The following is a 143,689-nucleotide window of genomic DNA, read 5'->3' on the forward strand; positions in this document are numbered from 1 at the left end:
GGGAGGGCGGGGGGGGGGCTGGCCGGAGGGGGGGGGGGTGGCCGGAGGGGCGGGAGGGGTGGCCGGAGGGGCGGGAGGGGGGCTGGCCGGAGGGGCGGGAGGGGGGCTGGCCGGAGGGGCGGGAGGGGGGCTGGCCGGAGGGGCGGGAGGGGTGGCCGGAGGGGTGGGAGGGGTGGGAGGGGGGCTGGCCGGAGGGCTGGGCCGCCCGCCCGGCCCCGCCCGGCCACCGGCCGGCGTCCGCGGGAGCCGCCGGGAGCGCGTCAGCCGGGCTCAGGGCGGGGCGGTGGCGCGGACGGAGCAGGTCGAGCCGCCCGCGATGTGGAAGCTGAGCCGGAGCCGGGTGCTCCTGGACGAGCCCGCGGAAGAGGAGGACTGCCTGGGGGCGGTGCCGCGGTCGGGGACAGCCGCGGCCCCGGCGCAGGTGAGGCGCGGGTGGGCTGGGGGCGCGGGCGGAGCTGCGGGCCCCCAGGTGAGGAGGGCGCGCGACCGGGTCCGCCGTGAGGTGCGGGCGGGGGATGTCGCGAAGCTCGTCCCGGGCCGCGGGGTGCTTCTCGCCGTGTGGGCCCCGCGTGTGGTCAGTAGACGGCGTGGCCAGGGCCCCGCGGGTGGCCGGGGCTCCCGAGAGCCCCCGACGTGTCTGTCAACTCCCGGAGCCGGCGGCGGCAGGGCACTGTCCCGGCTGGCCGTCGCGCTGCCCTTCACATTCCTGCCAAGGTGGACGTCTCCGGCCGGTTCCCGGTGGAAGAGCCGAGAAACCCCGACTCACGGCGCCCGGGACCTCTGGTGGTGGCGCTGGAGGGTCGTGGGCTAACGCGTGTTTCCTTTGAACCTTGGATTCTCTGAAGTTTGAAAGGCGTTTGCTTGACAAATGTAGAGAGATGTTTGGAATGTCTGGAATTTTTTGATTAAAAAGAATCACAGGTGCATCCTGTATGCATTCATAATCCTCCCCACCCTTTTTTCGTGTGCCATGAAATTTAGGTCGGAAACCCAGTTTGCCTCCCTCCCTCCCTTTTCTTCCTTCTTTCCCTTACAATTCTTCCTTCCTTCTTCCCTCCGCTCCCTTTTTATTCTCTCTCTGTGGTACTAGGGATTGTATCCAGGGCTGCCCACTGCCACTAAGCCACATCTCCAGCTTTTTTTTTTTTTTTTTTGTACTTACAGATGTGCAGCATGCCTTTATCTTGTATATTTTCATGTGGTGCTAAGGAGCAGACCCAGTGTCACACGTGCTAGGCGAGCAGTCTGCCGTGGAGCTGTGGCTCTAGCCCCTCTCCAGATCTTTTTGTTTTATATATTGCACCAGGGTTTCCCTAAATCGTCCAGGCTCGGCCTGGAACCTGTGATTCTGGGGCATCGGCCTCAGGGAGTAGCCACCATGCCCTGCTAGCTAAAATTTCGTTTTGTGTTAAATTTTGAGCAGCTTTTATGAAAGCCAATGATGATTTGCAGATCATTTCTTTCACAATTGGAGTAGAAGAACTCTGAGACAAATTGTTTCATCTTATGATTTTTTTTTTTTACAGGAGTTCATTACCATTCCCAGCTCACAGAAATTGGAGTTGATTTCTTTCTCTTTCTGGTACTGGGGATTGAATGAAGGGCTGGAGGTGTGGGTCAGTGGTGTGTTTCCACTGACCAACACCTCCAGCCCTTATAAGTTTTTTTGAGACTGGTTTCACTGAGTTGCCCAGACTGCCTCAGCCTTCAGGGTCACTGGGATCATAGGTGGCATTGCTGAGCACAGCTGATTCTCTCTCTCTCTCTCTCTCTCTCTTTTTTTTTTTTTAAAGAGAGAGAGAGACAGAGAGAATTTTTTAAATACTTTTTAGTTTTCAGTGGACACAACATCTTAATTTTATTTTTATGTGGTGCTGAGGATCGAACCCAGCGCTCTGCGCAGGCCAGGCGAACGTGCTACCGCTTGAGCCATATCCCCAGCCCCCATCTGATTCTCTTAAACATTAAGATATGGTTGCTATCAGAATTTCTCTTTGAAAAGTCACCTTTTGATAGTATTAGTGCTTATGTATATTTTACTTATTTTGTTATTTCATTTTACAGTGCTGGAGGTAAGCCCAGGGAGGGCCTGTAGCATTGCTAGGCGAGTGCTCTACCCAGAGAGAGATACACTTCCAGCTTTACCTTTAGATTTTTTAAGGCTCAAAATTTTTCAGTTGGTCTAAACAGCATCTGTTTTCTTAAATACTATGAAGAGAACTTATATGTGGTTACAGAATTAATGAAGAAGCTGTGAGTACCTAATGATGCTGCAAGATGAGCAGGGCTGTTTCCACAGGGAGTCGGAACCGTTTCAGTGGAGCCTTCGTATGTTCTGCTTCCAGATCTCTTGATGAATACTAAGACCATTGTTTTTCCTCGTGTGCTTTCATTTTGAACAGTTTCTAACATACAGAAAAGGTAGAAAAAATAGGAGCCTCTACTGAGATTCAGTCATAGGTAACACATTTGTTAAAAGCTCTTTCTGATCTTTAGTTTACAGAATTGTCATCTGTACTCTTTGGCTTACCTCTCTGTGTGGGTTTCAAAAAAATTTTATTTTAATATACTTTATTTTTTAGGTATGCAATTTGAGATACTAAGCAAATTCATGTGGGAAGCACAGAAACTTCCCATCTGTCCCCCTGCCCCCCTCCAGACTCCTGGCTCCTGGCACCAGAGCAGCCACATGTCCTCTGTACCTGAAGTCAACCCAGCGCTGAAGTGCATGCTTGGTGTGCCTTCCTGTGGGTTTGGACCGATGTCTGCGTATGACATGGAACCACCTCTGTAGTATCCTACAGAGTAGGTGCACTCTCCCACAAGCCCTCTGGGCTCTGCCTACTGCTTCCTCCTGCCCCCCTATCCCCTGGGACCCCTGACCACCCTTTTCCAGCATGTCTGCCATTAGCAGGTTTATGTCATTCCCAACTTACAGGAGTTGAAGTTGACTGTTGCATTTGAATATGGTCAGTATCAGAACTTGTATTAGAGAAATTACTTTTTGAGAGTATGTGGCCTTTTACATTGACTTCTTTCACTCAATAATATGCATTCAAGATTCCTTCACGTCTTTTTATGGATCAATAGCTCATTTCTTTTTAGTGCTGGATAATACTCCATTTTGTGGATGTACCAGTTCTGATCATTTTTCTTTATTATGGCATTGGGAATTGAGCAAAGGGCACGCTACTTCTGAGCTACATCCTCAGTCCTTTTAAAATTTTTTTTTATGTGAGAAAAGATCTCAGTTGCCCAGGCTGGCCTGAAACTTGCAGTCTTCCTGCCTCAGTTTCCCTCTGAGAAGCTGGGATTACAGGTATGTGTCACTGTGCCTGCCTACCACAGTTTATTCATCCATGTACCTACTTGCTTGCTTTCAACTTTTGGCTATTATGAGTAAGAGTGCTAAAAACATCCGTGTGTGGGTTTTTGTGTGTGTGTGTGTGTGTGTGTGTGTGTGTTAGAACATGAGTTTTCAGTTGGTTTGGGTAAATGCCAAGGATGTGCTTTCTTGGTATGAGTGTGGGTAGTTTTGTGAGACTGCTCTACTCCTACCAAAGCAGCTCACCATTTGGCATTCCTAGCAGCAGTGAGAGAGTTCCTGCTGCTCCATATCCTCTCCAGCATTTGGTGTTGCCAGTGTTTGGATTTGGGCCATTTTTATTGGTGTGCAGTGGTGTCTCATTGTTTTTTTAATCTGCATTTCCCCTGTGCAATAAAATATGCAGCCTCTTTTCACATGCTTACTTCCATCAGCATATCTTCTTTGGGGAGGTGTCTTTTAATGTCTTTGCCTCATTTTTAGAGTTTTAAGAGTTCTTTGTATGTTTTGTATAACAATCTGTTATCAGATGTGTCTGCAAGTATTTTCTTCCAGTCTCTGGCTTTTATTCTAATTCTCTTGACAGTGCCTTTTGTAGAGCAGAAGTTTTTAATTTAAATGAAGTTCAACTTTTCAATTCTTTCATGGATTGCACCTTGGTGTTGCATCTAAAAACTTGTTGCCATACCATAGTCTTCTAGGTTTTCTCCTGTTGTCTTCTAGTAGTGAGTGTAGACTGTGCTTTTTTGATACTTTATTAAGGATGGTCAGTATGTTGGAAAAACATTCAGTACTATCCAAAGTACAGGTATGAAGACATGAATTGGTATGTAAATACTGTGTATACAACCAGAGATATGAAAAATTGTGCTCTATGTGTGTAATAATTGTAAATTTATTTTTTAGGTATGCAATTTGAGATACTAAGCAAATTCATGTGGGAAGCTGTCATATTAAAAAAAAGAACAGTAGAGAAAATATTTGTTAATTGTGGCAGGTCCTTCATACTTTTATTCTTCAGGAGGATTAGTCTTTATCCAAAGCTAACTTCTCTTAGAATTAAATTTTAAAATTCATGACAAGTCTATCATACAACTGCTGCCTACAAATTTATTTAAATTTGAGAGAAGCAGAAACTAATACGTGAATAGTATTGATAGTACTGCAATTGATCACCTGTTTCATCAATGAAAGGTTTTAGAGTAGCAAAAAAACCTGCATGTAGTATTGAACGAGTCTGCTAAATTTGTTGTCTCAGTAGAAAGATGTTCTCAGTCCTTTTGTGCTTTCAACATGCAGGTTGAGAGTACACTGATATTAGAAAGGTATTAGTTTACATTCATGCCTGTTCTGTCAGCTTTCTTGAAAATCAGGTCCACAAAGCTATAATCTGTGTGTGTGTGCATTAAAGAAAAAAAAATAGCTGAATGTTGGGTTCTAATAAGTTCAAATATGAGGTGCTCAAACTTACTACTTGGATCAAGGGACACTTTACTAAAGTAGTTTTAACACGGTGAAGAGTAAATTACCCTGTGATTCTCTTTAGGCCATTGACCTGTTTGGTCATAAGCACACAAATATTTTGATTAAAATAAGCAGGTTGATAAGGAGAATCACTCATTGTTGTCATTCAACAAGAAGGAATGTGTTTTAATGAGTTTCATCTTAAGTAGGTCACTAAAAATGTGGCAAAACCCCTTGGATACTAGTTGTTAGGGAACTTCTTCCCTCAGTCCTAAGGGGTGCATTGTTAATGTTTTTGTGTATCATGGAATCTTTATGCAGCTGTACAGATGCATATGTAAGGACACACATTTGCCTTCCCGTCACAGGCACCTCTCTGTCCTCAGAACATCTCCTTAACACAGTACGTGTCTCATGGAGGACTCCATTTTAGCATCGCCAGCTGAAAAGAGGTGAATTTTCAAGACTGTGTGGTGGTAGATGTTTTTGGATGGATATGCCAAAATGTATTTGATTGGGCATATTGAGGGGCTGGGCTTTGTTTTGATCCTCCCCCTGAGAGTGTTAGCAGAGAGTGGAGAAGGAGATGCAGAGACCCAGCACTGGGGGTCTCCATGGGTTCATGCAGCTGAGCTGACTGCAGGCGGATTTGGTCAGCTGTAAGTCAGGGCCTTCCCAAACAAACCTTGGGGAATTTTCATGTTAAAAACATTTAAAGGGTTAGACATATTCTATAGGCATTGCCAGAAGGGATGGAGGAAGAAAAGAGAAAGAAAGGAGTCAAAGACTGTTTCAGGAATTTCAGAATCAGGTTGGAAGATGAAAAGAATGAGGGAGTCTGAGTTGAGATCCCCCAGCATCCTCCTCTGCGGTGCTGGGAGGGCTCTTCTGGAGCTCGCTCAGCTGATGGTATTTGGGAAGGAAGGAATGCCATCACCTAGCAGTTGGTGGTTGGGTCCAGCTCCTAGGCCCAGCCAACCACCACTGGCATCTTTCCAAGGGATGGTACAGTGGAACGAGGCCCTGATGTGCCTCAGATGTGCCTTGTCCACCATCCTGGCCTCTCTGCTTCTATAGCTAACATATCGTTGCTGTTTTCCATGAGTTCCAGCAGATGTGTGCCCTCTCCTGTCAGAAGCCCACATGTTGTGTAGACGTCACCCACGGCTTTCCCACTCAGCAGCGAGTGGCGATCGTTCCTAACCAGTGCAGAAAGAGGGTCCTTCTTCTTCCAGGCGCATCTTCTGTGTTCAGATGTTGTGTGAGTGTCTCAGTCCATTTCCTCTGCTATAGCAAGTGGGATAAACCGGAGGTTAAGTGGCACTCTCCATAGTTCTGGAGGCTGCAAGCTTGAGATCAACGTGCTGGCATATCTGCTCCTGTTGGCCTTCCCATTGGCCTTGTGGAGGGAAGTCGGCTCTGGCCACCGCCTCTGTGAGGACACTTATCTCATGACCGCTTTGACACTGATGACTGTCCTGAGGCTTATCCCCACACACCATCCTCTGGGAATAGGGCTTCAAAAGGTGAATTTTGGAGGGACACTAGCATTTAGACTTCAACAGGAGTGTGTGCTTGTATGGATATACAGATTTTTTTTTTTAATAGTCCTCTTTTGAGGACCTTTAGGAGCACATTCTAGTCTTGTCCTTTCACTTATATGAGGGAAATTTCTTCAAGTAGATCAATCACGAAATCCTTGAACAGTGAAGATTAACTGCACCTACCTTGCAGGGCCACCACAAGACTCTGCCGTAACAGATGGCAGCAGACAGTGCAGGCCCTCCATGGGGCAGCACCAGCACCCTCAGTCCAGTTCCTAACAGACCTCTGCTGAGCCACGCTCACAGCACACACAGTACCAGGGGGTCACAATGTTAGAACTGATGAACATCTTCCAGTTTTGAACAGAATACTGTATTCCCAGGGAGAAAATTCTAGAGCTAAAGCTTCATTTTCTTTCTTTAATAGACACTTATTCATTAAAGAGCTCACACAAGGAGTCCTGGAGTCATGGGGCCCTTTCCCCTAGAGCCCTGGGCCCTCCTTACATTAAAGTTGATACCCTTCCTGCTTCTGGTGTTTGGAAGTAACTGCTCCCTCCCTGCACCTGCAGAGAGCCACAGGGAGAGCAGGGACTGCAGGGTATGCGCCTACTGCAGCCGCTCTGGGGTCCACCAGCTGACAGAATGAGCATGAAATGTCCCGTCTGCCTGTAGCCCACAGAAGACAACTGTGCTCATGGTCTGTGCTCTCGGTCTGGATGAGATCCACCTGAAATCACAGGTGGGAATCCTGTCACTCAGGCTTCCGCCTCAATTTCCACCCCTGAGGCTGCTGCCCTTAGCCCCACTCCTCAGCCACAGCAGAGCTGACCATCCTCCCAGTGGTCCACTGAGGGCAGAGGACAGCTGTGGACAGAGCACTCCGCCAGGCCTGCCGTGGCACGGAGCAGCTGTCCACTCCCACGGTGAGCCTGTAGGGTGTGAGGCAGTGCCCACAGGCACCGAGAAGGGCACTCCTCCAGGCCATGGAGTCCAGGGAAGACCAGCTAGAACTCCCAGGTTTACAACTGGCTTTCACAGGTGCTCACTGCACAGGGCAACACGCAAGGCCTCCGAGGCTCCACGGCCCTCCCTGATGAGCAGACCTGCACCTACAAGAAGATTCTAGAGCTGTGCTTTCCGGTTCCATGGCCTTTAGCAAAAACTAGCTATTAAGGGCTGGGGATGTGGCTCAAGCGGTAGCGCGCTCACCTGGCATGCGTGCGGCCCGGGTTCGATCCTCAGCACCACATACCAACAAAGATGTTGTGTCTGCCGAGAACTAAAAAATAAATATTTAAAATTCTCTCTCTCTCTCTAAAAAAAAAAAAAAAAAACTAGCTATTAAGAACCTGAAACGGGGCTGGGACTGGGGCTCAGTGGTAGAGCACTTGCCTAGCACATGTGAGGCCCTAGGTTCTATCCTCAGCACCACTTACAAATAAGTAAATAAATAAAATAAAGGTATGGTGTCAACTACAACTGAGAAGTATTTTAAGAAAAGAAAAAAAGAATCTGAAACAGGACTAGTGGGGCTGAATTTTTAATTATTTAAATTTCAATTTAAAAGCAGATATTTAATTTCAGTTATTGGAAAACTTTTCAGGATTTTTGTAACAATTCAGATAAAACAATCTACTTTTACAGCTGTGAATTTTATAACCCTTAAATACTGATCAAGTATTTCTGATGAAAATTTAGCACTGAAATTAAATGTAAAATTAAATGTAAAATGCGCCGATAAATGAAAATACCACATATCTAAGACCAAGCATGAAAAAAGTACAATACATATCTCATGAACAGATTTTTATAGTTTACATATTTATGTAATTATATTTTGAAAATACTGATCTGAAATTTTGCATCAGAACTTTTAACATTTTGATGAGGCTACTAGAAAACACTATACTGTGCATCTAAGGGACAGCAGCACTGCTCTGCCCCTGACGGGAGTGACCTCAAGTCTCCTCTTTTCTCCTCTTCCCTTCCTCTGAATAACTCATCCATGGGAAATGGACTAGGGCTCTTCTGCTGTGCTGTACCAGGTGTCCAATAAACAACCCTATCAGCAGGTGTTGTCCGCTTACCCAGGAGAGGAGTCTGAGTAGGTGACCATCCTCCCCTCTTCCCCAGGTCTGGTGCCCTCCACTCAACCAGCACGAAAGAGGCCAGCTCTGCCCTAGGGCAGGATGTCCTCGTCCACTCATGTCACAGGTGCCTGGCACCAGCATGTGCCTGGCTCTGCTCTTGGCATCAGGGCGCAGCCTGCTTCACGGTCTTTTCTGTCGTGAAGTTTCCAGTCCAGAATGTAGATGACTTGGGAGAAGACAAGTAAAACACGCAGCTGCTGGAGTCCAGCTGTTCCCCTTGCTGGCCGCAGCTCTGTGGGCAGCAAGCGTCCACAGGAGTGCCAGCAAGGACTGAAACATGAAGGTAGAACATTGCCCTTGTTTAACCCTGGCCAGGAAGGAGCCCATTGCTATTCTGCATGTTTGCAAATAATTGCGTGAGCACTTATTGATCAGCATGGGTGTTGGATGTGACAGGAAGAAATAGGTATGTGAAACCATGTCAAAACAAGCAGCAGGGCACAGAGGCAGCCTTCTGAATGGGATCAGTATTTCTCAACCATATGTCTGATAAACGGTTAATATTTAATGTGCAAAGAACTTGTGCAACAATGAAAAAACAAATGAATTAAAAATGGGAAAGATATATTTAAAGAAGATAAACAAGTGCCCTATAAGCACATAAGATATTCATGACCAGTTCTCAGGGAAATGCAAGTCAAAGCCATGAGAGATTACTTCACACTTGGTGTGGCCACTGGAAAGAAAGAAAGACAGCCAGAAAATGACCAGTATAGGAGGATATGGGAAAATAGGACACTCATACACTATTGATGACTAGATAACAGGATGTAGCTACTTTGGAAAATGGTGGCAGTTCCTCTTAAATTTAAAATTGAATTACTATATGATCTAGCCATCCTTCTTTTGGGTGTATATCCTAAAGAAATGAGAACAAGATCACAATGAGATATTTGCTTGCCCACATTCATTGCAGCTCTATTCACAATAGCCCAGAGGTGAAAACAATCTAAATGTCTATGGATGGTTCCATGGGTAAAGCAAATGTGATCTCTATGTACGTTGGAATATTATTCCGTGTCTTATGCTGTTACATGGATCCATCTTGAGACGTTGTGCTTGGCGAATTAAGCCAATAATAGAAGATAGATAAAGCATGATTCTACTAGTGTGGTATTGAAAGTAATCAAACTCTTAGAAACAGAGGTTGGTTGACAACCTCTGTGGTTGGTGGGCCCTTTTTACTGGAGGTCCCGTGTCCTACATTATTGATGACAACTGGGCCCGTGGTGGTGAGCTTGTCTCCAGCCCTCTCCTCCTGCAGTTCAGGGCCAGTGGTGGGTGTCTGACTGCACGTTCCAGCCTCTGAGGGTGGGGTGAGTTTTCCAGGTGACCAGTCTTCTTGCCGAAGCCATCTAGGTCCTGTTCCGTGAGTCACCATATTAGCAGACAGTAAGTTCCAGTGGTTTTGGGAACTTGGCCGAGCCATGGATAAATACTAAATTTTGTTTTCATTTTACCACATGGTGAGTTTTGATCTATTTGTATGGATTTCAAATTAGACTTTATTAAGATAATTATGTGAATGACTTAAAACTTTTAAAAAGTGATGAAATGCCCCAGTCTCCCCCTGACCCTTGCTTTCGGGCTTAGATAAGTATTCCCTCCCAGTCTCCTAGTTTCTTGTGGCTTCATTTAAAAGAAATAAGTTCAATCTGTTTAGAATTATTTTGTCACAATGAAATGGATCTGTGTTTTCTCTCAGAATAACCAGTTATCTTAAATCCATTTTGAAGTGAGCCATTTCCCTTCGTCTGTGCCACTTTTCATTGTAAATCGTGTCTGTGTTTGGGGCTTATCGGGTTTTCCACCTGTATAGTGTTTCTGTCTGTTTTCATTTTACTTCCACAACTTTACTTAGTAAAGTTTTATAATCCATGAATTACTGGGTAATGTAAATTGATTTTTATTTTAGACTTGAGAAAAATACATCTGCCTTAGCATGTTTATTATTAATTTTTTTGGTATTATTAAGCAATTCTATTGTCTTCTCCTTTTTCAGTAGATTACTTTTTAGAGCACTTTTGGGTTTACAGCAAGATTAAGTGAAAGGTACAGAGATTCCCTGTACATCCCCTGTTCTCACACCATCTCCTGTACCAACATCTGCAGAGAGGTGCGTTTCTCAGTCAGTGAACCTGTGGACCTCATCATCACCCAGAGTCCACAGCTGACCTGAGGGGCCTCTTCTGTGTTCCGCAGTCTGTGTGTGGGCAGATGTGCGACGGCAGGGTCCACTTACGTGGTATCACAGAGACAGATTCCCTGCTGAACACCGTGTTCCCCTGGCTTCCTCCGTCCCTGGCAACCACTGACCTTTGCACTGGCCCTGGGTTTCACCTTTGAGGGGTGTGATGTACTTGGCACCACAGTGAGCGGCCTTTTGGAATGGCTTCTTGGACTCAGCAGTGCGTTGCTTTCTTACGTGGCCTCTTTTTATGGTTGATGGTTCATTTTTTTTTTTAAATCACTGAGCACTTCCTGTTATCTGGATGTACCACAGTTTACGTACGCACTCACCCACTGAAGGGCAACTTGGTTGCTTTGGAGTTTTTGCAGTGATGAGAAAAGCCTATCTACATGTCTGTGTGCTGGTTTTAGTGTGGACACATGTCAGCTTTTCAGGGCTTTTGAGTAAGTAGCAGGGAACATGCCTGCTGGGTTGTAAGGAATGGACAGACTGTCTTCCAGGGTACATGTGTCATTTTGCATTCCCGCCGCAGTGGATGAGAGCGCCTGCTGCCCCGTTTTCTCGCCAGCACGTGGTGCTGTTTGTGTCTGGAGTCTGGCCGTGACGGGTGTGCAGTGCACCTTACCTGTCTGGGTTCCACACCACATGTGCTGACTTGCATCTGTGTCTCTTCCTTGGAGATTCCTGGTCAGGCTGTTCTAGAAGAGTTCTTTGTGTATTTTTGATAGCAGTTCTCAGTAAGATATCTCTTACAAATATCTTTTCCAAGTCTGGGTTTCTCTGCATCCTCTGCAGTATTTTATTTGCCTCATACAGTCCTGAGGGACATGCTTTATCACAAGAAGTGACAGCAGCTTACTGTCTGGTTTTACTTAAGTAGAAAGGATCAGACGAAGATCTTGTTTCTGCTTTATGCTCTGCCTTCCTCCCGAGCACCATGCTGTAACCCCTAGACCACTCCTTGGCTTTCAGACCTCTGGATGAGCAGGCAGTCCTGATGCCTACGTGGACTCGCAAGGTTTAATCCGAGAGAGATCTCACAGTGTCTCAGCTGAGAGGTTGGTAAATGTGTGCCGCAGAGGATGTGGACCAGAGGGGAGAGAGTGGGCGGAGGGCCGTCCTGTGCACGTCCTTCATCCGGGGTCCACACAGCAGCTGTCAGTGTGTGTGTGGGGCTGACATTTGGGCTGAGGAGGTGCTCTGTGATTTCTAGGAGGTCACAGAGTGGGTGAGCAGGACCAACCACCCGATGTTCGGACGGCCTGTGGCACATCGGGGGGAGGTGGGGACCTCCGAGAGAGAGCCTGGAGCAGGCTGACTGCTCACCCCTCCATTCAGTGGTGTGTAGCGTGCTGTGCCTGGGAACCTGAGGCCCTGGAGTGAGCGGCCTGGTGCTTCTGTCCACAGCGAGGGGCAGTAGGAGTCCAGAGAGATGCTCACAGGGCCTTGCAGTGCTTCCTTTCCCTGGATGCCGCTGCCCTCAGGTCCACGGGCTGCAGCCCTGTGGTGCTGCCACTGCTCTCCCACTGCTTCCCCTGACCTTCTTCTCCCCCAGCAGTTTCAGCTTATTATTTCAACCTCAGGAAACATGGAGCCTGGTCCTGCCCAGTGTTATCTTCATGAGATCGGCCAGGCCTATTTCTGTCATGCTTTGTTTGTAATGTGGTATTTGTCATCTATCACTAGAAGTCCCTGAGCGCTGTCGGGCCCTGCGTGGGGGGTGTGGGTCGGGGCTCTTCCTGGCCCTTGTCCACCCAGCCCTCAGAGCTGGCAGCCCCTCCCTTCCTCCAGGGTCTCGCTTGCTTCCCGTGGTGGCTGGGTGGCGACAGAGGCATCTCTGGCTCATGGCACACCGCAGCAAGTACCTGCGTCTGTGGTGGCCAGCGCACACACTGGGCCCTGGGTCCCGCTCTGTCACTGTGTCTCTAAGCGGTGGTCCAGGCAGTCTAGGGGGAGAGCAGGTGTCTTGGCACACTGGCCTGAGAGGACTCCAGCTGTGAGGAGGCTGGGTGTGGCTCCAGGGGGGCACTGTGAGCCCGGGCCCTGAGTCCTCTGTGTGTCCTCCTCCTTGGGCTTGTCCCAGCTTGCTGGCTAGACCTGTCTACCTCTCTGTGGCTCTGATCTTCACCTCCCTCTCCCACCAATAACGCGACGTCTGGAGTGTCCTTTTTTGAACAGGTGTCTGTACCTACTTACTCTGCCTCCTGGGAGAGGGGAAGGGCATTGGACTGGCTGTTTGTGTTGGAAGGGGACAAAATGGGGGTCAAGGGCCTGAGGGCAGGGCTCCCTGGTCAGGAGCACAACTCTCTTCCCAGACAGCCCGCGGAGCCTGTGGCATGCGCTAAGAGACTGCGGACCTGGCTGGCCCCTCACACCTGCCCCTGCTCTGCCTGAGGTGGCTGCGGTCTCTGGCAAACCCTCCAGTGCAGTTGTACCCTGCACCAGTTGCCCTTGGGTGACCCCTGGACACTGGGCTGTTGATCAGAGCTGTTCCCACCGTGGTTTGAGGTTTCTGTGTTGTTAAAGCGTGGGCCTGGCTTCCTGCTCTCAGTGAGGTACTGATTGCCCGATGGCGCTGGTTTTGTTACCTTTTATACCCCCTTGCTGTGGCCAAGGAGGATGTCGAGACACTGTAGAAAGAGGTGGGAGCAGGTGGAGTTAATGCCAGCTCTGGCCACAGGTTTGGGTCTCATGCCACTCCTTAGGATTTTGATTGGCAGAAGTAATGGATTTAATGGATCATGTTTCTTCATTGGGATTGCCTTTTCCAGTTTCTTTAAAAAAAAAAGGGAGAGCTATTTTAAGCATTTTCAATATTGTGAAAACTAATATCTACCCCTCTCAACTCAAAGTGGATCAAGGACCTAGGAATTAAGCCAGGGACACTGCATCTGTTAGAAGAAAACGTAGGCCCAGGTCTCCATCATGCTGGGTCAGGCCCCAGCTTCCTCAATAAGACTCCTGTAGCGCAAGAGTCGATATCAAGAATCAGTAAATGGGGTGGATTTGAACTAAAAAGCTTCTTCTCAGCAAAAGAAACAATCTGTGAGGCGAATAGAGAGCCTACTAATTGGGAACAAATTTTTATTATACGAACATCTGATAGAGCACCAATCTCTAGATATATAAAGAACTAAAAAAATCTTAACACCAAAAAAAACCCCAATCAATAAATGGGCCAAGGAACTGAACAGACACTTCTCAGAAGGTGATCTACAATCAATCAACAAATATATGAAAAAATGTTCAACATCTCTAGCAGTTAGAGAAATGCAAATCAAAACTACTCTTAAGATTTTATCTCGGGCTGGGGATGTGGCTCAAGTGGTAGCACGCTCACCTGGCACGTGCAGGGCGCTGGGTTCGATCCTCAGCACCACATAAAATAAAAATGTTGTGTCCACCGAAAACTAAAAAATAAATATTAAAAACAATTCCCTCTCCCCCCTTAAAAAAAAAAAAGATTTTATCTCATTCCAGTCAGAATGGCAGCTATCATGAAAACAAACAGTAAGTGTTGGCGAGGATGTAGGGAAAAAAGGCACACTCATACACTGCTGGTGGGACTGCAAATTGGTGCAGCCAATATAGAAAGCAGTATGGAGATTCCCTGGAAAACTGGGAATGGAACCACCATTTGACCCAGCTATCCCTCTCCTTGGTCTATACCCAAAGGATTTAAAAACAGCATACTACAGGGACACAGCCACATCAATGTTTATAGCAGCACAATTCACAATATCTAAACTGTGAACCAACCTAGATGCCCATCAGTTGATGAATAGATAAAGAAAATGTGGTATATATACATAATGGAATATTACTCAGCATTAAAAGAGATAAAATCATGGCATTTGCAGGTAAATGGATGGAGCTGGAAAATATAATGCTAAGTAAAATTAGCCAATCCTCAAAAACCACATGATTTCTCTGATTTAAGGATGCTGATCCCTAATATGCTGCCTGGGGTCAGGGGTGGGGTGGGAGTGGGAGGATTAAATGAACTCTAGATAGGGAAAAGGGGAAAAGGGGAGTGAGAGGAGGGGGCATAGGGGTAGGAAAGATGGTGGGATGCGACAGTCATCATTACCCTAAGTACATGTATGAAGACATGAAGGATGTGACTCTACTTTGTGTAAACCAGAGATATAAAAAATTGTGCTCTGTATGTGTAATATGGATTGTAATGCATTCCGTTATCTTGTATAACAAATTAACATTAAAAAAAATCAAAAGACCCCTCTTATTCCTGAGTTTCACAGGAGTGCCAACCTGGCGAGCTGGTTATAAAACAATTAGCATTTAATGATGAGGTGTGCACGGGTTATATAATGCGCCGATGGAGTATTCCACAGTCTTGCTGAACAAAAGCACATTTGTACAAGGAAGGCCATGCACTGCTGTTTTACGTTTGTAGATCCATCTGCTAACTGGCCAATCTCATGGTTTTTCATTTTAGATTGCATAAGCAATTCCAAATGTATTAACTAACATGTTTTTATTAGGCACATGAGATTGGGTGAAGGTTAGAATGTGTGTATATTGGTTACATAAATTGAATTTCAAAGCACTATTTATGAAAGACTGATTTTTATTTCAGCAAAATACTTTATTTAAAAATTTAGTGTGGGAATTAAATTTTCCTCACTACTCCAAATAAATAATTACCATTACTAGGAGTAATTAGCCGTTTAGTTTTCAAATATGTTTGTTTGAAAAGGACACAAGGTGGAGATGCTCAGAATGGGGATGTCTGGCAAGGCAGCCTACAGCCACAGACCATGGAATTGACTGAGGAATGTTGAAGAAGCAGATGTGCCTTTCCTGATGACTGTTTTAACATGACCTCCTCTTCTGTTGATGGCCCTTGCATCAGCTGCAGAGGTGAGGGAAGGCAGCTGGCTTGGGCAGTGGCTGGCCCTGCCGGGAGGGCAGCCCAGGCACATCTGCAGCTGGTGGAGGCAAGCACCAGCTGCTGTGAGGTACTGGGCCCCAGGACTGTGGCAGAGCCCGCAGTCTGCTCTGCACATGAGGGGCACTGGAGGGCGGCTCAGCCTCTCCCCACAGGGAGAAGTTGTTAGGACCCTTGCCTTCTTTGTGCCTGTCTCTGCTCTCCACCTTTGCTTTAGGACCCCTCACAAAGGGCTCATGAGACAGTGACTGGTGAAGAGGGAAGTATCACACAGGACCCGTCCTTGAGCACACCACAGGATACGCAGCTGCCTGCTGGCGAAGTATAAAGGTGCGCCTACGGAAGTGCCTGCTAGAGATCTTGTGGCATGACAGGGAGGGTTTGTGCCCAGGACCAGGGCAGCTGCTCTGCTGTGAGGAAGCCTCCTGAGCAACAGAGATGGGGGTCAGCGAGTCCTGGCTGAGGTGTCCTCCGCCTATTTGGCAAGATCTGTTGGCAGGAGGCCTCCAGAGTGGTGGTGTTGTGTGTGTGTGTTAGGAGGGCTGAGGCTGAAAAGTCAGAGGATAGCTCCAGATGTGTCTGTCTTTCTACAGGGAGGGAGCTCATGGTTTGGGCTTGAAATGTGTCCCTTCCAGGCACTAGGCTCCCTCTGCAGTGAGCAGGATCTTGCTCCCGTCCAGAGACTGCACTGGAGAGGGCACACGCACCTGCTTGTGTTCCAGCCGCTAGGAATGGGGACAGGCCTCAGACACCAGCTCTACTGATTTGTGAGCACAGCCTGAGTCCTCACATTGGCTGTGTGTGGTCCTGAACAGAGTGTAGGGTGTGTGTGTGTGTGTGTGTAAGAGAGAGACCTGGGGCAAAGTATGTGCATGTGTGGTGTATGTGTGAGAAAGAGAGAAAGAGATAAAGAGATACTGGGAAAATTTGTGTGTGTGTGTGTGTGTGTGTGTGTGTGAGAGAGAGAGAGAGAGAGAGAGAGAGAGAGAGAGAGAGAGAGATAGATAGATCTTGGGCAAAGTGTGCAGTGTGTGTGCGCCTGTGATCCTGGACATGTGCATCTGGTGTATCTGGCTATGTATGCTGTATCCGAGGGCACCTGGGTGTTGTGATTGTGCTGTGCCGTTAACAGACAAGACTCTTCTGTGTTTCCACAGTGCCAGAACTTATCGAATAACAATATATCCACAGGCTACTGAACGCTCATCAGTGGCAGTTCTCTGGGCACGCGAGGGACACCTGGCAGTCCCAAGCTGGGCAGTCGCAGATTCTTGTGTTCCAACCTTAATATCTAGAATCTGAAACACACGAGCCACACCTACTTCACACAGTGATAGAAAACAGGACACAGAAAGACTTAGGAAGGGCTAAGCCACTGCAGGGTTGCAGGATGCTGAGCCAGGCACAGGCAGAGGCAGGAGTGCAGGGTCGGGGAGTGCCTGGGTGGGCAGACAAGGGTTTAAGGAACGGTTCCCAGAGGGGGTCAAGGCCAAGGACCTGGATGTGAGCAGTTTCAGTCTCAGAGCATCAGCTGGGTGTCAGCGTGGAGTGGGCCATGCGTGGTTGTCACAGGCGGGAGAAACCCTGCTCTGCTAGGTTCACTGCTATGGCAGTTTTCCTGGGGAGGCTGTGATGAGTGACCAGGAGATGGGGTCAAGATGCTGCCATGTCCTGTCTTGGGGTGCTCCTCTTATGGTTGTCCTTCAGGTTGATAATTTCTTGTGCTTGGTGTTCCTGATATGATTTGGGACATCCAAGTGTCCAGGTTTTCCTTGATTTAGTTGGATAAGTTGGCAGGTGTAAGTTATTTATTAGTTTGTGCCTGTGGCCCTTGTGATGTTAGGCTGGTGATGGTTGCTTACATGTACAATCAAGGTGCAGAATCATTACACCTTGGCACATGGACTCAAAATGGAATGAGTTATGGCAAACTACTGCTTTATAAGATGGACTCACCAGGGCAAGCACAGCCTGAGGACTGTTGTTCTACACACCATGGAGTCACTAGGGCAAGCACAGCCTGAGGAGTGTTGTTCTACACACCATGGAGTCACGCAGGGTAGGCACAGCCTGAGGACTGCTGTTCTGCACACCATGGAGTCACTCAGGGCAGGCACAGCCTGAGGACTGCTATTCCGCACATCATGGAGTCACTAGGGAAGGCGCAGCCTGAGGACTGCTGTTCCACACACCATGGAGTCACTAGGGCAGGCACAGCCTGAGGACTGCTGTTCTACACACCATGGAGTCACCAGGGCAGGCACAGCCTGAGGACTGCTGTTCTACACACCATGGAGTCACTAGGGCAGGCACAGCCTGAGGACTGCTTTTCTGCACACCATGGAGTCACCAGGGCAGGCACAGCCTGAGGACTGCAGTTCCGCACACCATGGAGTCACCAGGGCAGGTACAGCCTGAGGACTGCTGTTCTACACATCATGGAGTCACTCAGGGCAGGCACAGCCTGAGGACTGCTGTTCTACACACCATGGAGTCACTAGGGCAGGCACAGCCTGAGGACTGCTGTTATACACACCATGGAGTCACTCAGGGCAGGTGCAGCCTGAGGACTGCTGTTCTACACACCATGGAGTCACCAGGGCAGGGACAGCCTGAGGACTGCTGTCCTACACACCATGGAGTCACTAGGGCAAGCACAGCCTGAGGACTGTTGTTCTATACACCATGGAGTCACTAGGGGAGGCACAGCCTGAGGACTGCTGTTCTACACACCATGGAGTCACTAGGGCAGGCACAGCCTGAGGACTGCTGTCCTACACACCATGGAGTCACTCAGGGCAGGCACAGCCTGAGGACTGCTGTTCTACACACCATGGAGTCACTAGGGCAGGCACAGCCTGAGGACTGCTGTTCTACACCATGGAGGCACTAGGGCAAGCACAGCCTGAGGACTGCAGTTCCGCACACCATGGAGTCACCAGGGCAGGTACAGCCTGAGGAGTGCTGTTCTACACATCATGGAGTCACTCAGGGCAGGCACAGCCTGAGGACTGCTGTTCTACACACCATGGAGTCACTAGGGCAGGCACAGCCTGAGGACTGCTGTTCTACACCATGGAGGCACTAGGGCAAGCACAGCCTGAGGACTGCAGTTCCGCACACCATGGAGTCACCAGGGCAGGTACAGCCTGAGGAGTGCTGTTCTACACATCATGGAGTCACTCAGGGCAGGCACAGCCTGAGGACTGCTGTTCTACACACCATGGAGTCACTAGGGCAAGCACAGCCTGAGGACTGTTGTTCTACACACCATGGAGTCACTAGGGGAGGCACAGCCTGAGGACTGCTGTTCCACACTCCATGGAGTCACTCAGGGCAGGCACAGCCTGAGGACTGCTGTTATACACACCATGGAGTCACTAGGGCAGGCACAGCCTGAGGACTGCTGTTCTACACACCATGGAGTCACTAGGGCAGGCACAGCCTGAGGACTGCTGTTCTACACACCATGGAGTCACTAGGGCAAGCACAGCCTGAGGACTGTTGTTCTACACACCATGGAGTCACTAGGGGAGGCACAGCCTGAGGACTGCTGTTCCACACTCCATGGAGTCACTCAGGGCAGGCACAGCCTGAGGACTGCTGTTCTACACACCATGGAGTCACTAGGGCAGGCACAGCCTGAGGACTGCTGTTCTACACACCATGGAGTGACCAGGGCAGGTGCAGCATGAGGACTGCTGTCCTACACAACATGGAGTCACTAGGGCAGGCACAGCCTGAGGACTGCTGTTCTACACAACATGGAGTCACTAGGGCAGGCACAGCCTGAGGACTGCTGTTCTACACACCATGGTGTCACTAGGGCAGGCACAGCCTGAGGACTGCTGTTCTATACACCATGGAGTCACTAGGGCAAGCACAGCCTGAGGACTGCTGTTATACACACCATGGAGTCACTAGGGCAAGCACAGCCTGAGGACTGTTGTTCTATACACCATGGAGTCACTAGGGGAGGCACAGCCTGAGGACTGCTGTTCTACACACCATGGAGTCACTAGGGCAGGCACAGCCTGAGGACTGCTGTCCTACACACCATGGAGTCACTCAGGGCAGGCACAGCCTGAGGACTGCTGTTCTACACACCATGGAGTCACTAGGGCAGGCACAGCCTGAGGACTGCTGTTCTACACACCATGGAGTCACTAGGGCAAGCACAGCCTGAGGACTGTTGTTCTACACACCATGGAGTCACTAGGGGAGGCACAGCCTGAGGACTGCTGTTCTACACACCATGGAGTCACCAGGGCAGGTACAGCCTGAGGAGTGCTGTTCTACACATCATGGAGTCACTCAGGGCAGGCACAGCCTGAGGACTGCTGTTCTACACACCATGGAGTCACTAGGGCAGGCACAGCCTGAGGACTGCTGTTCTACACACCATGGAGTCACTAGGGCAAGCACAGCCTGAGGACTGTTGTTCTACACACCATGGAGTCACTAGGGGAGGCACAGCCTGAGAACTGCTGTTCCACACTCCATGGAGTCACTCAGGGCAGGCACAGCCTGAGGATTGCTGTTCTACACACCATGGAGTCACTAGGGCAGGCACAGCCTGAGGACTGCTGTTCTACACACCATGGAGTCACTAGGGCAAGCACAGCCTGAGGACTGTTGTTCTACACACCATGGAGTCACTAGGGGAGGCACAGCCTGAGAACTGCTGTTCCACACTCCATGGAGTCACTCAGGGCAGGCACAGCCTGAGGATTGCTGTTCTACACACCATGGAGTCACTAGGGCAGGCACAGCCTGAGGACTGCTGTTCTACACACCATGGAGTCACTAGGGCAAGCACAGCCTGAGGACTGTTGTTCTACACACCATGGAGTCACTAGGGGAGGCACAGCCTGAGGACTGCTGTTCCACACTCCATGGAGTCACTAGGGGAGGCACAGCCTGAGGACTGCTGTTCTACACACCATGGAGTCACTAGGGCAGGCACAGCCTGAGGACTGCTGTTCTACACACCATGGAGTGACCAGGGCAGGTGCAGCATGAGGACTGCTGTCCTACACAACATGGAGTCACTAGGGCAGGCACAGCCTGAGGACTGCTGTTCTACACACCATGGAGTCACTCAGGGCATGCACAGCCTGAGGACTGCCGTTCTGCACACCATGGAGTCACTCAGGGCAGGCACAGCCTGAGGACTGCTGTTCTACACACCATGGAGTCACACAGGGTAGGCACAGCCTGAGAACTGCTGTTCTACACACCATGGAGTCACTAGGGCAGGCACAGCCTGAGGACTGCTGTTCTACACACCATGGAGTCACTAGGGCAGGTACAGCCTGAGGACTGCTGTCCTACACACCATGGAGTCACTAGGGCAGGGACAGCGTGAGGACTGCTGTTGTACACACCATGGAGTCACTCAGGGCAGGCACAGCCTGAGGACTTCTGTTTACACACCATGGAGTCACCAGGGCAGGCACAGCCTGAGGACTGCTGTCCTACACACCGTGGAGTCACTAGGGCAGGCACAACCTGAGGACTGCTGTTCTACACACCATGGAGTCACTAGGACAGGCACAGCCTGAGGACTGCTGTTCTATACCCCATGGAGTCGCTCAGGGCAGGCACAGCCTGAGGACTGCTGTTGTACACACCATGGAGTCACTAGGGCAGGCACAGCCTGAGGACTGCTGTTTAAACACCATGGAGTCACTCAGAGCAGGCTCAGCCTGAGGACTGCTGTTCTACACACCATGGAGTCACGCAGGGCAGGCACAGCCTGAGGACTGCTGTTGTACACACCATGGAGTCACTAGGGCAGGCACAGCCTGAGGACTGCTGTTTAAACACCATGGAGTCACTCAGGGCAGGCTCAGCCTGAGGACTGCTGTTCTACACACCATGGAGTCACGCAGGGCAGGCACAGCCTGAGGACTGCTGTTGTACACACCATGGAGTCACTCAGGCCTGGCGCATCCTGAGGACTGCTGTTCTACACACCATGGAGTCACTCCAGGCAGGTACAGCCTGAGGACTACTGTTGTACACACCATGGAGTCACTCAGGGCAGGCACAGCCTGAGGACTGCTGTTCTACACACCATGGGGTCACTAGGGCAGGCGCAGCCTGAGGACTGCTGTTCTACACACCATGGAGTCACTAGGGCAGTTACAGCCTGAGGACTGCTGTTCTACACCATGGAGTCACTCAGGGCAGGCACAGCCTGAGGACTGCTGTTCTCACACCATGGAGTCACTAGGTAAGGCAGAGCCTGAGGACTGCTGTCCTACACACCGTGGAGTCACTAGGGCAGGCACAGCCTGAGGACTGCTGTTCTACACACCATGGAGTCACGCAGGGTAGGCACAGCCTGAGGACTGCTGTTCTACACACCATGGAGTCACTAGGGCAGGCACAGCCTGAGGACTGCTGTTCTACACACCATGGAGTCACGCAGGGTAGGCACAGCCTGAGGACTGCTGTTCTACACACCATGGAGTCACTAGGGCAGGTGCAGCCTGAGGAATGCTGTTCTGTACACCATGGAGTCACTAGGGCAGGTGCAGCCTGAGGACTGCTGTTCTACACACCATGGAGTCACTAGGGCAGGCGCAGCCTGAGGACTGCTGTTCTACACACCATGGAGTCACTCAGGCCTGGCGCATCCTGAGGACTGCTGTTCTACACACCATGGAGTCACTCCAGGCAGGTACAGCCTGAGGACTACTGTTGTACACACCATGGAGTCACTCAGGGCAGGCACAGCCTGAGGACTGCTGTTCTACACACCATGGAGTCACTCAGGGCAGGCACAACCTGAGGACTGCTGTTCTACACACCATGGAGTCACCAGGGCAGGCACAGCCTGAGGACTGCTGTTCTACACACCATGGAGTCACCAGGGCAGGCACAGCCTGAGGACTTCTGTTCTACACACCATGGAGTCACTCAGGACAGGCACAGCCTGAGGACTGCTGTTCTACACACCATGGAGTCACTCAGGGCAGGCACAGCCTGAGGACTGCTGTTCTACACCATGGAGTCACTAGGGCAGGCACAGCCTGAGGACTGCTGTTCTACACACCATGGAGTCACTAGGGCAGGCACAGCCTGTGGACTGCTGTCCTACACACCATGGAGTCACTCAGGGCAGGTACAGCCTGAGGACTGCTGTCCTACACACCATGGAGTCACTAGGGCAGGCACAGCCTGAGGACTGCTGTTCTACACACCATGGAGACACTCAGGGCAGGCACAGCCTGAGAACTGCTGTTCTACACACCATGGAGTCACTCAGGGCAGGCAAAGCCTGAGGACTGCTGTCCTACACACCATGGAGTCACTCAGGACAGGCACAGCCTGAGGACTGCTGTCCTACACACCATGGAGTCACTCAGGGCAGGTACAGCCTGAGGACTGCTGTCCTACACACCATGGAGTCACTCAGGGCAGGCACAGCCTGAGAACTGCTGTCCTACACACCATGGAGTCACTAGGGCAGGCAAAGCCTGAGGACTGCTGTCCTACACACCATGGAGTCACTAGGGCAGGCACAGCCTGAGGACTGCTGTCCTACACACCATGGAGTCACTCAGGGCAGGCACAGCCTGAGAACTGCTGTTCTACACACCATGGAGTCACTAGGGCAGGCAAAGCCTGAGGACTGCTGTCCTACACACCATGGAGTCACTAGGGCAGGCACAGCCTGAGGACTGCTGTCCTACACACCATGGAGTCACTCAGGGCAGGTTCATCCTGCGGACTGCTGTTCTGCACACCATGGAGTCACTCAGGGCAGGCACAGCCTGAGGACTGCTGTCCTACACACCATGGAGTCACTAGGGCAGGCACAGCCTGAGGACTGCTGTTCTACACCATGGAGTCACCAGGACAAGTGCAGCCTGAGGACTGCTGTTCTACACACCATGGAGTCACTAGGGCAAGCACAGCCTGAGGACTGCTGTTCTACACACCATGGAGTCACTAGGGCAGGCACAGCCTGAGGACTGCTGTTCTACACACCATGGAGTCACTAGGGCAGGCACAGCCTGAGGACTGCTGTTCTACACACCATGGAGTCACTAGGGCAGGCACAGCCTGAGGACTGCTGTTCTACACACCATGGAGTCACTAGGGCAGGCACAGCCTGAGGACTGCTGTTCTACACACCATGGAGTAACCAGGGCAGGCACAGCCTGAGGACTGCTGTTCTACACCATGGAGTCACCAGGACAAGTGCAGCCTAAGGACTGTTGTTCTATACACCATGGAGTCACTAGGGAAGGCGCAGCCTGAGGACTGCTGTTCTGCACACCATGGAGTCACTAGGGCAGGCACAGCCTGAGGACTGCTGTTCTACACACCATGGAGTCACTAGGGCAGGCACAACCTGCGGACTGCTTTTCTACACACCATGGAGTCACCAGGGCAGGCACAGCCTGAGGACTGTTGTTCTATACCCCATGGAGTCACTAGGGCAGGCACAACCTGCGGACTGCTTTTCTACACACCATGGAGTCACTAGGGCAGGCACAGCCTGAGGACTGCTGTTCCACACACCATGGAGTCACTAGGGCAGGCACAGCCTGAGGACTGCTGTTCTACACACCATGGAGTCACTCAGGGCAGGTGCAGCCTGAGGACTGCTGTTCTACACACCATGGAGTCACTAGGGCAGGCGCAGCCTGAGGACTGCTGTTCTACACACCATGGAGTCACTAGGGCAGGTGCAGGCTGAGGACTGCTGTTCTATACACCATGGAGTCACTAGGGAAGGTGCAGCCTGAGGACTGCTGTTCCACACACCATGGAGTCACTAGGGCAGGCACAGCCTGAGGACTGCTGTTCTACATACCATGGAGTCACTCAGGGCAGGCACAGCCTGAGGACTGCTGTTCTACACACCATGGAGTCACTCAGGGCAGGTGCAGCCTGAGGACTGCTGTTCTACACACCATGGAGTCACTAGGGCAGGCACAGCCTGAGGACTGCTGTTCTACACACCATGGAGTCACTAGGACAGTCACAGTCTGAGGACTGCTGTCCTACACACCATGGAGTCACTAGGGCAGGCACAGCCTGAGGACTGCTGTTCTACACACCATGGAGTCACTAGTGCAGGTACAGCCTGAGGACTGCTGTTCCACACACCATGGAGTCACTAGGGCAGGCACAGCCTGAGGACTGCTGTTCTACACACCATGGACTCACTAGGACAGTCACAGTCTGAGGACTGCTGTCCTACACACCATGGAGTCACTAGGGCAGGCACAGCCTGAGGACTGCTGTTCTACACAGCATGGAGTCACTAGTGCAGGCACAGCCTGAGGACTGGTGTTCTACACACCATGGAGTCACTAGGGCAGGCACAGCCTGAGGACTGCTCTCCTACACACCATGGAGTCACTCAGGGCAGGGACAGCCTGAGGACTGCTGTCCTACACACCATGGAGTCACTAGGGCAGGCACAGCCTGAGGACTGCTGTTCTACACACCATGGAGTCACCAGGGCAGGCACAGCCTGAGGACTGCTGTTCTACACACCATGGAGTCACCAGGACAAGTGCAGCCTGAGGACTGCTGTTCTACACACCATGGAGTCACCAGGACAAGTGCAGCCTGAGGACTGCTGTCCTACACACCATGGAGTCACTAGGGCAGGCACAGCCTGAGGACTGCTGTTCTACACACCATGGAGTCACTAGTGCAGGCACAGCCTGAGGACTGCTGTTCTACACACCATGGAGTCACTAGGGCAGGCACAGCCTGAGGACTGCTCTCCTACACACCATGGAGTCACTCAGGGCAGGGACAGCCTGAGGACTGCTGTCCTACACACCATGGAGTCACTAGGGCAGGCACAGCCTGAGGACTGCTGTTCTACACACCATGGAGTCACTAGGGCAGGCACAGCCTGAGGACTGCTGTTCTACACACCATGGAGTCACTAGGGCAGGCACAGCCTGAGGACTGCTGTTCTACACACCATGGAGTCACTCAGGGCAGGTGCATCCTGAGGACTGCTGTTCTACACACCATGGAGTCACTAGGGCAGGCACAGCCTGAGGACTGCTCTCCTACACACCATGGAGTCACTCAGGGCAGGGACAGCCTGAGGACTGCTGTCCTACACACCATGGAGTCACTAGGACAGGCACAGCCTGAGGACTGCTGTTCTACACACCATGGAGTCACCAGGGCAGGCACAGCCTGAGGACTGCTGTTCTACACACCATGGAGTCACCAGGGCAGACGCAGCCTGAGGACTGCTGTTCTGTACACCATGGAGTCACTCAGGGCAGGAGCAGCCTGAGGACTGCTGTTCTACACACCATGGAGTCACTAGGGCAGGCACAGCCTGAGGACTGCTGTTCTACACCATGGAGTCACCAGGACAGGCACAGCCTGAGGACTGCTGTCCTACACACCATGGAGTCACTCAGGGCAGGCACAGCCTGAGGACTGCTGTTCTACACACCATGGAGTCACTAGGGCAGGCACAGCCTGAGGACTGCTGTCCTACACACCATGGAGTCACTAGGGCAGGCACAGCCTGAGGACTGCTGTTCTACACCATGGAGTCACCAGGACAAGTGCAGCCTGAGGACTGCTGTTCTGTACACCATGGAGTCACTCAGGGCAGGCACAGCCTGAGGACTGCTGTCCTACACACCATGGAGTCACTAGGGCAGGCACAGCCTGAGGACTGCTGTTCTACACCATGGAGTCACCAGGACAAGTGCAGCCTGAGGACTGCTGTTCTACACACCATGGAGTCACCAGGACAAGTGCAGCCTGAGGACTGCTGTTCTACACACCATGGAGTCACTAGGGCAGGCACAGCCTGAGGACTGCTGTTCTACACACCATGGAGTCACTAGGGCAGGCACAGCCTGAGGACTGCTGTTCTACACACCATGGAGTAACCAGGGCAGGTGCAGCCTGAGGACTGCTGTTCTACACACCATGGAGTCACTAGGGCAGGCGCAGCCTGAGGACTGCTGTTCTACACCATGGAGTCACCAGGACAGGCACAGCCTGAGGACTGCTGTTCTACACCATGGAGTCACCAGGACAAGTGCAGCCTGAGGACTGCTCTTCTGTATGCCATGGAGTCACTCAGGGCAGGGCATGGCTTGAGCTCTACATCTGGTTTCAATGGTCCTCTTGCAGTAGTAGCAGGCCTTGGGGTCAACCCTTCTGCCTGGGGCAAGTGGCCCCTGGGATCTGTTGAGTGACCATGTTCTCTGAGCCTTTCAGCTCAGGGCTTGTGAGTTGGCCACAGCCTCATCATCAGTTCCCCTGTCACCAGATCCTCCAGGCTGATAAAAGGCCTGGCTTTGGTTTCACTGTTGACCTAGATGCCTGAATTCCTCCAGAATTACCAGTTTTTCAATACCTTGAGTGTTTAAGATTATCTGAGTTCCACAGTTCAGAATGGCTAGAGGCAAACAGGGTTTCTGCCTCTCTCTCCTGATTAACCCAGCCTGGTGCCCGTGATGGCACGGGCTGTCTGTGGCTTACACACTGCCTTGTGGTGATTGTCGTTCCCATGAACAATGCAGGAAGCACAGCACTGTGGTGCTTATCAGCACAAGCTCTTGTGGGAAGCCGGTGGTGGCAGTTGGGCTCTGAGGGTTTTTTCCTGAGGAGCTGTTTTGTTTGGCGTGTGTAGTTCTAAAATTAAAGTTCGTTTCTTTTGACAAGTGGCTCCTGAATTGTGCCCAGCCAGACTGTGGCATTTGGTGGCTCGCACGGGGAGCGACTGAGGGTAAGTAAACTGCTCGCCCCTGAGGGCAGGGCGAGAGGATGGGTAGCCATTCTAAGATTCCTCTTTTGTTTTGCTTCATTTTTGTTTTAAGTTGCCTGTCCCTGGAGATGAGTGAGACAGAAGAAAAACCGCTCACATCTGAGGAAAAACTATTTGCGTCTGAGGAACAGATAGGGAGAAAGGACAGATGGACATTTCAGGAGGATAGAAAGGTTGATATTATGATTTTGTATGGTTCCATTTTTATTTCATTCTGTCTCGGTTTTTTTTTGGCATCATCTTGTTGGGTTGTATTATAGTAGAAATACAGGATCAGAAATTAGTAAAAAACAAACCGAAAGACAGTTAAGTAAATTATTAGAGGAAGGAGGCTTCCCAGTAAAATCAAGAGCAGTCAGGGCATACGTTGATACAATACAAAAATGTAGCCCATGGCTTTTTAAGGAGGAGTTGTTAAATATCTCACAATGGAACCATCATGGTGAAGATTTAAAAAGAATAGAAAAGAAAAGCCCAGGGACTCTGCCAGTTGGCACATTGCCATTGTGGGCGTTGGTATCTGGTTTGCTTAGTCCAAAGCCTTCAGTTCAGACAAAGGTAGAGGAAGGAGAAGACATATTGATTCAAGTAAAAGAGAAGGTCTTTCAAGCTAGTCAGACAGAGGAAAAGATTCAAGTAAAAGAGAAGTTCTCTCTAACTAGTCAGACAGAGGAAAAGATTCAAGTAAAAGAGAAGGTCTCTCAAGTCAGACAGAGGAAAAGATTCAAGTAAAAGATAAGGTCTCTCGAGCTAGTCAGACAGAGGTAAAGATTCAAGTAAAAGAGAAGTTCTCTCTAACTAGTCAGACAGAGGAAAAGATTCAAGTAAAAGAGAAGGTCTCTCGAGTTAGTCAGACAGAGGAAAAGATTCAAGTAAAAGAGAAGTTCTCTCTAACTAGTCAGACAGAGGAAAAGATTCAAGTAAAAGATAAGGTCTCTCAAGTCAGACAGAGGAAAAGATTCAAGTGAAAGAGAAGGTCTCTCAAGTTAGTCAGACAGAGGAAAAGATTCAAGTAAAAGAGAAGGTCTCTCGAGCTAGTCAGACAGAGGTAAAGATTCAAGTAAAAGAGAAGTTCTCTCTAACTAGTCAGACAGAGGAAAAGATTCAAGTAAAAGATAAGGTCTCTCGAGCTAGTCAGACAGAGGAAGAAAGTGTAAAGCAGAAAAAGCCATCAGGGGAAAGTTACAACAGGAGCCTGCTACTCACACCTTTCTATCACCAGAGGACATAAGTGTCCAACCAACAGCACCACCTCCATATGCTAGGAGGCTCCCAACCCCCGCAGTTGATAGTTGGGATCCTGAGACAGGATCTCAAGTATTAACATGCCCTGTATTTGAGGTAGGAGGGCAGCGAATTTACCATGGTTTAAATTTCAAAACAGTGAAGCAGCTAAAAGAGGCTGTAACAACCTATGGTCCTCAAGCACCCTTCACTGTAAGCTTGGTCGAATCCATTAACAACTTGAACATGACGCCAGCAGATTGGGCTAATATGTGTAAAGCTGTGCTAAATGGAGGTCAATACCTGTTATGGAAGGTTGCCAATGAGGAATTTTGCAAGGAGATGGCTAGGCGAAATGCAGCAGCTGGTTATCCTCAGAGAAATCTAGATATGTTGTTAGGAAAGGGACCTTATGAGGATCAGCAGCAACAAATTGCATATGATCCTGGCGTATACTCACAAATTGCTGTAGAGGCGATTAGGGCATGGAAGACTTTACAAGGACATGGAGGTTTACAAGGTCAATTATCTAAGGTAATACAAGGAGCTAATGAACGTTACGCTGAATTTGTAGATAGGCTTATTCAAACAGCTACCAGAATATTTGGGAATACAGAACAAGCAATGCCATTAATAAAACAACTGGCTTATGACCAAGCGAATCGTTGGGGCAGAGAAATCATTAGACCATGGAAACAGGAAGATTTAAACACATATATTAAATTATGTAGAGACATTAATGAACAAGAGCAAGTCGTGGCAGCTGCAGTACAACAGGCTTTAGATGCCAGAGACATTAATGAACAAGGGCAAATTTGGCAGCTGCAGTAAAACAGGCTTTATATGCCAGGCCAAGAACATGCTACAATTGTGAACAAACAGGACATTTTAAAAGGAATTGCCCCATAGGAGGAGGGTTTAACAAAACTAGGTATCAAAGGAGTAGAATACCGGGTATTTGCCCACGATGCCGTAGAGGGAGACATTGGGCTAATGAATGCCGTTCTCAAACCACCATAGAGGGTACTCCATTACATTGGGCTAATGAATGCCGTTCTCAAACCACCATAGAGGGTACTCCATTATCAAAAAACGAACAAGGACAAGGTGTTTATCCACGATATTGTGGAGAAAGGCATCGGGCTCCATTGCCAAAAAATGGACAGGGGGGCCCAATGCTCCATGGCCCAAAACACAAATATACGGAGCACTGGAGGAACCCAGCAGAACCATCAGGGTAGTGCCCAGGACACATTGTCCATCAGATCCCTCATCAGACAAACCAGAGCAGGGTTGGATATCTGCGCCTCTGCCAGATCAGTACTAACTCCAGAGATGGGAGTTCAAATCATTCCCACAGGGGTAAAAGGACCTCTTCCCAAGGGAACAGTAGGCTTATTATTGGGACGCAGCTCTTCTACTCTAAAAGGACTTATGATAAGTCCTGGGGTAATTGATCCTGATTATGAAGGTGAAATAAAAATTATAGCTAATTCTCCAAAGGGTATATCAGTAATTTCACCAGGAGATAGAATAGCACAGTTACTAATAATACCAAGCCTACATGATAAATTTTCCAGTCATGCTGTAGAAAGAGGTTCCAAGGGATTAGGCTCCACAGGTGTAGATTGGGCTATGCTTTCTTTAAATTTAGATTCTCGCCCCATGCTAAAACTAAATATTCAAGGACATGGATTTAATGGGCTACTGGATACAGGTGCAGACCTTAGCATCATATCTCGTCAAGAATGGCCAAAACGTTGGCCATTACAACAAGCCACTCAAAACACTTCGAGGCCTAGGAGTGGCAACTAATCCCCATAGAAGTGCAATGGTATTAGATGGGAAGGATCCTGAAGGATGTGAAGGAACTATACAGCCCTATGTATTGGATCATCTTCCCGTAAATTTATGGGGACGAGATGTCCTAGATCAATTAGGTTTGACATTAACAAATAACATCAATCAAAATGCACCCACTATTATGGCTAGACAAGGTTTTAGGAAAGGAAAAAGATTAGAAAAACAAGAACAAGGTATAGCAGCACCAATACAAAAAGATCAAGGAACAGACAGACATGGGTTGGATTTTCACAAAGGGCCACTGAGACAATAAAAATTACATGGAAATCAGAAAGACCAGTATGGGTTCCTCAGTGGGCCCTGACTAAAGAAAAGATACAAGCAGCCCATGATCTGGTCAAACAACAATTAGCGGAAGGACATATACAACCTTCTGTATCTCCCCATAATACTCCCATTTTTGTCATCAAAAAGAAATCTGGTAAATGGAGATTATTGCAAGATTTAAGAGCCATTAATAATGAGATGGTTATTATGGGACCTGCTCAATCGGGGATTCCTCAATTGTCTGCTTTGCCAAAAACTTGGTATGTTTTAGTTATAGATATTAAAGATTTTTTTTTTCAATTCCAATTCATCCTGAGGATAGTCCATGTTTTGCATTTACTATCCCTGCACTGAATCATGAAGGTCCTGATCAGAGATATGAATGGAAAGTACTCCCTCAAGGGATGGCTAACAGCCCAACTATGTGTCAAATTTATGTTAACAAAGTAATCCAGCCACTTAGAAATCAAAATCCTGAACTACAAATATTTCACTATATGGATGATGTATTATTAGCACATAAAGATAAAAACATATTGCTGGAATGTTATGCCACACTTACAAACTTATTAAAAAATTATAATCTAGAGATAGCAATAGATAAAGTACAATTAAATTTTCCAATTAATTATTTAGGAGTTCTATTATCCTCAACCATGGTCTGTCCACCAAAAATTCAAAAACGAGTAGATCAACTCAAATCACTTAACAACTTTCAAAAGTTATTAGGAGACATAAATTGGATAAGGCCTTATCTAGGTATACCAACAGGAGAGTTGGGACCTTTATTTGATATCCTAAAAGGTCCATCAGATCCAAATTCACCCCGAATGTTAACGCCTGAAGCAAGAAAGGCATTAAAAATCATTGAAACATATATGGAAAATATGCATTTGGATAGAATTGATATAAGTTTGCCTTTATTATTTATTGTACTACCAACAAAAAATATTCCTACAGGAGTATTTTGGCAAGAAGGTCCATTATTGTGGATAACACTATTTTTACTAGGTATCTTGAGGCTGTAGGACACTTAATACTCAAAGGAATAAAAGCAGCAAAGGGAGTGTTTGGGGTTTCTCCCAATAAAATTATTACTCCATATACTATGAATCAAATTGATGAGTTAGCTAATGAGTTAAATACTTGGGCAATAATCATGTGTAAAACTGTTGTTTCATTTGATAATCACTTACCATCTAATCCTTTGTTGTCTTTTTGGTCTAAGCATCCTGTAATTTTTCCAAAAATGACAAGAAAAACATCATGAATGCTCCAAATATATTCACTGATGGGTCAAACAATGGTACAGCAGCAGTAGTTACCCCTGATCAAACTTTTACATTTTTAGTACCCAAACAATCAGCTCAAAAGGTAGAGCTTAATGCAGTATTGCAAGCTTTTGTGATGTTTAAAGATTCTGTATTTAATTTATTTTCCAATAGTCAGTATATAGTTAATGGTATAGTATCCCTTGAAGATGCTGGTAGGATTTCCCCTTCTTCTACTGTTTTCTCTTTGTTTTCCACTATACAAAGTCTAATCTGGGACAGAAAAGATTCATTCTTTATAGGACATATCAGGGCACATACAGGATTGCCTGGAGCCCTTAGTTTGGGCAATGATTTAGCAGATAAAACTACACATGACATACATATTTTCTCTACACTAGAAGAAGCTATAAATTTTCATAAAAGGTTCCATGTCAATGCTAATACTTTACAAGCTCACAGCGGTCCCAGCAACATCTAGCTGATTGGCTCCTCTGTGGTGATGTTCATTGGGCTGTTTCCCTGCCCTTCAGACTGCCAGCTGATGATTGGTTCACAGAGGCCCCAGCAACATCTAGCTGATTGGCTCCTCTGCGGTGATGCTCATTGGGCTGTTTCCCTGCCCTTTCAGACCACGGAGCTGCTCATTGGGGGACTTCTTTGGCTCCGCCCATGGCCAAGGGGAGTGGCCATGGGGTGGGTGGCTTCACTCCCTCACCAGAGCACACAGCACAGATGTCCTCCTGATGAACAAGCTTCAGGGCACGTCCCAGTCCCTCTCTTTAGCCAGAATACCCAGCCTGTTCAGGAATGTTCTGGAGGTGTGGCGGGTTCCTGCAGGACATGGGCCGTGGGCTGTGTGTCCTGCTGTCTGCATGCTGCTCTTGTTCCCACCCAGAGGCAGGCTGTGTGCCCGTGACCCCTGGGGCCAGCATCCTTCAGTAGGTGCTCATCCTCGGTGAGACCTCCTGATGTCCAGCAGAGGCCCAGATGGTGTCAACTGCTTGTTCCTGTCCTTGCCTCGGAGGAGGCTCAGTGTTCAAGTTTGGCACAGTAAGAGGTTGACAGTATCACTTGACACCGTCCAGGAGGTGTAATGAGGAGCTGTCGTGAAACGGGCAGCGTCAGTGTTGTTGCACTGTGAGTCACTGTTGACTGAATAAGGGTTGCGTGAACACAGGGCCGTCCAGCTGATGATCCCGGTGCTCAATGACCAGCCTGCAGGTAGAGTGCACAGAGCAGAGGAAGGTTCACGCCCAGGTGGGCCAGAGCAGGTGTGAGACTCCACTGCTGCTCAGAGTGGAGCATAGTTCATGGATTGCTTCTGGGTCTCTCCATTTAGTGTTTCTGGACTCCATCATCGTGTACCTGAACCTGGAAAGAGAGCTCTGGGAGACCGGGAACCATGTTTCTTAGGAGAAAAGTGGCATGCATGACTAAGTTTTCTCCCTGCCAATGAACCGAGGGTCAGCCTGAGCTGTCAAGGGCTGAGTGCCTCTGTGGCCGTGTCCCCAGGTCAGCCTTTGCCAGGTGACTGAATCCCGAGGACTCTGATCTCCTCTTGAGGAATCCGTTGATGGGTCTTCATCTGTGGGGCTCGGGAGGTGAGGACGTTTAGGAGGTAGGCTCAGTTGGAGGGAGGGTTGTGAGGGCGTGTCCTTGAAGGGGACAACCTGTCCCCAGCCCTTCCTCTCTCCACCAAGTGCTCCCCACCATGACATTCTGCCTCAGAAAGGCCCAGAAACAACAGGTAACTGGACTAAAATCCCTGAAACTGTGAGCCAAAGTAAACCTTTCCTCGTTTTAAACTGTTGTCGTGGATTTTGTCACAGTGATGGAAAGCTGAGTGACAGAGAATTTTAATATAAAATCACTATTACTAAGACTTTGAGATTCTGGGCACCTGGACAGAGCAGGCATGCAGGCTGACCAGAGGGCGATTGTCCTGATTTCCTGCCCACTCGTTTGTGCGTCAGAGGTGCTTGGTATTCTGTTTCCTTTGTCTGCCTCATTGAAATGGTATTTTCCCGTTTCACATGCAGTCTTTCCCTTTTCTCGCCTGGTGAACTGAGCTCGATGGCCTGTGAGAACAGGGGCTGTACCGCGCAGTCTGGGGTCTCACCAGTCTTCACTTGGACCAGTACTTTAAGCTAGTTTTATATCTGAGGAAAATAGAAAGTGTCAATGATACCTTATTGTGGTGTTTAAGTGACATTGGGACATTTTGTTGACATCTTGATGTTCTGTGCTGAACTGACAGTGTAGGATGGCACTTGACCATCTGGCTTGGAGGCCCAGGGTGGCAGAGTTAGTTTAAAACCTTCTGGGATGTCCCCAGGGTAGATGCCCTGGGTGCCGGGTGGGCAGCTGGGCTCTGCACACTGTGCAGACACACCCCCCCACAGGGAGGTTCAGGTGAACTGTGGATGACGAGGCTTTCCCCAGGGACCGGGGGCCCTGGGGTGCAGCTCGGAGCTGGAACGTCTCCTCGTTTCTGTGGCTCCCTTCTTGGTTCCACACCACGGCTACTTCTGTTTTCAGCTGTTACTTTTTCTCTAGTTTTGAAGAAGTTTTTTGCCCTGTTCCCCAGAGGTGTTTTGGTTTGTTGTGACCTTCCCAAGAGTGGCTCTTGAGGGACAGAGCTCTTAGGAGAGGACAGTTCCACGCCATACTCTAAATAGCGCCCGTCCCCACTGCCCACGGTCCAGCGCACGCAAGGACCGATGGTATCCTCTGGACCTTCAGCCCTGGCGCCAGCAGGATGTGCCCTCCCTGTGGAGGAGTGCCATCTGGGCACACAGGTCCCTGCTGGCTGGGGGGCTGCAGCCCTGCCCCTACTCCAGCACAAGGGGAGGACCGGCCCCCTGCAGGGCTCCCTGCTTTGCCTGTGTGTGATCACTGGGACCTCGAGTGGGGCCTCGTGAGTGGGGCCTCGGCTCTGGGGCTCTCTCAGGGGACGCCCAGCCAGGCACACCACCAGAGGGTACTGCAGGGCTGCAGGACGCCAGGCCCAGGCTGCATGTTCCTAGGTGAGACGGGCGTGGTGGCTCCTGCCAGAGCCCAGGAATGGACCTGTAGGGGCTCTGGCAAGTCCTGTGCTCAAAGACCCTCGGCCTGGATCTACGCTGCCCACGGGAAGCGCCCTGCCTGGAGGCCAGGCAGCAGCAGCCTTATGCTCGTGTGGTGTCCGGTATGTCTGGGCAGTCATGTGTGGGTAAACGTGCGGGTCTCGTGGGGCGGCGGGGTGCTGGCTGACTGCCCGTCCTCTCTAGGACGTGCTGCCAGGGCCTGCTCAGTGGCTCAGGTCAGGCGGACTCCGAGCATTTGAGGGGATGGTCACGGTCTTGAGTACATTCAGGCGTCTGCTGCGCCTGTGCTGCCCTGCAGCATCCTCTCAGTGTCTAGCCTCCTGGCCATTGTGGTCCGCTCCTGCTGCAGATGTGAGTCCCAGCAGGGTACTGACACCAGCTCCAAGGGACAGGAATAGAAAGCGGCTCTCAGAACAGGCCTCAGCCTCAGGTCCTGAGCCTGTGCCTCTTAGCACCTAGGTCTAGTTGAAATGTATAAATTTAATGAACTTTGACAAATGCTTAAGTCAGGAAGGATTTGACGGCACAGGGATGCTGCCAACCTGCCTGTTTTGGTGGAATCAGCTTCAGTTCATCGGAGAGGATCCCCATAAGGAGGGGTCAGGGGATGCAAGGTTCCCAAAGTCCCAGGACTTGTAGAAGGTTTGTGTGAGAGACTGAAACGCTACAAATGAGGGTTTTATTAACCCTCCAGGAGTATATGTGCAAGGATAAGGAAGCCAGCAGGATGCAGGAGATGGAGGTGGAAGTCTGGTCTTGGGGGTGGCTTGGTCCAGTGGTTGCTGATGCGCTCTGTCGCATCTGAAAGTGCGGTGGCCCGCTTTGCGTGTGTAGAACCGAGGGTTCTGGAGAAGCCTGTTCATGGAGAGTCTCCAGCCTGGTGACCTCGGCAGGTGGACAGGAGCAGTACCCTGGCCACCCTCAGGCACTGAGTCAACGTGGATTCTACAGCAAGGTCACAGCCTACCCCAACCCCCGATTGTGCTTCTGGGGGGCGACAAGGGATTGAACTCAGGGGACTCAATCTCTGAGCCACATCCCCAGCCCTGTTTTGTATTTTATTTAGAGACAGGGTCTCACTGAGTTGCTTAGTGCCATTGCTGAGGCTGGCTTTGAACTTGCGACCCTCCGGCCTCAGCCTCCTGAGCCACTGGGATGACAGGTGTGTGTCACTGCTCCTGGCCCGTGCTTCTGGATTTGCCATACTCAAGGCAGTGATTTAAATTCCAGCTGGGCATGGTGGCGCACACCCATAATCCCAGTGTCTCCACAGGCTGGGGAGGAGGATCGTGAGTTCAAAGCCAGCCTCAGCCACTTAGCAAGACTCTGTCCTAAATAAAATATAACAAAGTCTGGGTGCATCAGTCAGCGGTGGAGTACCCCTGGTTCAATCCCCGGTCCCCAAAAGAAAAATAAATTCCAGTGCTTCTCCTTTCCTGTTGATTTTTGTGGAGGTGCCAGGAGAGGTTGTGGGGTAGGGCCCATTAGGGTACTTGGGTAGGGAGTGAGATCTCTGTGCAGCAGGGAGCCGCGGGAGCCACTGTCCATGTGCTGGTAGGTGTGTGCCCTGTGGCACTTGGACAGGGGACACTGAGGTGGCGATGAACAACTTCGCCCAAATCCTGCATTCAGCCAGCCTCCTCTGTAGCTGCTGCTTCGGTTACATGATGAGGGCCTCCCAGTGCTCACAAGAACAGGGTCACTCTCTGGGTTACAGCTGCCGGGCAGAGATGCTTCTTCACATGGAGCTGGGCGTGTGGTGGCTGCAGACCATCCTCCTCCTGGTCTGGATGGCGCACAGTCTATTGCTCTGTCTTCCTCTTGGTCTGGATGGCGCACAGTCTAGCGCTCTGTCTTCCTCTTGGTCTGGATGGCACACAGTCTACTGCTCTGTCTTCCTCTTGGTCTGGATGGCGCACGGACTAGTGCTCTGTCTTCCTCTTGGTCTGGATGGCGCATAGTCTAGTGCTCTGTCTTCTTCCTGGTCTGGATGGCGCACAGTTTAGTGCTCTGTCTTCTTCCTGGTCTGGATGGCACACAGTCTAGTGCTCTGTCTTCCTCTTGGTCTGGATGGCGCACAGTCTATTGCTCTGTCTTCTTCCTGGTCTGGATGGCGCACAGTCTATTGCTCTGTCTTCTTCCTGGTCTGGATGGCGCACAGTCTAGCGCTCTGTCTTCCTCTTGGTCTGGATGGCGCACAGTCTAGCGCTCTGTCTTCCTCTTGGTCTGGATGGTGCACAGTCTAGAGCTCTGTCTTCTTCCTGGTCTGGATGGCACATAGTCTTATCAGTCTGTTGTTGAGAATTCAGACTCCACGGGGTCCTGCCTGCAGCTGCACCATGCCCTGAGCCCTGCGCAGGGGGACCAGCTGCTGCCAGGGCTCTGCCAATGTGTGACAGGCAGTCCATCTCTCCTTGGCTTGTGACGTCAGGGTTCTCTGGGAGGAGGCAGCGGTGTGCTCGTGAGCAGCTTGTCTTCACAGTGGGTTGTTGGAGGCCTGCCTGAGTCTGCTCTGCTGGGGAGAAGTGGCATCCCACTTCTCCTTCCCACGGTGCCTGGTTGGTCTCCCTATGTCCACACCCACACTGGGTTGCATGCTGGACCCTGAACCCCAGCCTGCCTCAAGGGTCAGGAGTGGACTTTGTAGTGAACCACCTTTTTCCACTGCCTCCACATTCAGTTTTCAAGGCAGCTTGATTTCTGTTTCATTTTTAACATTTCAAAGTATTTGAAGCAAGGCTGCCCCATGACACACCCTGCTCCCCAAGCCAGTCCTGTAGCTGGAGTGATGGGCACAGGGAAGTATTAAGCCATGGGAGAAAGCCACATTTTCAGGAAACGCTGGTCTCTCTGCATACCATTCTTTGTTCTTATAGTATTTTATGGAGCCGGTGCCATTGATTGTAAGATAATCTGACTTCAGAAATGAAAACTGCATGAAGTCCTTTGTTCAGAACCAATACATATTATTTTTTCTCCAAAGCCTGCACTTGAGGTTGGGGTGAGGGCCACTGTCCCTCACAGGTGCTGACGCCCAAAAGTGGGGCAGAGGTGCTGGGGCCAGGAGCATCCTGCTCGCAATCTCGGTCAGGGCTCTTCTCCAGGTTCTGGCTGCCAGGGTTCAAGAGACCCAGTTCTTCCTGCAGTGAAAGCCGTGTCTAAGCACATGCCTCGTCATCAAACCTATGAATGTGACTGGAGGAGAATGCATGCGGGACACAGGTGATGGACAGGTAGGCAGGACGTCGACACCGTAGTCACCACTGGCAGAAACCTGGTGTGTGCCAAGGTGGAAGAGCAGGTTGCAGGCCCCACAGTGCAGCCTCATGCTGTGGTGGATGCTTCCATCCATGCAGGCTGCAGTGTCCCTGGAGACGGTAGCAGGGCCGAAGCATCTCCTAACCTAGTGACATTGTCACCATCTAAAGCCCCAGGGCAGTGCATTACACTGCCTCCATCAGGTGTGTCAAAGTGCAGCAGGTGGGCTGTGTCCGTGACCTTGACGAGCAGCCACGTCACCAGCTCATTGTTTCAGGGTTCATCATGCACTGGGGCAGCATCTATACCTCATGTGTGGGTGAGCACCAGGCTGGTCCACCTGTGTCAGCACACTGTGATGTCATGCATCTCCCCAACCCTGCCTGTCCTTAAGGAAGACTCAGACGATGAGTGCTGACATCAGCAGCAATCTGATGTTTCCCTTAACCTTTCTTTAGGTTCAGGGAGCAAGTTTCCGAGGCTGGAAAGAAGTGACTTCTCTGTTTAATAAGGACGATGAACAACATCTGCTTGAAAGATGTAAATCTCCAAAGTCTAAAGGGTAAGTCACCTGTGTGTGGAGGCGGTCACGTCTTGGGCAGCAGTCACTGGGCGGTGGAGCAGCTGTGTGACCGCAGGCCCCGAGCAGCCATCCTGACGGTGCCTGTGGAGCCTGGGGGCTCTGCCTGGAGCACAGAGGAGTTGCATTCTGCCATGGTGTGGAAAGGTGAAAAGCTCTCCAGGTCAGGTGTGTTGGCTTTAAGGCCGTCCAGCCCTGCTTGAGGTTCTTAGCACCTTCAGAAAACAAGGAAAGCTCTACTGAAAATGCAAAGGCTGAATTGTAAACTAAAAGGTCTTAGAAACTTAGGCTCATGTATCACTGACACTTTATTCTAAATATTTCACAACGTTAAAAAGTGCATTTAAAGTTGAAAATCAAGGCCACAGGCTGCCTGATGGAACTGCCACTGGCACAGCTGTCAGGGAAGCCCTGGGATGGAGGGTGCATGCTGGTGGGCCTCAGTGGCCGCCTGCCATCAGGACTGTGCCCCTGAACTGCACTCTCGCTGTGGGTGGCCTGCTGACCAGCGTCTGCAGTGAGGCCTGTGGCGTTCTTTCCTTTTGTAGGATGTGTTCTTGACTCCCGGGTGTTCAGGTAGCTTGCTACTTGAGGAGCCTTGTTGAAAACCTGTTTGACAGGCCTGGCCTCCTAGTTTGGACCCTGGATTTTCCTGCAACTCTGCCTGGTCTGGATGGTTCAAACCTTGTCTGGACTAAACTTAGCCTCTGCAGGTGGTACCCTAAATAGCTTTTACCAGCTTCCTTACAGCGAGAGAAACTGCTTTTCAAAATTTCCTTATTGATTTTGATACATATTCAAACCTGCACACATAGGGTAGCTTTCTAAGCAATTTAAAACTTCTAGGCAACAGCTTCATAGATGAGTGCATTTATGGGATGACTGGATCACCAGCACGTAACTGTTTTTCTCTCCTGCAGATCTAACTTACGTTTAAAGGAAGAATCGAAGACAGAGAAGAAAGCTGGATTTTGGGACAATTTGGTTTTAAAGCAGAATATGCAGTCTAGAAAACCAGATGAGATTGAAGGCTGGGAACCTCCACAGTTTGCTGTGGAGGATGCAGCAGCTGGTATGGGGGACTCCGTGCACAGCCAGCAGCTCTGGATGGGCTGGGAGGGTGAGGACAAGGGCTCCACCAGGTACAGCAGCCTGACCAGCTCAGCCAGCAGTGCCAGGTGGAGCCTCCGGTCAGCAGGGAGGTTGGTCAGCCTCAGACGGCAGAGCAAGGGTCACCTGGCAGATGCCCAGGAGGAGGTGGAGTGAGTAGTAGTGCCCAGTGCACAGCCTTGTGCTGCCAGGCAAGCCAGGTTTTGCTGGCCTGCGGGGCCTTGTAGCACACCGTCCAGCTGCCGAGCCTTCCCCCACGAAGGCGGAGACTGCTGGGTCCTGTGCTGGTGCCCTTGGGGAACCCGGCAGGGCCTGAGTGGTGCCTTATGTAGAAATGCCCACCTGCCACAGCCCAGGCTGCGGGACTGGGTGTTTGACCCCAGTAATGACGCACAGTCTGTCCTCCGTCGTCTGTCCAAGGATCCTGCCCCTTTTCCTTGCATGCGACATGTGTTTGGGCTGTGACTGACCCGTGGTGGCCTGCTACCCTCTTTTCACCAAAAGGTGAGATGAGTCTCCCAAAGGTCACATCAACCTCTGACATGCAGGTTGTACCTTTCCCTTATCAGATTTAAAAGAGGTGTAAGCAAATGCTGGAAAAGCAGAGGACACATGTGATGTGAAACGGTAGCACCTTGAATGCACACTGGTCTGACAGTGGGTTTTCCTTTGAGATTTTATTTTTACTTCTCCTGACTTCTTTTTTTTTTTTTTTTATCCTGGGGATGGAATCAAGGCCATGCACATGCTAGGCAAGTGCTCTACTGCTGAGCTGCATCCCCAGCCCACTCTTGAACTTTTAAATATTGCTTTTTATTTTCTTCAAACCTTCTGTTCACTTAGTATACAGATTTAGGAAATTCTATAAAATGAGGCTAATTTTAGCCACTTGATAATTTTGTTTGGAAAACATTACCTTGCTCATTATAGAGCAAGGTGAAAAAACTATACTTAAAGGTAAAAAACTGTACTTAAGACACTGAAGTGCCTATTTTCTATTCTTCCCAGGTGTTTAGTTTTTCAACACAAGATGCTGTGATTGATGTTAGGTCTGTAAGTTTTGTTTCCCTCACAAGAGTAACTTTGGCTAACTCGATAGCATCTCACTCTGCCTGTCTCTGGACACGCTGACCGTCCTCAACAGTGTGATCCTGTATCAGGTGTCTTTGTCAGGATGACCTTAGTGTCGGGTGGGACAAATATCTACCTTAGGTGAAAGTGATAGGCTAGGAATGATTTTCTTTGTTTTGATTAAAAACAAAAGCTTCTAGTTACACTGTGCATTCCTTTCCTGGAAAAACAAAGCCCCCCCCCAAAAAAAAATCCTGCCCTTGAGTTTTTTAGTGTGTATTTCTGTGCTGTTCCGTGTACCTGGATGTTCCATTTAGTGTGTCCATGGAGAACCAGCTTTGCCTCACGGCTGAGCACACTGTGGTGTGTCAGAGCATCTAACTGCATTCTTGATAGAACAAGTTTACTTGATCCATTCATCTGTTGGTCCTTTATCATCCATGGCCATCCACCCCTCCATACTTCCATCCATCCCTGTACCCACCCATCTGCCCATTTCTCTCTCCATCTGTCCATCTCTCCCTACATCCATCTGCCTACCTATTAATCTCTTTCCATCAGTCCATCCATCCATCCATCCAACTTTTAGAAAAAGAACAAGTTTACTTACTGAGCCTTGAGAAGAGGAGATGCTTTAAGTGCTATTCAAATAAAAATTGATCTGTTAGAGACTGTTTCATAAGGCAGAGGAGAATCAGAATTTTTGTGCTGTGGCTGGATAGACAGGTGCAGGCACCCTCAGGTCAAAGTCTTAGAGTAGGGGCTGTGCGGGTGGAGTTCAGGTGGAACTTCCTGGGATACCGCCTGCTAAGATGGCAAGATAGGACCCAGGCAAACATGACGCCAGGAGCTGGTCCAGCTTGTCTTTGGCCAGTCCTCTGTGTGGTGCACAAGTGTACCCCTGTGTTTGTGTCTCTGGAGCGTGTGCGGGCATCGCAGTCCTGGGTGTCCAGGTGGCGGTGGCTGCTGTGCCTCTGTTGAGATGCCAAGTGCCTGTTGTGTACCTCGCTGACATTGCTGCGATTGGAATATGCACTGTCAATCCAACTTTTCTTACCTACAAAGATCATTGTAAAAATGGCTTTTTTCTCTGTTGTATCTGATTAAAATGATTGTTTATGGTTTTTGGTGTAAACATTTATTGGTGTGCTTTGGGGGGAGATGTTTCTCTGGAAAGGACCCCTTGGCAGCATGCTGTGCTGTGTTCACCCACGCGGGCAGCTCTGAGACGTGTGCTCTCGGTGGGTCCCCGTGGTTCTGACAGGAATGCAGCTGGCTTTGGGGAGGGAATGGTCCTCCTCAACGCTTCTGTCTCCTTTCCCTGTGAGTTTGCCTGATTACCAGCATCAGCTTCTGATGACGTGACCTGACCACAGAGCTAATGGCACTCTCCTGACCCTGTGGATCTCACACACGTTTTCATAAATAAATGAGTTCCAGCTGAAGCCACTAATGTGTCTTTTGCGTGTCTGAACTGCCTTCTGGGTGTCCCAAGTGACCAGGTGCTCAGCACAGCGTCCGTCTGCACTTGCTGGGTGCTGGTGTTTCTGGTCCTTGTGCAGGTTTTACCTTCTTGACAACTTAACAGCGGTACAACATTTTACCTCATCATTTAAATTTGTATTTTGAAAGGTGTGTCCATCCCTTGGAAGTACATCTTCTGTGGAAGACAGTGGCCTCTGGTAGACGTGTTCAACTCCCGTGAGTGCTGGACGCCCAGATGAGGCCCAGTGTTGTGTTTCCAGGGGCGTGCACTTTGGGCAAGAGGCACAGGACCACACTGGCACCCTCATCAGATCTGATTCCGGCAGCTGGCCCTTCCCCCTGGCCCTGCACTGCCCACTGTCCTAAATGCTGACTGTGCCTGGCCATGCTGTTTCCTGCCATCAGGTTTGCCCAGCCCCAGCCCACTCTACCTGGGCGGCCAGATGAGAGCACTAGGCCAGGACTGGCTTTCTAGCTCATAACCGTCCCTAGGCTGTTTAAACAGGCGCATCTCCACCCTGGCTTATTGTGGGGCACGAGAGTTGAAGCACTCGACCTGGTCGGTCTAGCACTGGCCAGAGCAGCGCCCTGGGGATCCGTGTGGCAGCATGATCCTGAGACTCGTTTATGATCATGGAGCCAACACTGCAGAGTACTGATTGGATGGGAGTTCAGTTCGTTTCAGGTAAGCGATTCAGCCATCACGGTTAGCTCCTCAGAGCCCAACCAGGCTGCACGGCTTCCCATCAGGCAGTCCTCCAGGGACCAGCCCTCTCCTTGCTGTTGGGGTCTATTGGCATGTTGCCCAAGCCCCTGGGGATGGGCCTTCTCCCCTGGCGCTGGCCATAGGACTCATTAATCACCCAGGGCAGCTGGAGTACAGCTATCTGAGAAAAAACCACCTCTGGCACCTGAGTGCCTCCTGCAGAGGAAGAATCCCACGGGCAGACACTTATAATTTCCGCTAGTGGGAAAGTGACGGAGTGGTTTTCTAGTATAAAATTGAAAAGTATAAAATTGCTACTGAAAGGTTCATTTGAGCTTTATTATTACCTGGAGCAGAGAGAAAGCCTGACGGTGCTCAGGCCATCAGCTTGGTCCTTTGAATGAGGCCCTGGACATGGGTCTGCAGCATCTCTGGGGTTTCGTGAGTGTGAAGCGGGACCTGCTCAGGACTGAGAGGAGACAGCAGTGTGCTCGAGTGGGTGAGACCCTGCAATCCGGGTGCTCTGTGGTGTTCCTTGCCTTGAGTTGGTCTTGAATAGCTACAACCAACAGCTCTGTGAGTTAAGACCTTTCAGGGTTAATAGCTGAAGGCAGATGTGCTGGATCCCTGCGGAGGGCTGGCACCGCAGCTTTGTTTGGGTTGTTCGGCTGGGACGGCAGGTTGGGTGCTTCTGGGGAGCTACGCAGGAGGCTGGGGGTGTTCACAAGGCCATCCTTTGACAGTGTCCTGGGATCCTGTGGCTGTTCTCAGCCTCCACATCCAGAGCCCTGTCTTTCCCACCGGGAGTTGCCCTGCTAGTGGGACTTCAGCAGATGTGTCACTGCTGTACCCGCAGCCCCAGGAACCCAGGTGGCCACACTGGGCTTGTGAGGGTGAGTAGCTAGGAGAGTGGACTGGGCACTGCAGATGCAGGTACCCTGAGGGCCTCTCAAAGCCATGAGCCTCAGGCCCAGCTGCTGTGGGCTCTGTGTGCAAAGTCCCCATCCTTCCCTTAGACCCTACCTTTTGCAGTTTCACCCACGGCCCTGACCCCATACACGGGAGGAAGGTGGTGCCACCTGTCCCCAGTGACTGCTGAGAGTGCCCACCCCAGACCTGGGGCCCAGGATGGCTCATGAGCCACCCGTGACTGGTTACGTGATGGCAGAGACACCCTTCTGTACCTCTGGGGCTGCCAGGGTTTCTGCTCATAGCTCTGGGTGCTCTATCTCTGCATGGTCAGGCCAGGGCTGGACAGAGCTGCTCTTCCCTGTAGACCTGGCTTAACAGCAGGGGCTTTTCCTCTCAGGGGCTTGTTCTGATTTCATTCTTCCTGCCAGGGAGGGAGGAGCCTGGGGAGAAGCCCTGGCAGAGAACGTGGGTGGCACGTGGGTGTCCTGGATGGGGATGCCTTCTTCCCCTGCTGCCCTAGGCTGCTCCACCTGGGGGTGGGATGAGAGGGCTCACGTGAGCTCTGGAAGGAAACTGGCCACGTGGATGGGTGGTGCTCACAGGAGGCTGCAGACCGAAGGCCACGCTCTAGGTCAGCGGCTCCCTGGCCAGGTGTCCAGCCTTTTTTAAGGGTTAGCTGTCAGTTTCTTCAGGGTCACTGGGAAGCTGTGTGGTGTACCTGGGTCCACTCTCAGCTTCATGAATGTCTTCAAGCCTCTCTCCCGATCGCATCAAAGACAAAGACAGGACGTGCTAGAGCGGCAGCGTCCCCGAGTGGCCAGTGTTCACCCTGAGTCTGCTGTGCAGACAGTGTCCCTGGCAGCCCGGGATTCTGGAAAGCTCCTCCCCATGGCTGAGATGACCATGCTGGTCCCGTGCTGTCTCTGTAAAGATTCTCCTTCATGGCACTAGCAACCCCAGCCAGCTGTAGACCAGGGGGCCTGGGGGTGGGGGGCCTAGGAGGCGGGAGTCTCTAGGAGGGGGAATGGTCTAAGGGACCAGGGTCCTGGGGTGGGGGTGGGGTCTTTCTCTGTAAAGGGTCAAGCTTCCAGGGGCTAGGGCCTCAGGAGGCTGGAGCGTTCAAGGGGCCAAGGACCAGAGGGGTGGGGGATGCTGTCAGGGGTCTGGAGCCTCTGGGTTGAGATGGTGGACAGGAGGGTGTTTCTGTGTCACTCTTCTCTGCTGTGTGGATTTCTGAGAGCATGAGATTGAGTGGTGTTCATGGTAACAGCCTGTACTTCCTGGCATCTGTGGCTGGTCTGGCCTGGCCTTGATGGGAGGATTCCATCTCTGTTTGTGAGGCCCCCACTTCTCTCAGACCCACGGAGGAGGAAGTGACATAGCAGACCCAGACCACATGGTAAGTGCATGTTTTAAGTATGTGAAGACAAAGGGAGAATGGGGTGACTTTTAATCTTCCTGGAATACATTGAAAATAAGAACACAGACAATTATTAAGCACTCCGTGTTCGTAACTTGAGGTGTTTTCTTTTTTTTTTTAAGAGAATTTATTTATTTATTTATTTTAGTTCTCGGCGGACACAACATCTTTGTTGGTATGTGGTGCTGAGGATCGAACCCGGGCCGCACGCATGCCAGGCGAGTGCGCTACCGCTTGAGCCACATCCCCAGCCCTTGAGGTGTTTTCTAAATGTGGCATTCAGAAGTTCCACATGCCACACCTAAGGGCATGAGACGCTTACTAGAGGCAGAGGTCAGCTGGACCAGCCCCAGTGCCACACTAGGGACGTGGCCCCGGCCTATCCACTCTATGTGTCCTGACGGCTTAGGTGGACCCCCCACCGAGCTCCACTCAAGCCACGAAGCACCAGCTCAGGAAGCCTCAGCAACCAGGCATTTCTCTGGGCAGCCCCAGGTCCCCTCTGCACAGGTTTTAGGGACTGGTGCGGCTCGGGGTGGTGCAGAGACTGGGCTTCTCACATGGTGGACAGCAGTATGCCATCTGGGCTCCGCTCTTCCCCTCTCGCCTTTGCATGTGGTACTTAAAACCCTAACCTAGATGACCCTGAATGAGGCTGGGGGCCTCCCAGAACTGATAATCAGTGTTTAAATCTAGACAACCAGACAGGGACCATTGCAGGAGTGGGGGGATAAAACCATCTACTGTTTCAGAGGTGGAGACTCCAGTCCACACCTCCAGCCCTGTGGATGAGCCCCTAGATTTTCTGTAGAGATTCCAGCTGAAAACCCAAACAGGAAAGGAGCAAAGCTCACCAGACACTAAGCACTGAAGTCGGTTGAGTGAGACCATTTAAAATGACCTGCCTCTTAGACAAGACAGCAGTGGTAGTGGCCAGCACCCTGCCCTCCCCGGGGGGGGGGGGGGGCTGTCCCTTTGTCTCCTCTCCACACCTGCCCCTGCTGGGCCCTGGGCCCATGGGACTTGGTGCTTTCCCTCGGGGCTGGGCATGCTGAGCCACTTTCGTGACATGAGGCAGGAGCACTGACTGGCAGCAGTGGAGCAGGTTTGTTGGTGTCTGGGAAGGCTCGGGACCTGCACCTCCAGGCCTGGCAGGGCCATGCCAGTGCTCTAAAGTCTCTTGTTCAGGCTGGCAGCTGCCAGTGTGGGAGTTGGGACACTAGAAGGTGCTGAGGGCCGGCTTCCTGGCTCCTGGGTATGCATCCTGGTGAGCAGTGCCAGCAGCAGGGGGCCGCTCCCGTGGGCCAGGCCAGGGTCAGGCTGCAGGCTTCATCTGCGGCAGATGTTGTCACCATGCAGATCAGCACTGTTGTGCCCTTTGTGTGGGGCTGAGCCTCTGGGCCTCACAACAAACAGGAGCAGAAAACATACCAGGAACGTTGGCCAGCTCCATGCAGAGGTCTTAAAAGGGAACTTTAGAATCCCCCTGCTGTCCTGGGCATTCGTCTAGGTCCATTTTGCCCTGCAGCCTGGGTGCCTGTCCTTGCGAGGAAGCCACAGGGTTCCCTCCACCTCCCTTGCGACTCCAGTCTGCTCAGTCTCCGTGGGGCCTGAAAAGGGAGACGCCCTGAGCAGTCACCCAGTGTTGAACACAGGCCACTAACCTCAGGGGAGGAGGGCCCCACCTGGCAAGGACAGCATGTTGCCTTGACCTCTGCTTCCTAGGCTCTGGGCTGGAGGGTGGAAGGTTGGTTTTGCTTTTCTCCTGTAAAGTGTCTTCCATTCCTGACCCTCGAGGGACTGGCAAGGTATTAGGACAAGAGGAACACATTATATCCCAACCTCTAAGTGACGGTTAGTTGTCATTGTTACTCTGGCATATTTTAATTCGGCTCATTTTGGTTTGGGCAGAGAATATTTATTTGATTTTTAAACTTTACAATAAAAGTATGCAAAAGCAGAATAGTACCCTGGATACCCACATGCAGCTGTGGGTTGCGTGCATGTGGTGCTAATCTGTGTTGCACCTTCTGCGTGGTGCAAGGCTGTCCACTCCTGGGCAGGTGTGTTTTCTAGCTGTCTGTCAGACCAGAAGCTGATCAAGAATCATGCCTGGTACATGGCTGTTTTGTATCTGCAAATTGAAAACGGGAACCACTGGCAAACCTCTCCTTCCCAGTTCTTTCTGAACATGGCTTCATTCTTTGTGACATTTGGCTTATTCATCTAGGTAAGGCATGGCTGAATTCAGGCTGAATCTTTGGCATGGACACTCCTGGGGCCTGCTCCCTGCTGCCTTGTGGTGTGTGGGCTCACAGCTGGGTCACAGCCTAACCAGCTGCTGGGCATGAATCAAGAGAAACCTGCCATGGACATCTGAAGCAGCCTCACCATCCTGAGCCCAGAAGGCCCAGGAGAGCTAGGCTCCACTGGCTCCTAGACACCAGCTTTCTGTGTGCCATGGCCAGCACCTTCTCTCCACCACTCCTGTGCACAGAGGAGGAGGGAGGCAGGGAGAGCATGGGAAAGATGAGCATCTACCACTGTGGCTGAGAGCGCAGCCCCAAGGCCACCAAACCCTGCCTTTCTCCACCAGGGAGAGGTCACAGAAGTGGGGGAAGGTTGCATGTTGTGACCATGCAAATAGGTCCTGGCACTGAGAATGGCTTTGGGATGTTATCAGTGGCTCAGGTGGATGCTGGTGCTGAGTTGTGGCTGTGGAGAGCTCAGGGAGGCACCTGTCTGGCTGGGCACAGGAGGGAAGCCAGTGTGGTAGTGGGAATGTGTCTCTCTGGGGAATGGCTCCCTCAAGACCTCAGCAGGATCAGATTTGGAAGAGGGTGACTGACCCAGGGGCTCAGGAAAGACTGTTCACGTCCCATGTGGAGGGTGGGGCTGTGGGGTGTGCGGGCTCCTGCCTTCCTCTCCAAAGGCCTCCGGCTGCTGGGTGGTCTCTCTTCTCTTCCTAAGGTCTTTGTGTAGTCCCACCCTGTGCCACACTCTGGGACTCAGCCCACACCCTAGTGTTGGTCCTTTGTCTCGGTGGTCTTGTCTCTTTCAGGTGCGTCTCTCCCCGTTCAAAATAGTGGCTGCTTGTCCAAGAGGCCATAAATTTGGAAGTTAAGTTTGTGTATTTAGAAACCGATGTCTTGGTGTGCTTTTGGGAGTTGTGCATAAGATGTCTGCAATCTAACCATGAAGGCTAGGGGGAGCTTTAGCTTTCAAAATGAGTGATATCAGTTCCTGTGGAATTACTCATTAAGTCAAAATCAGTGTTGGGAGTTTTAGGGAAATATTTTTAAGACTCTGAAGTTACAAAGTTTATATAACCAAACTGTACTATCAAGAAAACTGAACAAATTAGGGTGGGATCGAGGTGATGTGAAGTGTCATTTGCTTTATTTGAGTTTTCTCTTGGAGAAGTGATCTTTTTTTTCTTTCTTTCCCTTTAGAAACTAGTGTTCAGAAGTCTTCTCCCTGGAGACTTTACAGCTGGCGTCCCAGTGAGGGCACAGCAGCAGCTGGCATTCTGTAAGGGGTCTCCACAGCTCAGCACTCAGTTCTGGGGGAGCCCAGCTTGGATCTGTGCTGGGCTACTTCTTCCTAGGAGCCCAGGTATTTGGTTCTGCAGCAGGGAGAATGGTGCAGCCTACCATGTACCTGTTTTCACTTTTCACAGGGAATTATGAATCTTCAAAAGCAACATCAGAGAAAATATTGGAAAGCTACATCAAACTGTTAATAACTACACTGAAGTAGAATTATGAGTAACATTTTAAATACTTTTGTGTTTTGACTTTCTAAAAGAATTTTCTACAGTGAACATATTTTTGCCATCAAAAACCAGACTCTTTAAATGAAAAATATCAAACATACACAAAGAAGAGATCATACAAGGTCGAGGCCTGCAAACCACAGCCTGCTGGCCAAATCTGGTTTTGCACAGCCCATGAGAGAAGTTCTTACGTTTTTAAATAGTGAGGAAAACAGCATGACCTTCACGAGTCAGTGTCTGTGACGTGTGTGGACTGGCTGGCTGTTCCACCAAGCAGCCCAGCAGCCATGGAGGGACCACATGGCTGCCAAGTATCTACTGTCTGCCTCTCTGCAGAAAGTGTTCAGACCCTGGTGTGAACTGTGAGTGCCCGCCCTCAGGCCTGGGTGACAGTTCCTGACCAGTTTTGTTTAAATTATGTTGAAGTGACACCCCGACATCTTAGGGGACAGTCTTATCCTCATGTTGTGTTGAAAACTCACTAAGACCATGAACAAACTAATGCACCAAGCACCAAACTCCAAATGCACGAGCAAACACAGCACGACCAAAGGACCAAAAAGGGCGCTCCAAGGCGAGGGAGACCCTCAGCACCCTCCCTTGTGGGACACACCCGAGGCAGCAAGGGTTTGGGGGGGGGGGCCTGACACAGGCACATGGGACAGTCTCCAGGACATATAATACGTGAGCCCATAAAAGACTGAAATCATAAAAAGTTTTCTGGTCACAGTGGGATGAAACTAGGAATCCACAGCAGAAAGAAAAGTGAGAAGTTCACAAATTTGTAGAAATTAAACGACAGACAACCAATGAAGAAACCACAATGAAGATTAGAAAGTAAATGGAAACTAACACATAACATGCAAACATTTAAGTATGTAGTGAAAGCAGTGGCAGGAGGGAAATTTATGGCTGGAAACATACCTAAAAAGATGCTTTCAAATCAGCAAGCTACGTTCACACCCTAAAGAAGCAGGAAGAAACCCCAAAGCCAACAGAACGCAGGAAACAATGAAGATGAAGCCTGAGTGCAATGCAGAGTGAGGAGACAAGTAGCAGAACTGAGGCGTCAGGAGGCAGTCTGCAGACGTGGGAAGAGAAGCAGGGTTCAAGGCACTCAGACGTGACTCAGCCGTGAGCACACCGAGCAGGACACGCCCAGGCCCGGTGGTGCACTGGAGAATCTGCAGTCCTTCTCAGATGTCCAAACACGCACAGAGAACACCTCCAAATGCACGCTGAGGCCAGCATTATTCTGATACTCATACCAGACAAAGATACTCCAAGAAAATGAACAGTATCCGTGATCAACGTTTTTATATCAATATTTGATGAAATACAAGCCAACAGAATTCCACAGCACATGGAAAGGAATGGCATATGACAGCCAGGTGAGCTTTGCCCTGGGGCGCATGGACAGGCGAGCTGTGCACCCCTCCCTCCACCCCGCAACATCTGCTCCACGTGAGCAGAAAAGCATCGGCGGCCACCTCAGTAACTGAGTCCCCACACCCCTTCATGTAAAAACTCCACAGATGAGGAACAGAAGAAGACAACCACCCACGATAGGGTCACAGGCAAAGCCACAGCACACATCACATTCAATGGGAGGAGTGAGGCAAGGTGCCACCCTCACCGGCTCCACTCAACACAGCACTAAAGCTCTAGCCAGAGAAAGAAGAGGCAGCAAAAGGAAGAAGCTTCTGTCTACAGAGAACATGATCTCTGTAGAAATCTAGGTAGAAAACCTCAAAGACTCCATACACATAAAAAATGAATAAATGAATTCAATAAAGTTAAAGGATCAAAAAAATCAACATGCAAAAATTCAATAAGAAATCCAAAAGGAAATTAAGAAGATTTCATTTATAATAGTAACAAAAAGAATGAAATACTTGGTAATAAACTTAAACCAAGGAGGTGAAAGATTTGTCAAACTACAGAAATACTAGGCTAGGTTTGTGGCTCCGTGGTAGAGCGCTTGTCTGGCATGTGTGAGGTACTGGGTTCGATTCTCAGCACCACATATAAATAAACTAGTAAATAAAGTAAGGTCTATCAACAATTAAAAACTACAAAACACTGATGAGAGGAGACACCAAAAAAAAAAAAAATGGAAATACCTCCTGTTCATGGATTGCCAGAACACTGTTAAGAGGTCCATACTATCCACGTGATCTTCAGGTTTAAAGCAATCCTGACCACAGGCCATGGTATGTTTTGCAAAAATAGAAAACCCATAGTGAAGTTCATATGGAACTTCAGTGCAGCCCAGAGGTGTAGCCCTGCTGGGATCGATGGTCAGTGCTGCACAAAGAACCACCCTGTGTCCTGGTCCTGTTAATGCAGGGATGTTGAGGGTGGAATGGTTGATGGCGATGATGGTGAGGGCTGCAACCCCCTCAGTCCATCCTTGTTCGAATGTGGTGGGTGTGGCTAGAGGAGATGTGTCCCTGGCTGTGTCTTCCTTGCAGCCTTCTCCCTGTTCCTCTCCCGGCTTCCAGGCTGCCGTGAGCTGAGTAGCCCTTCCTCACCTAGGGCCTAGAGCAAGGGAGTTCTCACTGATGGACTGGCCCTCTGAAACTGCGGGCCCCAAAGAATCCCTCCTCCTCCAAGTTGTTCTTGTCAGATATTTTGGTCTCAGTGATATGAAAGCTGACTAAAATAGCAGGTGAGGTGGCAACCTCCACTTAGAGTATGTGCCCAGAAGAAGCCAAAGCAGAGTCTTGAAGAGAGATCTAGACACCATGTTCTCAGAAGCCAAGAGATGGAAGTAGCCCAAGTGTCCACGATGAATGAAAGAATGGACAGGACATGGGACGGCCACACAGTGGAATTTAACTTGACCTTAAAAATGAAAGGAAGCTGGGTGTGGTGGTGCACACCTGTAATCTCAGTAGCTCAGGAGGCTGAGGCAGGAGGATGGCGAGTTCAAAGCCAGCCTCAGCAATTTAGTGAGACTCGGTTTCTAAATAAAATAGAGAGTAAAGAGAGCTGGGGATGTGGCTTAGTGATTGAGCACTCCTGAGTTCAATCCCTGGCGGTATCAAAAAAAGGGGGGGGGGCCTGATTTGCCAAAGCATGGACGGGCCTGGAGAACACCAGCTGGCCCCACACACAGTAGAGGCTTGTCAGGGGCTGGCAGAGTGAGCAGAGAGCTATTGTTTAATGGGGATAGTCCTCACAGAGGTGACTTTCCTTGACGCCACAGACCTGTGCCCTCAGGAGTGGTTAAGTTCCATGAATCTTACTGCACCCTACAGTTGGTGACTGGCATCAGAGTCACCTAGAGTGAACGCTGAAGAGCGGCCTCCACCACCTGCAAGCTTCCCGATGCCTGTGATCTGGGGTTCTACGCGGACGCCAGGGAGGCCTCTCCTGACCCAGGATGAGCTGAAGAGTGGATCCCTACACACGCCAGGGAGGCCTCTCCTGACCCAGGATGAGCTGAAGAGTGGATCCCTACAGGACAGTACACTTTTCTCTGAGAGAAACTGCTCAATTCATGCAAGTTAAACGCAGATGTAGTGGTTCCTCAGCCCAGCTGAACAGCACTGTAATAAATAACAACCTTTCAAGAAAAAAAACATAGGAACAAGACAACACCCAAGAGAACACACAGAGAGCACAGTGCCGCCCGCAGCCCAGCATGTCTCTGAAAGAGGTCAGCTGGAGATGCGCTGGTCACCTTGGTCCTGCTGTGGATTGCCCCATGCAGGCTCAGAGGCTACCCACTGCTGACCTTCACAGCAGCCAGGGCTTCGAATGACACAGGAGGAGGCTTCTGGTTACAGCAGACAGGGTGTTTATGATTTCATGAAAAGCTCTCCTCTGGGTCTACACACAGGGGCCGAGGGTCTGCATCCATCTGGAGGGAACCTGTCATCTGACGTCAGGAAACTGTTCTTGAGCTTTTATGTCAGCTCAGCACAGAATGAAGGACCGAAGATCCAAAATATGTTATGCCTATTCACAAATTTTAGCATGCTTAGTCTTTTGTTTATTTATTTACTTTTGGTCGTTTTTGCAGTGCTGGGGATTGAATACAGGGCCTGATGCATGCTAGGCAAGTACTGTACCACTGAGCTATTTCCCTGATATTTTGAGGTGGGCTCTTGCTGAGTTGCCCAGGCTGGCCTTGAACTTATGATCCTCCTACTCAGGCTCCTGAGCAGCTGGGATTGCAGGTGTGTGCAACTGTGCCCAGGGGAAAGGACATTTTAAAGAAATGATTTGCCAAGGTCCCTCACCCCACGCAGAGATGAGTGAACAACGGTGCAGTTCCACACAGCAGCTGCTGAGGGTCACTTACTTGTATTTGCATTGTGGAATTAGGGGTGATATTTATTCATTGTTTTTTTACATACCTTCATTTTCAAAATTTCCTAAAATGGACATGCTTTATTTTAAAATAAAACTCTTCAGACTGATGTGAATGACATCAACTGACGTCGTCTTCAGTCGGATGCACACTGGCAAAGCCACCTCAGGACACACGAGGGCCACTGTGCTCCTGTGGTGGCCGTCTTCACATCGTGCTGCTGCCCTTTGTGGCAGAGGCCTTCTCCTGGGCTTGGGTCCCCCAGCAAGGCTAGGGACAGTCCGCACAATCACCGCCCCGCTGATGGAACATGCTCAGTGCTTCCCTGGGTCCCTCTGATATTGGAGGACTTACCTGGCATGGCCAGTGCTTTTGTGAAAGTAACTGTGTGTGATATTTATTTTTCTTATGATGTATTTACAAGGATCAGTGTTCTCCCCTCTTTTCCTGTGGGGTGGAAGATGTCCATGGAAAACTGTCACTTGACACCCCAGAAGCATATTCTTGGTTATTCGTATCTATTTAGCACAGAATGTAGAGTTTAAAACCAAAAATCTTTTTTGATCTGATTTATAAATATACAAAATTGCAAATTTTAAGATGCTTAGAAGAAAAGAAGTTTAAAAGGAAGAACAGAAATGATTTTCTTGGGTCTCCTGACTCCTTCAAAGACAGAAATGTACAACAACCATTCCTGCTGCACAGCCCAGAGTGGCAGTTTTTCATGTTCTTTCCAGTTCTTTCCAGAAGTGTGGGCCTCCAGATACGGCCAGTAGCAGAACCGTCCTGGCTTTTGGTCACGAGAACACTCCACCAACAAAGCACAGAATGCGCGGTGCTCACATCTGACGGCCACAGCAGGGTGAGGGCTGCCTTTAGAATTTGAAGAGATCGATGAAGTGCTGTGGGGACACGGGCGTGAAGCAGCTGTCCGGGTCAGCCGCAGTGCAGGGGTGACCTGAGTCCTGTGGGGAGGGGAGCTGGGTTAGGAACTTGCCACGACCACCGTCAGTCACAGCTGCAGAGAAGACACCAGCACTTGGCAAAGGGGACCCTGACCTCACCCAGTGGTGCCATGGTACCTCCTGGGTGGATTCCTGAGGCCTGCAGAGGAGCAGGACACCAGTGCCGTCCTCAGTGTGAGGAGCTGCTGGTCTCCCTGCCCACTCCCTCCCTCCTCCTCCTGGCCCACGCAGACCTTGCAATTGGGATCCCTCTACTGGGCACAGGCCAGGGGAGTGGCTGGCCTCTGCCCACCTGGAGCCCTTATTCAGGAAGGACGGGGAGAACCCAGGGTGTGCTGCCCGGTGCTGCCCACGGCCAAGGAGACAGAATTGTACTTCAGAAGCGAGAGAAGAAAAGCAAGCCTGTGAAGAAGCAGACACCCTCTTGGCAAGGCCGCATGGGGCAGCACTGGGCTCTCCAGCCCCTCGGAACTGAGTGTGTTTTTATGGATGGTCTCCAGTTTTCCTGAGAGTAGGACCTGAGCAAGGCTGTTGCCAGGCAGGGCGAGGAGAAGGCACGCGCAGCGCAGTGGAGACAGGCAGTACCTTCAGGAGCCAAGCGAGGTGGTAGTCCTTAGCACGCAGAAAAGCCCGCGGGAGGCAGCAGAGGGGAGAAGGAAAGATGGGTTAGGAAGAGCTGCACGTGGTCATTCAGGACTGTGCAGATTACTTACGAAAATTAAAAATGGTAACTAGGGCAATGCAAAGTACGAAAAGACAGGAACCACCTGACACCCCGAATCCCATACAACTGAAGATAGTCTTGGGACACAGATACTCCATTTCCTTTTAATTCTCTCAAACTGAGAACTCACGAGGCCCCTGTGCTAAATCTTCACAACTGTTCACCGAGAAACACAAAGCAAGGCTCGTGTTTCAATGTGCAAGGGACATTTGGAGAAAGTCCTTCATTCCTCCTTTTCCCCAAGGGTCTACTCCTCCATGCTAGATAACGGGTGTGTGGATCTGGACCTCCAAGTGTCTCTCGTTCAGCCTCTACCAGGAGGACCAGCAAGCCTGCTGCTCCCCACAGGCCCCAGCCCTGCGCTCCTAGCCCATCTGGAGGGTTCCCACATTCTCCCTGCTCATGAGTAGGGGCAGCTGGTCAGAGTGCTCATAGGAGATGTTCCCAGACCTGGGTGCTGGACAGGTCAAGCCTGCCTCACTTCAGGCTCTGGCCACAGCTCTGTTCCTGGCCCACAGGCACCTTGCTGAGTGTTCTGTCTCAGGAAACCTAAGCAGCACCTCTTTCACTATCATAACCACAGAAACTCACGAGAAAGTGTGTTTCTTTATTAACTACTTAGCAGATAGGGCGAGCTCCAATATTCTTACATATTCTTGTAAGAATGTTGACGTCTTCACCAAACTGAAAGGTTTCTATACCATGAAAAGTTATTTCCACGTATGTAATTATCATTACTTTCATCGTTTCTATAAAATCAAGTAATATGCTCAGGAGAGAAGAGATAAGCGACCCTTATCAGCATCAGTTCAAACTAGATGTACCGTCTATCACCAGCTGTGACTGGGTGGGAGCTGCGTTCTCAGTAGTGTGAGCAATTCAGAGCATCCCCTGGGCCTGGCCTGGCTCCCACCAGGTAAGGAGTCAAAGCAGGGTGAGTCAGGCCAGGGCACCGGCAGGTGCCTCTGTGCCCATGAGGGGGAGGGATCGGAGCAATGTGCTCTCCTGGGACCACCCAAGACATCAGGACACAGGACGTTCCCTGCTCTTTACAGCATTAGGGAGCAAAGCTGTGCTGTGGCTGCTGATTCTGAGGAAGAGGGACGGCACTCTCCAACACAGGACAGTAAACCTGAAGGGGTAGAACCTCCTATGCCGTCCTTGCTGAGGCCTGAGTCACTGTGCATGGCCTGCTTACCTCTGATGGAACAAGTAAAGCCTGTTAACCAACATGAGAGAAACAGGCCCCTCACATGGTCCACTCAGCGGTGGACCACCATAACAAGCCAGAGCATCACCAGTGGAGTCTGCAGTGAAAGCAGCTGTCTCTTTCCAAACACTCTAGAGCTTGCCTGTGACCCATCTGATAACATAGATAAATGTAAAACAAAAGGTCAGTCAGAACAGGATCTGCAGCTGCCCTCAATTCAGAGATGGGGAGCCAGACACCTGTTCCCAGGAGAGGCCAACCCTCGCCCAGCCCAGAAACAGCTGGGAGGGGCCCTGGGCAGTGGGTGGGCAGCGGGGTCAGGACCGGCACTGCCATCAGCGTCAGGCCTCCGTGGTTTGAACACTTAACATCCACACCATCAAATGCCAGGTTCACCACCGAAACGCATTCCAGGATGGAGCATTAACGAGCCAAGAAAACAAGTCATGCCACCGAAGGGCCTGCAGGGCTGTTCCCTGCACAGAAAGCATGCCATCAGAGAGCGGGCACCAAGTCCAAGACCGCAGTAGGCACACGTGACGGGGTCCAGCTCTGCTCTTCTGACACAGCGGGTGCTGTAGATGAGCAGATGATGTGTCTAAGTTTTTCACCAAAGCCTTGCTGATAAGTAACAATGTTCAGGAGCCACCTCTGCTCTCTCTCCTGTCACTGACGGACATCCATGGGGATGGATGACACATGCCACAGACAGCGTTTTCCATTTTATTCTTACCTTTCCCCTTAAGATACAGGTGAATGATCTGTTTTGCTGCATTACAGCCCTCACATTCCAGGAGACACTTAAATGATTACCTTCCAGAAGAGGATGCTGCAGTGCCGGCAAAAATGCAAGGTGTCTCCATACTGCTCCTTGGTTGGGTAATACTTCTGAAGTGTGAAATACATCAACTTCCACTCTACATGTCCTTTTTCTGAAAGGATCAAATGTCTACAAAACTGAACAAACAAAATTCTGTTGAGAATTGGCAAATGATTTCCAAAATAATATAAAGTGTAAAGCTATTTTTAAAAGGCAGCAGAGTTCACGAAACAATTATTTGAAATTGAACTTACTTGGATTACACCAATAAGGGACAAGTCAATAGTGGGATACCTGAATACTGATACCACTGCAGCTGTGCGACGGGTTTGATGACCCAGAACTGGCATGATGTCCATGATGCATAAAATAAGCAACTCATGTCATTTGTCTGATAAGGGACTTGTATGCAGAACACATAAAGAACACAACTCAATACAAAGACAGCCCCATGTAAGAATAGGCAATAGAATGAAAAAATAAAGAGGTGCCCAACCAGCCAGGGACATAGGGCACAACACCCCTCACACCCCACAAGTGTGGGACCCTAACGCTGCTGCCGGGAGTCGAGTACGGAGACAACTAGCCGGTTCCCCAGGTCAAACGCAGCCACACCTGGCCAGCAGCTCCACTCCTAGTAACACACCCTAGAGAAGGGGAGCATGTCCACAAACCTGGAGGTGAGCAACTGTAACAGCACAGGTGGGCGCAAAGCCAGCGTCCCCCAGTGAGGAGTGGACAAAAACACCCGGGGTGTCCACAGAAGGACAGAAGCTCGGTTTGTAAGACCGCATGAGCTGAGGGTAAGAAGCTAGATGTCCAGAACAGGGATGTACAGAACATGGATGTCCAGGGACAGAAAGCAGACATGGGGTGATGATGCTTGACCCCACATTGGTGGCAGGGACAGCCACACGAAGCAACAGCATCATAAAGGAACGCTACACTCTTTTGGTTGTGGGAAAAGAGACGAGCTCTTCCGTGGTGCCCACAGAAGCCCAAGGTGCACCCACGGCCACAGCTGGCAGAGCCTGCCATCCGTGCACACCACAATGCCCTCACTCTGTGCCTTGCTCCTAACAGCAATGCTTTGTGCCATACTCGAGCTGGGTCCCTGTTTCTGGGGACTCTGCAAATGATGATGGAGTCTGTGAGGAAATCTGCTTCTCATCGAGATGGAACCAGGGCAGCTTGAAAAGTAAAGGAGAGTCCTTACATACCCGGCTGTAAACAGCAGTCTCCTGGAATAAAAGCAAGCTCAGTTGCCCCCTCTTCTACCAGCACGGTGCCCACCCATGCACAAGGGGAGCAGCCCACTCGCCCATGTTTTCTGACTCTGAATCCCTCATCCACATCAGAAGCTCAAGTCAAGCCTGTTGGTCACTTGAGACGACCGGTCCAAGCTCACTTCTGTTGGTTTCACCATGAGGATGCTTCCCACCTGCGCCCTGTTCACACATTTCTAATATGTCTGCTTGTTTTTCAGGGTCTGTTACTAAGCTACGCCTGGCCCTGAAAGCGCATGTTCCGTCCCACACCTGCACACACCCAGTGCTCATAGTACTTAATTGGAGTGATGTCTGATGAGCTGCACAGGGTGTCATCTGCCCTCCCTTGTGTGCAGAGTCGGCTCTGCAGAGGCTCTGAAGCAGTCCAGCAGGACGTGGCCATGGATGGGGAAGGCCCTAGGCAGGCTGCCCTGAACACACGTCTGTGCCTGGGACTCTCAGGTGAGAGCTGTGCATGGGGACAGGAAGCCAGGCCTCCCAGAGCTGTGAGGCTTTTCCAGGACACACAGCTTGGTAAAAGGCAGAGCTGGAGATCAGCTCGTTAGATGAAGGGGACCCTGGGGAACTTGTCACCAACAAGTGGGACAGAGAACATGCTGTGGCTGTGCTAGTTGTTTCTGGGTGATTTTCAAAATCATGGTTCTTTTTAAATATGGAAAATATAGCCTGATCACCCTGATGCTCAGAACTGGAGCCTCAGACCTGGCAGGGCACATGGGCCTCTGCAGCCAAGTGTGTCATGCACACACCCACCTGCTTTTCAGCAAAATGGTACTGACATAGCTTCTTCCACAGTTGCCTGTCCTCGCTGAGCACGTACAGGGTGGGTGTCACCTGGCCCAGGGTGACGACATCCCACCCGTCTGAGAAGCGGTGGAGGATGTTGCTCAGCGTGTGTAATGGCAGGTCGCTGAGGGTGAGGCCATCATTCACCTGCTGGAAGGAAACGTGGACAGCATCTCGTTGAGGCAGCAGCAGCTGTCGTCACACAGAAGCACAGGTGTACCCCAGTGATGCCTGAGAAGGTGGAGGCACAAGCCCTCCAAGGAGGGTGGGCTACACCACAGAGCTCCCACACAGCGCCCTGGGGCAGGACTGGTGCCAGAAGGCCACACACTCCACACACCAGCTCTATGCTCATGTTCAACACCAGCTCTATGCTCATATTCAGAGCTGAGAGTTTCACCGGCTGTTTCAGGGCACGCCCAGGAGAAGTGGGCTCCAAACAGGGGAAGCGTTAATGTGACCAGAATGTGTTTCAGAGACAGTGTCTTCACAGGCCCCTTCAGCATGATGTTAGCTATTGTTTAAAAGTTTTACTTTTCCATATTAAGATATAACTAGAAGCAGAACTTGTCTGTGACAAGCACCCCCGGAGCCAGTTCTGCCACATGGAGGAGTTCTATGAACCAACTGACCTCTGGGTGGCCTGAAGCCAGCACAGTGAGAAGCTATCGAATGTTCCAGATCAGTGCCGCCCAGAGACCACCACCAAGCCCAGCCAGCACACACCAGCTGGTGCTTCTATCACTGTCGCGCTCTAGACAGTGAGACAGTGCGCTTGCTGCCAGCTCCAAAAGCACAGGCAACAAAAGCAAGAATTGGCAAATCAGGCTTATCAACCCAAAGCTCCTACACAGCAAGGGAGACCACAACAGGGAGCAGCCCATCCCATGAAGTAAGACATGCAGAATGGGAGAAGTGTTGGAGCTTGCTCATCCAGCAAGGAGTTAATTTCTGGAACACACAGGAAACTCCAAAGAATCCAGTTAAAAATGGGTCAACTAACTGAAACAACATGTCTCAAAAGAGGACACAGAAATGGCACAGTTGCATGGAAACATGCAGCATCACTGATCCTCAGGAAATGCCCTCACCACAGTCCTAATGGCTGTTATTATCTGGAGAGGATGTGGAGGAAGGAGGACTTGAGACCTGGTTGACAGGAGTGCCAATTAGTACAGCCATATGGAGAACAGTGTGTAGGTCCCTCAAACCTCAGACAGACCTTCAGTGTGATCCAGTCACTCCACCATGGGCTACACATCCAAAGGAACCCAAGCCCATGGGGTGGGGAAACTCCTGCCCGGCACATCCTCTGCAGCATCATTTGCAATAGCTATGATATGTATCAACCCTGGTGCCCACTGACAGATGAATAAAGAAGATGTATATACACAGTGGGACACTATTCAGCCCCAAAGATAATAGAATCCTGTCATTTGCAGCAAAATGGATGGAACTAGAACATACTATGTTAAGTGAAATAAGTCAGGCCCAGAAGGACAAGCACCACGCCTTTTCATTTGTGAAAGCTAAAGCTGATCCACAGAACAGAGGAAGAGTGGTTGCCAGGTGGGAAGAAGGATGGAATGGGAGGTAACAGGTCCAGGTGTTGCTGAATGGGAGGGTCATGGCTCATGTTCTGTGGCACCGGAGGATAATGATGATTGACAATAACTAATTGAATATTTCAAAGCAGATAACAGAGAATTTTGAATGTTCCCAACTCAAAGAAATGGCACTGAGGTGACAGATACGCCAATTACCCTGACATGATCGTGATCATTGCACTGTACACACTAAGTGCCACTCTGTACATAAGTGCATATAGTTACTACGTGTCAATTAAACAATATTTAAAAGAAGAAAGACACTCATACCTTCGTCATCTGAAGGTTCTGTAGTTGTTGTTGCCAGTTAAGGACAGTTTCTAAACGGCAAATCCAAATGTTGATGTTGCCCACCAACACTGACTTCCCTACCCCTCTAATGAGGGTGCAGAGGGTGGAGCTCAGGTCCTGCAGGAGGTTCTTGATCAGGCGAGGGTTCTGGTGGTCACAGAGCACTGGAAAAGGAACACAAAGTGACGGGCTGATGTAATGAACCACACTGTACCCTGGTCTAGCCTCACACCCAGGTGTTTATTGACCATCCTCACGGTGGAGTATTAGCCTTAAGCAGAAGACTGAGGTGCTGCCACACACGAACCCAGAAGACCCTGTGTGGAGTGAATGCAAGCCTCGCAAGGACAAAGATGGTGCACCGTCGTGGGCAGGTGACAAGTCATTGCTTTGAACTATGTGAGACCCTGGACAGCGAAACACACACTGCTCTTGGAAACTCGGAGTGCAAGGGTGCCTGGGGAATGCCCATTTGCAAGTTGATTCCTGTTGACAGGGGAAATTCTATGTTTGCCATGGAACTCACTAGTTCAGAAAGGCTTAATTTCAAATCACAGCTGCCCAAAGGTAGAGGAGATGGGCGCAACCTGCCAAGCCCCAAACAAGTTATTTTTTCCATCTTCATCCTGTTTTCCTCAAGAAGCTGGCCATGTACACTGACACACTTGATGTTCCTACCTGTGAAAATGAAATGCAGACTCCTGTTCTTTGTTAGATCCAGTCTCATCAGAGCTGGTCCCCATCGGATCCCGCTGTTTCGCTTATGTCTTATATCTTTAATATTTCTAATCTGACTCACTGCCCTAGTTTGGGGAAACTGAGTAAACATCATGCAGGTTGTGACAGTGCACTTCTACTTCCATGAAGTATCAACAATCAGAATCACATCAGAACACAGAGTGTGGATGCCAGGGGCCAGAACTGGTGTTCCATGGGGACAGAATTCAATTGGGCAGCGAAGATGTTTTTTGAGATGGATGGTGGTGATGCACGCAATGCTGCCGAACTGCACACTTAACAATGGTACAGTGGTAAACGTCAGATGTATTTTACCACAATAAAAAAACAAGTGTGTAATTTTATTACAGCCTAAACTGGCTTCATTTTTGAGATATCCCAAGTATAATGAGATTTTTAAAAATTTTACATTTTATCAGCAAATCTTCAGCTGGAACTACAATTTTGCCTTTAAAATGGTCAGTATACACATTTTTTGTACTTGTCATAAAGAGAATATTTAAGTTTTACATGTGCACTAAACTAATGGTATAAAATTTAAACTTCCCTCTACTGACTGCTGCTACAATAACAAAAGCAAGCTCATTAAATTTAAAAGAATATTATTATAGAATTATTGGCCAGAGTGAATGAACCACCATCTTGCTGTTTGTGGAGCCACTCAGCCAAGTAAAGTGTAGCTGGCTGACCATGAGAAGGCACAGTGGCTCTGTAGAACTGGGAGACTGGTTCTCTGGTGTGCCAAGAGAGATATCAGAAAGAAAACCGGCACCGAAAGAACTCTGGGACTTCAGGGACAACCTAACTTCCTGTCTGATGTTGTCATGTGTCTGTATTGTTGTTTTTCACTACATAAATACTGGGGAAAGAGAAAAGAAAAATCTCTTCTTGCCCTAAATTTCTAATGAGGATTCAGATTATTGGAAACATCAGTGATTGTCTTACCCTTCTGAACAATTTTATCCAGAATGTTGAAGTAATTCTTCTGTGCAACACCACTCAATGAAGTTAACTGGGATTTTGCAATCAGCTGCAATAGCTAAGGAGAGAGGGAAAAGAAAGCTAAGCATCTTCAAATCCACGTGACATGGAACACAAGTATGGTGACAAGGCACAGTGCAGAAGGAAGACACCTGGACCAAGGCTCCTGGCCAGCCCTGGGCAGTCTGCATCCATACAGGAAATGGCTATCACTTGTCTTACCCTGGGAACACTCCAGGAAGGCCATTGTGCAGGATGCCTTCTGCCCTCCAGGCCAGTGTGGGTGCTCCACAAGAGGCTACAGGATGGGGATGTGGGTGTGCCTGTCCTGATCAGACCCACTGTGATGCTATTTCACACCCAAACTCACGGTTGTTTGCTGACCACACAATCAGAAAGTCAACAGGCCCTTCCCTTTGGAAACGGAAAGACAGAAGCCATGCCATGCTCCAGCTCTTTCAGCAACACTGGCAGAACATCGAGGGCCCCACAGTGAGGACCACTTGGGATCTGCAAGGTGCAAGCCTCACTCTAGGCATGAAGAGTGCACACATCCACCTCTGCCTGCCCTCTGGCCTCACACAGCACCCTCGCCATGCTGGCCTCACAAAGCTGATGTGCTTTTCTTCCATACTTCTCCTCCTGGTTTGAGCCCTCCACCCTCCCCCAAGAGTCTGCATTTTGGTGTGCTGCTCTGGCACAGCCTGGAGTCGCTCTGCTTTCTGGTTCTATCTGGAAACCTCTGGCCTAATCAGCCTATCTTTACTGATTCAACGTGGGTTTGGCCTTATTTGTATGACATATTTTTGTTTGGTAACTTTTAAAGAAAGTCCTCATTTTCCTTTAGAACTTAGGGGAGTTTGTGTATTCATCCCAGAAATTACTTTTGTAATTTAACCCAGCACTGTTCTCTCACCCTCCTGAACCTCGACAGCACGTCTCAGTCCCAGTGGTTTCCAAAAACTCAGGGTAAAGCTGACATTCTCTTGTCCCTCCCCCTTGCCCTGTGGCCCTCCCCCACCTTGTGTTGCAAGCTGCACCACCTCTTCACTGCCAGGGTCCAGGACATTCACTTCCGTCCTGCACCCTGGTCCGTGCATGTCACCTCCTGGCCACAGTCAGTGCACTGGGCCACTGCTGAGGTCCACTTCTGTTGCCACTGCTTTCCTAGCCATCTCTTGATTGGTTGAAGTTAGTTTCCTCAAAAATGCTCATGATTGCCAAGGTCTGGACTAAAAACAGGAGCTGTGACCATTTCAGACAGATCCTTCTACACTACCTTCTAGAGGAAACTCCTGAAGCACACAACTTATGAAGACTGAATCACCAGGAAACAGAAAACCTGTACAGATCAATGGTGAGTAACAAGCCTGAGCAAGGAGTAAAATCCCTGTCCCAGAAAAGTCCAGGACTGCCCAGCTCCACTGCTGGGTTCTGCCAAGCACTTGAAGAACTAATTGCACTTCTTCTCAGATTGCACCAAGGAGGGGAGGAGTTACTCTAATGCATTCTAGGAGGCCAACATAGCCTGGTGCCAAAATCAGACTAGAACACCACAGAACACCACCATCCAGCATCCTGGGGGACAAAGGCCCACAGAACTCTAGCAACCGGGGCCAGCAGCATGTCAAGACGACTCGCCATGATGGTCAGGGAAGCAGTCAGGAAACATGCACACGACTCATCAAGGGCAAAATCCACAAGGTTGCTTGGACAGAGCATCTGATGGAAGTCAACATCCTTCAGGACAAAAACCATTGACACAAGAGGGACGGAAGGCACACAGCACACGCCCCCAGCTACCAGCATCCTGGAGGGACAGCTGAGAACTCTCTAGTCTGGAGGGGACCAGATGCCCACTGTGCACTGTCAGTCAATACAATGCTGGAAATCCTAGCCAGGGCATCCCAATCGGACCAGAGGAAGTCAAACTGTCACCGCTGGCAGATGACAAGGTCTGACTGCCAAAAAACAACTAGAACTAATCATCAAATTCAGGAAGGTGCAGGATAAAAATCAGTGTACAAATGCAGCCTTTGGAGACAACACCGACAGAAATGGAAATGATTGTGTTATGTGAAATAAGCCAGACACAGTCTCTCTCATGTGGAATCTTCAATAGCTATTCTCACAGAAGACAGTACCACAGTGTTAGCAGGAGCTTGGGAGGGTTAGCAGAGGCTCGGCTGACCTGTGCCACACTACAGCAGAGCTCCCTCCTGGACCACCCTTCATTCACTTACAATCCAGACGGGACTCGCCTTGTCCACAGACTTATGGCACTGGCAGAAAGACAGAGTGTTACTTCCCCCCAAGCCAACTACTTTCTAACTTATGTTCTAATTTTGTAAAAGCATCCTTAGTTGCTGCATTAGGCGTGCTCCACAAGTCACCTTGCTGAGAGGATAAAGTTGCTGAGTTAAACAAAAGCAAGAGGGTATAGCACTTGCAAACGGTCTCAAGGCGATTCCCATCTCAAATGGAGCTTGGGATCCACTGGAAGACAAGCTTTTGTCAGCCCTCACTTGATGAACCAAGCCCAGCCTACCCCCATCATTGTCAATCATGCCCAAATTTTCTTGAAAGCACCAGAACTACATGGTCAGATTCACTTCAGGTGAGGTCAGACGCCCACGTCAGAAGAAAGATGCTCCCTTCAAGTGAAGCTGTCCTTCCTCTTTGACAAAACTTGTCCTTAGGAGCATTAACACATTTTGCTCATGTACTTTCGTCCAGCATGTTTTGTTTTTTAATTTTTATTTTACTTTTTTTAGTTGTTGATGTACCTTTATTTTTTATTTATTTATATGTGATGCTGAGGATGGAACCCAGTGCCTCACACATGCTAGGCAAGCACTCTGCCACTGAGCCACAACCCTAGCCCCTAGCATGTTTGTTAAGGGGGAAAATTATATAAATACCTGGAGTTAATCAAATAGGCTACTTTCAATCACAAATCAACCACTTAATAAAGGTTTTCAAAATATATAAATGCATCCTTTTCTGCATAAGAAATTCTGCTAACTTGGAAGATGGGAGGATATCCTTTTGTGAAGAATTTTCTTAAAAGGAGAAATAATATGCTCCATGTTTTCTAAGAAACAAGTATTCTTGAAAAGAGAAGGTACTTGTACTTGGCAAAAAATTTTGATAATTACAGAATGTCCTACTAGCCAGTGCATACTTTAAGCCAAACTTCAGAGAATCCTTAACAGTGGCAAAAGTCAGTGGAGTACCTTACAACAAGCCATGGGAAAGGTGACTGGTCTGCTCTTCTCCCACTCAGGAATAAGAAATGCCTACTGTGTTTGAGGACTCTGTGACACAGCAGGGCTCCGAATGCAGCATGACAACAACACATCAGCCCTTGACTTGTCCCTGTGGCGGCCCGCTGGGCAATGTCCACACAAGCGTTAAGGACGGCACCTTTCAAAGACTTATGTTGACCGACACTGTTTTCAAATGTCTTTTGATGACTGAGAAGCCACTTGCTTTCTATCACAGTTTACAGAATCATGGGAAATGAAGTGTCAACAACGTCTCCTGGTGCCAGGACAGTGAGATTTGGTTTCTGTCCTTGTCTTCTCACCCTGCGTCCTGATGGTGAAGGACCTACTATGTGCAGCCTAGTCCTTGCCCACCGCCACCTCAAGAGAAGACAGAAGACGAGGGAATAGCAGCAGCCCTTAAGGTGGGTCCCAAACTCCCACACACCATGCACAAGGAGGCTCAATCACTTTGAGGTCCCTTAGCAGAGGAGTGGAGCCGCTTCCCTGAGCGGTCCTCCACAGGTGCTTGGCCTCTGCATCCTCACCATGCACAGCCAAGGAGGCTGAGGCTACTAAGCCATCCTCAGTAGAGAGGTGAAATGTCTTTAAAACCTCATAATACCAGATGTCTTGGCCCACGGTGTCTTTCTAGGTTTCCAACCTCATTACTGAACAGATCTGAGAAACTGGGAGACAGGGACGAGATCTCAGGGCTAAAAAGACTGGGGAGTGATTCCCAGGGTTGTAAAAGTCTGAGTGAAGACAAGGGTGACCAACTCTACCTACAGTAAGACCAAAGGGGAAAATACAATCATGCATAGCAAAGAAGGGTTAGAGGCTTGACCAAAACACACCGTGTCTGATGTCCTGCCTCATGACCCATCTGCAGGCATAGCAGGATGTGCTGGAGAAAGCCTGCTTTCCCAGTAACTAAAGCTAAGGTGTGGCCCCTGGGAACTCAGAGCCCAAGGTGGCAGGGATAGCCTGCGGGAGGGAGGTCCCTGACTCCTGTGTTCCTTCCTGAATATGCCTTTTTCTTCCTACAGCCAGTGGGAAGACCTTGCTGCAGCTGCAAGAAGCATCTTGGGTACTTCATATTCATCATCTTCAAAACAGGTATGAAAGAATCATCAAAGCATTTTTTTTTCTCCTTCTATAGTACTGGGATTGAACCCAGGGCCTAGTGTACGCTAGGCAAGTGCTCTCCCACTGAGCCGCGTCCCAGACTTATCAAAGCTATTTTTGAAATAGAAAACTTACTTTGACCACGTATGTAAACCTCCGGATATCCTGGATGGCACTGGAGAAGTCCAGGCGGTTGAACGCCTCCCCTAGAGTGCAGTAGCCGTGCCTCTGAAAAGCAGGGGAGTGAGATTAGTCAGTGGTCAGCACAGTCAACAATCAATGGCTGCCTGGCCATGTGGACATGTTTTAAAGTTGATGCAAAGTACATCTGCTTTCATACAGAAGATTTCTTCCATATGTATTTACAGAATCCCTCAGTGGCTTCTTTTTTAAATTTTTTAAAAATGTTATTCATTTATATGCAGTAATGAGAATCGAACCCAGTGCCTCACACTGTTAGGCAAGCGCTCTACCACTGAGCCACAATCCCAGCCCCTTGCTGTCTTCTTTTGCTATGGACAGGTAGGGCAGATACAAATAGGCCCAAGGATGCTGGCATTGCACATGCTAGAGAAGGATTTCCCTGCAGGGAGGTCTGTACTGCCCAGGGCTGGGAGTGTGCTATGGTTAAGGTGGGTCCCAAACTCCTATACACCATGCACAAGGAGGCTCAATCACAAGGTGCAAGGCTCAGAGGGCCCCCTGGCTGTGGGTGAGAGGTCTGAAGGCATGTGGTGGATCTGAGGATGGCAAGTTTCCAAGATAGGGGTATGGGTGCCCAGCACCCAAAACAAAAAAGCTGGTAATGAGATCAAAGGTCTAACTGAAGCTGAAGAGTACTATCCTACCCTGCAGACCTCCCTTAATGGAGCACCTTGTACTCCCCAGTCTGCAGAACTCACTTGAGGCTCAGCAGTGCTTCTGAACTCCACCTTTGTTTCAAATACCTAATGTCTCTAAGTAGGGTTTCAATTTAGAGTTGTGGGGACACGTAAACTGGAGGACAATGACAGGAACTATAAGAAGTGACAGATGACTCCCCAGATTCCAAACAGGCCAGTGGGGCTGGACTGGGGGCAGCTGGGGTAGCAGAATGTCTGCTCCTGGTTTTGTGTCCAAGCCAAGGATAGTCCTAATGTGTGCAGAAACCAACCCCACGCTTATCTGAAACAGTCAACATACATGTCCACTGAGCATCTCTTGTGCAGAATGCTTTCCTAGAGCATTTCCATTTTATGGTGAAGCAAAGCATAAACAGATACAGACTGCAACCTGATACAGCAGATACATCCCAGCTTACAGTCTTAATCTCTTCTTTTTTGAATGAATGAAATTCTAAATGCTGGTGCAGATGCCTCTTCCAGACAGCTGTCATCTCACACAGTAAGGGTCTGGTTCAGAGTGAACCACACAAGTGTGCTCGCCTTTGCAGGCCACGTGGTGTATACCAGGTACAAGTAGGAAGGTGTGGGGGGGATGAGGACCTATTAGCTCCCAGTGCCAGTCCTGGGCAATCCCAAGCTCATTAGACACTAACCAAGGACTCCTGGACATCCCTGTTGCCTGAAGACAAATTCCAGTTGCGATTTGTGCAGTAACACACAGAAGGTGAAATACTGAATCGTCTCTTACAAGCTCCACACCTTGTTTTGTACAAAGTAGGTTAGATTCTGTCAATCTTCCCATGGCGTCCCAGAGTATGTGTTAAGAACTAGAGTCATGTTATACCCATTTAACAATACTAGCCACCACCCAATAGGTCAATAGTTTTCTTTCTCAGAATGTAATCCCTAAGTTTCTAGGCTGCTGGGCTAGTTTAAAGATATCCACTGTTAACACTTCCAGGACACTTAACTTATCCTAACTTTTACTATGTACTAAATAATTCCTCCCCGAATTACTTTCCCTAACTGCTGTGAATGGAAGCAAATGCAAAGTTTTGAGAGGGGTAAATAAGGGCCAGGCTTCCTTGGCACTAAGGAGAGAGAAAGGAAACAGAGCTGGAAGCTAATGAGGGCTTGATGGCTCTTAAGGAAGCTTTGCTGACCTGGAAATCAAAGGCTGGCAAGCATTCCAACTGCCCTGCTGCTCCAGTCGAGAGCAATTCCATAGGAGTCAGTCTCCACACAAAATGAAGGGCTCAATGGTCACCCTCACTCCAACACACACACATCAGAGCAAGGAACATCCTCACCTGTAGCCATGGCTCCCACCAACAGAATATACCTCATAACCTGGTCTGAAATAACCACCGTGGGTTCAGAGATGTACAGGGGATCATGCAGTGTGTGCGCAGACACACACACACCATGCATGCACACGTAACAAATATGCAGAGCAAATACCACAAATACCATACATATGCACACACCACACATATGCACACCCCACATCCCATATATCAGATGCATGACAAAACATACACAACACACAATGCATATATGCGCACACACACATTCAGGTGGAATATGCACTACAAACACATCCACATATGTGCACATGCACACATTCACAACCCACAGTCATACCTGTGCACACACACACAACTGTGAATCATCGCTTCAAACGCTACTCACACACACACACCTATCAGAATGTGAATCACAAACCTGGTATTCAAAACAATAACCTCTTTAAGGTGACATTGCATATCCAACAGAGGCTGTGCGGGATAGGCTCCTATTCGTAATAAAATACTTACTTCTTTTGTGCTTTCTTTATGGACATAGATCCATTTTTCACGATAAAAACCTGAAATAAAAATCGACTCTGTTTTTAAAATATGCAAGTTATTTCAAGATGAAGATCTTACAGGAACCTCAGCAGTGGACATGTAGCTAAGTTACTAGCTGCATTATAGGAACAAAGGTGCTTTCCGTGGGGCAAGGGAAACTGAAATGCCTTGTCCCTGAAGGGCTGAGGGTGCTGAGAGACCGCAGTGGAAAGGACATCAGATGACGCCCATCTCAGCAGCTGAAGAGAAAACTAGTGCTAGTGATGGCTGCAGGGACATCAGAGCGTGAATGACTAGGAACTACACATTCAAACCTCCTTCTGCACCTGGATGCCTCTGTGTTCCACAAACAAAAGCCTCTCCCCTGACTGCCGTCTCACACCTAGAAGGTGTCAGAGACTACTCTGGATGCTGCCAGGAGAGTTCCTGCCCACCTTCCTGTGCCCTTCTACCTGTGCAGCCTCCCATGTCCCAAACTCCAGCTCCTCCCACGTCTAGTCCTGCCCCGAATGTCCTCCCCTTCTCTGTTGGCTTCCCTGCTCAGGAATGAACTCAACTGTGACCACCCTCAGGATGTGGGGCAGCGTTGTGGGTTTTGCCATCTTCTGTTTGTATGAATCCTAAAATTCAAACGATTGAAATATACAACGTCTGATCACTAACTCAGCAGGCAACACTGGACAGAGTGCTTGCTGACATACCCATAGCACTGCTTATTTTTAAAAGGTAGCACAGCCAAAGCAATCAGGCATATCAACATCCTCAACAAGTACAACATCGTAGTATTGTGGAAAATGATCTTACTTTGAGTATTTGTGTCATTTCTGAAATGGCCCTTTTTCCTTTTTTTGGACGCATATTCACATTCTTCATTATTGAATACCTCTTCATCTTCACTATTTAACATACTGAAATAAAGATACATTTTTTTAAAAGAGAGAGAGAGAGAGAGATAGAGAAAATTTTTTAATATTTATTTTTTAGTTTTCGGTGAACACAACATTGTTATTTTTTTTATTTTTATGTGGTGCTGAGGATCGAACCCAGTGCCCGGCGCATGCCAGGCGAGCGTGTTACCGCTTGAGCCACATCCCCAACCCCTAAAGATACATTTTATTAAAATATTTTCCCAGAGAGACCTCTACTTGGCTTTTTAGAAACCACATAATAAATATCTGATTTGCAATTCAGAGACCAAAATAAAAATCATGTTAAATCAGAGATAAATCATGAGCTTCAATGTACAAGGGTAAGGTCTAATATTCTGTTTTCACTTTGAGAAATCAGGGATGTGCCCGGGTTCTTTCGAGAATGTTACATGCATTAGAAATCTCCCAAGGGTTCTGAGACGTTCAGTCAAGGCAGTTTGGGACATAAAAATGCTCTATCAAAACAGAGACCAGACACAAAACCATGAATTTTGTGGCCATGTAATGCCTGACGTGCTGACCACAGATGTGTCAGCTGCACTCTGACACATCTAGCAATGTCAGCATCCCTGCCGTCCCCTCATCTTAAAGACATAACTGAGGCTAATCAGCCTGTGGAACATTTGCTTGATAAGCACCAACCAAACCAGAAGAAACAGACATTTTAACCACTAAAATATTCTGAAATTTTCTAATACTTCTCCTTTTTTATGAAATAAGGAAATAAAACCACAAGGCAATAAACAACTAAGCAATGCGAACACCTTTTCTTTAGAAAGTTTCTCCACTGTAGTGAGAAAAAACACAAACTGCAATCCACATCATCGGCACTCAGGATGCTTGAGATTTTTATTCTCAACACACTGAGCACCAAGGCTGTTCTTGGCCTGGAAGTGCAGAGGATGCACTGTGGGGACGAGCTGGCGGGTGGAGGCTGGGGAAGCACTCAGAGCCAACCCAACATTGCCTCCCTGCCCTCCGGTGCTCCCCAGGAGACAGCTGTGAAGAAGTCCCTTTCACTCACCAGTGTTGGCTTCCCCCTGAATCTGCTCACCACTGTCAGCACAGGCAGCCCTGGACAGAGTGCGCCTGGAGCACAGGACACAGTGCGCCTGCCCGCTGCCTCCCCTGCACCTCATCCTACGCTAGCTTGTGTCAGTGATTCAAATATTGAATGGAGACAATCTTGAACCACAAAAGGTTTTCCAGCTAAAGTCACAAATACACCAGAGGAAAAGCAGAAATTCACTGCTCTCCAGAAATAGTGCCATAAAAACAAGCAGGAGGCAGAAAAGGGTGGCTGACCAGGCCTCCCGCCAGGGGAGGCACACCTCGTACACCCCAGCACAGGGCAGCACAAATCCTACAGCCAGATTTAACCTGCCCACAGGTGGGAGGCCACTTCCACAGAGGAAAAAATTCCATCTTGTTCCTGGCTGCCTGCAGTGATCTGCCTTCCATCAGCCTGGTGATGCCACACTAGTGGACCCTGCAGGGGCACTTCCTTGGCACTGTGGGCATGGCAGGGCTCAGAGGACTTTGGGGTTAGGCCCAGAGCCCCACAGTAATATCCAAGAGAAGTAGCTAGTCTGGAGAAACTACACTTAGTTTCTATATTTATAAAGTATTGAAAACAAGGGGTAAAAGGCCATGATTTTGGGGAGTGGGTGTTATGCTGTCAGGTAAACCAAAATGCAAAAGTGGGAAAGAAACATGATGCCTCTAACCCTAACCCTACAAGTGTATGAATACTAGTAGGGCAGTATTTAATGTTGCCAGGTCGTTCACTTTGCATGCACATGGCAAACACTTCCTCTTCTTATGGCCTTCAGCTTTATGAGCAATAAATATCATCTACCCTGGCTTAAAAAACCAAGGAAGCTTCAACAAACAAAACCCAACAACTCAATTGAAAAACAGGAAAAGGACTTCAATAGATATTTTTCTCAAGAAGAAATATGAATGGCCAATAAACACATGAAAACATGTTCAGCATCACAATTAGATATGACCTTACATCCATCAGAAGGGCTACTGTCCAAAAACAGAAAGTAATTGTTGGCAAGAATGTGGAGAGATTGAAATTCTTGTGCACTGTTGGCAGGAATGTTAAATGGTGCAGCCACCATGGAAAACAGAACAGCAGATTTACCACATGGCCCAGCAAGTCCCATCTGGGTATCCATCTGCACGTATCTGCACTCCTTCACTTACAGCAGCAGGATCACAACATCGAAGCCTGGAAGCAATCCACATGCCCACTGACAGACATTGAATAAACAAAAGATGGCAAGTCCACACAGTGGACTATTACTCAGCCTTAAAAAGTGACAGAGGGCTGGGGATGTGGCTCAGTGGTTAAGTACCCATAAAAGGGGATACGGACATGCTACAACTATGCTGGGCAGACAAGCCAGTACAGAACAGACGCCGTCTGTTTTCACCTCATGAGGTGCTTAGTCATTAATCACAGAGGCAGAGGGTAGGATGGGGTACTGAGAGCTGAAGGAGGGACAGGAGTTGGTGTTTAGTGGGCACAGAGTATCAGTTTGGGGAGATGAAGGGCTCTGGAGGTGGAGGTGTGACAGGAGCACAGCAGTGTGGCTGTCCTTGTGCCATGCCCCTGAACTGAATGCCTAGACATGGCTGAGGGGTAAACTTTAGGTAGTGTGTATCTTGCCACATTGGAGGGGGCAGCATGCTTGACTTGTCCTGTCCAGATCGTCCAGGGAGTGTGCTGGGCAGGAGGAAGGGCTGATCCATGGGACCTCACACAATGTCATGAGCGGACAACACAGGTTCACACACTTGCAAGAACCCCAGGACAGTTGCACGTTCATCTGCATGCCTGAGCTGGCAGCTTCCCCTCCTGCACCTACAGGCCCTCACCTTCTCCTTAGGAGCACACTCAAGAGCAACAATACTTCAGGGTTGTTCTATAAACCATGGGGCACAACTTTCCCCAGTGCAGACACATCAACAGATGGCTCCCAAGAGGAAGCACAGAACTCAGCACTCAGCAGCTCGTTCCTGCAGCCCAGTTCTAGGAGTGAACAGTGCTTCACTGCACCCCACGTGACCTAACATTTCCCTCGGCTACAGCGTTCCAACAGTGACATTTCAGGAAGCATGTGTTTTCTCAGATGACACTTCCTGAAAAGGTGGTAACAGGTCTTTGGCTTCAAGGCCATTCTGTGACCTGCGGCTTAGGCCATCTCTCCAAACTGCCTTCACTCTCTACCTGCGTATAAGATGACAGGAGGGGAAACCTCCAATTTCTACAGTGACCAGTTAAGTGTAGCAGTTCTCAACTCACTGTGGTAAGATATATCACAAACACCTGTGATCTCAGCAGCTCAGGAGGCTAAGGCAGGAAGACTGCAAGTACGAGCCTAACCTCAGCAATTAAGCAAGGCCCTAAGCAAATTAGCAAGACCCAATCTCAAAATAAAAAATAAAAAGGGCTGAGGAGGTGGCTCAGTGTATGCCTCCAGGTTCAATCTTTAATACCAAATTAAAAAAAAAAAAAAAATATATATATATATATATATATATATAAATATATATATAAAAAATAAAACTTTTGCTGCTATTAAAAAACATTACCAAGATTAACATTCTTGCAAACAATGCAAGAGTGTGAAATGAAAAGAATCCCTGGCTGAACTCACCCCTGAATTAGCTGAACTTCTAGATTCCTTTTTTTTTCTTGAGCTGTCTATGAAAGAGAGCTTGATGTGGGTGGGCAGTTCACCTCCACAGAAGCCAGCTCTCTCCCTCTGCTCCTCTGCCCACCTGCTCTGAACATCCCAGTGTGCCCCAGACAGGACAGGGTCTGTGTGAGTCTGGTGGCACTAACAGTCCTGTTGTGACTACTACTGGATCCGTGTGCTGCTGACCAGTACCTTGTGCCTCCTATACTCTGAACACCCCCACTCCTGGGGCTGGCCTGACCCTGGCCAGGGGGCCTACTGCTTCCTGTGTCTCAGACCCTTTCAGGGAGAGTGGCCCCCATTTCTCAAGAACAGTAGATACTTCCTACCAGAAACAGAGCCTGGGGGTCCCGGATGAGGGTGTCAGAGGCTGCTTCCCTGTGTCCTCCCCCCCCCACCCCGGTTTTCAGGCAAGCCTTCTCCTGTGTCCCCACAGTACTCTTCCTCTTCTGCTTCCTACAAGGACAGTCCCAGGATCAGGATGCACGCTCACAAACTCACCTCCTGACGGCTCCTAAATAGAGCTGGGGGTTGGGGGTGCTGTGACATTTGGAACATGTTCTGTCCACAGTGCACAAGAAAGTCATCTTTTTACCCTCCTAGGGTTTGACATAGAAGGGGAGACTTCTTGAAGTCAGAATCTTATAAACCGATTGTAATAGTTTGGATGATGGCTAAGTCCTAACCTGTGTGACTCTATTCAGAAAATAGATCTTTTCAGGGAAGGACATTGAGACGAGGCTGTCTTGGACTGGCCAAGCACTGGCATGTTCTTGAGCAGAGAAGAGCTGCACAGGGAGAGGCATGTGACAGCCAAGGTGGAGAACGGGGTGGTGGTGTTTCCACCAGCCAAGACAAAGGAGGTGCGGGTGGTGCTCTCCAGAGCCTAAGAGGACCAGCTCTGCCTGGCCCCTGATTTTGGACTCTGGCTCTGAACCTGTGAGCACATGTAATCTCTGATATTTCAAGCCACTGGGCTGAAGTCATGGGCCCTGGAAAACTCTCAGGCTGACTCTGATCTTGAAAGTGTGCTGTGCCAGACACCTGCCACCCACAGGGGAGACCAAGCAATAAGCAGCCGTCTGATATTCTCTTTGAAGGCAAAGGCTCGCATCATTCATTTTCCTAATATAATGCTACTTTCTTGCCATTGTATTCGTAAAAAGATATTCTAAGGGCTGGGGCTGGGGCTCAGCAGTAGTGCACTTGTCTGGCATATGTGAGGCACTGGGTTCGATTCTCAGCACCTCATATAAATAAATAAAATAAAGGTCTATCAACAACTAAAAAAATATTAAAAAAAGATATTCCAAAAGAAAAAGTCCAATTTTCAATAAGTTCAAAAGAAAGAGCAAAGCGAAACCTATTTTTTTAGATTCATACTTCTTTTCTCACATGCAGTCTAGGAACCTAAGGGCACTTGTTATGTGGCAGGAAGGCGAAACAGCCAGGGTGCATGGAATAGAGGTAAGGGGCCAGGAGCAGATTCAGGACCCGACACACTCACTGTACTGCACACCAGACCATCAGCCGGAGGAGAACACTGTGAGCTTCCAAGGGGACTCTCTGCATTGACATCACAGGAGGAAGCCATTAAAGCATCACATATGTACAGGGCAGGCAGTGCGGCCCTCACTCCCAACTTCCCATGAGGTGCCGGACCTTGCCCCCTGGACCATTTCACCTGCATGGACAGAAGCTCCCCAGATCACAGCGGCGTGTCACCATTACTGCGGGGTCTATAAACTTCTCCCGCCTCGAGCAGGTATGTCCATGAAATGGGGATGAGCAACCTGAACTAGTTGGCAGTTTTGTATGTAGGTTCACAGGCCCTGGACCGAGTAGGCTCAGTAATGTAGATAAGATATCCAAGGGAAACATGGGAGCCAAAGATTTAAAATCTGAATCAAAAACTGTCCAGGGTACAGGCCAGGCTTTCCTGAGCATGCAAACAAGCAGTACTGTGACAGGAGCAAGGGGACTACAGAAGACAGGCTCGGAGGCCAAGCTGATAGGCCGAGACCACAGAACCTGGTGGTGACAAAGGTGTAACAGGCAGTGGCTCTGCTCAGATAAGCAACAGACAGACAAACAACCCAGTGGTGTGGGGGGATGTGTCAGATGCCAACCAGGCACAAAGGGGTCAAGGCCACTTTGGAAAAGATGTGAGGAGAGGGGGCTACCAGATGACTGCAATACCATGGTCTGTCAGCAGCCAAGAGGAGGTTCCAAAACCAAGGAACTAAGGGCATGACATATGGACATCAGCACAAACATTAGAAGAACAGCCACCCTAACTGCTAAAACAGCAAAAGCAAATACTTAGAACACAGTGTGATAGGCAGCCTCCAGTTACTTGTGATGTTAAAAAATATACATACAAAGAGAGATGCAGATGTAGATGCATGCTGCACACTGAGATGTAGACACAGGTGTGCAGACACACAAACATGTTACGTACACATACACAGATGTACATACACATTATGCACAGAGACGCAGGCATAGACACATGTTACAGGTGGAAAGATGCAGACAGATAAACGCAGAGATGCAGGGGTGGGCACATTTCATGCAGAGAGAGACATGCAGACGTGGGCATGTGTAACACACAAAAAGCATTAACCTGAGAGACCAGAGGCCAAACAGAGCAGGATGTTCAACAGCTCCTCCCACCTGTCATAAGGAAAAGAGCTTAAGACTGACTCACAGAGCAAACTCAAACATCACAACTGAACGTAAAATTTAGCCACAACAGGTTGGGGAAGGCTAGGGTTGCAGCTCAGTTGGTAGAGCACTTACCCAGCCTGTGTGAGGCACTGGGTTTGATCCTCAGCACCACATAAAGCAATAAAATAAAGATATTATATCCATCTATTATAAAAAAAAAATTAAAAAAAAAGTTTGGGGAAATGCATATGGACCTAAGAAAAACAGTGAGCACAGAAAACTTTATAGCACCAAATGTCTATATAAAATTTAAATAATGAGAATAAATTATTTAAACATATAATTTAAAAACTCGTGAATGTTAATGAAAAGAAGGGAAAGAATTATTAAAGATAAAAGCAGATTTAAAATAAGACTAGGGGCTGGGGTTGTGGCTCAGAGGTAGAGCGCTTGCCTAGCACAAACGAGGCACTAGGTTCAATCCTCAACACCATGTAAATGTAAAATGAAGATATTGTGTCCACCTAAAAACTAAAAAAAGTAAATTAAAAAAAAGAAAAAAAAGTTTTTTTTAAAAAAAGACTAGAAATAAAAAAGTAATCTAAAAACTATTTCTCTGCAGAAAACAGTCAAGAAGAACAAAACCCAGATATGTTAGGAAAAAAATAAAGTACAGATACATGAAAGCATCAACGATGAGAGGAAAATCACAAATGCTAACTGATAAACTTATTAAGTAAATAAGCTAGAAGTAGATGAAGTATTATTTAAGAAAATATATGTGTATAAATTTAATGCCATTCCAATAAGATGGCCATTCTTTCTTAGACAAATTGACCGTGGAGCTCATTCCCAGAGTCCTCTGGCCACCCCAGGTCTAAACTGCCAGGAGTTTCTCCAGGGTTCCCGCAATGCAGAGGAGCGACGGAGGGGCAGTCTGTCACAACAGAGACCAGGTAGTTCCAGCCACCCAGGGAAGTTTGACAGAGGACAATGGAGACCTTCCACACCACAGAAAAGAGACAGGAGCCAGTAGGTATAACAGCGGGATGCTACCTGTTCCTCCTCACACCCAGGACACAGCCCAAAGGGATTAGATGCACAATTCACACACAGCGGGATGAGAGAGTTTTTAGTAGGGCTCAGGGAATCTACCCTATTATGAACCTCATGTTTCTGCCTCCTACTCCTAAACAGCCCCTCTCCAGATTCTGGAGGTACTCAGGCCCCTGGGTACCCCAGGGCTCCTGGCAGCACAGCTAGCATGCCTGTGACACTGCTTCTTACCTCTGTCCTGCCTGTTCATTCCCTTGGTGAGGACTAGCGAGCCATTCAGATTTCCAGAACGAGTGGTCCTGGGTTTGCATCCAGCCTCCCCTACTGTCACACAGCCATGGAGCCAGGACCAAAGCCAGGAAATGCCACCAACTCAGCTGTGGCATTACCCGCTGGTCTCCCATCAGTCCCTGGCTGGAGTCCCCAGGACCCGTCCTGCCTCTGGATGACCCAACCCTGTGCCATGACAATTTCAGTATGGTCAGTTACTCTGCGGAGTTTATCAGCCTGGTTGGTGTTCTTCCCTGGGAAGGCTTAGAACTTCCACCTCTGGGAAGAATGGCACAGGGGATTGGTGGTTCCCAGCCACATGTGTGCCGCCAGCCCTGGGAGTTGGCGAGGTGGCATTGCCATATAGAGCTGTTGACTGCTCCTGGGATGAAAGGTGCCCTGGGGGATTGCTGACAGATGGGTTGCTCTAGCCTTTCACCTACCTGCTGGGCACCTGGGAAGGCTGGGTGGCAACAGCCATGCTTTCCTCATGGTCACTTTTACATCCTTCTTCCTCTAAAGTCTTCTGTAAGAGAATTCTCCCTCATCCCTCATTTATTCATGTATTCAGTTATCAACTCAAACTCAGGAATATTTACTTTCTCTTATGGCTATAATTCAGTACTATAAGGCCTATTTTACTTATTTTTATTTTTTAAAGAATGAATATTCTTTATTATTTCCTTTATGGATGTCCTGGATTTTATGCAATTTACCAAACGATTTGCTTTTGGGGCTCCACTTTTAATTGATTTTAAAAAATAAGTGACAGCGGAATGCATTACAATTCTTATTACACATATATGGCACAATTTTTCATACCTCTGGTTGTATGTGAGGTATGTTCACATCAATTCATGTCTTCATAACATGTACTTTGAATAATGATGTCCATCACATTCCACCATCATTGCTAACCCCTTGCCCCCCCCCCCACCGCCGGCCTATCTAATAGAGTTTTGTCTATTCCTCCCATGCTCTCCCTCCCTACCCCACTATGAATCAGCCTCCTTATATCAGAGAAAACATTCAGCTTTTTTTTTTTTTTTTTGGAGATTGGCTAACTTTACTTAGTATTATCTTCTCCAGTGCCATCCATTTACCTGCAAATGCCATGATTTTATTCTCTTTTATTGCTGAGTAAAATTCCATGTGTATATATGCCACATTTTTTTTATCCATTCATCTACTGAGGAGCATCTAGGTTGATTCCACAGTTTAGCTATTGTGAATTGTGCTGCTATAAACATTGATGTGGCTGTGACCCTGTAGTATGCTGTTTTTAAGTCCTTTGGGTATAGACAGAGGAGAGGGATAGCTGGGTCAAATGGTGGTTCCATTCCCAGCTTTCCAAGGGATCTTCATACTGCTTTCCATATTGGCTGCACCAATTTGCAGTCCCACCAGCAGTGTATGAGTGTACCATTTCCCCCACATCCTCGCCAACACTTATTATTGTTTGTCTTCAATAATAGCTGCCATTCTGACTGGAGTGAGATGGTATCTTAGTGTAGTTTTGATTTGCATTTCTCTAATTTCTAGAGATGATGAACATTTTTTTCATATAATTGTTGATTGATTGTATATCTTCTTCTGAGAAGTGTCTGTTCAGGCCTTTGGCCCATTTATTGATTGGGTTGGTTTTTTTTTTTGGTGCTTAGCTTTTCAAGTTCTTTATATACCCTAGAGATTAGTGCTCTATCTGATGTGTGAGGGGTAAAAATTTGCTCCCAGGTTGTAGGCTCTCTGTTCACCTCACAGATTGTTTCTTGTGCTGAAAAGAAACTTTTTAGATTGAATCCATCCCATTTATTGATTCTTGGTTTTAATTCTTGCACTACAGGAGTCTTATTAAGGAAGTTGGGGCCTAATCCCACATGATGGATATTAGGGCTTACTTTTTCTTCTATTAGACACAGAATCTCTGGTTTAATTCCTAGGTCCTTGATCCATTTTGAGTTGAGTTTTGCACATGGTCAGAGATAGAGGTTTAATTTCATTTTGTTGTATATGGATCTCCAAATTTCCTAGCACTATTTGTTGAAGAGGCTATCTTTTCTCCAGTGCATGTTTTTGGCACCTTTGTCTAATATAAGATAAATGTTTAAGACAATATGAGATAATATATTTATCTTATATTTAAAGTAATATAAGATAAATGTTTAGTCTCTGTGTCCTCTATTCTGTACTATCGGTCTACCAGTCTATTGTGGTGTCAAATACCATGCTGTGTTTGTTACTATTGCTCTGTAGTATAGTTTAAGGTCTGGTATAGCGATACCACCTGCTTCACTCTTCCTGCTAAGGATTGCTTTAGCTAATCTGGGTCTCTTATTTTTCCAGATGAATTTCATGATGCCATTGGGATTTTGATCAGAATTGCATTAAATCAGTATAGTGCTTTTGGTTGTATGGTCATTTTTATTTATTTATTTATTTTAGTTGCAGTTGTACAAAGTACCTTTATTTTATTTATTTTTATGTGGTGCTGAGGCTTGAACCCAGTGCCTCGCACATGCCAGGCGAACACTCTACTGCTGAGCCTCAACCCCAGCCCCAAGTATGGTCATTTTGATAATATTAATTCTGCCTATCCAAGAGCAAGGTAGATCTTTCCATCTTGTAAGGTCTTCTCTGATTTTTCTCTTTAGGGTTCTGTAGTTTTCATTGAATAGATCTTTCACCTCTTTCATTGAGTCCCAAGTATTTAATTTTTGTTTGAGGTTACTGTAAATGGGGTATTTCCTCATTTCCCTCTCAGAGGATTTGTCACTGATACACAGAAATGGCTTTGATTTATGGGGGATGATTTTATATCCTTCTACTTTGCTGAATTCATTTACTGGTTCTAGAAGTTTTCTGGAGGTTTTTGGGTCTTCTAGGTATAGAATCATATTGTCAGCAAATAGTGCTAATTTAAGTTCTTTTTTTCCTCCTTTAATTTCTTTCATCTAATTGCTCTGGCCAGTGTTTCAAGAACTATGGAAGTGGTGAAAATAAACAGAAGTGGTGGGAAAGAGAGCATCCCTGTCTTATTCCAATTTTTAGAGGGAATGCCTTCAGTTTTTCTCCATTTAGAATGATGTTGGCCTGAGGCTTAGTATAGATAGCCTTTATGATGTTGAGATATGTTCCTGTTATCCTAGTTTTTCTAATGTTTTGAACATGAAGGGGTGCTGAATTTTGTCAAATGCTTTTTCTGTATCTGTTGAGATAACCATATGATTCTTATCTTTGAGTCTATTGATGTGATGAATTACATTTATTGATTTCTGTATGTAGAGCCAACCTTGCATCCCTGGGATGAATCCCACTTGATCATGGTGCATGATCTTTTTGATATGTCTTTGTATTCGATTTGCCAGAATTTTAGCATCTATGTTCATTAAAGATATTGGTCTGAAGTTTTCTTTGATGTGTCTTTGCCTGGTTTTGGCTTCAGAGTGATATTGGCCTCATAGAATGAGTTTGGAAGTGGTGCCACATAAAAATAAATTGAAGAGTATTGGTATTAGTTCTTCTTTAAAGGTCTTGTAGAACTCGGCTGGGTATCTATCTAGTCCTGGGCTTTTCTTGGTTGGTGGGCTTCTGATGGCATCTTCTATTTCATCACTTGATATTGGTCTTTTTAAATTGTGTATGTTTTCCTAGTTCAATCTGGAAAAATCGTATGACTTAAGAAATTTGTCAATGCCTTCAGTGTTTTCTATTTTACTGGAATGTAAGTTTTCAAAATAATTTCTAATTATCCTCTGTATTTCTGTAGTGTCTGTTGTGATATTACCTTTTTCATCACGTATGCTGGTAATTTGAGTTTTCTCTATCCTTCTCTTAATTAGCATGGCTAAGGGTCTGTCAATTTTATTTATTTTTTCAAAGAACCAACTTTTTGTTTTGTCAGTTTTTTTCAATTGTTTCTTTTGTTTCAATTTCATTGATTTCAGCTCTAATTTTAATTATATCTTGCCTTCTACTGCTTTTATTGTTGATTTGTTCGTTTTCTAGGGCTTTGAGATGTAATGTGAGGTCATTTATTTGTTGACTTTTTGTTCTTTTAAGGAATTAACTCCATGCAATGAACTTTGTACTGCTTTCATAGTGTCCCAGAGATTTCGATATGTTGTGTCTATGTTCTCATTTATATCCCATATTTCTTGAATGTTCTGCCCGTGGTTTCTTACCATTATCACTGTGTAATCTATGTTCTTTTCAAGATTATATATTTTATCTTCATTGTCTGTTGTCCTCTCTTTCAAGTGGTCTACTCTGTTGGTGATGCTTTCATTTGAGCTTTTAATGTGGATTATTGTTTCTTTCATTTCAAGAATTTCTGTTTGTTTGTTTGTTTGTTTGTTTTAGCACCTCTGTCCCCCTGTTTTTTTTTAATTTTTTTAAGAGAGAGTGAGAGAGGAGAGAGAGAGAGAGAGAATTTTTAATATTTATTTTTTAGTTCTCGGCGGACACAACATCTTTGTTGGTATGTGGTGCTGAGGATCGAACCTGGGCCGCACGCATGCCAGGCGAGCGTGCTACCGCTTAAGCCACATCCCCAGCCCCTCTGTCTCCCTGTTGAGGTGATCTTTTGCTTCCTGTATTTGTTTATGGAGCTCCTTGTCAAAGTGATCTTTCACTGCTTGTATTTGTTCTCTTATATCTTACTTGAGTTCACAGAACATTTAACCACATACATCCTGAACTTTTTCTCTGTCGTTCCTCCTGCTGTGGCTGCCAATGATCCTAATGATGTGGTGTCTTGATCTGTTTGGGGCACTTTCTTCCCTTGTCTATTCATGTTGCTCGTGTGTCTTCCTTTCCAGCTCTGTGGGCCTGGGGTGTTAATTGTTTTTACCCTATAGGTAAATTCTCTTATTGTTGAATTTTAAGTGCTTTTTTTTTTTTTTTTTTTTGGTAATGCTCTTATAGGGTCCCAAGATCCCTCCTTTATGGGGAAGGACAATGTTATCAGATCCCAGTATCAACGATATACCATCTATGAACAATCTATTGTTGTTAAGACATTTACAGTTTAGTCTCAATGTTCAGAAATGTTGGATTCAATTATTATCTAAAATATAATCAGTAGTTTTATAAAAGGGTTTAGAGTTTCTCACGGTGGACAATGAACTGGGGGCGGGCGTAGGACGATATGCTGAGGATGTAGGACGTGAGGATCCAGAGTTAATACACCTTAGGAAGTGTAAAAGAGAAATCTAATGAAGAGGGTTAGTAGCAAGAAAATAGATAGGAAGTAATTTAGGGTAGACAAGTACGTGGGAAGACAGTAGAGTACATAAATAGTAAAATTTGGAGGGGAAAGAAAAATGAAAGAAAAAAAAGGCATATACAACACCTCTATATAATTAATATTATTCAGATGACTCAGTCCTCAAAGTCCTATTTCTTGCAAAGTTCTTGGTTTCACATATGTTGGGGATGTGAGGGCTGGAGGATAGACAGGTAGAAGAGAAAGAAAAAAATATTTGAAGGAAGAAACGAAGGTTGTTGCTAGTTTTAGAGATCCGTATCTTTTCTGCTTCTCTTCTCACCAATAGGTGGGATTATCTGTTGTAAGCTGGTGTGTCTGCCCTCAGGTGGTGGAGGTAACCAGGGTGGGAAGACTGGTCCTGGTGTAGGGCGCCTGGAAGCGGGGAGTGCCACCTGCCAGTTCCCGCAGGAAGATTACACCTCACAGGACTCTTTTGGGGACTGCTCATATGACTTGAGTGCCCGGTACTATTTCCCTCTCTTGTTTGGAGAGTTCCCAGTCCCTGGTCTCTCTGTTAGGATCCAATCTTTAGCCCCATGTCCCTCTCCCTTAGTTCCCACCTGCGGGACCTCTCACACCAAGGCTCATATGAGGTGGGCAGCACCTTGGTTGCACTGCACACCTACCCAACTCAGAACTGTTTCTGTGTTGTGTAGTTACTGTGCTGGGATGGGATCAGGGGGAAGTCCTATACCTGGTACCTGGCTAGACAGAGATCTGATCTGGGAGCTGCCCTCACCAAATATGGCAAAAAAGGTTACCCAAGATGGGGGCGGTCTGCTTCCAGCGCTGGGGTGTTTCGTGAGGCAGGGGGAGCCGGGTGATAGTGTTGTACTGTGGGTAGGTAGTGGCCAAGTGACCTGTGTGGGAGCACAGCAAAGTCTGGAGTTCTGCAGGGGTGCTGATAGGCGGCTCTGCTGAGGCACTGGAAGCCGTGTGTGGCTAGAACTGTGGGCTTTGGGTTGTGGGTCACAGCACTGGTGATTTCTGCACAAAGCAGCCGTCAGGGTCCTCTGACACTCTCAGAGGTGCAGGATTCCGACTCGGTGAGGTCTGGATCACGGAGGGGCACAGAACACTGCCTCCCTCTGGCCCGCCATCTTCTTTTGGTCATGTTACTTTTATTGCTCAAACTGTCCTGCTTTGGCAACTAGGGCACTCTGGGTTGGTGTCTGCCCTCGTAAGTTAGAACCCCTCATTAGATTTCTCAACTCTCGGGCAATGTGGGCTGCTCCAGGCCTGTCTCTTCCCCACTCCAGCCCTGGAGTCAATGTCCTCTCAGAGAAGGCCTGGATGCTCACCAGGGCTGCTCGGTGCCACAAGGCCTTCACAGACACAACTGTAGAAGGGGTGGGTGCGCTCCACTCACTCTGTGCCCACAGATCCATCTCTCTCTAAAACACAAGCAAGCTGGCTCCTATTGAGACCCCAACCCTGTCAAAAACCACAGGGTTCTGCCACAGCGTTTCCTGGCTTCCCACTTCTTCCTCTAAAGTGAGAAACTGGCTCTCATTGTCCCCACTCGATCATGGCCGTATGCTCCAGCACATCTCTAAAGAGGTTCCAGGTGCTCAACCCACACCGTGAGAAGAATGTGCCAACCAGCCTCCTGTCTCCAGCTGCATGGCATATTGTCACAGGGCCCAGTCCCTCACAGGCCAGCTCCTTCACATCCACCTCTAGTGTGGCCATCAGACTCTGCCAAATGAGACCCATCGTCACAGCCTGCATCTTATGGAGTCTTCGCGGCCCCCACAGAAACTCCCTGCTGATTCTGGTAAGATCTACAGCTTGTAACAGTCACAAATATAACCACAGTTCGGGTACCCTAGAGCAGTCCTTTGCCTTTGGTAATCAGCCCCAGACCCCATGATGCTGTCACAATTTAGAGGTGAGGTATCTCTCAAAGCTCATATGTGAAGAGATGCAAGAAAGTTTAGAGGGTTGTGAGAGCCTTAATCTATTCAGCACGTTAACCCTTGACAGGGTGGCAAATACAGGTAGTTAGGGAGTGGCTGGAAAAAGTGGGTTGCTGGGGGTGTGCCTTGGAGTTTATATTTTACCCAAGGTGAGAACTCTCTCTGCTTCCTGATGCAATGTCCCCAGCTGTTTTCCTCCTCCATACACTTTCATGGTGATGTTCTGCCTCACCCAGTCCCTGAGGAATGGAGCTGGCCATCTATGGCCTGAGACCTCTGAAACTGTGAGCCCCAAATGTACTTTTGCTCCTTAAAATTGTTTGTTAGGTCTTTTGGTCACAGCAGGAACACGGCTGACTAAAACACCTGTGTAGGCCTCTGGGTTAAGTTTCCCAAGACTCATTCACACTACTTTGTTGCTCAAGAAGCACTCCTTGCTCCTTATGGGTAGTTTGCGTTATAGAGATGTTTCCTGTTGTCATCCATTCATTAGGTGAAGGACAGAGGGTTCTGTCCAACCTCCAGCAATTACCGAATAAAACTGCCATTACTGTTCATATACATATTTTGTGTAAACAGTTTTCGTTCGCCTTGGGTAAGTGCAGAGGAGTGAGGTTGCTGGGCCATACTGCAGCTTAACTTAATAGCAAACTTCCCAACTGTCCTTCAAAGTGGCTGTAACATTCACAGTCCACTGTCCTCATAGGAGTCTACCCTGGTCAGCCCCTGTGTACTTTGCCGATGCTGTTCTCCAACTTAGCCCCCTGATAGGCAGGTGTGTGGTGGTGCCTGTGTGGAAGGTGATGCCTTCCATATCACCAGGAATGAGCAAAGGCCCGCCTGGGCCTGCAACAGTCGTACTACTCTCCACAATTCCTGCCAGACCTCCAGTGGGTCACCGGCAGCCACAGCTAGCGTGGGGACTCCCGTAAGTGCCCTGCTTCTCCCCCAATCCCCCCTGCCCCCGTACTCTCCAAGGACAAGCAAGTTGAGAGTTGAGCGTGTGATTATTTTTCTCTGCTTGTTTTCCTGGCTTCTTTGCAATCTGCGAGTCTCCTTTGGTGAAGCACAGGTTTAGTTCTTTCATCCCATTTCCTCCTGGGTTCTGCTTGTTCTCTTATTATTGAATTTTAAGTGCGTTTTTGTATATTCCGAATAATAGTCCTTTGTCAGATATGTGGTTTACAAATATATTCTCTCAGAGAAAACATTCTTGATAAAATGTAAATCACTGATGTTTTTCTTTTCCGGGTTGTGCTTCTGGTGTCATATCCAAATGATCCTGCAGACTTTCCCCTGCGCTTCTTGCACAAGTTTTATTGCTTTACAATTGACAACTGGCTCTATAACCCATTAATTCTTATATAAAGTGGGAGCTGTAGGTCAATGTCCATCTTTTTTGAACGTAGATGTCCAGTTTTCCATCACAATTTATTGACAAGATTATATTTTCTCCATTGAATTGCCTTTGTGCCTCTGTCAAAAATCAGCTGACTGCATATGCATGGCCCTACTTGGGGCCTCTCTGTGCAGATGCACTGAATGTATGTCTATCCTGTCCCAATCCACAGACCACTCTCTCTGACCACAGTTTCACACTTAGCAGTAAATCTTAAAATCATGTTCTTATTTTTCAGAATTGTCTTGGCATTCCAGTTCCCCTTCTTTCTAGTGATGACTTTAAACAAGAAAATTTTAATACTGAATCATGGTTCTCTATTCCCCAGGTTATGACAATAGCCTCCATGTTTTCCCCCTCGAAGCTTGAGTTTCAACTTTCACAGAGCATTCTGTGACCCACCCATGTCAATGCTGTGACTGAAGGGGGGTCAGCAGTGAGGGAAACCTGAGAGTCTGCCTTTCTCAACTGGACTGCACTAGTCAAAAACACTTCTTCCTTTGCTGATGAATTTGGACACCTGGGTCGAAAATACCCGACCTCACACTGGAAGACCCTTGTTTTGAACACTGAACTGTCTGTACTCACAGCATTACCATGCTATCTCCATTATCTCCAAAAAGGAAAAAGAAAAATAGACCGATGCTGGAGTGCAACAGCAGACTTTAAGTCTACGAAAGAGTGGCTAACACACTCTGAAAAATAGTTTGGCATGGGGCTGGGGATGTGGCTCAAGCGGTAGCACACTCGCCTGGCATGCGTGCGGCCCAGGTTCGATCCTCAGCACCACATACCAACAAAGATGTTGTGTCCGCCAATAACTAAAAAATAAATATTAAAATTCTCTCTCTCTCTTTCTCTCTCTCACTCTCTCTTTAAAAAAAAAAATAGTTTGGCATAACTTATAGTTTGGCCTGGGCACTCACTCAAGGCCCCACTGTCATAGTAGTAGGGATATTTTCAGCCAAGGAAGAACACACACATAAACCTGAAGACTTATACAAGAATGTTCACAGCAGCACTATCTGTAAAATCCCAGTGAAAGCAAGCAGGTGCCCATCCCTAATAGAACGAGCATGGCAGCAAGTTCCCTCGGCTATAGGATAAACCTTGCCAACAACCACCATCCAACAGAGGCGAGACACTGCATAATCCATCAGATGAAACCACACTACAGTGTTTAGACATACATCACTAGATGCTCAACTGTAAAAAAGCAAGAATGGGGTGGCTTTTGGGACAGTGGGCACATCTTTGATTATGTAGTTACTCTGACACATTCTCTATGACATATCACTGAATTAGAACTCTTGCTTTGTACACGTTCTCTGTATGCTACATTTCACTAAAATAAAAGGTGGATGAGGAAAGGGGAGGAGAGAAAATCTAGAAATTCGGGTATTGGAAATTTTAAGGCCTTTTTAATGCCATACCTCAAATAAGAGATGAGCGTTTTGAATTAAAATATGGATACACGAAACAGAAAACAAAATGAGAAAGAATGCCTTAGAATAGATGCTGATAAAATCATGGGAGCTGATGAACGTGCCAAGCTTCAAGAATGAACTAAGATCTGAGCCTGTCTGGGCAACCCAACTTCAGATCAGGGGGACTAAGCCAGGGCCCTGTCTCCATGACCAGGCTCCGCTGATTGCTCACACTAAACAACCTGCATAAAGCAAGTGGGCAGCTTTCATCTGCAGATACCACCCCGCAGATGCAATTCAGGCCTCAATGCACAGCCTGGTGATCTGCACTGGAGGAGGATGCTTGCTCTCGGGCCCTATAGGCCCAGCATGACCATGCTACCTGTGGCCAGCAGGACACCAGTGATAATTCAATTCAACATAAAAATAGTAACTCGGCCCTCTGCTTTTAGAAGATAAATCAGTCAGCAACCAAAACAAAACCAATTTTGATGGCTAGTCTTGGTCTCTGCTTCACTCGGTCACCTCCATGTATATTTAAAGTTCTATGAACATGTCTCCACACTTATGCAGACTCTAGAACCCTGATATTATAAGCATCTATTGCAGCTCAAGTTGTGATGGGAATGCTGTGCTCAGATAAAAAAAAAAAAAAATCAAAACATGTAAACAAAGTATACTCACACCAATTTGTGTCTTTATACATATACTTTGGATAATAATGATCATCACATTCCACCATCATTTATAACCCCATGCCCCTACCTTCCCCCCAACACCTCTGCCCTATCTAGAGTTTGTCTATTCTTCCCATGCTCCCTCTATCTGAATATACTTTGTATACAACCAGAGATATGAAAAATTGTGTTCTATATGTGTCATAAGAATTGTAATGCATTCTGTCATATATAAATTAAAACAACAACAAAAAACAACACGTAAACACACATCAGAAGTATGCGTAGCCTACTTAGAGAACCAACAGAGTGCTGCTCAGTCCTTCAAGTGAGGAAAGGAGAGCCAGCAACGTGGACACCCTGTATGTGCCAGTGAAGCAGCAGCCCCAGGAGCAAAGGTGCAAAGGCTGCTCACCCTGCAGGTGAAGGAAAACGAGCCAGCCAGGGGCGGGACGCTCCGTCACTCCTCTACAATCCGCCCCTTGTGCAGAGGGGCAACTACTCTAATAGACAAAAAATCTTGCTGTAAGTAGGTTCTCCTTTTGTATACATCAGTTTGGATTAGGTTTTTCTCACTTGAAGGTAAGACCTTAGGTCATTTGCCAAGTCTTCAAGCTCTGACCTATCTATACATGCTCGGTCACCTCCATGTATACTTAAAGTTCTAGTATTGCCATACTACCTGCAAAATTTTGTATAATACTATTGAAAGTATAAACTGGTATAATTTTATTAGGAACGTACACTTTGTAAATATCATACAAGTATGCAAAGGGATACACACAGGTAACCGAAGCTACCAGTCAGAAATAATGACAAACAGAAATGACTAAAGTGTGATTAGTAGAAGCTTGGGTGAACAAGACATGCTATATCTCAACAATGAAACGTGGTCATTACAAAGAATGAGGCAAACCAACGTGTGCTGATGTGGTACAACTTCCAAGAAGTGAAAAGTGGGGGAAAGGACGATGGCTGATGGAGCCACGCAGTGAAGGGCCATGTGACCATGTGACGTGTGGCCCATCCAAGCTGCTCAGGCAGACCCTGGGCCTGTACCGGAAGTTCCTCAAGTCAGTGGGACTCATCCTTCCAGCTATGCAGCCAAAGGCCATCCTCCTCACTCCTTTAGACTACACTCTACGCATCCTACCTGCCTGTGAGTCCTACAAAAGCCCAACAGGATCTGAACCTTTCATAATCCCACCTCTTCCTCTCCAAGCCATCATCTGGCTACCTGTGGGCAGGCAGAGCAGGAGCTGAGGGAGGATGGGGAGGACTCTGTGCCTCCTCTTCTATGCTTTTGAGATTACATAATTTTTCTGTTTTGTTCATTTACAATGAGCAGATGTTGCTTTATAAATGAAAAAACCCACAAATCTGGGGATAGAATAGTAAAATGAAGTTGGAGACAAGAATGTGCAAACCAAAGAAAATCACTTACTAAAAGAAATGACCTGCTTATGTAACATGTGCAAAACCCTGGGTTCAATTCTTAGGACCACACACCCACACACAACCTGTCCCCTGTACGTACACACACACACACACACACACACACACACACACACACGGCAGCAATACTGCCTAGAATGCTATTTGCCGAGTGTGATATACAAGCAAATATTTTACATCATTTACTTACATTTTGCTTTCTAGTCACCAAAGAAAACATGTAAGAAAGATCAGGTGGGTTTCACAAACCTGTAACAACAGTGTAAAGATCCCTGGGGGACTGTGCTTGACAGCAGGGGCATTTATGCAAAGGGACATAGGATGGCTGGGGGTCCAGTTCCTACTGCCCATGAATTCCCACCCCATGAATTCCCACAGATGCTTTTATAGTATTCAGCTATCTCCAGAACTATGGCTGAAGGCAATTTTGGTGGAGCTCTAAATTCACAATAACCCCCATGACTATGCCTACAGAGAACAAAGTAACCATGATAAACCTGAAACATTTGAGTTTGAATAAGATAGAATAGAATGTTTAACAAGTTTTAAACAAACAAACAAAAAAATATGCTAAGAGTTAACACGTTGAAGCAAAGGGCAAGTTCCAGAGTATTAGGTGGAGCCCGGGTGGAATGCATCAGTCTACAGGGCAGCAAGGCCTTTGCACGTCCCCAGCCGTGCTCTTAGTGAGGAGATCCTGGAGATCTGCTGAGTAGGGAGAAGTTCTGAGACACACCCCTGCAGTGCTTCCTCCACACAGATCATGCCATACCTACCAGCAATGCCAATCCTGCGATGAAGAGCAGGAGCTAAAACCTTAATATGCTTCATCCCATTGGCCTGCAAACCTCGTGCATTGCTGACTCTGCCAGTGGCATACACAGTCCCTGCCTGGTGAGAGCCCACCAGTTCCAACTGGGCTGGGCCACTGGACCAGGTTGCCTGCCCCCTCCCACTCCTGTATACCACCAGCTGCCTTATCCTGCATCTGTGGCTTAAAGGGGTGCAAGGTGAGCCCCTGTGCTTCAAGCTGCGCTCTGTAGAAAGACACTTCCTAAGTTCTAATGAACAACATCTACTCAATGAAGAACCCAGCATTCAGAAGAGGGCTTAACTCTGTCTGTCATCAAGGACCTTGGCAGTATCACAGATGTCACCTGAAAGAGCACCTTAAGCAAGGTCTGGAGCAGGAGCTGAATCAATGCATCCTTTTTTATCTATTTTTCTCAGAATTTTCAATCTTAAAATGAGATGAGAATAAGCAGGGGACAGTTAAAGGTCTCTTTTTAATGCCCATTACAAACAAAAAAATATTAACGAAGTTAGAATCTTAATCACTTGGGCCATTTTTTACTATAACGGTTCTAGCTTCAGAATGCTCACTCCACATCAAAGAATTAAAAGGGCTGTTTCCCAAACACACATGGAGGGAGAGGAGGTGTTTTATGGAGCCACTCACACTGGGGTTATCTAGAGCTTCATCTTAGTTACAACTGAGGTTGAAAGTTAGCAGCTTTTTCCTTTCAGGGAAGCAGGAAGCACTAGAATCCTTCTGCAGTCCTGGTCACACCCAGACCCCCACAAGTCTGGCTGAGAGTTCTGGTGGACAGACAGGGAAGAAAGGCAGAGTGGGAGGAGAAGGCCTGAGGCTTCTGAGGCAACTGGAGTGGTATGGGAGAGAGAGCACAGCCCTTCCATGTTGTCCACGGCAGCAGCCGGACTGCTGTGGAAGCCCTCTCTCCAACTGCAGACACATGGCTTCTTTGCCCGAAGCAGAGGCACATCTTCAGTGTGCCAAGGAATTAAACACATCTGCAAGTAAGTTTCAGAGGGTGGGAGAGTGGTAAGTGTGCTGGGAAGCAAGGGAAGGGAAGGGGCCCAGAGAGCTACCAACACGTTTGGATTGAATTCTCCAATTCTATGTGTATGTAAGAAAAGTGAATTGGGGCTGGAGCTGTAGCTCAGTTGCAGAGCACTTGCCTACCATCATGTGTGAGGCACTGAGTTTGATCCCTAACGCTGCATAAAAATAAACAAATAAAATAAAGGCATGCTGTCCATACACAACTACAAAAACAAATTAAGAAAAGTCAATTCTCAGACACTAAAAACATGTTTGGGATGACAGGGAAAAGAATACATAGGAAAAAAAACAAGAATTGGGCAAATCCTTTAATACAGAACTAGCAGAACATGGGTTTTCAGTGATGGCTTTTTGAAAAAAAATATGTATACTTTTTACTTGTAGATAAACCCACAGTATCTTTATTTATTTTTATGTGGTGCTGAGAATTGAACCCAGTGCCTCATGCATGTGAGCCAAGCACTTTACCACTAAGCTATAGCCCTGGTACTCAGTGATAGCTTTTTTAAAACTGAATTTTGTGACCTGTTTCCCTATCCTAGATCTGTGAGCTGAGGAATCTCTATGCTTAACAGTGACCATCTGGAAGAAATGAGACACCCAACATTTCTAGATATATTTAACCAACTTTAAACTTAAATAACTCGCTATAAAAACTGTAAGACAGGGCTGGAGTTGTGGCTCAGAGGTAGAGCGCTCATCTACCATGCATAAGGCACTGGGTTTGATCCTCAGCACCACATAAAAATAAAATAAAGATATTGTGTCCACCTATAACTAAAAAATAAATAATAAAAAACCTTAAGACAATAAAAAACCACCCAAGAAATTTGCAATTGTATAAAATTAATTATCTAATACCAACAGCACAGATAATTGCCACTTTAAATAGATTTTCCAACCTTCAATATTAATAAAACACAGAATGGCAGAGAAATGCCACAACATAAACTCATAAATGAGTATTATGTATTACCTTCACTATAACTGAAGTATAAGATTAATTCCTGCTTCAAATATGCAAAAACCAGTCTCTGGCCTAAAACTACTAAACTTAAACAGAGGGACCATCACACACACAATTGATAGAATGCAAATGCCAAATAAGAACCCACACTAAAATCAAAGCCTAGACCCAGGCGCCCCAGAGGACAAGGGCTCATGACTTTCCCAAGCCTCCACATTCTCAACAACTCGGATCAGGGACTGCTAGGGATGACTCCAGGGCCATCTACCTGTTCCCGTACCCATGTCATCTAGCAATTCTACCAGGACAAATGGCCTCACAGCAGACCAACTGCAACCCCAGCGTCCCCGCAACTCATGCTCTAGTCATGAGGTGCAGGCAGCCGCGATCCAGGTAATCAAGGGCTATGTATGCCATAAAGTGCAGGAGTGTGCCCCGTCCACCACCAGCTGGAAGCAGATGTAGCAGGCAGTACTGCCCCTGGCACTGAGCAGGTCAGACAGTGGGTAACACACCCTCTGGACCCCTGCAGATGGGCCTGAACTCCAGGATAGAAAAGCAAAAGAGAGAATGCCACTCAGCCCCTGGTGATGTCATGAGCAAAGCCACTACATCAACTCAAGTTGCCAGAGAGAAAAAAGACTTCTTTCTTGTGCAAGCCACTATTGCCACATCCTCGACATTGGCTGCCAGCCTCAGATCCTCAGCTATACTGTAAGGTTAAAATGATTTCTTTCTCTCAGACTATCATGAGGATTAAATGTTTTAAACAGTAAGAAAAAGGAGCATCCATGTGTGGAAATCAGGCTAACTGCCAAGCTCATTCTTTAGCTAAATAAGTCATTTCCTCACATCAGCCTCCAAGAGTGGACAATTCTCAGCAAGATGACAAGTTACAGAGTTCTGTGGTGACCTGAAAAGCAGGTACAGCCATAAAGGTAAAGAGGCAGCAGCCTGACTCTGCCGGCCGTGACTCACACGTCATGGCTGAGACTACACTGGCTGCTTTCTCTTCCCAGCTCCGGATTGCAGGACTCGCATCTTTTCCAGCCATCTTCAGTTTTAATCCAACTCCACCCAGGAGATCTCCAGTCCTGACCCAGGAATGGCATAGTTCTCCTATAAAACAAAAAATCAATTTGCATTAAAAGTATAAATATATATGAATAAGCAATCAAAGTTTCATTTAGAAAATTTGTTCACTGATTTTAAAGAACAAAATACTTATCACCTAAATGTTGGCAGGTCATCGGGGATGAGACAATGAGGACAGCACAGCACCTTGGGGGCTCTACAATGATAACGGTGGAGCATAACAGGTGGGTTTTCCAGCTCCGAGGTAACAGAGGCTTACACCCGAAGCAGCAGCAAGAGTCAAGGATGTCATTTCAAACCATGCACTCACTGCAATCAGAGGCAACACAGCCTGAGACTCCTCACGTCCATCTCCTCCAGGTGGATCAGTTTGGGTGCTTGGCACAGAAGGTGGGAGTGGGGAGTTGCCAGAGTGAGAAGAAGAAGTCGGGATGGTCAGATGAGGCAAAGGAGCTGGGCTTCACTCTGAGAGCAAGGGGAACAAGACAGGAACTGACACATAAGTGGTTCAAGTAATTCGATGGATCCTGAGCTGAAGAGGGCTCAGGTGTGTGCTATGTCAGCAGTGGGAGGTGGAGAGGAGACCTCTGAGTGCTGGCCTTCAGAGGAAGGAAAGAAGGAGACTACAGCAACACTGAGGGGGCAGAGTCAGCAGCACCCAAGGATGGGTGCCATGGGGGAAAGAGCCAAAGATGATGTCCAGATTCTGACTGCTGAATGAGGTCACGAGAGGCAGCAGGCTGGGGAGGGGAGGATGGGGCTAGGACACTGACCTCAGCTTCAGACATGCTGTCAACTAGAATCTAGAAATAAAAATTATAACTTAAAAAGTGAAACAACAGATATTACTACTTCTAAGAAGCGTACAATTTGATGAGAGTGAGATCTGGAATTCCCTTTCAGTTTGTGAAGTGCCTGGTCCCCTCTCAGACCAATTAAGTATGAGTACCTAGCGGGGAAGGCTAGGAGTAAGTAGCTTTTAAAGGTACAGGAGTGATTCTCTGCACAGACAGGGCTAGGAACTGGGGATTTGAAATGTTACCTTCCCACAAAGGCTTCCCCGACCCTCGGGAAGACTTCTCCCCACCTCACAGGGCTCGGCATTGCCTGGTGTCCACATCCCAACAAGGGCTGTCTGAAATTACTCATGTATTTATTTTCCTAAAAGAGAATGAGGTCTTTTTCAGTTCTGTATCCCAATTACCCTGAACAATGCCAGGCACATGGCAAGAGTTCAAATATCTATTTACTGAATTAATTAATTAATAGACCAGAAAAAAAAGTTAGGTTAGAGAGAAATATAGGAAAACTACCAGCATTCAGAACAATTGAAGTCATGGAAATAACATCGTAGAGTAGGCAGTGTAGAAATCAAGACCACCAAGGAGAGAACTCAGGAAACACCAACAGGTGAGGGACAGTGGCTTGAGATGAGTCAAGAGAGAAACTCAAGGAAGAGTCGGGGGTTTGGGAAAGGCGGAAAGCTAAGAGAAGCATGCATTTTAAGAAAGACATGATTGACAGAGAGGAAAAATTGTAAAGAAGCCAAACACAGTAGATGTTCAAAAGCAGACATATTTTAGTTTAGCTACACCAGGAAGCCAAAGACTTACACAAAATTCATTTCAGCTGAGCAGCATCTATGAATCTTGTATCCAAAGTAGACTGGCAAGGGCTGGGGTACAGCATTTGACTAGTACTCATGAGGCCCTGTGTTTGATTCCCCAACACTGGAAAACACACACACACACACACACACACACACACACACACACACAAAACCAAAAATCAAAGTAGGCTTGGAGCATTTCACGACATAGCATATTATATCAGAGAGAGTTCTTGAAAGACTGAGTCCAAACTACATGTAGTGTAACTAACAATCCAGGCTATCAAATGGGCATTTATGCTAACTTAGAAGAGACAAAAGAATTAGTAAGGAAATTACATAAACATCACCATTATCCCTGGGTCAACTCCAAGCACCCAATTCCTGTACTGGTATAAAATATGCATTGAAATAATTCTTTCTTACGAGAGGATCATGAAATCTTGCTAAGATAATTTATAGCCTGGACACACCCTTTTCAGGCATATATTGATTGAATTCTTGCTTTAGAAGATCATTTTAAAACGTTCTTTAAATCTCAGCACTACTGTGGTAAGCCTTGTCTTACAGATCTGCTCGATAGCTATGGATCATTCCAAATGTGAAGGCCACCATTCATGTCCAATCAATCCAGAGTTATCTTATGATCCACAATATATCTATATTGATATATGGGCCAGAGGACACCCCCCAAGAGATGGAAGGGCCCTGAAGAAGCAATGTCTACTTTACATGACAACTTCAGTATCATCAAATGTACACTACAAAAACAAAGCTGTTTGACAATCTCTGAAAACTCCCAAGGTACCTCTCCATATCACAATGGAACCATGGATTCAAAAGAAAATCCAGTGGTGACCCTGAAATGACCATAAAAGGGTCACTTCATGACAAACACTTGTCACTCACTAAATATTATAGTAATGGGTGTCCATGCCCTTAAGGTGTACCATGCAACTGAGGAACTAAAAAAACAAAAACAAAAACAAAACACCACCAACAATAACAACAAAAACCCAAAGCATACATATGTAACATCAAGTGTGTGTTTACCTATATATCCAGGTGATCCTACAACATGGAAAACAAAGAGATGGTAAAGAGGGAACAACTAAAAGAAATTTAACCATGTAAAACAGTAGTGACTACAGAAGGAAGGTCAGCCAGGAAGGTTCCAGGGAGGACAGGGGCTCAGCCTTCAAGCCTGGTTAATTTCATATGAATGGAGAGGCAAGGAAAGAAGTATCAGTCACAGGGATGGTGAGGGGAAATGTAAGATCAGGATACATGTGACACAACCGAGAGAAATTCACAGGGTCAAAAGACTCTGGGTAACTATGTTTTTGAGCAATGCGTCAAGGTGAACAGTGTTGTTAAAAGAATGATAACCTCCTAGGGCTTAGATCTAAATAGATCTAAGGACAGATCTATATGGAGAAGGAAGACAGGTAAAAGATAGATAGTATAGATCTAAATGGAGAAAGGAGACAGGCCAAAGAGCCCCACAGGCAACAGACTCTTATCAGTGTCCTGTGCAGACCTGTGTCCTCAGCCAACAAATTGTCTTAAAGTTAACCTGTGTAGGCTATGCCTGTTCCCCATTGAGCACACTTATTTTCTGGCTTCAAAAAATGACTATAATATTTATGTAAACAGCCAGTATTGGCTGGGGATGTGGCATAGTGGTAGAGCATTGACTGGCACGTGTGAGGCCCTGGGTGCTAACCCTAGCAAAACACACAAAGAGCCAGCGTGGTGTGTCCAATAAAATAACCTTTTTAAAAACACCTCTACCCATATTACAATTTTGACTATAACAACTTGGGAAGAAATTAATATGATTTGGAGTGACTTTTTCAGCAGTTAAGTGATTCTTTCCTTCCTTCCTGTTTTGGATTGGCCAGTAGTGCAATGAAGCTAATGGACCATGGGAAATAAACAAGCCCATGCCTCAGATTTTTCAACAGAGAAAAAAATTAGCTCTTCAGCAGATGTGTGTATTTCATAAATTTGTAATGGTAAAATCTCTGGATTATCCTGAGCTTTATTTTAAATTTATATAGTTTAAGGACTAAACAGATTTTTTTTAACAAATAAGTAAGTCACTGGGAAATGCAAAAAAGAGAAGTTGCAATTTAAGAGGCCCACATGTCAAGTTTTCAAAAATACTCCCAATCTGAGCAACTGATTTTACAAATCAGAAAACAAGCTACTTAATTTTTAGAATGATACCCTACAACTTTGTTCAGGAATTTATCTGCACAGCTAAAAAATGTGAATTGCTAGAGCTTTACAAGTTTATTTTAATTAAAATTACCTTTGAGAATTTGCAAATACAAAAATTAAAACTGGAAATTATTTCTGAAAATTAATACAAAATAAAAGAGTGACTATTCAGAGTCTACTCATTTTGTATAACATGCAATCTTTAAGCACATCTTATGCTAACTATGTCAGAGAGCATATGGGGCTGAACTATTTTAAACCTCCTGTTTAACATGGCAGGACATGAGAGTGGAGTACTGCAGAACAGGACTATGAAATACATTTCTCAATGGAAATTCCTGGCATGAAAGAATCTGAACTAATCAAGAAATGTCTTTTCTTCTATAAGCATAGGTTTTCCTAACTGGTAAGACTAGTGATGATAACATTTACCAGAGATTAGTATGGGGTAGACATCAATCAATTTACAGGCATTATCTCATTTAGTTGTCATACTACCCAACAAGATAGGAAATGTCATTCTCACTTTACAGGTTTAGTTCTCTTCTGTATATGAGAACATCAAGGCAAAGAGTTTGGTGGAACAGGATTCAAAAATAGGGGCTCTAGCTCTAGAATGCATGCTCTCAGCCACTATGTTTATAAAAGCAGTTCCTGAAAACCTTAGTAAAAGATGCCATATATTTACAAGAGTTTTTTTTTTAACTTATGTGACACATCACCAACACAATCTAAAGTAATGATTCATTTAAATACAACAGTACTAAGACAAGGAAAACAAAACCCTAGTACATTTTAACAGGCCACATGTGTTTCCTTATTTAAGCTAGATGAAAATAGTACTTAATGCAACTATTAAGTTGGGCTTTAAAAACAATAAGAACTGTTAAACAAGAGCTACAATAGGATACACAATAAACAAAATAGCAAGTCAGTTGCTATTCAAATTCAGAAAAAGAAGTTAGTATAGGAACTTACTTTCCCCCTTCTTATTTTTCATTGTTCTGAAATAAGAAGGAATAACTGGTCTTCAATTTGATAAGCATTCTATTTTTCTTTATTGTGTTTTCTTATGATGTTTCCAAATAACTTAAGATCAAACAATTTTGGGTCAAACGTTGGTTTGTAAGTGTGAACAAATTTGATTGAGAGAGTACATCAAAACATTGCAAATTAGAGGCTGAGAGTCAAAAGTGGGATTCACTCCAACAAGGTCTGAAAGATAATTACTGATGCTTCACGGAAAAGGAAAACAATGCAAGGAGGGGAAAAACTGTATGAAAGAGAAATCAGGTCTTTTCTGATTAGATAGTAAAAGAACTGGGAATAGGCAAAAAGAGAACTTCACTGAAGACAGTTCTTCAGACTCCTAGTTCAAGGTGAGTCTGAATAGGCCCTGGGATAGAGATGGAATCCAAAAGGCCAAAATGAGCTGTGAAGGGAAGGATACACAATTCTCAAGTACCACCTGCAAGAAAAAAAGTAGGTAGGTACACAGTGGCGTGGAGGAGAACGGGGTCATTCCCAGGCATGTCACAGAGAAGGTGCACAGGAACTCAAGAGAACAGGGAGAGGCCTAGGTTTGCAGAGCAGCTCTCTCTGGGTCCAGAGGGAGGCAGACAAAGCAAGGACCGGCAGAGGACGCCTTGGAGCTAGGTGGGGACTAGGTGAGCACCTAGGGCAGGTCAACCGAGGGCAGGCTCAGCAGTGCATCGCCCTACCGGCGGCCAAGGCCCCGGTCCCACCTGGCGATCCCTCCCCACCTGAAGGTCCCCTCGTCACGGGCGGACCCCACGACTTCTCCCCACCTGGCGATTCCCTCCCCACTGATGGGCCCCACAGCTCCGGTCCCACCTGGCGCTCCTCTCCCCACTGCGGGCCCCCAGGCGCAGTCCCACCTGGCCGTCCTCTCCCTCCTAGCGGTCCCCTCCCCACTGGCGGGCCCACGACTTCTCCATACCTGGCCACCCCCTCCCCGCGGGCAGACCGCGGCCCCCAGCCCACCGGTGCTCCTCTCCCCACTTGCCTGGCCTCACCCGACGCGACAGCCTCAGTGCGCACCGACTGCGTTGCACCCGAGAATATTGCCGGAAGTCGCCCGCCGTCACCGCCTCTACGGGAAGCCCCGCCCCCGGCCGCGCTGATTGGCCGTCGCGGCTCCGGTCGGTGTGGCTAAGAGCGGGTGGCCAGCGGCGCGCGTGCGCAGTGAGCGCCGCCTGGCCCGCTCCGGCGGGGGCTCCAGGAAAGGTGCCCTTTGACCCGTCCCTGGAGGCGTGGGCGGGTCCGCGCAGCCGGGTTTGGCGGCGCGGGGACACGGGCTCGGCCGCTGAAATGAGCACCGGGGCTGGGAACTGCCGAGCTTCAGCCGTCGCTGGGCGTACGTGGGCGTGTGCGCGTGTGAGCGCGGCCCTCCCGGCGGCGGACTGGCCTGGCGGAGCCCGCAGGGCGGGGACAGAAGCCGGCTGCTCGGGGATGGCTTTGTGCGCGTGCCAGCGCCGTGCAAACCACCTGAAAGTGTCTGGTGTGTAGTCAGCAAACATGCACGTTCAATTTTAGTGTCTTCCCTTTCAGAATGAGTTTTTGTATGTGGAACGCATCACAGGAAGGTAAGTATTCATATTTGAAAATGATTCTGTAGGTCATTTCTGATCAGTATTCTAATACTGATTTTTGGCTACTTTACAAGTCATGTAAAACCCATCATGGGCCGAAGTGGGCAGTATTGCTTAACCGCCTTCCCCTTCTTCCTTTCCTTCACACAAGGCCCATCGACTGTATTTTTTCTTATTTGTACTGGAAGTGTATTTGCAAGTAAACCTCTATAGTTGGGACTATTGGATCAAGGTTAACTGCTTGTCGAGTTGATTAGATATTGGCAAGCCAAGATTCTGCTACTACAATGGGGCCATAAAACACAGGTAGTCCTTAGCTTGCCGTGGCGTTTTATCCCCATAAACCCATATAAGTTTAGAATATTGTGACTCAGAAATGCATTTAATACACTCAACCCGCCAAATGTCGTGCCTTAGCCCAGCCCACCTTAAACATGCTCAGAACGTTTACAACAGCTTACAGTCAGGCACAGTCATCTATCACAAATCTTACTTTAAAAGTGTTAAATATCTCATGTGACTTATCAAATAGTGTACTGGAAGTGAGGAACAGAAGCATGGCTGTACTTTCACATCATACTAAAGTCAAATGTCATGTAAGTGCCATCTTGTAAGTTGGAGACCATCTGTATATATGTTAATCTAATTTGCTAGCATCCACACAATTCCTTATGAAGGAAATCTGTTGGCTGTGTTGAGGAGCCAAAATAATTTCAGAAACTCACAAAATAAAAATAGTTTATAAAATAACACCAGAAGTACAAGAAAGCCACGATTTAACAACAGAACCCACAAAGCACAATAGCCTGCAAAGTAATAGCAGGAGCAAAGCACGAGTGTGAGCTCACAGAGCAAGAGTAGACACCTACAAAGTAACCACAAGAACTCAGAGGTAGTTCAGGCAGGTTCAGATGGACTCACATCCAGCGAGTCTTTTGCTACAGTACTTGGGTGCCCTTGTAAAGATTAATATGTTTGGTGACCCCTGGACTGTCACCAAAGGATGGAGAGGAAAGCACTCAGAGGAAAGAAAAAGGCTAGACTTGTGGTGCCACCGGGGTGTTGGAGAAGTGGCCCAGGGACATGATGAGCAGAAAAGAGATGCCCACATACCACATATTTGGGGCATTTGACTCATTTAACACATTTACATATTTGGGAAAATGTTTTTTTTTTTTTTTTTTTTTCTTTAAGGCAGTCTACTCTTGACAGTATCCAAGGAGTTGGAGATATTTGAACTAGTGGTTGCTGCCACAGTGAGGTCTCATGGCAGTGAGCAGGTAGTTGCTGGGTACAAGCACCTAGTGGTTCATGCCTCCCTGAACTCAGCATGCTGGCCTTCCCTGTGCTGCACACATGCTGGCCTTCCCTGTGCACCCTTGCCCTTGGGACTCTCTGGACTTCATCCCCTACAGGCTCACTCATCCTGCACTTCCCCTTTGGAACACAGAGCGTAGTATATCTGGTGGGGTCTTTGCACAATGTGTGAAGACCACTTTATTCTATGCAGCAATAATACTGCAATAGTAAGTGAGTCACCGGATTTAATGTTTAATTCCCAGGTCTGGCCATCCCCTGCCAAAAAAAAAAAAAAAAAAAAGGGAAGGAAAAGAAAAAGAACCAAATCACCACCTGTGCCACTCCAAAGGAAGAATCCCTGATCTTTGGGAACTCCACCCTCTGCAACACGGATGGCAATACTAGGTGAGAAAGCAGGCAGTGGGCACTGTGAGTGCACACATGTGCAGGGGGCGGTGCAGTGACAGCTGCTCCTGGAAGGGCAGCAAGTAGTACAGTCTGTGGGCTCAGACACCAGTGGGCAGCCAGGGTGAGGTCAAAGACAGGAGAAGGTTAGGTTCAGCATGCCATTTGCTTCTGTCTTTCATCTCTTGGTTAGAATAGGATTACAGGGCTGTACACCCAGGTGCCTAACAATTGTCACACATGGAATGTGGAACAGGAAGGCCAATGTGAAGACCCCATGGCCACCCAACTGCAGCTCATCCCCACTCTGATGCCTAGACCTGCGTATGACTCCACTTTCAGCTCCCTGTCCCGTGCACAACACGTGCAAGGAGCAACAGGTGAAACCAGCGTCTGCATTCCAGCGGATGCCTCTTGGGCCCATAACCTTCCTAAACCTGTTTCCCACCTCTGGGAGGCACATGGAGCAGCCAGGGGTGGGTCCAGGTGGGACCAGGCTTTGTGCTCCAGGTCTGCTGGTCTGTCCTTCCTGCAAAACACCTATTGACCAGCTATGTCAAGTGCCCCCTCTGCTCCCACCCCCCTGGGGTGTATTGTCCTTATTGCTCACTAGACCATCATGGCATCTTGTGATTTCTTTCAGTTATTTAAACCTCAGCTCAGCCCCCCTTTGCTTAAAAAAAAAAATCCCAGTTCCCCATAAAAACTAAAAGCTCTCTGAAGGAAGAAGAAAGTTTTTCAGGAGCCATGAAAGCCTGTCTCAACTATAGGAAAGGTAGGGAGAGACATGCAGCAGACAGGCTGCTAATCCCAGATGGAAATGCTGGATCCAAATAGCTCAAGTCCTCCTGACATGCTGGGATCAAGTTCAGACTTTGAAGTCACATCAGATATGGCATCAATGTAGTTCATCAAAATTATATTATTTCCAGTGTGACATGCTTATCCTGCTTTAATATTGCTTTAGGTGAGATCCAAGCAGTGAAATAAATGAGCAGTAGATTGTTAGGACCCAAAGGGACCTTGGTCTGCCTAAGCCTCGTGGCAGACAAAGCCTGCACAATCACAGTATCAGACAGTGAGCACGCGGCCAGCAGGGCCCCACCCTGAGCCAGGTCCTGACTCCCTACCTGGCTTTCTCCCCCCAAAGGAGGATGGTATCTAACTCAGGTACCATGGACCCTGGAATCCTAGAGCCCTCTCCCAGGTCCTCAGTCTCAGGGACAGGGTGCTGAAAGCGGGACTTGAGGTGTAGGTGTCCTCCTCAGTCATCTGACACAGCAGGACGTCCACAGGCTGGGTTGACCCAGAGACTGCTTCTGGCTCGCTGGCCTCTTACCTGTCATGATTGTCCACTGCTTCGTGGGGCTGACTGACCTCATTCTACTGGGAAGAGCATGAAGTTCCAGGCTCTGGAGTCAAATGAGCAAACTTTGAAGGGAACTTGGGGATGTAGATGTGGAGGGAAGCAGGTAGCAGAAGGGCTCTGGCAGGAGACCAACTACCCACAGGAAGAGGCCATAAGTTGCTGACCACATGAACAGAGGGTCAGCTTATACATTCAGATGAAGCTTCAGCTCTATCTAAGGCTATGGTAGCATCCCCCAAAGGGAGATTTAAGCCAGGAGCCTGATCCCATCAGTTAGACCTGGGAGCCATGTGCTGCAGGGAGCAAGGAGAGAAAGTCAACACATAATCTGGTCACCCATTGGTGGATGAGTGGCAGGGATGGGCCAGAGGTGAATTGGGGTGTCCAGAGCTAAGGCCTGAGGCACTGTGGAGTTCTGGAAAGGCAGTCTTCTACCATGAACAGTGTGGATGCGTCTCTCCGTGCCTCTGGCCTGCATGGTTTTTGATAAGAAACACACTGGCAACCTATTGACTTCCCACCGATAGCCTCTCTCTTATGGCCATTCTCATTGTTTTCAGATTCTTTGTTTTGGCTTTCAGCAGTTTGGTTATGATATGTCTAGGTGTGAATTTCTGAGTTTATCCCACTGAAGGATACGATGTCGAGGTGTTGAGATTCTCAGATATATACATTATTGTTTTCCTTCACATTTTAGAAGTTTAGAGCACTGTTTCGTCACTCATTCTGACCTTTCCTCTCTCCCCTCCTTCTTGGACTCACTGTGCATCTGTTGGTACAACTTCACTCTCTTTTTGCATTTAGGTGTGACACTTTCAGAAATTCTACTTAAGAGGGATGGAGTTGTGGCTCAGTGGTAGAGCGCTTGCCTGGTGTGAGGCCCTGGGTTTGATCCTCAGCACTGTATATAATAAATAAAAATAAATTTTAAAAAAGATCCATTTACAACTAAAAATATTTTTAGAAAAAGAAATTCTACTTAAGAGGAAAGATGCCCTTCCTCTGGGATGTGGCTATAAGATCTGGCACTCCACCACCTGTCTTGGGCCTGAGCTGACCTTAAGGATGGAGACCACCTGTCAGAGATCTGGGGGCCTGATGAGTTTCTGGACCCATCATGCTCTGGGCCTGCCAACGTCCAGACTACATTTTCTGAATTTCTTTTGTGTGAAAGAGAAATAAACATATATCTGGATTAGCTATTATTATTTTAGATTTTTTAAGACATATAGCATGTAACCAATGGAATTATCTAGTGTAAATTTGCCATGAAACATAAGATACCACCAGTTTTGAGGAGTCAGAGTTCTTTACAAGGACTTTAATAATGGTAAAAATTGTAGGCACAGTCTCGTGCAGACCCATTTTCCAGGATACTGCTTCCCGTGGGTCTCCAAGACACTGAGTAGGTATTTATACAGTGTGGAAATGACCATTCAGGTAGGCTCGACATCAGGAAACAGTGGAGCTTTGGGACCTCCTGTCAGAAAATCATGATTTGCCTTGCTCTTCAAGGTTTTCCTATAGGCCCCTCCCCCCCAAATTCATGGTAATTTCAGGCCATTTCTCGAATTGTTCCTCCTATAAAACAAAAGTCCCTTATACTTGTTAACTTCCTAAATCCTCTATCTTGCTACCATAGCCTTTAATGGAGCTGAGGTTTCATCTGAATGTAGAAGCTAAGTTTCTGTGTTCTGACTTTATCTTAGGCATCTGCATCTCCAAGAAACAGAGTGTATGCACCAGTGGGCACAGCACTCTTGTTGAAGCTGCAGCTGAAAGTCATGTCTCCTTAGTGACTACTCAACTGAGCTGCTAGTTAACTTCTCTGGTCTCAGCAATGAGTCAGCCTCCTCTGCCTCTTCCTTGGGTTGGTTTGCCTCAAAGTTCTTCAAAATGTTTATAAAACATGCAGTTAGTTGGCTTTCGTTTCCTAACCTGAAGATGTTCCTTACTCTGGCTTTTGCCATTTTTCATTCCATCTCACTAGAGCATAGTAGAGAAGTCCTTCAAGGAAGAATGCTTTCAACAGAGCAGCTGCCAGCTGCTGTACATTTTCTTTACCTAGTCCTAAATATGAGACCTTCAGCAACACCCTGCTCACTGCTGGCTCATATCATTTATATTGCCCTAGGTTTTATGTTGGAGAAAAGACAAGAAAATATGTAGAAACAAGAGGCAAACTTGTTGACTCTTTGACATTCTTGCTTACACACACGGAGGTGGACCACAACACCTGAGAGTGAGCTGAAGACAGGGAAAGGAAGAGGCAGTTACTAGGCTGGGAACTGCTTCTCACCACTGAAATAAATTCTGGTCTCATGCAGACTCATTCTCCAGGACATTGTGGGCGTCAACCAGCCTGGTTCTAAGATGACATCAGGGTCCTGGCTAAAATCTCCCCTTTCTGTCCTGCTACCGTAGCCTTAGATGAAGCTGAAGCTTCATTTGAAATTATAAGCTGTTTCTGTGTTCTGATTTCACCTTTTCCACATAGACCTTATACATCATTATAAGGTTATACCATAGTATATCATGCTTCCAAGAGCCCCAAATCATTTGTTTTGACGACTTTCCCCAGTTTCTAATGTCATAAGGACCCTGCTAATTGAATTTACTTTAACTTCTTTTTTTCCAAAATTTATTGGAAGGATGTTTAGTGTGGACATTAACCATGTTATTATTTTTATGCTCATAACCAAATCAGAATTAAATTTTCCAATATCATGTAGCACTTTATCACAACAGCTTGCGACAACTCAGATCCATTAAAAATGCTGCCTTCCTATTGAGTCTGGCTTTTTAAATTCCATCAAAAAAGCAATAAATTTCTGCTGACAAAATTGCCTGGGAAGTGCCATGTGGCTTGACCCATGGTCCTGCCATGTGTGATTTATTAGGCTCCCAGCTGCAGCCCTTGGGACAGGCTTTGTGGCAGGTGGCCATCATTTGTATAGCTTGGAAGATCCCACTGTTAGACACTCTGGCACTTGGGAACAGTCCTGTCAAGACTGGTAGGATGAAGTCTCATGAAGAAACACCAATAGCTGCAGGAGGCCAGTGTTGTGGGCTGCTCAAAGCGGTTCCAAGTCCTTAGCTGGGCCACTGGAAATTGGCCATGGCTGGAGAATACACAATACAGAAGTTAGAAACACTACAAATACAAACTAAGCACACTCTGACCCTCTTCTACAGAGCTGGCTCACCAGCACCACTGGACACACCCCAGTCAGGTACCTAGCCATCACCACGGACTGAATGTAGTGTCCCATGCACTGTCAGTGACTGTAGGTGCCTCTGGCCACACAGAAGCAGATTTTTCTGTCCAGCTGTGGTGAGTTTGGCTATGGCCAAACTTTTCCTTTTACTCCTCCCCCCCACCTTTTTTTTTTTTTTTTTTTGGCAAATCAGACCATTTAACTCTCATTTAGGGCCTGGTTAAGGAAAAGAGGCACACAAAATTGGCTCTGCCCAGAGTGCTAATGTTGCAGTCCACTTTGCATAACTTTATTTTCCAGCCTTCTAGCAGAGAGCCATGCAGAGCAATAAGGAAATAACTCGGAGTCTCCTAAAGGCCACCTTAAAATGGATGTATAGCAACTAAAAATCTTAAGAATTATCAGCAAATAATGATGTTTACTTGTGATGATGTTAAAAGAGAAATGGGACCAAATAAGGTTTTCCTTCAATTAAACTCCAGATGGGCATTTCCTGGTGTCTGAATCTTCTGACTCACCCAAGCACTAGGCATAGTTTTCCCCTCTGAGTCACCAGGTTGTCAAATGCTGTAGCCTTTCTTCTGGGAGGGGACTTGATATGATAGCAAGTCCAAAGCTCACAGATAGGAGAGCACAATTAATCCACTATGTGCCAGGAGGGACCCAGCCGAGGTGCTCCAGCAACAGGGCAAAGTCCACAGACACTGGCCAAGTGTGTGGGCATTGGTCCCTCTGCCTCCCGAAACTCGTTGCTGCTGGAGAGACAGAAGGAATAGACTGTCTGCCCTTGCTTCTGCTTTTCATCCCAGCTGTACAGCCTTCCCTCTCCATGGCAGTCTAGTCCCCACTTATGTGTCCTGTGGGTAGTGGAGTTCTTTAGTGTCGAGTTTTCAGGAGACACATGAAATGCTGCAGTTATGAGTGCTCAGGGTGCTTGTCAGTGTGGATGCTGGATCTGACCAAGTACAAAATCACGTGGAAGAAAGCAGATCCTCAATAGGACACCCATAGTGCAAGAGTTAACAACTAGAATCAACAAATGGGAATTACTCAAACTAAAAAGTTTTCTCTCAAAAAAAGAAACAATAAGAGAGATAAACAGGGAGCCTACATCCTGGGAACAAATCTTTACTCCTCACACTTCAGATAGAGCCCTAATATCCAGAGTATACAAAGAACTCAAAAAATTAGATAATAAGATAACAAATAACCCAATCAACAAATGGGCCAAGGACCTGAACAGACACTTCTCAGAGGAGGACATACAATCAATCAACAAGTACATGAAAAAATGCTCACCATCGCTAGCAGTCAGAGAAATGCAAATCAAAACCACCCTAAGATACCATCTCACTCCAGTAAGATTGGCAGCCATTAAGAAGTCCAAAGACAACAAGTGCTGGCGAGGATGCGGGGAAATGGGTACACTTGTTCATTGTTGGTGGGGCTGCAAAATGGTGCAGCCAATTTGGAAAGCAGTATGGAGATTTCTTGGAAAGCTGGGAATGGAACCACCATTTGACCCAGCTATTCCCCTTCTCGGTCTATTCCCTAAAGACCTAACAAGAGCATGCTACAGGGACACTGCTACATCGATGTTCATAGCAGCACAATTCACGATAGCAAGATTGTGGAACCAACCTAGAAGCCCTTCAATAGATGAATGGATTAAAAAAAATGTGGCATTTATACACAATGGAGTATTACTCTGCAATAAGAAATGACAAAATCATAGAATTTGGAGGGAAATGGATGGCATTAGAGCAGATTATGCTAAGCGAAGCTAGCCAATCCTTAAAAAACAAATGCCAAATGTCTCCTTTGATATAAGGGGAGTAACCAAGGACAGGGTAGAGAGGAAGAGCTTGAGAAGAAGATTAACATTAAACAGGGATGATAGGCGGGAGGGAAAGGGAGAGAGAAGGGAGATTGCATGGAACTGGAAGGTGAGCCTCAGGGTTATACACAATTACATATAAGAGGAAAGGAGGGGTAGGAGAAAAATTATATAAGTGGAAGAAACGATTTATAGTAGAGGGGGTGGAGAGAGAGAAGGGGAGGGGAGGGGAGGGGAGGGGGGATAGTGGAGAATGGGATAGACAGCAGAATACATCAGTCACTAGAAAGGCAATTTGTAAATCAATGGTAATGTAACTGATGTGACACAGCAATCTGTATACGGGGTAAAAATGGGAGTTCATAACCCACTTGAATCAATCTGTGAAATATGGTATATTAAGAACTATGTAATGTTTTGAACAACCAACAATAAAATAAAAAAAGAAAAGCAAGATTAGTGTCTTGAGATCCTATCTTGTGGCAGGGGGAGGGGGTGGCTGGGGTTGTGGCTCAGTAGTAGAGAGCTTGCCTAAGTGTGTGTGATGCCCTGGGTTCGATCCTCAGCACCACATAAAATTAAGTAAATAAAACAAAGGTATTGTGTCCATCTACAACTAAAAAATAAATATTTAAACAAAGATCCTATCTTGCCCTATTAAGAGAAAACTGCAGGGATAAAAAATACTCTGCTAGTGTGACCACTCAAACAGCCTTGGAGGTCCACAGGAAATAGCATGTATTAAAGAAAAATCTTGATAAAAAAATGACATACTTTCTGCAGCTATTTCTCTGAGTGAAAGACAGTGTGCCCTCCACAGTTCCTGTGAGGGCTATTGAATGTTAAAAGGGCATTTATAAGCAGGAAACAGATCTGCTGTGGCTCCTGCTCTTGCCAGTGGAGGGCCTCTGGCTTTTCCTTTTATGATCCCAGGTTGAAAGGAAATTGCCTCTGGAATGAGTGGAACCTTTGTAGGAGAACAGCCCTCTCTGGTTTCTGTTTCCTGTGTGTGTAAGCCACAACTCTGCTCCAGTGACTGGGTTTTCAGTGAATACGTAAAGCCAGTGCCAGCCCAGTTGCTCTGCTGGAACCTGAGATACGGGCTGATGAGAAGGGCTGCTACCCTTGGCTGGGTGGCTGGGGGTGTTCTTCTGGCCAGTGTGTCCACAGCTAGACTGAATCACAGCCTCCCTATGGACAACCTCACTGCATTCTTCAACCTGACCTCCAGAAGGACTGACCTGCAGCAAAGGTGACCAAACATGTGCAGAATGAGCTTCAGACAGGCAAAGCCCTGTTTGCTCCAGTGCTCATCCAGTTCTGGAGCCTGCCCCAGGGTGGGTGCCAAGATTTGCACGAGAAGAACAAAGTTAAACTGTTCTGACTCCACTGTGAAGACATTCTGCACTCATAAACCACATGTGCTTGACTCCTATCTACAGCATTTCTTCCCAAGAGCATGCAAGGGCAGTCCAGCAGATGCCGTAGGAACAGTGACCACACTCTGAGGCAAGTCGGATACCACCTGTCCTGGGCCTGATCCTAGTAGGCCTCCAAGGAGCATTTTCATGGTTACCAAGTGCTTTAGGCAAGGCCTTGTTTGATGGATGTGGAAGGAGAGGGAGGGAATGAAGGAAGGGAGGGAAGGGAGGGAGGGAGGGAAGGAGGAAGGAAGGGCGGGCACCACTCTGCTGTTGAGTCCTCCCTCCCTCCCTCCTTCCCTCCCTCTCTTCCTCCCTTCCTTCCTTCAAACCAAGCAGGTTTCCTTCAGGAATGCGGTGGTAGCTGGTATGTATCTGTTTTTATAGCATTTGTCAAGGTCTACTGATAGCATCATGCAAAAATACAGATAGAGAAATCATTTTTCTGAGCTGGGCTTGAATAAAAGCTCAGAAACATGCAGTTAGGTGTGCTCTTCTCCGATAAGAGTCTACATGCTGTGCTGTGAAAAGAGCCACGACAAAAGGACCCCGATGCTGGTTAGGCTACCTGCAGTGACATCCCAGCTTTCACTTGGGACCATGCGGAATGGAGAGGGACTCCAGCCGGCCACTCTCTGCATGCAAACTGTGGGGAGCTGGAAGCACTTTGACTTCTGTTTGTGCCTGATACCATCAGGTGACAATGGGGAATCCAGAGGTGTCATGTGGACACTGACCTAGTGTGGAAGATGCTGTGAGGGCGCAGGGGCCATGTCTGGTGGCCTGTATCCAAGCTGTCATCATGGATGGGGAAGCTCAGGTTCTGGACTGCAAGAGAGTGTGGAGGGTCCAGATTTTCACTGTAGGTGGGGACAGACACACTAGGAGGAGACCTGTGTCCAGCTTGTTCACTCAGAGATGACTACACATCAGTCAATTGCTGGACACCAGCCCCTCTTGACCTTGTTGGTGTCCTGAGCTTGGGGTGGACTTCTGCCTGCACTGGTGGACACTCTGAGTGAGCAGAACTGAACATCACATTGTCCGACCAGGGTCCCTGCTGGTATGAGTGATGGGCACTGGGGGCAGGGACACCTGTCCATTTGTCTGTCAGTGTTCGCCCTTCCCCTTTGTAGCACATCACTGCAGATTCCCTGGGAAGAAAACACACGTTGGAAACGAGGTTGCACAGAGGGCATGTCAGCAGCTCCTATCTGTGCTCATCTCGACTTCAGAGGAGCTTTTCTGGGTTTGATTGATTCACTGTTGTCCGGGAGATGAGGCTGATAGCGTATGATAGGGCAGAGATGAGGGGAAGCAGTTCTTCCACTGCTAACTCTTACTGGTTTTCTTCCCAATCTGCAGTGGAGCCTCCTCACTCCTAAGATCAACTGTGAGTAAATTACCAGAGTTTCCAAGGAGGACTGTCATCCACCTCACAGGGGGATTCTCCAGACACAGAACAGACAGGCTCAACCTGCTCAGACACAGCTGCACATCTGGGGGTAGAGAGGCCACATGCAGATGTTAGGCAGCAGTGAGGCACTGGAGCACACCTCACAGGGTCTGTGCAGGTGGCCCACCCCACTCACGGTGGCCTGCCTGAGACGGGATCACTCTACCCCCAGCTCCTGTGGGACGGCCAGGGGGGCTGAGGCCTTGAAGGCCAGGCAGAAGCTGTGGCACCATCTCAGTCCCCAATGAAGCCTCAGGGCCCTGAGCACCCTTCCTACAGTGTGGTCTGAAACTGAAATGTGCTTAATGTGTGGCTTTTGGTTTACCTTGTGCTTAGATGTGTTTGTGGTGAATAAAATAAAAATATGAAAATGTTTCTGAACAAGTAGTTTCTTTGGTCTGTATGAACACAGTAATGCTGAGCATGCATTCACAAGGAATTTTCAGGTAAAATGGGGTTTTCATCCCAACAAATTGGAGCCTTCACAGGAAAGTGCCTCAGGTCTTCCTGAGTGAAGCCTGCATAAGCAGGAGCCTCTCGTTCCAGTTGGTGAGCAGCTACCCATGAGAAGGCACGAGGTGGGTGGAAGCACCCTTTGGGCCTTGCAAAGCTTGTCTGATGAAATTCTGTCTTCTTGTTCAGTCATGGACACCTGTGCTCAGGGGAACCCTCTGTCCTGGGCACCACCCTGTGGTGGTCAGCTCCTTGTCCTTGCTGAAGAGGGCTGCATTCCAAGAACTCTGAGCAGGGTTAGCAACCATGTGTTCTCACCACAGCCCTCATCTGTGACTCCCTGGAAACCAGGCTCTCGGGGACAGCACAGAGTGACAGCACAAGCTGCTGCTCCTAGGTGACAGAACCTGGTGTGTCTGCTGGCCCACATCCCATGGTGGAGCAAGACCAAGGCTGACGGTCTAGCATCAGGACATGGGACTGGTCAGGCTGCAGCAGGACAGATGAAGAACTAGTAGGAAGCAGGCTTATTAGCTGCAGCAGTCCAGAATGGCTATTGTCTAAAAATCTCTGGACCCCAAGTCTGGAAATTCTTTAAACTTTATACCCAGTGGGGTGGATCGTGTCAGTCAGTGGGTACATAACAGTACACTTTGTCCCATATTTCTAGGCTGGACAGAGGTTTCACAAGTTTTTACCATAGAAAGCAGAAGTTGGGTTTGAGGCTCAGTTACAGCACTTGCCTTACACGCGTGAGGCCCTGGGTCCAGTCCTCAGCACCACATTATAAAACAGATAAATAAAAAATAAAGATATTGTTTTCAGGTACAACTGAAAAAAATTTAAATAAAAGAAAGCAGAAGTGCTAATTTTTTTTGTACATCGCTAAGTTTGCTGGTATATTTAGCTTTTGCATGAAAGAACAACTTAGTCCTTACAGAAAATAGAAAGTTTCAAACCACATTGAGTTCTTTGCAGAAATTTTTGCTAATATCTTGTTAATAAGAACAATGATGGTGAGGGTCTCTAGAAAAGCCCACCACAAGACAGTTTTTGCTGCTCCCAGTAGTAAAGGCCACTCAGGCGGCCCAGCAGAGCCCAGGTTTACACAGCCAGCCTGGGACCCCGGGCTGCAGTTTTCTCTCTGCTGAGACAGGGATCAGGTGGTGCCTCCCTCACAGTGATGCTTCGATGAATAAGGGGGCGCCAGCACTCCTCCTGAGTTTGGTGTGGCAATCACATGGCCCTTCTTGTCACCTGTTAGCAGGTGAATCTACTCTTCCTTGTGGCACAAATGCCACCCACTGTTCTCAGCCAGGCTGGAATTCACTTGGAGAGGGTGGATTTTGAGTTTGAAAAGGTATGCAATGTTTGTGGGATGCCATTTAAACTTTTAAAAATGAAAATAGGTACAAAGTGAACAGAGAGAGTGGAATGGATGGTGGAAGCTGTGATCTCTGAACCTCTTACCACCCAGCCAGGTGTGCAGATGAGTCAGGACAATGCCACCACTCTGCTCCTAGTGACCAATGGACATTCTTAAAAATAATAATAATTATATATATATATATATATATATATATATATATATATATATATATATATATATATATATAGTTGTAGATGAACAATACCTTTATTTTATTTATTTTTTATGTGGTGCTGAGGATTAAACCTGGTGCCTCACACATGCAAGGCAGGTACTCTACATCTGAGCTACAACCCCAGCCCAAGTTAGACATTCTTGACCCTAATTTAAGGCCTACTTCAGTGGTATAACAGGGTGTCTAGAGAGAACACTCCATTATTTAAGAGAAGCATTGGTAACTATACTCAGTGGAACTGAAGTCAGAAGAAATGAACTGGCCAGAGAGCCAGGTGGTGGCTGCTGATATTTCCTCACCTGGCACAAATCCAGGGAACATTGTGGGGAGGGGCTAGGCAGCCTGGAACAACATCTCCATTTTGTTGAAAAGGCATGGAAAAATACTTCTAATTAGCAGAGAGCTTGGCGTCGAAGGGCAAACGCATAAGATACTGCAAGTGTTGCTAACTGATGCCTTACAGAGCCTTGAATGCAGTAGATAGTGACTGCTAACTCCATGATAATAATCTCTGGCTGTAATTGGAGAGCTACCCTTTGGAAGCAGAGCTCAGGGAAATACCTGCAGAAAACAGTATGAGAGAGATCTGCTCCTGTCTTGTCTTTGAGAATGTTAGCCCCGCTGTTACAGCTGCGCTTCTGACAGGCCTTTCCTGCTCCTTTCTGACTCACATTCTCTCTGCTGCTTGTTTTCTAACGGGGAATGTACTGCAGTCTTCTCCCTGAGGCTGAGGCATTGATTATTTAAATGTCCCCAGGTGGGGTTTCTCAAGGAACAGGGAGACTGGGAGAATAACCTGAGTTCTGTGTCCCTGGGGTCTCAGGTGCCAGGCTCAGGAGAGAGTAGGGCTTCAGCCCAGCAGGTTTCCAGCAGCCCCAGGCACTGCCCCAGCCTCCTGCCCCCACACCTCCCCACCTAAGGGCAAGAGCGGGGCAGGATTCAGAGAAGAGGGGAGTCAGGGAATGGGTCTGCTGCTCCCTGGGCGCCCAGCACAGGGCTGAGTGTTGGAGGAATCCCATGCACCACTCTGCCTGGGACACGGAGCACCATGTGACCCACTCAGTGGAGGACTCATCACTGCCCTGAGCCTGGACTGGGTCATTGAGAAGGAGGAATCGAGATGCTCGGAAGACAGCAGGGTCTGAACGAAGCTGTGGCTTGGCACCCGTTTCACCATCTGTGGTTCAGTTCTGAGCAGCCTGGCGTGAGAGGCTGCGGAGAAGGACAGCCATGGGAAGCTCGGGAAGCCTGGGAGCTGTCTCTGAGGCCAACCAGGACTGAGTCCTGGTGCACGCTGCTCTCTGGGCTCCCACCCTGCCCTCCTCCTGCCAGGCTAAGGGTGTCACTGGCTCAGCGGAGCTGCCTCCTTGTGAGTATGAACAATGGTGGGGTAGGAAGTGGGCTGAAGTTGGCCAAGGCCATGTGAGGTGAAAAGCAGTGGACAGATGGGAAAAAGGCACTAGGCAGATGGCGATCAGGAGATCTGCTCCTCTGTTTAGCATTTCCTTTCTTAATATAAGCATTAAGAAGGTTTGACAAGGGCTGGGGATGTGGCTCAAGTGGTAACGCGCTTGCCTGGCAGGCACGGGGTGCTGGGTTCCATCCTCATAAAAATAAAGATGTCACGTCCACAGAAAACTAAAAAATAAATATTAAAAAATTCTCTCTCTCTCTCTCTCTCTCTCCTCTCTCTCTCTCTCTTAAAAAAAAAAAAAGAGGTTTGACAAGGAAAATAGTTAAAACTTTTCTGGGGGCCTGTGGGAGCCAAACTGAGAGAATGTATGAGAAAGCAAACTTTTTGTGAAGGTGTAGTGTTTTCTACTCCATGGTATGCAGAACAGCAGTTCTCAGGCTCTGCTTGTCCTGAGTGATTCCATGGTATGTAGAATTGCAGCTCTGAGGTTGTGCCCAAATCTTTGTTACTTTATCTTATAAAGCAGTAGTTTGCCAAGAGCTATTCCATTTTGAGTTTTAGTGCTGAGGTAGAATTTTTCAATATGCTTTTTGTACAAGTAAACAATGACTATCTGCCTCGCATAACCATGAGGCAAAACTGATAAATCAGTGTGCTGATAAGAATGATCACCTGCCGAGGGGCCTGCAACTTCCAGCATCGACTATGGGGAGATTGAGGGCACAGAGAAACCCCTCCGGAGATGGTTTCAGAGAAGAGCGTCTGCTTTATTGTGCAGCAAAAATAGCTTTTATAGTGGGTATGTGCCAAAGGTCTCTAATTCCTCATGTTTTACTTTTACACCCTGGGCTTTTAAGAGCTGACATGAAATTTGTAGTTGAGCCTGTTTATGTGAACCAGGTAAATTACCCATTGCCCTGACTGCTTACCTGTTTTGAGCTTCGAGTTTCCCCATGGCCAGGGATCCCTCAAGCGAAAGCCACCTGTTTGCCCCACGTTAGGTGCCAGAATGCTGAGGGGTCTTCCCCTCCAGCATTGACTGTGAGGAGCTTGAGGGCATGGAGAAACCCCTCTGAGACGGTTTCAGAAAACAGCATCTGCTTTATTGCACAGCAAAAATAGCTTTTATAGTGGGTATGTGCCAATTTACATGTAACGGTCATGATAGGCCAGAAGTGATACACAACATATCATCTTACAGGAGCCCAGACACCAAGAGTTCAGAAACTGCCATGTAGGCTGCCCTTGCACCAACAGGGGAATAACTCCTTGTCAAAGGAGCCAGTGTTCTGACAGCACTCTGTTCCCCAACATAATGTTCTGTATTAGGACTTCCCTGCTGCACAATGAGCGAGATAAGCATTTCTCCATGTAGGTCCAGAGTCAGGCCCTGCAACAATCACCTATGCATTTATCAAGTTAATCAGAAGCACATGGATACATGGGTGTATCAAACTCATGTCAGAAAAACCAGACCCATGAGCTCATTGAACAAACACATTAGATCTCCAAATGATGCAACCTCTTTACTCAAGACCCATAAAAGGGCAGGCACCCCCAGACTGGACATAACAGTACCCTGACATGCTCACCTGGTCACTCGTCATAACCCTTGCCCAGGAAAATCACCACAGCAATAAACATCCAAATCTCTGTTTGGGGGCTTTAGTGGAGTGCAGCTTCTCCTGCCTGTGATGGCCATGCACAGCCCACTCCAAGCTGACATCTCAAGCTAAAGCTGTGGACCTGCGCCTAGGTTAGGTTCCTGCACTCTGATAGCTCTGTGCCCTAAACAGTTTCCTTTGGCTGCTTCCTAATCTCATCTGGCTACCTGCCTTAATCTTTCTCTAGCCTTTTTGTAACACACACACACACACACACACACACACACACACACACGTACATATATATATAAATGTGTGACACAAGTGTTACAGTCACTAGAAATTAACTCAGAATAAAAGAACTTTTGATGGCCCAGTTTATGACTACCAGGTGACATACCAGTATTCAGTGAAATGCCACTGATGAGAGTGGTGTGGTCTGTGAACTTATTGCTATTCAGTAAATTCTGGCACTGTGGAAAGACACATGTTTGGTCCAAGTTAATGAAATAGCACATTCATGTCATTTAGCAATGGCAGAGATGTGACATCAGTACAGGGAAAGAGAATAGTGGGGCAGAATTGGGAGAAAGCGGAACAGACACCACTTGCAGGAAGCTGGGGGTGCACACCTGGGGGCCAAGGTCCTTGTGAAGCCTCCTGTACTCCAGCTCAGAGGGGACTTTAGATAAATAAAAGCCTAAATGTGAACATTCAAACTGGCAGGATAAAATATAAATGACGGGTTTGGTGCTAGTTTCACACACTGTGAAAATAAGATGCAGAATACCAGATATAGCTGGTGCCACTTATGTAGAAATTCAGATAAAAAAAATAAATGTAAATAGTGATCTATGCAAAAGTTTAAAAAGGACTATAAAAATGCAATCAAACTGCTGGCCGCTGGTGAGGAGCTGTAGGTGTTCAAAGGCCTGCAGCTGCCTCTGTCATGTCTTCTTTGTTTTCCAAGGACTGAGAATAAACAGGACAGAAAACCTTTGCTAATTTGGGTCATGAAATTCTTCCTGCTTTTTCTGTCTTTTCAACTTTTCAAAGCTGAAAGAGACAAAGAAGAAATCATCCAAAGAAATAAACTCCCTGAAAAATATCAGTCAAACTTTGAGCAGACAGAACTATTGGGAAAGCAGAGGCCTCACCACACCAACTGCCCCTAGGGGTAAGGCATTTGAGTGGCCACAGGGGACATGACCTCGGTGGAGCCAGCTGCACCATTGATGCTATTGGGGAGGAAATCAAGGTGCAAGAGCACCAAGGGTCTCGGATGATCTTAGGTTCCAAGAGAGAAACAATCCCCAAAGGCCAACATCTCGCATGTCTGAACTGGGCCTAGAGGGATGAGGCCAGACAGAAAGCAGTGTCAGGCAGAATGCTCCAGCCAGAATGTAGCTCTCACAGGGCCCAGCGCTCACCTTGGCTGGGATGCCACCTGTGCCCTTTTTGGCTCTGGGTGGATTTCAGTCATGCCTGTGCTCCACTTTGGATCTTCACCCCCAGGTCTTTAATATGATCATTTTATGTTGCTAGTGGGGCCAGCAGCATAAGAATAGGGAGGTGGCCACTCTGGAGCTGGGCAGGGCTTTGCATTATGCATGTCTGTTTTGGTATGCTGCCTCTAGATGCACACTCAGTCCAGCCACAAATCTGTGAGCAGGGCTTGTGGCAAGAGCCTGGGCCCTGGTTCCACCTGTGTTCTGCAGTCATATGCAGACAGGTGGGAGAAAGGAGATATCACCTGACCCTGTACTCTGACCTCAACATCTTTGTGAGGGAGCCTGGATGCAGAGAGGCTGACCAGCATATTGTCTGCAGTGTGGACAAAAGGGTAATTCATGTCCCCGGTGGGACATTGTGAGGAGTTGCCAACTTTCATCACAGTACACAGAACTTTGTGCAACTTAGAACTTGCCACTATTTTTTTTATTTATTTTTTTTTATTGTTGGTTGTTCAAAACATTACATAGTTCTTGATATATCATATTTCACATTTTTATTCAAGTGGGTTATGAACTCCTATTTTTACCCCGTATACAGATTGCAGAATCACATCAGTTACACTTCCATTGATTTACATATTGCCATACTAGTGTCTGTTGTATTCTGCTGCCTTTCCTATCCTCTACTATCCCCCCTCCCCTCCCCTCCCCTCCCCTCCCCTCCCCTCTTCTCTCTCTACCCCCTCTACTGTAATTCATTTCTCCCCCTTGTATTATTTTTCCCTTTCCCCTCACTTCCTCTTGTATGTAATTTTGTATAACCATGAGGGTCTCCTTCCATTTCCATGCATTTTCCCTTCCCTCTCGCTTTCCCTCCCACCTCTCATCCCTGTTTAATGTTAATCTTCTTCTCATGCTCTTCGTCCCTACTCTGTTCTTAGTTACTCTCCTTATATCAAAGAAGACATTTGGCATTTGTTTTTTAGGGATTGGCTAGCTTCACTTAGCATAATCTGCTCTAATGCCATCCATTTCCCTCCAAATTCTATGATTTTGTCATTTTTTAATGCAGAGTAATACTCCATTGTGTATAGATGCCACATTTTTTTTATCCATTCATCTATTGAAGGGCATCTAGGTTGGTTACACAGTCTTGCTATTGTGAATTGTGCTGCTATGAACATCGATGTAGCAGTGTCCCTGTAGCATGCTCTTGTTAGGTCTTTAGGGAATAGACCGAGAAGGGGAATAGCTGGGTCAAATGGTGGTTCCATTCCCAGCTTTCCAAGAAATCTCCATACTGCTTTCCAAATTGGCTGCACCAATTTGCAGTCCCACCAACAATGAACAAGTGTACCCTTTTCCCCACATCCTCGCCGGCACTTGTTGTTGTTTGACTTCCTAATGGCTGCCAATCTTACTGGAGTGAGATGGTATCTTAGGGTGGTTTTGATTTGCATTTCTCTGACTGCTAGCGATGGTGAGCATTTTTTCATGTGCTTGTTGATTGATAGTATGTCCTCCTCTGAGAAGTGTCTGTTCAGGTCCTTGGCCCATTTGTTGATTGGGTTATTTGTTATCTTATTATCTAATTTTTTGAGTTCTTTGTATACTCTGGATATTAGGGCTCTATCTGAAGTGTGAGGAGTAAAGATTTGTTCCCAGGATGTAGGCTCCCTATTTACCTCTCTTATTGTTTCTTTTGCTGAGAAAAAACTTTTTAGTTTGAGTAAGTCCCATTTGTTGATTCTTGTTATTAACTCTTGTGCTATGGGTGTCCTATTGAGGAATTTGGGGCCCGACCCCACAGTATGTAGATCGTAGCCAACTTTTTCTTCTATCAGACGCTGTGTCTCTGATTTGATATCAAGCTCCTTTATCCATTTTGAGTTAACTTTTGTGCATGGTGAGAGAAAGGGATTCAGTTTCATTTTGTTGCATATGGATTTCCAGTTTTCCCAGCACCATTTGTTGAAGATGCTATCCTTCCTCCATTGCATGCTTTTAGCCCCTTTATCGAATATAAGATAGTTGTAGTTTTGTGGATTGGTTTCTGTGTCCTCTATTCTGTACCATTGGTCCACCTGCCTGTTTTGGTACCAGTACCATGCTGTTTTTGTTACTATTGCTCTGTAGTATAGTTTGAAGTCTGGTATTGCTATCCCGCCTGATTCACACTTCCTGCTTAGCATTGTTTTTGCTATTCTGGGTCTTTTGTTTTTCCATATGAATTTCATGATTGCTTTATCTATTTCTACAAGAAATGCCGTTGGGATTTTGATTGGCATTGCATTAAACCTATAGAGAACTTTTGGTAATATCGCCATTTTGATGATGTTAGTTCTGCCTATCCATGAACAGGGTATATTTTTCCATCTTCTAAGATCTTCTTCTATTTCTCTCTTTAGGGTTCTTTAGTTTTCATTGTATAAGTCTTTCACCTCTTTTGTTAGGTTGATTCCCAAGTATTTTTTTTTTTTTGAGGATATTGTGAATGGAGTGTTTTTCCTCATTTCCATTTCAGAGGATTTGTCGCTGATATACAGGAATGCCTTTGATTTATGCGTGTTGATTTTATATCCTGCCACTTTGCTAAATTCATTTATTAGCTCTAATAGTTTCTTTGTAGACCCTTTTGGGTCTGCTAGGTATAGAATTATGTCATCTGCAAATAGTGATAATTTAAGTTCTTCTTTTCCTATTTTTATGCCTTTAATTTCTTTCGTCTGTCTAATTGCTCTGGCCAGTGTTTCGAGAACTATGTTGAACAGAAGTGGTGAGAGAGGGCATCCCTGTCTTGTAGAACTTGCCACTATTTATTGCTGGAATTTTTCATTGAATATTTTCAGACTGTGGTTAACTGAGGGTGACTTAAAATGCAGAAAGATATGCAAATACCACACTACTTAGGCGAGAGAGACTTTTGGATTTCTCCTGCTCAGACACACTGAATCCCAAGACAGAATCCTCCTGTTTTGTCCACTTCTGTCTCTGGATTCCAGGCCCTGGTGAGTGTCCAACGGACAACTCCCAGGGAGTGCTCATGTGCTCAGGCTTGATTATGCCCCTGGGTTTCCTCAGCAGATTTTGTCAGTGTCCTCTTACATGAGAGTGTTCTCAGTTCTTCTGAAGGAAGGAAGCATCTGCAGGGCCTCCCTGAACTGATGGTCAACTTCTTTATAGTGGGCTTTGGGCATGTGCAGCCTGGCAGCCTCCCAAGCTCCTGATCCACATGGAGCACTGCTGTCTCCCCTCACTAGAGTCCAAATGGGAGAGGGACAGGGTGTGGGGCTGGAGTGCCTGATGCATGTGAAGCAGAGCCGCAGAACAGGATGCCCTGTGACTGGGAAGAAAATGTCCCAGTCTTCATGGTCCATGAAGTAGCATGCCTTCCAGGAAGCCAACTCCTCCAGATCCCTGGGAAACTGGGCCCCCAAGCCCTGCCCTGGGGAATGGGCTTATCTTTCACTGATAAAAATACATTTACCCCAGCCTCAGCAGCAGAGGTATTAGGCTTCTGCAGAAAAACTGGGCCCCAGAAGGCCTCCCATCATCCCTGCAGTTATCCCAAGTTGATCTTTAAGAGGGTTCATTGGTCCAAGCTCATAACATCTGCTTTGCTGTGAAAGCTGCTGCCTCCCTGGGAGTGGCACTTGTCTCTGGCCTCGCTGGGCATAGCTGTGTCCTTAGGCAGAGGGCCGTGTACAGCACTGCCTAGTGCTGAGCTCAGGTCAGGATGTGGAGGCACTGATGGGGGTTCTGGCCTCCTGGCCTTGAGAGCAGGGATGGCCAGGATCCTCATGCACAGAATAGGCTTATAGAGCATTCACTGGCCCAAAGAAAAGCCTTTTCAGGCTTAATTCACTGTGATGCCATTTGAAAATGTAATTGCCATCTTGCTGCCAGGAAGCACAGCTGCACCGTGTTATCCCAGTGCCTTTGAATGAGTCACAAGTTTGGGGAAGCCTCGAATCTGGGAGGAAGGCCTTGTACCTGTATTTACCAGGTGAACCTCCTCTTGGGTCCCCAACTGACAGACAAGAAGCACCTTGCTCTGCAGAGCCGCAGAACACATCCTGAGTCTCTGCCACTGAGCTCACCCAGTCCTCCGCAGGATCAGCTTGATGATCCTCTTGAGGCAGCCCTCCTCTTTGGACCACATCCTTTCCTGGAACAATTTCAGGCTGAACCAGAGGAGCCCAGGGGAGGGGACAGTAGGGCTCAAGAAATGCCCTCAGGGCCAGGAGCCCATAGCTTCCTGAGCCTCATCTTCATCCCCTCCAAAGGCACCGACCACCCAGGTGCACCCACCTGACTCCCCTCCATGTCCCGCCTCTGAGCTCCCTAGCTCTGTGCCCTTTCTCCCAGCTGACTTTGTCAATTCTTGATGTCAGCTGGAGAGTGCGCTGCTGGCACCTGGTAGCAGAGGGTGCTGCTGCTGCTGAGTGTCTCAGGGTGTACAGGATGCCCTGTAGGGGACAACCTGCCCCAAACAACAATAGCGGGAAGGTTCCGATGCACCCAGATCAGAATGAGCACTGGAGGCAGATGCAGTTACAAACTCTCTAGTAACCACAGTAAAACAGAAAGAAACAGAGGAGTTATTTTTCAAAACCTATTTTACTGAATCCAGAACATTATTCTTTTAATATGTATGCAATATAAACGTTATTAATGAGATATTTACTTTTCTTTACCGAGTCTGAAACCTAGCCTCTGTTTTACTTTCTTGGGTTCAGACTGGCCCCAGCCCCAGTCAGTGGCTTCTATGTCTGCTGGACAGTGCTGGTCTGGACAGTGTGGTACCCTCTTTTCTGGGTAGTGCAAACTGAGATTGCTCTCTACCTGCCTCAAAGATTTCCTACCATCAGGTTTCCCATGTTCCTTGTAATCTAGAGCCCCAAGAGCAAGAAGGTATAGGAGATACTACACAAATCCATCGAGCTCAGTCTTCACCTGGCCAGAGCCCCCCTCCAGGTGCCTAGTCAGAGTCCCAGGTAACTGGCTTTGGCCTCAGCACTGAGCAGCAGTGCTGAGAACAGCTCTCAGAGAGCCTGCAAGCACACACGTGACTAATGTCCTCCACCCCTGTGTGGTACTGCCTCTGGGCGCCAGCTATGAGGACTTGGCACCCTGTGCAAGTAAGGGCCCTTGCTGCTCATGTGGTGCTGCTGTTGGGGATAGTTTGTCCTAACCTGTCCTGAGTATAGAGAGGGGGTTACTGCAGGTGGGACAGGAGACCATGCCTGGCCTGAAGATTCCCCAAGGAGTGTTACACATGGGGCTGGGTGGCTCTCTGATGACCAGCACTCAGTGCCAGGTGCTGTCTACTCCACTGTAGCTACAAGGAAAGGAGCCGAGGCCTGCCTCCCAGCAGCCAGCCTCACCTATAGGCACACAGAAGATCCAGCTGGACGAGGGATTTGGGAGTTTGAAGCTTCTGGGATGCTGAAGTCACAGACCCTGGTAGTAAACCCACCAGAGGTAGTGGGCAGGAGGTGAAGGCCTCCTTAACCTGTACTAACCTGCCAAGACACTTGAAACCTCAGCTCTGCAGTCTTCATGTGCGGAAGCTAAGAAGAGAGCATGTGCATAAGAATCTCTGCCTCACTGCCTCCTTACCACATGGGACTTGGGTCGCATTCTCCAAGATAGAAGAAAGCTGCCTGAATCATAACTATGATGAAAGAAAAAGGTTAGTAGCAATTAGACAAGCAAAGGAGGGGACCTAAGCTGGAGACTGGAGGCTTGGAAGCACAAGAGCTGCAGACTCCGGCCCAGGCTTCCTGGAAGTTGCCGGCAAAAGGGGATCATCAGGAGCCACCTTCCTTGAGCATCACAGGGAACTTGCTGCTCTTCCTGGCAACAAAGGTGGCAGGAAGGGATTCCTCTGGGGAAGTCATATGGAGGCCACTGCTGTTGTGTGGAAAAGCACGCACAGTGACATGCTGAGGACAGTCTACACCAGCTCCACTGACCAGGGCATGAGAGCTGGCCACCATGCTGCTGCACCAGTGCACCTGGTCAGAGGAGTCACCCAGGACCCTTGAGAGGTTCAGTGGAGTCTGTCTGTCATCCTAAATCTGCTAGACTGTGCTTGGTCACCACTTCTGAGGACCCTTGACAGTTTTCACATATAGAACTAGTTAATTGCATATCAAACCAGCACTTGCTATGTGACCATGAGCTAGACACTATCCTTAGTGATGAGTCTGAAAATATATGTCTGAATTGTTCATTTGAAAGCAGTGAAGATGGTGAACATATTGTGTATATTTTGCCATAATAAAAAAGTGAAAATGAACAGGAAACCCTCCCCCTGTACTAAGGGGTTCACAGTCTGATGCGGGGGTATCAAGTTGGAGAGAGAGTGGCTCGTCTATGACAGATTCCACAATGGGAGCAGGATGCTGACGGAAAAGCCTTGTTTCCAGGGAGACTTGTGGTCATGAGGCCTCTAGAAGCTCAGACGGCCTCCAGATCCTGGACTCCATAGTTCTGGTCTGCGTGGGAGCTGGTCCAGTTCTCTCTGGTAACTCGAAGGCCAGCATTCAACAGTCAACCTGCTTCCCATGGCACTTCAAGGAGCAGCCCATGCTCAGAGGAACACCGCACATCGCAATGACATTTTCTCTGTCCTTGCTCTAAGTGATGTGATTGATTGAGGCGGAGATCATGATATTTTATCTAGACTACAGGACATAGGCTTACTGTGTGTAATGCTGTACCAATCTCAACAATGAGATGTTGGCAAGTCATTCATTCTCCTGTGGGCAGTAACAGAGAGATAAACCTGACAAAGTTCTCAGAGCCTTTAGGCTTTGAAATGTGCTGCTGGCTGGGATGTGGGAAAGCTCTGAGACTCACAGGAGTGCCCAGGTGCTGGTGCTTCTGAGAGTGAACCCAGTATCAGTATCAGTCCAGCTTCTGGGGCATAGAAGCTATACAACCACATGTGTGGAGTGGATGATCAGGCTGTTTACTCTGTTTCCCCAACCTGGGATGGTCCTGCAAGTACGGATCTGTTTGCTTCAGATCTCTGCAGCTGCAAGCCAGGGGCTGCTATGGAGGTCAGTCTAGAATCTGTCATATGGTGTCTGCCATTCTGGTCCTGCTGCTAGTTGGCTGTGTGCCTGTGACTCACATCCTCCATCACTGTGGGCCTGTTTCCCTTCTATGCAAAAGGTGCTTTGCAGATCCATAGTTATGGCATGCCACAGCTGTGATGAAAGAGATGACAAAAGATGACTGAGAAATGGAACAAAAAAAAATTGCCTCTCTGTAGCACTTCAGCACTTTCCAATTGAAGTGTCTTTTCACATCTCAGATTCCACTGTTTTTGTTTGGTTTTGCCTTCTTGTTTTAAGATGAGGTATCACTATACTGCTGGTCTGAAATTCATGGGCTCAAGTGATCCTCCTACCTTAGCCTCCTGAACAGCTGGGACAATAGCTATGTAAAGATACCACTGTTTTTATTAAAGAAGATAAATTCAGGTAAAAAGAGGTAACTCAATAATCTAGTTTCCATTTCAGATGATTATTGCATATAAAACAGGCATTACTTTTCTCTTGCTATTTGGGTGTGCTTAACTCATTGGACAAATCTAGAAAGCATAACATTTTTCTGAAAATTAAAAAATGGAATCTTGTAACTTGAAATCATGGAAATGTCCTTGTTGGTTTATTAGAGGCTGTATCGTATACATGGGATCCACAACCAGTGAACTCCAAGACCCTGTTCCCATTGGTGTGGAGTAAATGTCTCTTGACCCTCAAGCATCTTAATGTTTTAAATGCTAGGGTTAAGGCTTTTAGACTCAAGACTGATCTGGCTGGGATGTGGGAAAGCTCTGAGACTCACAGGAGTGCCCAGGTGCTTGTGCTTCTGAGAGTTGCCCTTTTCTTTCCACAATCCCAAGAAAATGACCCCAAATGGAGAAGCATCTTTATGTGAAGTAGGAATTTTAAAAAAACTATTGACTCACCAGAAAATTTGAGGACTTACTGGAAGATAGCAAAAGCTGCCAGATTGGGTGCAGGGAGGGCACCCTGGCACCTGCAGGAGGGAGATGATGCTTCCGGGCTGTGAGGATGTGCCCAGGAAGGAGTCTGGTGGGCCTGCTCGGGGCCTGCAAGTGCCACGAGGAACAACACTGCACCGGAATAATGACAGGTACTAAGACTGTTACTGCGTAGAGCTATGTTAAATAGTTGCACATGTTTGTGGAACCCAAGTTAATGCAAATAATGCTCATTCTTTGGAAAGAGAAGCTTCTTAATGTTGAAAGAATTTGAATAATTTAACACCAAAATGCAAGATAATTTCAAAAAACTTGGAATGTAAGGGGAGATCAAAGATACATTTAAAAAAGAAAGAACTTTGAAGAAGTGCTGATAGTGGAACCTAATACACCAACTCCTCTCTCGAAGCTAGAAAATACAGCCTCACATTGGCTGCACACAAACCCAAGTGCACGGCTTGTGAAAGAAAGCAATGCAAAGTAGCAGGCTGAGTGGCAAGGGGTGCTTAATGAACCTGCGCAAGCTGCTCGTGGGAATCACATTTGCAAACACAGAGAGGAGGGGAATGCTGTACGCAGTCCTTGACCACGTCAGTGGGCTACACGTGAAGAAGGGTGAGAAGAATCTGAATTTGCAAGCTACAGAAGACACTGCTTTCACCTGAGAAAGGCAGGGTGAGGAGCTACTAAAGAAAGAAGCAGATGTCAGGGCTCAGGTCACCTAATGGTGACTTCAGAATGGAGGTCCCTGGGACCTCTGTGCTTCTCCCTCCTCTGCCGGGAAGAGCTTTCTGTAAGACCCCTGCTGCCTGAAGTCTGGAGGCACTGAAGAAGCAGCCCTGCCCTCAGGCGCAGCTCCCCCACCTGAACGTGTGTGGCAGAGGATGAACTGCAGATCCTTCATCCTGGACAGATGTTTGCTTCTTCTCTTAACGAAGTCTGACTTGAAGTATCGATGCTTCCACAGCATGAACAGGAGAGGAGAGAGAGAAATTGCTGTAGCACAGCAACTGCCCCACCAACCCAGCCTAAAGCTGGGCCAGGAGGCCCAGAGGTATTCTGAGCTTCTGCACCCTGATGTTCTCCTGTGCTTGCCAATAATTGAGTCACTGTGACTGAAACACTATCTGGGGCCTTGGGCTTATCTCCCCCACTGATGTGCCTGTGCTCTGATGGCATGGGCAGCAGGAGCATTTCTTCACCTGGGCCCTATCCTGGAGCTGCTGCTGGAGGGAACGCCACCAAATGGACCCAGAACACTGGCAGGGAAGATGAGGGCCTGTGGGTCAGGAGCACCAGGTTTGGATTCTGGGGAAGAAAGTCATATGGGCAGCATGATAGAAGTAGATCATGACCTCAGCAGCCTTAAATTCGTTTGTGTCACAAATGTGATACAGATGGCTCAATAAGTAATGACACATATCCCTTTTCTGTTTCTCTGACATTGGTCCACGGGCAGCTATAGTGCAGTTTACAAGCTGACAGTAAAAACTGAGGTGATCCAAGGATTTTTATCATTCATACAAGTCTTAGAGCACAGCCTGTGTGTGTGTGTGTGTGTGTGTGTAAAACACCTTGGATTTGTGTGGAAAGCCCCGGTCAGCACTGTGAAGGAGGAAGTTACCCAGAAGGATCTGTAAGTGGACGAGGGCATCCAAATGTAGGGGATTATTGCAAGTGACTCTGCATATGAAGAGGAGATACACCTTGACTTTGATTTGACGGGAGAGGGCTGGTCTTCCACAGGTAAACTGCAAGATTCTCTGACCAATGGTTTTCCCCATCCCTGTGGATAGCCTAATTAGTGAAGCTGTGTAATTGTCGGCTTCATTTCTCTCAAATTTCAGCTTTCTTGAAGAAATTCACAATTCCTGCACCAATTCTGGGGAATACTTTGGCCTTGAGCTGTGAGTCTTACGAAGGCGTCTCTGATTGCTGTTACCCATGTCTTCAGGCCAGAACGTCTTTGTGTTCCTACCTGGAGCTGCATGTAGCTCCTACTTCTTGTGCACCCCCACTGCAGGCTTGAGTAGAGACTCCAGGGTGAGGACAGCCCCTGACTGTGGCTCCTTCCCTTCACCCACTCTAGTCCATCTGGGTTTGCAGAAGACCAGGACCGAGGGGGCCTGGCTCCCTCTTTCACAGCTCCTCTCCTGGGCCATGGTGATGAACCTGCGAGAAGAGCCTACAGGGAAGTCTGCTGCCGGCCTTGCCTCGAGGGGAGTGGCTCCAGAACCCCTGCCAGCTGGAGGTGGGCTCTGCCAGCATCAGGGTACCTGGCACTCAGGGATCGGCCCTGCAAGGCTGCTGATGTCAAAGCCAATTTGCTCTTGCACCCGAGCTCCCTGCCTGTCCAGGAATGTCCTAGCTGTCTGCAGGGCATAGTTATGGGTAATCTGAGCTTCTCGCCTCACTCACCTGCCAGTTGTTAAAAGTCACCAGGTTCCAGCCACCTCGTGGTATTTATTTCTCCCACCCCGTGGTTCTTGCACTTGCCTGATCAATGAGTCAGTATGGAATGCTTATCACAAACCCAGAATGCTGGCTGTGGCCCAGCAAGTCTGCATGCCCATGTACCTCAGGGTCAGAACCTGCAGCAGGCTCTGCATGATGCTAGTTGTAATGAGACAAGTTGAAAACACTGCTCATCTTGTGAACCTGGTCTCTGACTTGTTGGAAGGAGAAGAGCCAGAGAAGCATCTGACCCAGGTTCATGTGGAGTCTGTGATGTAAGCTGAGTTTAATAAGTCAGACCTGCTGGATGTCAGCAAGGCCAGAAGCAACAGCTGCTCCATGAAACATTTTGATGCTTGCTTCTGAAAATGAAAAGTTCTGTTTTTGTCTTTGAAGATAATTCAGTGCCTTGAACAACTTTAGTGCTTTCCCCATGAGCTCCTTCAGAAACACAGTCTTGCCACTACACACGAGAATGAGAAACTGCCTAGAGCAGAGGAAACGTGACAGCAGAGGTGGGAGAAGACAATCTGGCTCCACACCTGTTACTAGCATTTCTCACCACGCTGTTCAGACCACTGAACTTCACTCACCTGACCAGAGGGGCCTGAACAGCTTAAACTTGTCAATGCAACAAGTTACAAGAGGGGTAGCATAGATGTCAGCCTTGAGGTTTCTGAGAAATCGTCAAAGGACAAATGAGTGAATGGACCACTTACTCAGAGCGGGGGTCCTCAGAAGGATGGTGATCAAGTCCACTGCCCCCGTGTGCCAATCACTACATTTCTGCATTCCTTCCCTAGGTAAGGATTTGGCTGGACTACTAGAATCAGTGGGTTCTTAGACTTTTCTCAAGTATTTTTCTTAAGTACATTAAATGTGGTCCATTTTATTTAAGACATTAATTTTCCCATTGCAATATACCAGAGATTCTATAATTGTACTGTTAGCCCTCATTTCTCACCCTCTTTTCCTGAAAAAACTCTTTGGGTAAACAGTTTATCAAAGCCCAAGTCAGCATCACTTGGTGACATTCAGTTTGATCTCAGATGCAGCACACCTCTCCTAACAGATCATGAGGTATTTTTTGTTGTTGTTGTGATTTTTACCAGGGATTGAACTCAGGGGTGCTTAACCACTGAGCTACATCCCCAGCCTCTTTAAATACACACACACACACACACACACACACACACACACACACACGTATATATTATATATTTTTAAATTTGAAACAGAGTCTCACTGTTACCTGGGGCCTTGCTCAGTTGCGGAGGCTGGCCTTAAACTTGCAGTCTTCCTTCCTCAGCCTCCTGAGCCACTGGGGTCACAGGCTGGCCCAGGGCCCAGGTCACGGGATTTTGACTTAGGAAACAACACCCTGTCCTTGCACCAGCCTTTCTTTTTCATCCATGGTAGAGGCTCCCTGCGTCACTCACCTGGAATTCACTCCAGCAGTATTTTTTGGTCACCCACGCCTTCTAACTCTTATTAGACATTTTAAAAATTAGTCCTTACTATGAGGTGAAGCACACAAGGAAACAAAGAGTTCAAAACAGCATGAAAGGAAACATGAGGTTTCCCCCTCACTGCCCTCTAGCCCCACCTCAGCAGTTTAAGGCTCTTGAGAAAATCTCCTGTGTCCCTGGGTGTCTGTGCCCGCTCCCTCCACCCCCAGGCTCTGTACCTCTGCACCCTCCATAGGGAAGGCAGGCTTCAGGAGGCTGGGGCAACCCTCCCTGCCCTGCACATGCCCTTTCCGCCTCTCCCACCCAGGCTTGGCCCTCCACCCCCACTGCCCTGCTGGCAGGTGCGCGCTGACCCCTGATGGCCTGGAGGAGGAATTGCAAGTTCCTCCTGAGCCTCGCTTTGGTTTTTCATTTTGTTTTTTACTTTGGATCAACATGTTTTTGTTACACCCATTAACAGGGTTCAGTGAATTTCCACACATGTAGAGCGCACTGATCTAATCGAGCCTCCTTTATCTATCCCGTCTCCCCACCCTAGCCCTGCCACCCTGAAACACATGAAGACAAACAGGCAAAAGTTGTTTCTTCAGCTGAAAGTGGCTGGGTCTCAGGGTCCCTTGGTGACTTTGCACCCTAACCCAGAGGGATGATGGTTACTGTGCCTGGTAAATGTAGTAAGTTACCCACCACCTGCTCTGGGTGTTTCACCAGCAAAAGTGTTCTTCTGTTGTACCTGCTGTAAATGAAGAGTTCCCCTGATGCACTGCAGAACACTGGCTTCCTTCCTGGGTCCTCATGGGAACTTCAGGGTCATTCCAGAACACTGGCTACCTCCTGGGTCCTCATGGGAACCTCAGGGTCATTCGAGAACACTGACTACCTTCCTGGGTCCTCATGGGAACTTCAGGGTCATTTGAGAACACTGGCTACCTTCCTAGGCCCTCATGGGAACCTCAGGGTCATTCCAGAACACTGGCTACCTTCCTGGGCCCTCGTGGGAACCTCAGGGTCATTTGAGAACACTGGCTACCTTCCTAGGCCCTCATGGGAACCTCAGGGTCATTCGAGAACACTGGCTACCTTCCTGGTCCTTCATGGGAACCCCAGGGTCATTCCAGAACACTGGCTTCCTTCCTGGGTCCTCATGGGAACCTCAGGGTCATTTGAGAACACTGGCTACCTCCTGGGTCCTCATGGGAACCTCAGGGTCATCCGAGAACACTGGCTACCTTCCTAGGCCCTCATGGGAACCTCAGGGTCATTCGAGAACACTGACTACCTTCCTGGTCCTTCATGGGAACCCCAGGGTCATTCCAGAACACTGGCTACCTTCCTGGGCCCTCGTGGGAACCTCAGGGTCATTCCAGAACACTGGCTACCTTCCTGGGTCCTCATGGGAACCTCAGGGTCATTCCAGAACACTGGCTACCTTCCTAGGCCCTCATGGGAACCTCAGGGTCATTCCAGAACACTGGCTACCTTCCTAGGCCCTCATGGGAACCTCAGGGTCATTCCAGAACACAGGCTACCTTCCTGGGCCCTCGTGGGAACCTCAGGGTCATTCCAGAACACTGGCTACCTTCCTGGGCCCTCGTGGGAACCTCAGGGTCATTCCAGAACACTGGCTACCTTCCTGGGCCCTCGTGGGAACCTCAGGGTCATTCCAGAACACTGGCTACCTTCCTGGGCCCTCGTGGGAACCTCAGGGTCATTCCAGAACACTGGCTACCTCCTGGGTCCTCATGGGAACCTCAGGGTCATTCGAGAACACTGGCTACCTTCCTGGTCCTTCATGGGAACCCCAGGGTCATTCCAGAACACTGGCTTCCTTCCTGGGTCCTCATGGGAACCTCAGGGTCATTTGAGAACACTGGCTACCTCCTGGGTCCTCATGGGAACATCAGGGTCATTCGAGAACACTGGCTACCTTCCTGGTTCTTCATGGGAACCCCAGGGTCATTCCAGAACACTGGCTACCTTCCTGGGCCCTTGTGGGAACCTCAGGGTCATTCCAGAACACTGGCTACCTTCCTAGGCCCTCATGGGAACCTCAGGGTCATTCCAGAACACTGGCTACCTTCCTGGGTCCTCATGGGAACCTCAGGGTCATTTGAGAACACTGGCTACCTTCCTGGGTCCTCATGGGAACCTCAGGGTCATTCCAGAACACTGGCTACCTTCCTGGGTCCTCATGGGAACCCCAGGGTCATTCCAGAACACTGGCTACCTTCCTGGTCCTTCATGGGAACCCCAGGGTCATTCCAGAACACTGGCTACCTTCCTGGGCCCTTGTGGGAACCTCAGGGTCATTCCAGAACACTGGCTACCTTCCTAGGCCCTCATGGGAACCTCAGGGTCATTCCAGAACACTGGCTACCTTCCTGGGTCCTCATGGGAACCTCAGGGTCATTCCAGAACACTGGCTACCTTCCTGGGTCCTCATGGGAACCCCAGGGTCATTCCAGAACACTGGCTACCTTCCTGGTCCTTCATGGGAACCCCAGGGTCATTCCAGAACACTGGCTTCCTTCCTGGGTCCTCATGGGAACCTCAGCGTCATTCCAGAACACTGGCTTCCTTCCTGGGCCTTCATGGGAACCTCAGGGTCATTCCAGAACACTGGCTTCCTTCCTGGGTCCTCATGGGAACCTCGGGTCATTCAAGAACACTGGCTACCTTCCTGGCCCTTTCTGGGAACCTCAGGGTCATTCCAGAACACTGGCTTCCTTCCTGGGCCTTCATGGGAACTTCAGGGTCATTCCAGAACACTGGCTACCTTCCTGGGCCCTCGTGGGAACCTCAGGGTCATTCCAGAACACTGGCTACCTTCCTGGGCCCTCATGGGAACCCCAGGGTCATTCCAGAACACTGGCTACCATCCTGGGCCCTCGTGGGAACCCCAGGTTCATTCCAGAACAGTGGCTACCTTTCTTAGCCTTCATAGACTCCTCAGGATTGTTCCAGAACACTGGCTACCTCAGGATTGTTCCAGAACACTCAGCTACTACTGAGCTCTCATCAGTACCCATGAACCCAGAACTTTGTTGGCTAAGTAAATTAATTCTCACAAAACTTTGTGAAACTGCTATAGTCCCTCCAAGTTTGTAGGTGGGAATGCTGAAATTCCGTGAAGGTGAGTGATGAGCCGTCCCTCAATAGGATGAGATGAAGCTGGGACTTAGTGTTGTTGCATTTGCTGTCTGTGGCCACAGTGACACATCTCTACAACCTTGGTGTCTTGAAACACCAAAGAATCATGCCCTCAAAGCTCTGGAGGCCATAACTTCCAAACCCAGGGACAGGCTGCTCCCTCCCAAGGCTCTGAGGGAGCATCCTTCCTGCACCTCTCAGCCTCTGGTGACTGCTGGTTTTCTGTGGCTGTAGTCACATCACTTCAGACTCTGCTTCCCAGCCCTCCCCTCCCCTGTCTTTTAACTCTGCCTCCCTCTTAGGAGGACACTTGTGACTTCATTTAGGGTCTACCTGGATTATCCAGGATGACCTCTTCATCTCAAGATTCTTAATCTTATCATATTTGCAAAAAAACCCTTTTCCCATAAAAAGTACTGTTCTAGGGATCAGGCCCAGTATCCCTGGTACATTATTTATCCTATTCCACCTGTCTTATCCCAAAGACCTTCCACTCAGACACACCTTCTTCAGCCTTCATCAGTCTTCTTAAAGCACCAGTCTCTGTTCATGAGAAGCAGGAAAGAATACCAACAAAGTTTCCACAGCACATTGTGGTATCAGCACCACACAGACCTGGGTTCTACCAGGTGGCTGAACATGCTGTGTTGCTGAGAGGCAGGATGGCTCCACGAGCCACTGAGGGAGGGCCCTTGCAGCAAGCCCATCCAGCCCATGTGTGCACAGAGGGGCTTGCGTGGGAGAAGCCTGGGAGTGTTCCTCCAGGATACTGAGGTTCTTCCCAGACCAGCTCTTGGGAGACTCCTAAACACATGGAACAGCAATGTCTGAAGGCTTACAAGGTGGTATAACTCACAAGAAAAAGGTTGAACAGACTGAAAAGTCAAATTCTTCTCAGCCTTATCAGAACACAGAGGTCTTGGGGCAATGGTAATCACTGGACCCAAGATTGGAGGAAAAAGTGGATACAGAGCGCCACAGCTTGCTGGGCAAGGCCTGGGTGCTGTTGCTTCAGGAATGGGGTGGGGATCCCCAAGCTGTAGCTGATGAGCTGTAGGAAGCTCTGTGTGGACAAGCTCCAAGCTAAAGCTCTAGGTGGGGCTGTCTTAGGGAGCCGCACTTTGTGATGTAGGAACATATAGTTAGATTTAAATGTGAACAGCACTCAGTAAAGTCACCAGGCCCCTTGAAGGAGTGCTGGGATGTAGTCTCCTGGGGGGTCTGCCTGGATACTGCCTGTTCATTCTAGGAGACCGACAAGGCATTGCTGAGAGACCCTCCTTCCTCAGCCTGCCCCAGCTTGGCAGTGTGCTCCCACCTCAGTCTTCCCTTCACTCTAGGCCCAGGCCTGGCCCTGGGTGACCCTCCTGCTGTAGTTCATTCTGTCTGCATCTCTGCGGTCCTCCCTGGTGTCTGCATCTCTGTGGTCCTCCCTGATCTCCTCTGTGTGTATGGGAACTGCAGGTTTAGACAGTGCCGGGATGGCGTGCTCTCACCATGGAAAGGGCACCTCCTGGGGCTTCTGAAGGTGGGAGGAAGCCACTTTTTGGAGAGGGTGGGGGGCTGTGCATACATCAGAACAAATCATCATGAGGCGCGGGAAAATTGAACAACAACTCTGATACATGATTAGTCCATTCATTGGCGGGAACAGGCTGGGCAGGGGTGATTGGTCACTTCTAAACTGGGTACACATTCAAACTGATTGGTTCAGGCCCTGTGACAAACTGCACAGGGCCCTAGGCTGAATGGCCAGTAGGGCGTTGTCTTAACTATCTCAGGAATCTGGGTGTAACAGAGGAACTTAATAATACCTAATCTTTTACATTTTAATTCAAGCTTTCCAGCTTAGAAACTTTACCCTTTCACTCCAGGCCCGGGGATGAGACAGCACACCGGGAGACGTGAGGCTGGGAACACTGGTGCAGGCTTCTGGGATCCTGTGGTCAGCAGAACTGACAGCTAAAGCCAGACAGAACAGGGTCTGCTCTTTCTATTTTCTGAAAATAAAAATATCAGAGACTTCCCAGATGATGAGGTGAGGTGAGGGCCAAGCCCAGACACAGAGTAATCCCCAAAGTGGCCCTAGTCACCTTCACCTCATTAGCCTAGTGAAAGGTCTCCTGAGGTGGAGACTTGAGATGAAAAGGGATGTGTGAAGTCTGAGGAAGCATGAGGAGGAAGGGCTCTTGTGCCATGAGCCACCTCTACATATGGTGACATCCAGAGCCTGAGTTTCTGCCACCTCAGGAGCCAGTGATGCCTGGGGAGTCAGCCCGAATCCTCTGCAGGGTGGTCTCCCTCTGGCTCCAGCTGAGGCCCTGAACACAGCCTGCTGCTTCCTGGATTCCTAAGACCAGGTTCATTTCACACTGCGCTGGATCTGGGGCCAACTTCAGTAACAAGGGCTTCTACAGAAATGCTCCATGATGGGTCAGAATGGGCCAGGCAATTGGCGTCTCCTGCCTTATCCCCTCCCCCCAGGATAATTTTGTGACTTCATGTCCGTAGCATTTTGAATCCTCTCTCAGGGAAGCCATCATGCAGCTCTCCTGAATTAAGGGAGGTCCAGTGGCCATCGCTAGGTGGGTGGGGCCTACAGGTAGCCTATGTGGGGGGGGTGGGGGGTGGGGGGGTAAGACACAGCAACCCAGGACACACCAGCAGGGACCAGTTGAAGGGAAGGGACCCAACAGAGACGTGAGCCCAAGCAGGGGTGGGGCATCAACCTGGTGTGAGGGGCGGGAAGTGTGCTGAGAAGGCAGCTGGGAGATGGAAAGAACTGGAAAGGACAGGTTCTGGGACCAACTTCCCTGGGGGTGGAGAATGGGATGCTGAGAGGAACCAGGGAGGGCCTGAGGACAGGGGAAGGACTAGGCAAGATGGACCCTGGAGGGCACTGCCTACAGGAGAGTAAGGGACCCTGGAGAGGAACCAGGGAGGGTCTGAGGACAGGGGAAGGACTAGGCAAGATGGACCCTGGAGGGCCACTGCCTAGGGCAGAGGAAGGGACCCTGGAGAGGAACCAGGGAGGGTCTGAGGACAGGGGAAGGACTAGGCAAGATGGGCCCTGGAGGGCACTGCCTAGGGCAGAGGAAGGGACCCTGGAGAGGAACCAGGGAGGGTCTGAGGACAGGGGAAGGACTGAGCAGGATGGGCCCTGGAGGGCACTGCCTAGGGCAGAGGAAGGGACCCTGGAGAGGAACCAGGGAGGGTCTGAGGACAGGGGAAGGACTAGGCAAGATGGACCCTGGAGGGCACTGCCTAGGGCAGAGGAAGGGACCCTGGAGAGGAACCAGGGAGGGTCTGAGGACAGGGGAAGGACTAGGCAAGATGGGCCCTGGAGGGCACTGCCCAGGGAGAGGAAGGGACCCTGGAGAGGAACCAGGGAGGGTCTGAGGACAGGGGAAGGACTAGGCAAGATGGGCCCTGGAGGGCACTGCTCAGGGAGAGGAAGGGACCCTGGAGAGGAACCAGGGAGGGTCTGAGGACAGGGGAAGGACTAGGCAAGATGGGCCCTGGAGGGCACTGCCCAGGGAGAGGAAGGGACCCTGGAGAGGAACCAGGGAGAGTCTGAGGACAGGGGAAGGACTAGGCAAGATGGGCCCTGGAGGGCACTGCCTAGGGAGAGGAAGGGACCCTGGAGAGGAACCAGGGAGGGCCTGAGGACAGGGGAAGAACTAGGCAAGATGGGCCCTGGAGGGCACTGCCCGGGCAGAGGAAGGGACCCTGGAGAGGAACCAGGGAGGGTCTGAGGACAGGGGAAGGACTAGGCAAGATGGACCCTGGAGGGCACTGCCCAGGGAGAGGAAGGGACCCTGGAGAGGAACCAGGGAGGGCCTGAGGACAGGGGAATGACTAGGCAAGATGGACCCTGGAGGGTACTGCCTAGGGCAGAGGAAGGGATCCTGGAGAGGAACCAGGGAGGGTCTGAGGACAGGGGAAGGACTAGGCAAGATGGACCCTGGAGGGCACTGCCTAGGGAGAGGAAGGGACCCTGGAGAGGAACCAGGGAGGGTCTGAGGACAGGGGAAGGACTAGGCAAGATGGGCCCTGGAGGGCACTGCCTAGGGAGAGGAAGGGACCCTGGAGAGGAACCAGGGAGGGTCTGAGGACAGGGGAAGGACTAGGCAAGATGGGCCCTGGAGGGCACTGCCTAGGGCAGAGGAAGGGACCCTGGAGAGGAACCAGGGAGGGTCTGAGGACAGGGGAAGGACTGAGCAGGATGGGCCCTGGAGGGCACTGCCTAGGGCAGAGGAAGGGACCCTGGAGAGGAACCAGGGAGGGCCTGAGGACAGGGGAAGGACTAGGCAAGATGGACCCTGGAGGGCACTGCCCAGGGAGAGGAAGGGACCCTGGAGAGGAACCAGGGAGGGTCTGAGGACAGGGGAAGGACTAGGCAAGATGGACCCTGGAGGGCACTGCCTAGGGCAGAGGAAGGGACCCTGGAGAGGAACCAGGGAGGGTCTGAGGACAGGGGAAGGACTAGGCAAGATGGACCCTGGAGGGCACTGCCTAGGGCAGAGGAAGGGACCCTGGAGAGGAACCAGGGAGGGTCTGAGGACAGGGGAAGGACTAGGCAAGATGGGCTCTGGAGGGCACTGCCTAGGGCAGAGGAAGGGATCCTGGAGAGGAACCAGGGAGGGCCTGAGGACAGGGGAAGGACTAGGCAAGATGGACCCTGGAGGGCACTGCCTAGGGCAGAGGAAGGGACCCTGGAGAGGAACCAGGGAGGGTCTGAGGACAGGGGAAGGACTAGGCAAGATGGGCCCTGGAGGGCACTGCCTAGGGCAGAGGAAGGGACCCTGGAGAGGAACCAGGGAGGGCCTGAGGACAGGGGAAGGACTAGGCAAGATGGGCCCTGGAGGGCACTGCCTAGGGCAGAGGAAGGGACCCTGGAGAGGAACCAGGGAGGGTCTGAGGACAGGGGAAGGACTAGGCAAGATGGGCCCTGGAGGGCACTGCCCAGGGAGAGGAAGGGATCCTGGAGAGGAACCAGGGAGGGTCTTAGGACAGGGGAAGGACTAGGCAAGATGGGCTCTGGAGGGCACTGCCCGGGCAGAGGAAGGGACCCTGGAGAGGAACCAGGGAGGGTCTGAGGACAGGGGAAGGACTAGGCAAGATGGACCCTGGAGGGCACTGCCTAGGGCAGAGGAAGGGACCCTGGAGAGGAACCAGGGAGGGTCTGAGGACAGGGGAAGGACTAGGCAAGATGGACCCTGGAGGGCACTGCCTAGGGCAGAGGAAGGGACCCTGGAGAGGAACCAGGGAGGGTCTGAGGACAGGGGAAGGACTAGGCAAGATGGGCTCTGGAGGGCACTGCCTAGGGCAGAGGAAGGGATCCTGGAGAGGAACCAGGGAGGGCCTGAGGACAGGGGAAGGACTAGGCAAGATGGACCCTGGAGGGCACTGCCTAGGGCAGAGGAAGGGACCCTGGAGAGGAACCAGGGAGGGTCTGAGGACAGGGGAAGGACTAGGCAAGATGGGCCCTGGAGGGCACTGCCTAGGGCAGAGGAAGGGACCCTGGAGAGGAACCAGGGAGGGCCTGAGGACAGGGGAAGGACTAGGCAAGATGGGCCCTGGAGGGCACTGCCTAGGGCAGAGGAAGGGACCCTGAAGAGGAACCAGGGAGGGTCTGAGGACAGGGGAAGGACTAGGCAAGATGGGCCCTGGAGGGCACTGCCCAGGGAGAGGAAGGGATCCTGGAGAGGAACCAGGGAGGGTCTTAGGACAGGGGAAGGACTAGGCAAGATGGACCCTGGAGGGCACTGCCCAGGGAGAGGAAGGGACCCTGGAGAGGAACCAGGGAGGGCCTGAGGACAGGGGAAGGACTAGGCAAGATGGGCCCTGGAGGGCACTGCCTGGGGCAGAGGAAGGGACCCTGGAGAGGAACCAGGGAGGGTCTGAGGACAGGGGAAGGACTAGGCAAGATGGGCCCTGGAGGGCACTGCCCAGGGAGAGGAAGGGACCCTGGAGAGGAACCAGGGAGGGCCTGAGGACAGGGGAAGGACTAGGCAAGATGGGCCCTGGAGGGCACTGCCTGGGGCAGAGGAAGGGACCCTGGAGAGGAACCAGGGAGGGTCTGAGGACAGGGGAAGGACTAGGCAAGATGGGCCCTGGAGGGCACTGCCCAGGGAGAGGAAGGGATCCTGGAGAGGAACCAGGGAGGGTCTGAGGACAGGGGAAGGACTAGGCAAGATGGACCCTGGAGGGCACTGCCCAGGGAGAGGAAGGGATCCTGGAGAGGAACCAGGGAGGGCCTGAGGACAGGGGAAGGACTAGGCAAGATGGACCCTGGAGGGTACTGCCTAGGGCAGAGGAAGGGATCCTGGAGAGGAACCAGGGAGGGTCTGAGGACAGGGGAAGGACTAGGCAAGATGGACCCTGGAGGGTGAAAGAATTCCCCATGCAAAGACACTTCGCCGGGAGAATTCCAATTTTATTGCAAAAAGCTGTGTGCTTATATAGAACTAAAGGGGAGATGGTAGGGCTTAGATAAATGGCAGGCCACCCGTTTATTGGCAAGTTCTTCCAGATATCAGCTTCCGCGCCCAGGAATTAGTTCTCATTGGGCTAAGGTTCCCCACCAGCGAGATTTGAAATTGGCGCCGGCGGGAGAGTTCACAAGGGCGGGAACTTTTCTTGCCACTGCAGAGAAGAAGAAGGTAGGAAGAAGAAGTCCTTAGGCGCCATGTTGGGGTTTTTTCTCTGGGGTACGGCTGCCATTTATACTTTTCCCAACATTCCTCCCTACTTACCACCAAAGGTAATGCGATCACTAATTCGGCTCTTATAACCAATCTGATAGAGGCCTCCCACTTACCCACCCAGTTGGGAGTTGTCCATTGTAGGTCCCATCAGAAGGACGGCTCTCTTATCACTGAGGGCAACGCCAAGGCTGACCAAAAAGAAGATGATTTGACTCAAATCCATAACAGCTGATATCCAGAGCTCCAGCTTGGCTATTCTTACATCTGTGACAGTGATTAACCAGGGTGCTTTTTTCAATATCTATTTTATTTTTGCATTTTTCCCACATCATAAAGTTTTATTTTATTTTTGAGCTCATACAAACCTAGGTTAATGTTTTTCTGATCAGTTTTATTTTTTGACTGTGGAGTTTTTAAACATTGCAATGGAGATTTCACCTAGGTAAAGCTACAAGGCCTTTACTATTGTCTTATGTGTTGTATGTTATGTGTGCACACTTCTGTTTTGTGTTGTATGTCTGTATGTGTGTATGTCCATATTTCATATATGAGGAGCGCTCATGAAAAAATGGATCCGAATTATTTTTTTTATTCACGTGATTTAAATGGTTTAATTTAAATTAGGTAAACAGCTGTTAAGGATTGTTTTGTAAGGGTCCGGCGAAACGTTGGAGAAGGAGAGACCACACGAGACTAGCTCCATGCAATGGCAAGGGGGATTTATTAGGGATCCGTTCCAGCGTGCTGGGGCTCCGTGCTCACTCAAGAAGGGAGAGCAGCCCAGAGCCCAGAGCAGAGGTCAAGCAGAGTTTAAGTACACTTTTTGGAGAGGGTGGGGGGCTGTGCATACATCAGAACAAATCATCATGAGGCGTGGGAAAATTGAACAACAACTCTGATACATGATTAGTCCATTCATTGGCGGGAACAGGCTGGGCAGGGGTGATTGGTCACTTCTAAACTGGGTACACATTCAAACTGATTGGTTCGGGCCCAGTGACAAACTGCACAGGGCCCTAGGCTGAATGGCCAGTAGGGCGTTGTCTTAACTATCTCAGGAATCTGGGTGTAGCAGAGGAACTTAATAATACCTAATCTTTTACATTTTAATTCAAGCTTTCCAGCTTAGAAACTTTACCCTTTCAGTTTTTAAAGGTGGTTAACAGATCTGTTTGTTTACTAATTTAAATTAGGTAAGGATTGTTTTTAAAGGAGGTTAACAGATCTGTTTGTTTACTTTCACCTTTCCTTTCATTATATTTAATAATTCTGTTCAGGATAATGTCTCTTTAGCATCATTGCCAGAATTCCCATCTCCATCCCAGTGCCAGTGAAGACTAAGATAAAACCAAACTACAGCTTCTATGATAGCTATCACAGTAAACTGTATAAACTGATGCATCAATGAATATAACTCAACAAGTAATGCTCAATCAAGGACTCAATTTACTTTGGGAAGAAATGGACATATTGATAGACTCCTCTGATTTGAACTGCTTGCAGAACTTGCCTGGACTATATATCAGTTGTATGCATTGTGAACTATTGTCTGGTGCAGTGAATTGTGGTAGTGCTGGCATATCTTTGCTCATGGTGTCACCAGTGATGCAATTTTTATTTCCTTGCCAGCGCACCCCATGTTAATTGTGGTAGTGCTGGCATATCTTTGCTAATGGTGTCACCAGTGATGCAATTTTTCCAAAGGAGCCGTCAACTGGCTTGGTGTCATAGCATTTCTGTATCCTCCTCCCTTCTCCTAGTGATGGTCTAAAATTTGGGGGCCAACAGAGGTGAGGCAAAGAACCTCACCCCCCCACTGGCACCAAGGCTAAATTTGGGGGCCAACAGAGGTAAGGCAAGAACCTCACCCCCCCGACTGGTGCATAGGCCTATCCATAAGTATGGCTGTCTGGACCTGTAGTCAGTGAGGGGTATGATCTAATTGCAGTGGTATCAACCTAAGACAGGAGGCTGATGCCTAGAGGTCAGTTTTTCCCATGACGGGTAAGAACCATATGTTGAATTGGACAACCTACCAGGCAAGGTCCTTAAGCCACATTGCTTGTTGTTTAATTAATCAGAAGGGGGGAGATGCTGAGAGCCATTAGCCAAGTAGGTATGACAATTTCCTTGCCAGCGTACCCCATGTTGCTTAGAGGAAGGACTCCTGGAAATGGACTTGCCTTGGACATTCGCTGTGACATTGCATGTATGCTTGAGTCAGATGACCTTGCTCAAGGACCAGGGCGGATCCGGGTTTAGGGAGTATCAGGTTTTAGGGAGTATCCCGCTCCTTGGGTTTAAGGTGTACTGCGGGGGGGGGGGGGGGGGGGGGGGGGGGGGGGGATAGGGCGTATACTGCTGCCTCAGGCATGCCCAATCCTTCAGTTCCCATTGAGTTCTCCTGGGATTCAGAAAGTATTTGGGATTCAAAGCCTGGTGGAGTACGTGAATTTTGCGGAAAAACGTGATTTTCCCCAGAACGTGTTTGTAGAGGGCCGGTGTGAGTTCGGGAATAAAGAATTGCTGTTTGAATCTACAAGGCTGTGGTGGCTCGTGATTTTGTGCCCAACCAGACTGTGGCACTGTCCAAAGTCACACTGCTGGGCCGTGGTGGGATGGCCTTCCAACACCCACGGAGATCTATGCCCCTTCCTTGCCTAAGGTCCTTCTCCCAGAGGTGCTCGCAGCTGGTTCCCTGGGGTCCTGGTGGGGCTGCAAGGGTGTGTCTGGGACTCACTCTGAAATTGGATGCAGCAGGGTGTGTGAGTTCCTTGGGACAGGCTTTTTCCATGCCTTTTGTCCAATTCCCAGGTCTTCCACCCCTAAACTATCATTTGGCCCTGTGTGAGAGAGCAGAGGTGGGCTAAGAGTGACCTTTGTATGGGGGCTGGTGGTGACACTAGCCAAAGTCTTGCCTCAGGCAA

At 48.3% G+C, this 143,689-nt stretch overlaps 2 protein-coding genes and 1 long non-coding RNA gene across 11 annotated transcripts; 2 read left to right on the forward strand and 1 right to left on the reverse strand.

Moving 5' to 3' along the window:
- The first annotated feature begins 204 nt into the window (after positions 1 to 204).
- Positions 205 to 42,234, forward strand: TDRP (testis development related protein). Of its 3 annotated transcripts, none has more exons than XM_081269353.1 (3): positions 205 to 469; positions 38,808 to 38,911; positions 39,850 to 42,234. In XM_081269353.1, exons 1-3 carry the CDS (start codon positions 317 to 319, stop codon positions 40,193 to 40,195), a joined length of 603 nt encoding a protein of 200 aa, XP_081125479.1. In that variant the 5' UTR covers positions 205 to 316; the 3' UTR covers positions 40,196 to 42,234. The 3 variants fall into 3 exon arrangements, with proteins under 3 accessions (XP_081125479.1, XP_081125480.1, XP_081125481.1); XM_081269354.1 differs by having other exon boundaries at positions 205 to 421; XM_081269355.1 differs by lacking the exon at positions 205 to 469 and adding an exon at positions 36,190 to 38,324.
- A 10,833-nt stretch (positions 42,235 to 53,067) lies between these two features.
- FBXO25 (F-box protein 25) lies at positions 53,068 to 100,931 on the reverse strand. Of its 6 annotated transcripts, XM_081269486.1 has the most exons (11): positions 95,286 to 95,440; positions 95,112 to 95,171; positions 94,859 to 94,999; positions 71,073 to 71,176; positions 70,236 to 70,285; positions 67,670 to 67,762; positions 63,105 to 63,198; positions 61,401 to 61,585; positions 59,491 to 59,673; positions 57,442 to 57,585; positions 53,071 to 54,694 (listed from the first exon to the last, which is right to left on the reverse strand). In XM_081269486.1, the coding sequence occupies exons 3-11, from the start codon at positions 94,990 to 94,992 to the stop codon at positions 54,605 to 54,607; spliced, it is 1,077 nt and encodes a 358-aa protein (XP_081125612.1). In that variant the 5' UTR covers positions 94,993 to 94,999; positions 95,112 to 95,171; positions 95,286 to 95,440; the 3' UTR covers positions 53,071 to 54,604. The 6 variants fall into 6 exon arrangements, with proteins under 6 accessions (XP_081125610.1, XP_081125612.1, XP_081125613.1 ...); XM_081269487.1 differs by lacking the exons at positions 95,112 to 95,171; positions 95,286 to 95,440 and adding an exon at positions 99,789 to 99,808; XM_081269483.1 differs by having other exon boundaries at positions 59,491 to 59,670; positions 95,112 to 95,440.
- A 231-nt stretch (positions 100,932 to 101,162) lies between these two features.
- Positions 101,163 to 108,169, forward strand: LOC308635151. Of its 2 annotated transcripts, none has more exons than XR_014019150.1 (3): positions 101,163 to 101,416; positions 102,985 to 103,126; positions 106,630 to 108,169. It is a non-coding gene; the product is annotated as an uncharacterized lncRNA (long non-coding RNA). The 2 variants fall into 2 exon arrangements; XR_014019151.1 differs by having other exon boundaries at positions 106,205 to 108,164.
- The last annotated feature ends 35,520 nt before the right edge of the window (positions 108,170 to 143,689 follow it).

This window comes from Spermophilus citellus, assembly GCF_964194105.1.
Source record: "Spermophilus citellus genome assembly, chromosome: 16".
In the NCBI taxonomy this organism is placed as follows: Eukaryota; Metazoa; Chordata; class Mammalia; order Rodentia; family Sciuridae; genus Spermophilus; species Spermophilus citellus.

What these genes read in the sequence shown, in the direction of transcription:
- TDRP (XM_081269353.1), top strand. Translation starts at nt 317, where the DNA reads ATGTGGAAGCTGAGCCGGAGCCGGGTGCTCCTGGACGAGCCCGCGGAA. An exon ending in GCGGAGCTGCGGGCCCCCAG is followed by an intron (nt 470 to 38,807) that starts GTGAGGAGGGCG and finishes ACCTTTCTTTAG; the next exon opens with GTTCAGGGAGCAAGTTTCCG. An exon ending in AAATCTCCAAAGTCTAAAGG is followed by an intron (nt 38,912 to 39,849) that starts GTAAGTCACCTG and finishes TCTCTCCTGCAG; the next exon opens with ATCTAACTTACGTTTAAAGG.
- FBXO25 (XM_081269482.1), bottom strand. Translation starts at nt 95,194, where the DNA reads ATGCTCCACCGTTATCATTGTAGAGCCCCCAAGGTGCTGTGCTGTCCT. An exon ending in GATGACCTGCCAACATTTAG is followed by an intron (nt 95,000 to 95,111) that starts GTGATAAGTATT and finishes TTTGTTTTATAG; the next exon opens with GAGAACTATGCCATTCCTGG. An exon ending in AAATGACACAAATACTCAAA is followed by an intron (nt 70,286 to 71,072) that starts GTAAGATCATTT and finishes TTTTTATTTCAG; the next exon opens with GTTTTTATCGTGAAAAATGG.